This window comes from Esox lucius, chromosome 14 (assembly GCF_011004845.1).
Source record: "Esox lucius isolate fEsoLuc1 chromosome 14, fEsoLuc1.pri, whole genome shotgun sequence".
NCBI lineage: Eukaryota > Metazoa > Chordata > Actinopteri > Esociformes > Esocidae > Esox > Esox lucius.
The window spans coordinates 24733304-24839283 of record NC_047582.1 but is presented as its reverse complement, the minus strand read 5'-3'; the positions used below and the strand labels follow the sequence as shown (position 1 = coordinate 24839283).

General features: G+C 40.9%; 5 protein-coding genes across 19 annotated transcripts in view; 3 read left to right on the top strand and 2 right to left on the bottom strand.

Annotated features, from left to right (window-relative positions):
- scarb1 (scavenger receptor class B, member 1) overlaps nt 1–7069 on the top strand; it is a 22070-nt gene extending 15001 nt beyond the window's left edge. For 3 of the 7 annotated variants that reach the window (XM_010878225.5, XM_010878226.5, XM_034296989.1), the window contains 4 exons: nt 1041–1114; nt 1253–1304; nt 1390–1536; nt 2374–2888. In XM_010878225.5, coding sequence (XP_010876527.4) covers nt 1041–1114; nt 1253–1304; nt 1390–1536; nt 2374–2508 — 408 coding nt within the window. In that variant the 3' untranslated portion in view covers nt 2509–2888. Of the gene's footprint in view, nt 1–1040; nt 1115–1252; nt 1305–1389; nt 1537–2373; nt 2889–3369; nt 3416–5847 lie in introns of those variants that run through there. The other 4 variants (XM_010878227.4, XM_010878229.4, XM_020053721.3 and 1 more) reach the window with 4 other exon arrangements.
- Nucleotides 7070–11171: 4102 nt separating this feature from the next.
- Nucleotides 11172–24944, top strand: LOC105015232 (scavenger receptor class B member 1-like). Of its 5 annotated transcripts, none has more exons than XM_010878221.5 (12): nt 11172–11434; nt 12945–13105; nt 17150–17291; nt 17370–17573; nt 17833–17928; nt 18365–18480; nt 18742–18908; nt 19191–19309; nt 20104–20177; nt 20316–20367; nt 20453–20599; nt 23655–24944. In XM_010878221.5, exons 1-12 carry the CDS (start codon nt 11321–11323, stop codon nt 23754–23756), a joined length of 1494 nt encoding a protein of 497 aa, XP_010876523.4. In that variant the 5' UTR covers nt 11172–11320; the 3' UTR covers nt 23757–24944. The 5 variants fall into 5 exon arrangements, with proteins under 5 accessions (XP_010876523.4, XP_010876524.4, XP_028980925.2 ...); XM_010878222.5 differs by having other exon boundaries at nt 22207–23742; XM_010878223.5 differs by lacking the exon at nt 11172–11434 and adding an exon at nt 11675–11701.
- A 6292-nt stretch (nt 24945–31236) lies between these two features.
- tacr1b (tachykinin receptor 1b) lies at nt 31237–39882 on the bottom strand. Of its 2 annotated transcripts, XM_010878220.4 has the most exons (7): nt 39265–39882; nt 38928–39103; nt 36393–36596; nt 34384–34534; nt 34003–34208; nt 33818–33920; nt 31237–33493 (listed from the first exon to the last, which is right to left on the bottom strand). In XM_010878220.4, the coding sequence occupies exons 1-7, from the start codon at nt 39481–39483 to the stop codon at nt 33221–33223; spliced, it is 1332 nt and encodes a 443-aa protein (XP_010876522.2). In that variant the 5' UTR covers nt 39484–39882; the 3' UTR covers nt 31237–33220. The 2 variants fall into 2 exon arrangements, with proteins under 2 accessions (XP_010876522.2, XP_019908724.2); XM_020053165.3 differs by lacking the exon at nt 36393–36596.
- Nucleotides 39883–51491: 11609 nt separating this feature from the next.
- Nucleotides 51492–92730, top strand: slc4a5b (solute carrier family 4 member 5b). Of its 3 annotated transcripts, XM_034297028.1 has the most exons (28): nt 51492–51665; nt 56089–56153; nt 56866–57102; nt 64134–64263; nt 64453–64613; nt 67986–68141; nt 68332–68457; nt 69363–69418; nt 74468–74625; nt 74904–74991; nt 75112–75266; nt 75463–75588; nt 77934–78108; nt 78937–79070; nt 79163–79343; nt 81020–81110; nt 81859–81917; nt 83207–83398; nt 83637–83750; nt 84004–84117; nt 87158–87319; nt 87553–87731; nt 87858–87930; nt 88006–88074; nt 88177–88350; nt 88849–89019; nt 90455–90507; nt 91781–92730. In XM_034297028.1, the coding sequence occupies exons 2-28, from the start codon at nt 56090–56092 to the stop codon at nt 92052–92054; spliced, it is 3672 nt and encodes a 1223-aa protein (XP_034152919.1). In that variant the 5' UTR covers nt 51492–51665; nt 56089; the 3' UTR covers nt 92055–92730. The 3 variants fall into 3 exon arrangements, with proteins under 3 accessions (XP_034152919.1, XP_034152920.1, XP_034152921.1); XM_034297029.1 differs by lacking the exon at nt 83637–83750 and having other exon boundaries at nt 67986–68147; XM_034297030.1 differs by lacking the exon at nt 84004–84117 and having other exon boundaries at nt 67986–68147.
- Nucleotides 92731–99130: 6400 nt separating this feature from the next.
- Nucleotides 99131–105689, bottom strand: vps37bb (VPS37B subunit of ESCRT-I b). Of its 2 annotated transcripts, none has more exons than XM_034296786.1 (4): nt 105316–105689; nt 101293–101464; nt 99828–99979; nt 99131–99732 (listed from the first exon to the last, which is right to left on the bottom strand). In XM_034296786.1, the coding sequence occupies exons 1-4, from the start codon at nt 105418–105420 to the stop codon at nt 99301–99303; spliced, it is 861 nt and encodes a 286-aa protein (XP_034152677.1). In that variant the 5' UTR covers nt 105421–105689; the 3' UTR covers nt 99131–99300. The 2 variants fall into 2 exon arrangements, with proteins under 2 accessions (XP_034152677.1, XP_010876513.1); XM_010878211.4 differs by having other exon boundaries at nt 99897–99979; nt 105316–105519.
- Between the last annotated feature and the right edge of the window lie 291 nt (nt 105690–105980).

Here is a 105980-nt window from a genome sequence, read left to right as displayed (position 1 = left end):
AAGAATACGGGAGATTGTTGTCACATGTAGCACACAGCCAGTACTTGCCAGAAATTCCTGCAGTTCCTTTAATGTTGCTGTAGGCGTCTTGGAAGCCTTCCTGACCAGTTCTTGTCTTTTCATCAATTTTGGAGGGACGTCCAGTTCTTGTTAATGTCTCTGTTGTGCCATATTTTCTCCATTTGATGATGACTGTCTTCACTGTGTTCCATGGTATATCTAATGCTTTGGAAATTCTTTTGTACCCTTCTCCTGACTGATATCTTTGAACAATGAGATCCCTCTGATGCTTTAGAAGCTCCCTGTGGACAATGGCTTTTACTCTGAGATGCAACTAAGAAAATGTCTGGAAAATCCTATTAGAATAGCTGAACTTTATTTGTGATTAATCTGAGTCACTTTAAATGATGGCAGGTGTGTAATTACTTCTATTTAACATGAGTTTGAATGTGATTGGTTAATTCTGAGCACAGACACATCCCCAGTTATAAGAGGCTGTGCACACTTATGCAACCAGGTTATTGTAAGGATTTTATTTTTCATTTTCCCCCCTCAAAGATTTGTTTTTCAATTGAATTGTTTACATTTTAGGTCACATTAAAAGTGGAAGAAGTTCTGACATAATTTGTCTGTCTCATTCTTTTACATCACAAAGACCTGTTATTTTCAAAGGGGTCACTATAGACCTTTTTATATCCACTATGTTATGGGTGAAGTGAATGCCTTGTCTCTAATTAGGGGTTATCTATATACGCTCTCCATGTTCTGTACTTTACCCTTTGGCCTCTGGTGTCATGTTCTAGCTGTGTTCTTCATAGAGGGACTATTTCCCCACGATCTACATATCTTGATAAGGTGTGTTTGACTGTCTGGGTAGCCTGAATATGTAAATACTAAATACCGGATACTAAATGCATAGTAAACAAGCAGTTCGGCAGATTACTATTTCATATGGACACTAGCCTGGGGATGGGGAGAGAGACCCCCCTGTGGTGGTCAACTCAAAAGGCTGTAAAAATGTCCCATCCTCTCTTCTGCAGATGACCGGAGTACCTCTGAATGTGTCTATCCGTCTGCAACTCAACCTGTACATGAAGAGTGTTTCTGGAGTTGGGTAAGGAAACACCCAACCCTTAACCACAGTTCAATATATTACTGTTATTGTAATGGATAATGTCTGATGTGACAGTTGTTTCATTTTAGGATGAATGTTTGTGTACATCTTTGTTGCTTGACCGTCTGTTTGTTTCAGGGAAACCGGGAAGATCTCTGAGGTGGTGATGCCCATGATCTGGTTTGAGGAGGTGAGTGATGACCCCCACGACACTCCCTCCCATTAAAGATTACTGTAACTCATTGGTGTGCTTCATGTCCTCCACCCTGTTGTAGAGTGGGTATATTGACGGTGAAATCCTGACAACGTTCCACACTAACCTGGTGGTATTGCCGATGGTGATGGAGTACGTGCAATACTGTTTCATAGGACTGGGCTTGGCCTCCATACTGGCTGCTCTACTGGTGTACCACAGTGGGAAGGTAAGGCTGCTGTCCCCACATGGGCATCTGTGTGTGTAGATTGGATGGCAGTGTGGGGACTGGGTGGGGTGGTGTATGTTGGATGGACTGGGTCACAAACTGTATGTGGTACGCTCGATTTTGAACTTGTCTGCACCGCATGTCAGTAAAATAACATTGGGGTTGTTCTTTTGTTTGCATGGCAACACCTTTGTTTTCTAATAACTACAACTTTTGGGCCTCCAAACTGGGAACATTCCAAAGGACATTAGCTAACGATCCCATACACTTTACAACCTCAACACACAAGCCAAAATGGCCTATTACAATCACAGTGATAGCCTGTGCATAAACACATTTGCTGTAGGCTTACACTGGTCATTTATCCTATCTGGCTTCTTTAATTAATCTACTGTTTTCTTTCATAAAAATGCTCGTAGTGAGGGCTCTCCAACCCACACTTAATGAGCTGAGGTATTTATGGAGTCAACTAGGAAAGCAGTGATTATGTACAGCTCTGAAGGCTTTTAAACTATTTTGTCCTATCATATCCAATAAACATTGTAGTATAGGCTTTTATCAATTCTCTGTAAAACCAATAAGCATTTGGAATTTGGTTCATTCAAAAAACGTGACACTAGTATGTATCCTAGTCAAGAATGTCATGGTCAAACTCTCAAAGAATTGAAACTTAACCGTAACCAGTATAAAATAGAAAGTTCTCCTTTTTGCTTGTATGGCCCTACAGTTCCCTGTGGGCAATAGACTGTACTCAGGCAATGGTGTTTTCCTGAGTGCGCGCGCACGCACACAGAGTAAATACTGTTAAAACAGTTGTCCTGTTTTTCATTCCATCAGACGTTCAAAAGAGATCTGCCCTGCAGGACACAGACTGATGAGGTTGGTGTACACGTTAAGCTGTTCCCAATCACCCCTGAAAAGACGCCACAATCATACCAATCACAGGAGTTTGATAGTGACATGAATACATAACAATAAAATGATTCATCAGCACAGATTCTGATCTACTTTGATTTTGATAAAGGGAACCAATCGTACCGCTACACTGACTAACTCTGGTGTGCTGGCTCTTTGAGCTAGCCTAGCTGTCACACCCCTAATTACCAACACTGGCTGTGGTCTTAATACAGATTCAATACAATCTAGTTAGTCATAACAATCATTCTGTTGGTCCCATGTATCTCATTTGGTAAGTGCATGGTGCCTGCAATGTCAAGGTTGTGGGTTTTATTTACCACAGAGGGGCAGTGTGGGAATGTACGCACTCACTACCCTAAGTCATTTTGAATAAGTGTTTGTTATATGACTTGAATGTAAATTGTGTGGAACCCGGGCTGGAGCAAAAGCCTGCTTACTCTGCCCCCCCCCCCCCCCCGGATTAGATATAATGTAGGTGTTAAGACAACAGCTTGACTGTGTTGGTGTGTAAAGCTGATCAATTAGGTTGATCCAGAGGGAGATGGAACTTTACACCCACCCATTAGCTGGGTCAGGTGTCAGACAATCTAGAGTATTCATGTCAAAGCTCAAGATATTCTGTATGAGGCATGTCATTAACCAATCACATTAACCCTGGATGTCCTGCATGCCTTGCCCTCAATTCAAAATCACTCTGTTTTGCAAATGCGTGAGTGTGTGCACACTGCAATGATGAAAACGCAATGCATGAAACCACACACACACTTGCTCAGCACATGCTTGGCCATTCTGTAGTATAAACAACTAAACTAAGCTTCCTGTCTGTCACAGTTAAATCAACCAACTGACAGCTAATCAGGCTAATGATTAATTGTAGCTACTTTGGCTGATAAGTAAAGATTTGGTGTCTTTTAGGCACCGGCTGCCTACAAGCAGACGGACACATTAAATGGTGAAACAGGTGCGTTACAGGCCATCATTCCCTCTTCCAATGTCTTGGGTCTACACATCTCTTCTTACACACACACACACACCTACAAATGCGCACACAAAGGACCAACATTCCTATAATTTATCTACCATTTTCTTATTCACTACTTAGCCATTGTATTTGTGCCATGATTCATTGGCCCTGAGATCCCTGCCATGTTCTGGGTGTGTTTGTCTCCAGTCCAAAGATCTGAGCCAGAACCACACACATTCTGCAGCAGACCCACCGGTTAACCACCTCTGTTGTAGTACAGTGGGGCAAAAAAGTATTTATTCAGCCACCAATTGTGCAAGTTCTCCCACTTAAAAAGATGAGAGGCCTGTAATTTTCATCATAGGTACATTTCAACTATGAGAGACAAAATGAGATCATATTGTAGGATTTTTTAAACTAATTTATTGGTAAATTATGGTGGAAAATAATTATTTGGTCGATAACAAAAGTTAACCTCAACACTTTGTTATATACCCTTTTTTGGCAATGACAGAGGTCCAAGTCTTCACAAGGTTTTCACACACTTGCTGGTATTTTGGCCCATTCCTCCATGCAGATCTCCTCTAGAGCGGTGATGTTTTTGTACTTTCAACTCCCTCCAAAGATTTTCTATGGGGTTGAGATCTGGTGACCGGCTAGGGCCTTGAAATGCTTCTTACGTAGCCACTCCTTCGTTGCCCAGGCTGTGTGTTTGGGATCATTGTCATGCTGAAAGACCCAGCCACGTTTCATCTTCAATGCCCTTGCTGATGGAAGGAGGTTTTCTCACAATACATGGCCCCATTCTTTCCTTTACACGGATCAGTCGTCCATGTCTCTTTGCAGAAAAAAAGACCCAAAGCATGATGTTTCCACCCCCATGCGTCACAGTAGGTATAGTGTTCTTAGGATGCAACTCTGCATTCTTTCTCCTCTAAACATGAGTTGTGTTTTTATTTTGGTTTCATCTGACCATATGACATTCTCCCAATCCTCTTCTGGATCATCCAAATGCCCTCTAGCAAACCTCAGACAGGCCTGGACATGTACTGGCTTAAGCAGGATTTGAGTCCCTTGTGACATTGTGTATTACTGATGGTAGCCTTTGTTTCTTTGGTCCCAGCTCTCTGCAGGTCATACACTAGGTCCCCCCCGTGTGGTTCTGGGATTTTTGCTCACCGTACATGATCATTTTGACCCCACGGGGTGAGATCTTGCGTGGAGCCCCGGATTGAGGGACCTTATCAGTGGTCTTGTATGTCTTCCATTTTCTTATAATTGCTCCCACGGTTGATTTCCTCACACCAAGCTGCTTAGCTATTGCAGATTCAGTCTTCCCAGCCAGGTGCAGGACTACAATTTTGTTTCTGGTATCCTTTGACAGCTCTTTGGTCTTGGCCATAGTGAAGTTTGGAGTGTGACTGTTTGAGGTTGTGGACTGGTGTCTTTTATACTGATAAGTTCAAACAGGTGCTATTAATACAGGTAACGGGTGGAGGACAGAGGAGCCTCTTAAAGAAGTTACAGGTGAGAGCCAGAAATCTTGCTTGTTTGTAGGTGACCAAATGCTTATTTTAGTGAGGAATTTACCAATAAATTCATTAAAAATCCTACAATGTGATTTTCTGTATTTTTGTTTCTCATTTTGTCTCTCATAGTTGAAGTGTACCTATGATGAAAATTACAGGCCTCTCATCTTTTTAAGTGGGTGAACTTGCACAATTGGTGCCTAACTAAATACTTTTTTGCCCCACTGTATGAACATGTTGACCAGCGTTTTAGGTGTTTGAATAATATTGACAACGTTTTGTGGTTCAAAGTAAACCCTCCAATCTCAGGTAAAATGGACTGCATCTGAGAGGTATGAAAAGGCATACCTTCTAATTCCTCAATGTATGAAAAGGCATGATGTTTGCTGTTTAGGGGAAATAGTTTGGTTTTGATTGATAGATGTTTGTTTACTTTATGAACACCAACTTAATAAAAGTATTGTCAGCTACCTTGTTTAAATACTGACTTGTTACTATGACTCTAACTCTCTAATTATACTCTTACCTTAACTCTAAATCTCTAACTGATTCTTTCATTCCTTGGATTTCAACGCAGTGTTTTTATTTGCAAAACATAGTTTGTGGCTATTGCTAATATTGTAAAATGCAAGATCTTTTTAAAAATTTGAAATAATTAATAGTTCTTGAACCAACTGTATAAGACTTAGTTTTATTGTGTAATCATCAGTCAATTTGAATAAACAAAAATGAAATAAAATGGGTGCTTTGAACTATAGGGATAATTTCAAGCTTCATTTTAAATGGTGCCAAAATGCATTTTTAACTTTGGTTCAGAGTTCCTCACACCCTCTTCTATTTGGGAGGTGTTGGGTCAGGTCCCTCTGTTTTAACTGACTCTGTCTCTCCTTTTCCTGACAGCTAAGATATGAGAAGACTGCTATACCAAATACCAATGGGAGCACCTCACCGAGTGAACAAACCCCTCTACTCCCGGACCATGTACACTAACACAGACAAATTTGGAGTCGGGGTGGGGGATTTCTAGCCCTGTGATGTTGGATGCTGTGTTTGATACTGAAGTGCAATGGAAACCCCAAAACCAATGACACTTCTCTATATGTATACACTTTGTATCAACCATGAACCACCAACAAACCTGGGCTGATGCTAACATGACTTCATATGGAATGGGCCACACCTGATCCTGTGTCTTTGCCAGGGGACTTTTTGGACCTAGGCTCGGTTTCAGACTGACTGGTGGAATGGTTGGTTCTCCACTCTGGTGCTGTCCTATCTAACTCTGATAACAAAGGCATACAGTCTCTGTTGTAATGGGATTGTGGTCTAAGTTCTCCTCACATTTCTGACATTTAAAAATACTGGTCCTGAAGTGTTACAGGAACCCACTCAACCAAATGTGTATCGTTCTGTGTCCCTCTGCCACTCTGTTTTGGGTACATGTTGCGTTTAAATATAAAGATGTAGAATCAGCTGGCATCAGCAATCTGTAACCTTAACTATAACTGGGAGAACTTTTAGAACTGACCCAAAGCATTTAAAGGCAAAGTTATCCTACACTACAGCAGCTCACCATACCCAAGAAGCAGAAAGTCAATTATTTCTAATATGTGTATTACTTGGAATAGTGCCTCATCCCGAGAAGGGTAAAATCAAGGAGTGTCTCTATGAATGCCATAATCACCAATAATGACTAGGTGACATTTTACTTCCCCTACTGGTCGTCCTGCAATACTAATGTGCAATTTGATTAAGATACCACTTCATCACTAGTTCCCAATCCCTCCTCCGTAGGCTCTCATTGTATTGCCTCACAGTAATTTGAGTGACACCTGGTGGGCGTCAGAGGCTAGCTGCTGGGAGTTCATTTAGAACTGGCCTGTGTTTGTGTCCTCCTGTTCCCATTTACCATTTATCTGTGTACAGTAATCATTCTGTTATTGAATGTAAGGAGCATAGCACAAACCCTTGTGTCAAATCTATCACTTGGTTAAATGGCTTATTACCAAGTATATAGTTCAGTACCTATGAATGGACTATGTTTACATTTTAGTCATTTAGCTGATTTAGGGGATTTGGTCCTTCACACTCTTACAATAAACTGAATATCATATTCCTGCAACTGGTTTAGTCTCCTATGATATTTTACGTCAGATGGCAACCTCTTATGCATCAATGGCTAAGAATAATAAACATTGTATGAAAAGGGGAAGCAGAATAGTAAAGGGTGTGCATTGTTCCCCACCCTCCCCCGGTCACAAATATACAGTTTATAATCATGCCACACCTAATGTACTTGTCTGCCTGGAAAGGTATAAGGCAGCCAAAAAATTATCAGTGTCTCCACTGGTTGTAGTTGACCTCTTGAGCGCTGTGCTGATGTGCCTGTTATATACAGACACAAAGGATTTAACCAAGACAACAGGTCTGTAGACGATGTCATCAACTTCACTGGAGTTCACAGGCAACATCTGCTGGATGTGGATTAAAATAAAGGGGGAAAAATTTATGTTTTTTGATGGATGAGGGTCAGCGGAGTGAAGCGCCTCTATGGGGCCGACCTCCATTTAGCTTTATTACACTCGTTTCTTCCATAGGGGATTTTCCAATCAAATGAGATCTCTTTCGTGTAGGTTTACACCACCTCGCCATTTTGATAGCCTATCTGTAAATATCCATAGGACAAGATGAGTTTTATCAATACTGTCAAAATATAAGCAAATATATTTTTTGTAGATTCATTGAACAATTATGTTGAAAACTTTAACTTGTCCTGTCGGGATTCACAAGGTTATCATTTGGGTTTGCCCAGTAGCCTCAAGCATTCTTTATAGCTTTTAATGTTGTACTGTCATAAATAAATACAGTTAGGTCCGGAAATAATTGAACACTGACAGAAGTTTTTTTATTTTGGCAAAATATATTCAAGTTACAGTTAAATAATGAATTATGGGTTCAAAGTGCAGTCTCCCAGCTTTAATTTGAGGGTATTCACATCATATTGGAGAAAGGGTTTAAGAATTACAGCTCTTTAATATGTAATATTAATGTAATATGTAATTGACTCAAAATCTGTTTCATGGACAGGGGTGGGCTATTCCTTTGTTATATCTTCATCAATTAGGCGAGTAAAAGGTCTGGACCAGGTATGGCATTTGCATTTGGAAGCTGTTGCTGTGAACCCACAACATGCGGTCAAAGGAGCTCTCAATGCAAGTGAAACATGGTATATCCTCACGCTGCAAAAAAACATATAATCCTTCAGAGAGATAGCAGGAACATTGAGTGACCAAATCCACAGTTTGATACATTCTGAGAAAAATTAACACACTGGTGAGTTCTGCAACGCAAAAAAGCCTGGGCGTCCATGGAAGACAACAGTCCATGGAAGACAACAGTGGTGGATGATCATAGGATCCTTTCCATGGTAAAGATAAACCCCTTCACAACATCCAGCCAAATGAAGAACACTCTGAGGAGGTAGGCATATCATCATCCAGGTCTACCATATAAAGAAAACTTCACGACAGCAAATGCAGAGGGTTCACCATAAGGTGCAAACCATTCATAAGCCTCAGGAATAGAAAGGCCAAAAACATCTAGAAAAGCCAGCCCAGTTCTGGAACAGCATTCTTTGGACAGATGAAACTAAGTTCAACCTGTACCAGAATGATGGGAAGAAAAAAGTATGGAGAAGGCTTGGAACGGCCCATGATCCGAAGCATACCACATCATTTTGTAAACGCACTTTGTGACAACTGCTGATGTAAAAGGGCTTTATAAATACATTTGATTGATTGACTTATCTGTTAAACACAGTGGAGGCAGTGTGATGACATGTACAGGCATGGCTTCCAATGGCACTGGGTCACTAGTGTTTATTGATGATGTGACAGAAGACAGAAGCAGCCGGATGAATTCTGGAGTGTATAGGGATATATTGTCTGCTCAGATTGAGCCAAATTCAGCAAAGTTGATTGTACAGCGTATTACTTTACAGATGGACAATGACCCAAAACACACTGTGAAAACAACCCAGGAGTTTTTTAAGGCAAACAAATTGAATATTCTGCAATGGCCGAGTCAATCACCTGATCTTAACATAGTGATGGCCAAACGATGCTTCATTAGTGTTATTTTAGCAGCAGGATATTATGCAGGATATTAACACATTTTCTTTATCAAAATAAAAGCTATAATTGAAATTTCTAAGGTCATATAGTTAACAATCTAGTCAGTAAAAAAAAAAAAACAGACAAAAACAACATTGGAACAGACATTAAACATAAAATGACAGACTAGATTGACAAACTAGATTGTTAAATATATTGCCTGATATTTCAATAATGGCTTTTATTTTGAAAAGGAAAATCGGAATTAGCGCTGCTAGCATAAAATCCTGCTGCTAGAAAAACGTTAATGAAGCCTCGAATGGCCATCACTATCTCAACCTGATCGAGCATGCATTTCACTTGCTGAAGACAACTTAAGGCAGAAAGACACACGAACAAACAACAATGAACACAGCAGCCTAGCAAAGCATCACAAAGGAGGAAACCCAGTGTTTGGTGATGTCCATGAGTTCCAGACTTCAAGAAGTCATTGCATGCAAAGGATTCTTGACAAAGTATTAAAAATGAACATTTTATTTATGATTATGTTAATTTGTCCAATTACATTTGATGCCCCTGAAATAAGTGGACTGTGTATGAAAATGGTTGCAATTCCTAAACATTTCATACAATATTTCTGTTCAACCCCTTGAATTAAAGCTAAGTCTGCACATTAGTTGCATCTTGGTTGTTTCATTTCAAATCCATTGTGGTGGCGTACAGAGACAAAATGAAGAAAATTGTGTCAGTGTCCAAACATTTCCGGAACTAACAGTCTCTTTAACTATTATGGGGCCCTACATTGATAGTTTCCTAGTTCCAGGTCTTGTGACGGCTTTAGAAAAGGAAACCAAGGCTATGAGGAGGAAGTGAAAGCATGGAAACGTATTAGAAGAGAACCATTATGGATATGAAATTGTGAGCGGTTAGGCAAATTGGAGAGACGTGGGCTCTTTGGCTGGTTTTTCTCAGCATGGTTAGATATGTCAGCTAGTATTGCTGGTCTTTGTGTGCTGGCCATTTTTAGTCCAATCCACAATTGCTGATGCGTCAGATACTGAACTAGTCTAAAGGTGAGTATTAGAGTTTTTTTAATCAGCACAAAAGTTTTCAGCTTGCTAACATAATCGCAAAAGGGGTTACTAGTGATCACATAATCTATTCAAATTATAAACTTGGATTAGCAAACACTTTGTGACATTGGAACACAGGAGTGATGGTTGCTGATAATGGGCCTATGTACACCTGCGTAGATATTCCATTAAACATCAGCCATTTCCAGCTACAACAGTCATTAATAATGTCTACACTGTATTTCTGATCATTTTGATGTTTTTCTATTGGACAAAAATGTGACATTCTTTCAAAAACAAGGACATCTAAGTGACCCCATTACTGGCATTTGTGGTGTAATGCAGTCAGCACTACTAGTCTTGTAGGATCTTCGACAGGTGTCCCAAACCCTGTGTAATAGTGTTGGCTATCCCCAGCCAGCTGCAATATTAATACATTTTTTATTTCATCCTGGTTCAAAGTGAGATAGAGTACTGCAATTGGGAAATCAAAACTGCCCACCCCTTTCAAGCAGCTTGCCTGCTCATAACCAGGTGAAGTTCTCCTCCGGAAAATCTGATCCTGAGGCTGTTTTCCCTCGGGAGAATCCCCTCTATGCCGGCACACTGTATATCAGGATACGTAAGGTGCATATTTTGCCCAGTTAGGTTACAGTTCACTGGACTTCGCGAGCAATTTGGACGTTTTGGAAACTTCGCAATTCGATATTTTTTCATCCAGACAATTTGTCTGGGGAGACAAACATTTTACTGGCTTTAAATTGTTTTATTAGCCAAAGACCTATAGCCAGATAACGGAAACCCTGGTAGCCTATGTATGTATTGTGGTTATTTCTAGTCTCAAATTATTTCAATTGATTAACCTCCTAATTTTCATAGCTTTTCTATACTATCAATGATGTTTATACAAATTCGCTTCATATATTTTCCATCAGGACTTCCCGTTTTGCAGGCTTGCCAAAACCACTTGCATGCGCTCCAACTGCTGAATTTTGATTGGGCGATATTTACGCATGGGCAAAATGGTGACCTCTCAAGGATACGGATAGCATTGACACAGCCTGATTGGTTTCCGAACAAAAGCCAGAAAACCTTACATGGCTGGTAGCATAATAGGCAGTTTTATATTACCCACGTTTCAGTATGTATTGATTATAAGTGTCACAGTTAAAGTATCCAGCTATAGCTATGAATAAATCCAAGAAAGCTATCGGACTTTTTGTAGTTGGAACACTGATGGTAGTTTTTGGAATTGTTCTTCGATTCGTTGGACCAATCATTATTCACGACCAGATAGTAAAGGTAAATCAAACAGATCAAATCTAAATTATATTGCTTTTGCCTGTAGGTTTTCACTTATGTCCTAGGACTATACGTATAATGGAAATGCATTGTTTTCTACTAGTCCAGGAATCAGAAACCCTATTCTTGGAGTACAGCAGAAGCCAGGACCCCCCCCCCCCCCCCCCCATTGGCATTACACCTGACCAAATGAACAAATTCAGTAATTGTCTTCCAGGTCGGTAAATCAAAAACACGAATCCTCTACAACACTACATGTACCTGCAGGTGCGTTCGGTTTGTTTCGAAAACAATGTTTAATTTGTTCTAAAAGACACGTTTCTAAAAGTTCTTGCTCGGACTTCAGAGGTAGGTACACCGCAACATTTTGATAGAAAACAAAACACAGCTCTGTGTTGCAATGAACCTGACCTACTTATTACAGACTTTTTTTAGTTCACCCTCCTACAAAGGTTAGAATTAGTTTCACGTTCAGCATTCAACAGAGTAGAAAGCGGGCTAAGTGTGATCAGCGTGAGTGTTATATGGTGACGGGTGCATTCCGTGTACATGTTATGGATATGTACTTACTGTTGGTCTTCATAAATGTTTTTATCATATGAACTATAAAAGCTATTTATTTAATAAAGCATAATAAAGTATAATTTAATGTATGTAAATTGTAACAAGGTTCAATCAGTTAATTCTGTGTCAAAAAATAGGCCCCAAAGTTTTATTGTTAGCTTACATTGTATTTAAATTTTTATGTATTTATATACATACTTATAATTGAAATATTATTATTTTGATTAATAAGTGTGTTTCAAATAAACGTATATTGTGTGACAAAGATAATGATATGATGTGATATGCACTCTGCCTACGTTAAGTAAAACTAATCCAACAAAAAATATTTTTTTCCTGAAAAGACTTAAATAAATAAATAAATAAAAAAAAAGTACGAATAAATGGCCAATGAATACTTTGTTCACACTCACAACTGTTTCTATGTATTAATGTGGTGCATGTAGCCTACTGTGTAGGTCGAATTAGCAGCCAGCTCACATACGCGCATACACCCAGACTATTTTTCCTTGCCTATACCGATGCAAAACTGTCAGATGTAATTGCACATCAGAGAAACTATTATTAAATATACTTCGCCGTTTGAGCAATATATTCAGTTAATTCAAATATTAAACCCAATATTACTAGAATAATTTGCATCGGGCTAGTTTGTCGTTGTATGCTAATCTGTAGAATATTGCTGTTTTGTTTATATTAATGATAATACACAACGCTAGACCTGGAATATAATAAGTGCAGGAAATGACGAATCGCAAATTAGAATATGTTCGTGAAAATGTACTCAATCGTTTGGTCATTTTAGTTTCCATTGACCGTTGTTATGTCATTTTGTTCTCAACGAATTACACATTGTAGCCTACAGTAACGATGTTTGATTTAAGTGTTCCCTTAATTTTTTGGAGCAGTGTATATTATAATCCTGTCATTATTGCTCTCTCTTCAGAACATAGTGATAGATCCTAAGAATGAAATGTCCTACACCCTGTGGAAGGATGTCCCTGTCCCCTTATTCATGTCGGTCAACTTCTTCAACATCCTCAACCCCATCGAAGTCCTGGCAGGGGGGAAACCCATGGTAGAGCAGAGAGGACCCTATGTGTACAGGTCGGCCTTCATGACCCCAAATGTGACTGAATAGGGTTGAGCTTACTTAAATCCACTTCCTGGCCCACTCCACTTATGCAGTTGCCCATGACCTCTCTTTCTACATTATCTTTCTCTGTTAGCCTTTCCATTACCCCTGTTTGTCTGACTTTTCTAGTGACTTTTATTTGGATACATCATTGGTTTGGCAAGGTCTGGATTGTAATCAAATATGCTATGAGGACTGTATTTCAATTTATGTTAATTTGTCCAACTTAGTTCCTCTAAAATGGGGGATCGACTTAATGTCCAAGTAAAAATACCATGTCGTGCATATATACGGCCGCCAGGTGTCATCCAAGTTGCCTGGAACTGAATGTTATGTCCTTAAATTCCTCCAACTAAAAAACACACTCACAACCCTGTAATGCAAGTGGGCACTATTGGAGTCCAAATCATTAGTAGTCAGTGTCCCTTATCTTGGTATCCGCTGTTTTTCTGCAGCCTGTAGGCCTTGGACCAACTCACCACAGTCTCTAAATGGACACGTTTTGCTTCCCATCTACATGGAAATGTCTGTAAAATTCTGTATTCTTCTCCAGTCTCTAGGTCTGAGTGTTTTAACTCTAAATGCACTCACCACTCACCCTAGTGGCTGGTCAGCATCAGCTGTCAAACATGAATGTATTACTTACATATTCACCTGAGCCATTTGGATTTGTGTGGGAAATGTAAGATGTACAATAACATGGTTTGACCCATTAAATAACACTATTTAACACGTAAAATTGGAAACAAATTATAGAACTATCTTGAAAACAATGATCATTAACTGCAGTCATTTTCTATATTTTAAGCAATGATTTTGTTCCTTTTGACTTTTCACTTTTTTATAGAAAGAAAACCAATTATAGCGAACTACGCAAGCTACCTACATTATCACTTACAGTGGATATAAAAAGTCTACACACCCCTGTTAAAATGCCAGGTTTTTGTGATGTAAAAGAATGAGACAAAGATAAATCATGTCAGAACTTTCTTCACTTTTAATGTGACCTATTATGTGAACACTTCAATTGAAAAACCAACTGAAATCTTCTAGGGGGAAAATGAAAAATAAAAACCTTACAATAACCTGGTTCCATAAGTGTGCACACCCTCTTATAACTGGGGATGTGGCTGTGCTCAGAATTAACCAATCACATTCAAACTCATGTTAAATAGAAGTCATTACACACCTGTCATCATTTAAAGTGACTCTGATTAATCGCAAATAAAGTTCTGCTGTTCTAGTAGGATTTTCCTCACATTTTCTTAGTTGAATCTCAGAACAAAAGCCATGGTCTGCAGAGAGCTTCCAAAGCATCAGAGGGATCTCATTGTTCAAAGATATCTGTTAGGAGAAGGGTACAAAATAATTTCCAAAGCAATAAATATACCATGGAACACAGTGAAGACAGTCATCATCAAGCGGAGAAAATATGGCACAACAGAGACATTACCAAGAACTGGACGTCCCTCCAAAATGTTTGAAAAGACGAGGAGAACTGGTCATGGAGGCTTCCAAGAGGCTTACAGCAACATTAAAGGAACTGCAGGAATTTCTGGCAAGTACTGGCTGGGTGCTACATGTGACAACAATCTCCCGTATTCTTCATATGAATGGGCTATGGGGTAGGGTGGCAAAGATTTCAGTTTGTTTTTCAATTGAATTGATCATGTTATAGGTCACATTAAAGGTGGAAAATGTTCTGACATGATTTATCTTTGTCACATGAACCTGGCATTTTAACAGGGGTGTGTAGACTTTTTATATCCACTGTATGTTAGCAGTACGAGTTGAGTGGGTGAGATGTATGGCCAATATTCCACAACTAAGAGGTGCTTTTAGGCACAACACATCAAAGGGACACAGCGGTTTGCCATGGTACTCCGCTCATAAAAATTAAGGTAACACTTAAATCACACATCAGGACGCGATGAAGGAAATATATTAAAGATCAAAATCTTTACTGTACATCCACTGAGAACATGACGTAACAATGGTCAATGGAAACCAAAATCACCAACTGATTGAGGGCTGGATTCAAACTCACACGAAGATATAAGTAAACAATCAAAATCACAGGCTGTTGCAACTTGTGTGAATTTCATCACGGCAGCTCATAATGTGACTCAGTAGTGTGTTTGGCCCCCATGTGCTTGTATGCACTCCCGACTAGATCTGGGCATGCTCTCCTCCCAGACCTGGATCAGGGCATCAGTGAGCTCCTGGACACTCTGTAGTGTTACATGGCAGCGTCGGATGCACCGATACATAACGTCCCAGAGGTTCTCAACTGGATTCAGGTCTGGGGAACGTGAGGACCAGTCAATGGCATTAATGCCTTTGTTATCGAGGAACTGCCTACACACTCTGACCACATGAGGCCATTGTCCTGCACCAGGAGGAACTCAGGGCCCACTGCACCGGCAAAGGTTCTGACGATGGGTCGGAGGATTTCATCCTGGTACTTAACAGCAGTCAGTGAACTGTTGGTTAGCATGTGGACGTCTGTGTGACCCTCCAAGTATATGCCTCCCCAGACCATCACTGACACACTGCTAAACCGGTCATGATGTTGCAGGCAGAATAATGTTTACCACAGTGTCTCCAGACTCTTGCATATCTGTCATGTGTGCTCTGTGTGAATCTGAGCGCCAATGGTGGACCTGCCACTTCCGGTGTTCTCTGGTGAATGCTGATTGAGCTTCACGGTGGTGTGCTGTGAGCACAGGTCCCACTAGAGCTGGACTGTCTGTGCATCCTGAATGGGCTGCATGTACCGCCAGATGCTACCAGTAGTGACAAGGACACTAGCAAAATGCAAAACCAGAGAAGAATCAGTCAGGAAGGATAAGGAGAGAGCAATTGTCTGTGGCCACCACCTGCAAAACCATTCCCGTTTTGGGGGTTGTCTGGCTGTTGCCTCTCCAGTGCACCTGTTGTCACTTTCATTTGCACCAAAACAGGTGACATTGATTCACAATCACTATGCTCCTATCTGCAAAGATTGATGTCCCTGAAGTGTAAGTGACTTGGTGTTGTACTGTGATGATCTCGTATTCCCATAATTTTTGTTTTATCAGTATATATTGGCCATATATCACACCCCCTCATGCCTTATTCCTCTTATTAACCGGTTACCAACGCAATTAATGCAGGAAATACTGATGTCATAACCATGGTTGACTGTCTCTTATAAACCGGGTCGATTGAATCCTAAATTCTGATAGGCTGATAACTGCGGTATATAAGAATGTTTACCAGGGGTATGACATCGCATACATTTTTACTGCTCTAATTGTGTCAGTGTAGACAGACTTGAATGGAGGCAGTTATATTGGAGAACACCAGTAACTTTTATTAACCACAGAATAAGGGTGGAACATCTCTTGACCATATACCACGCCACCTTGTGCCTTATTGCTTACATATACCTTTATTAACAACCCTGTTTTAATAATTTCATAAAACTCAAAGCTTATCCACCAAAGCTTATCCACAGATTCTACTTTGAAATGGAACTCAGTATATTTAATGGCCCATAGATTCAATGGATGATTGTTCGTTAGGGAGGGTTGTTATTCGTAAGTCCAAGACTTAAGGCTAAAAGCACCACTTTTAAGCACTCTGTGAGTTAGCTAGCTAGTTTTTGTCACAAATTGTTGTCACTAACAAGCACTTCGCCTTTGCTAGCTGATCTTAAGATGTTTCAGATTACTGCTAAAGGTTTTGAATTTGAAGCCAGAGCAATTGTCTGTCACATTTTTTGTTTTGATAAGGGTGTATAGTTTGTTTTATTGGTACTTTTACGTCACATACTACTTCAGTGAGTGATTAGCTGACTTTAATCAGGACGGATAACAGGGACCAGTCTTTATACCCAATTAAAGCTAATCTGAAACACAATGTCTCAAAACCCATTTTATGAGTCTTTAATCTTAGAGTGTAATGTTGTGAAGTGATTAACATCTACAGTCAGTTGGATAATTACTTGGGTTTTGTGGTTGTCTGTGTTTCAGGAAGCGGATTCAGAAGCAGAACATTACATTTCACCCCAACGACACAGTGTCATATCTGGAATACAGGAGGTACTTCTTTGAGCCCAGCATGTCAGTGGGCAACGAGTCGGATGTGGTCACCATCCCCAACATGTTGGTGCTGGTAAGACACACTCAAACTGTTGCACAAACACACTAATAAGAACAGGACTCTTATCTGGCTCCCTCTCACCTTTCACAGGGAGCAGCAGTGATGATGGAGAACATGCCTTATGCCGTGCGTCTGATGGTCAGTGCCACTTTTAAGACCTTTAAGGAGGGACCCTTCCTCACCAAGTCTGTTGGAGAGTTGATGTGGGGCTATGACAGCAAGCTGGTGGACTTCCTCAATAAATGGTTCCCTGGTATGCTGCCCTTTACCGGCAACTTTGGCATCTTCTCTGAGGTAAAGTAGGGGTAAAGTTTGGGGTTTTCTCTGAGGTGAGATCTTGCAGTGTCAGAGTGGACCGACATCTCTTGATTTTGCCCCTAGTTAAATGTTTAGAATTCTGGGACATTATTAATGTAAGCAACATATTCTCTCTGCCAACCAAGGTATTGTGTTGCATGAGTTGAGGCGGGAAGTAGTTTCGTAATAAATTTGAATATCTATCCAGCCCCTGAAGAACAGTATGTTCGGGTTGACAGTCTGTTTCTCCTGTCAGTTCAACAACTCCAACACTGGCCTGTTCACTGTCCACACTGGGAAAGATGACATCAGGCTGATTTACAAAGTGGACTCATGGAATGGCCTGTCCAAGGTGAGAAGTCAGGGGACTTGGGATATTTACACCAGTTGGGGGTAAAAAAATATTGTTTTAAATATTTGGTCAGTCGTTGCTATGTTCAGCTTTTAGATCCGAAATAACACCTGTTGAATTAACCAAAAATAAGATCAGTTTGGAATAAACAATGAATGTTTATTAGATTTTATGCTTTATAATTTTTTATGGTAATGGCTGCTAGGTAGCATGTACTACACTCTGTACTCCACTCTGATCTTTTGTCAGTTCTTTGAGACATGTCACTTTACCTATTACTTCTTGTAGCCCACCATTACGCATGTTTTCTTAGACAGGGAACACAGTTTTAAGTAAAATCTTGAAGCAACTCCAAAATTATTTCCTGTCCTAGAAAGAGAGCTAAATGTTTGACAGATTGTAAGTTACCCCTGTGTTTCGGTCTCTGGGTCCCTAGTTGACTAATTGGAGGACTCCTCAGTGTAACATGATCAATGGTACAGCGGGACAAATGTGGCCTCCTTTCATGACCAAACAGTCAACACTGCCCTTCTACAGTCCTGACGCCTGCAGGTACACACACACACACACACACACATTCAAGTTTGTATTTCTATCCTTTCGTGGATCAGAAAAGAACAATGTGCCAAAATGTAAGCTGGTCTAATCTGTAATGCCTAAACCTAACCCCAAATTCTAACACAAATCCCAATCATAAAGTCTACCAGACTTTACTTTTTACAAGGTCAAATGTCGGTCTGCAAAACCTGACCCCACACACACACCTTTATAGAGACCCTCCCATCATCACTCTGCCTTTCTGTGTGTCTTCAGGTCATTAGAACTGATATACCAACGTGAGGGAATAATGGCGGGAATTCCTCTCTATCGTTACGTGGCTCCTAAGACTATGTTTGCCAACGGCTCAGACTACGCGCCAAACGAGGGCTTCTGTCCTTGTAGACAGTCTGGCCTTCTCAACATCAGCAGCTGCAAATTCAGTCAGTGCACAAGACATACACACAGACACACACACACATACGTAAGTTCATAAAAAATGAAGTTCATGCATCCTTTTGGATCCAGATACCTTCTCCGATAAACATTCTAGTGAAGGAGGAGATATACATGGTAGATACACACCAAGTTAGGATTCTACGCCTTGTCTCACAAATTCTACTGATGATGATAGTTGTAGTGGCGGAATTATTGATGATTACAGTGGTGGTGGATGAAGATGTTTGTTGTATTATTGTAGTAATAGTGGTATTATTGTATCATAGACGCCCCCTTGTTCATCTCCCACCCTCACTTCTACAACGCTGACCCTGTGCTGCTGGACTATGTACTGGGACTCCACCCTACCGAAGATCAACATGGACTCTTCATGGACATCCACCCTGTGAGTAACACCAACAAGAATAGCTGTATTGACAGGAAAGTCTGTCTGTTGTCATAGAACTGCCCTTTGTCATAATAACTTTTTCTGTTATATTATCAGAAATGAGATTAGATCAGATTAGTGGATATACTGGACACACAGAAAGACTGACACACACACACATTTACTACCTTTGTGTGGATCGATAGTTTAGTATCACAAACAGACGATTGTCCCTAACACTAAGATGAACACTAGGCCCAAAAAACAAATTCTAAACCTAATACTATTCTTAACCCCAAGCCTCATACATGTACCAAGGGAAATCTTCTCACAAATATAAAAAGCACAATAAACCTTACTTTTAGTGTTTTGGTTATGGGCTGATTGGCTGATTGTCCAGGGTATATGAGACCGCATACCATGGGTATGAGATTACAAAATGATAGAGACTGATTAGTGGCTACAGGAGGCAGTTATTCCAGGTTTTTGCTGCTGATGGGGGTGCCACAGGATACTAAATGAAGGGATTCACATATCTTTGAGTTTTTTGTTAAATGATATATGATATCACATGTTTTTGTTTGTCCTTTATTTCAAATGTGTTTATTACGCATTGGGGTTTAGATAGGATTTAATGAGTTTATATTTTATATGTAGGGTTCATATACTTTCATCCAGCGCTATACATTTTGGGATCTTAGACCCTTGTGTGTGAGGCCCCAGCAATGTTTAACTGATTACCATGGCTTGCAGTGGTCGTTTCCTGATTGACTTACAGAAGCTGTGAATTTGTCTCTTTCTCTCTTCTGCAGATGACAGGAGTACCTCTGAATGTGTCTATCCGTCTGCAACTCAACCTGTACATGAAGAGTGTTTCTGGAGTTGGGTAAGGAAACACCTAACCCTTAACCACAGTTCAATATATTACTGTTATTGTAATGGATAATGTCTGATGTGACAGTTGTTTCATTTTAGGATGAATGTTTGTGTACATCTTTGTTGCTTGACCGTCTGTTTGTTTCAGGGAAACCGGGAAGATCTCTGAGGTGGTGATGCCCATGATCTGGTTTGAGGAGGTGAGTGATGACCCCCACGACACTCCCTCCCATTAAAGATTACTGTAACTCATTGGTGTGCTTCATGTCCTCCACCCTGTTGTAGAGTGGGTATATTGACGGTGAAATCCTGACAACGTTCCACACTAACCTGGTGGTATTGCCGATGGTGATGGAGTACGTGCAATACTGTTTCATAGGACTGGGCTTGGCCTCCATACTGGCTGCTCTACTGGTGTACCACAGTGGGAAGGTAAGGCTGCTGTTCCCACATGGCCATAACTCACTACACACCACTGTGTATAGACTTTGGATGAGAGAATGTATGTGAGTGTATATCTTAACCCTAACCCTAACTATATCTTAACCCTATCTATATCTTAACCCTATCTATATCTTAACCCTAACTATATCTTAACCCTATTTATATCTTAACCCTATTTATATCTTAACCCTAATCCTATCTATATCTTAACCCTAACTATATCGTAACCCTAATCCTATCTATATCTTAACCCTAACTCTATCTATATCTTAACCCTAACTATATCGTAACCCTAATCCTATCTATATCTTAACCCTAACTCTATCTATATCTAAACCCTAACTATATCTTAATCCTAACTCTACCTTAACCCTAACCCTACCTATATCTTAAACCTATCTATATCTTAACCCTAACCCTATTTATATCTTAACACTAAACCTATCTACAGTATCTCACAAAAGTGAGTACACCCCTCACATTTTTGTAAATATTTGATTATATCTTTTTATGTGACAACACTGAAGACATGACACTTTGCTACAATGTAAAGTAGTGAGTTTACAGCTTGTGGAAAACTAAAGAAATACGCTTGAATGAGTAGATTTGTCTACATTTTTGACTGGTACTGTATATCAATGGGAAAATTCCTCTATTGAATTTGATTCGTAAGAATTCCTAGAGGTCTACTAATAGTGTCTTCTAGAATCATTGGCACCCTTGGTAAATATGAAAAAAGGCTGTGAAACAATATAATTGTTGATTCATTCACCTTGTATTGAGTGATTGTCCATGTCCTTGTCCACCTGGTTATGCAGCAGCCCTGGATTGTGTTTAAGCAAACTGGTCAAAGCCTACTTGCATTTATTGACATGCTTGTCTTCTGATCATGCAAAAGCATTGATGTATCCCAAAAGGTCATATACTCCCCTGGCACAGCCAGAAGAGGACTGGCGACCACTCAAGAGACTGGTTCCTCTCTAGGTTTCTTCCTAAATTTGGACCCTACTAGGGATGTTTTCCTAGCCACTATGCATTAGCTCTTGTTGCTTGCTTTTTGGGGTTTTAGACAGTGTACCTGTAAAAGCACTTTGTGACAATACATTTGATTGACTGAATTTGAATTTATTGAATAAGGATAGCCTGTTGAGATGCAGTATCTTATTTTCAAGATTGATTGAAAATTGTTCAATAATTTCTTTTATTCAAAAACAGGCATACCACTATCATTGACATCCCTACAAAATTGAATTGATGTATATTCTGATTAGGATTTAAAATGTTATAGTTAATTGAAGTATTTGTGGTCATCCATGACATCCTGTTTCCCTGTGGTATAAATATGAGGTTGACACACGGGCTGATTTAATTTAGTCAACCATCAACATGGTAAAGGCCAGAGAACACAAAATTACATTTAACAAAAGTTTGTTGACCTTGACAAATCAGCCAATCGTGATAAATAGATGCATGCCTGAAAATACCCTTCCCCGCTATTGGGGCAATGGTTAAGAAATGTCTGTTCTGCATTCATTTGTTCAACTACACTTTGTCTCTTCAGACTAACCTGTACGTCTCTCCCTCTCTCTCTGTAGATAAGATGCGAGAGCAGTGCTATACTGACCGATACAGACAGAAGCATTTCACCTGGCGAACAAACCCCTCTTTTACAGGACCATACGCAATAAAACACACAGAAATGGAGAGACTGGGAGAGTTTTCTAGACCACTGGAAACCCCCAAAACACTGACTGACAATTCTCTCTATATATGTCCAGACATATTTCGACAGTGAATTAAGTTTTGTTGTTTTGGCACTTTTTCAGACACTTTGGCTTTGAAATTATTCATGATTGGGTTACAGACAATTTATACGGTATTTCAATCCAAATTGGATAAAGCATTTGAAAAGAGCAGCCTCTTCTTAATATAGTCCCCCTATTTAAGGGAACCAAAAGTATTAAGAATTTAGAATATGCTACAATCCCCACTGAAGGCAGGTGCCAGATTAGAAAAGGCAACAAAGGCTATGACTTGCAGAGTTATTTATATTCTGGCCCACAGAATATTAGCTCAGAAAACATTGCTGATCCCTGTCCTACTACTTAGGCCAAAGAGGAGCAAATAGGCTAGTTTAAATTAACTGTCCAGTGTCACCAGTTTGCTAGAGGACAAATATATGGAACATTTCTGGGATTAACACTTTACTTGTCAAATGTCAAAATAAAACGTTGCATTTATATTTTTTTATGTAGTAGACTAGCCTATGATCTATGGGCCTAGTAGAGTAATCATAACCAAAGGTGCCGGTGCTCAGCTGTGCCTACCACTGGTTTGGAACATAAGTTCTGGTGCCCAGGCCTATTTAAACCTCTATATATAACCCATTGTGCAATATGGTTGTGAGGTTTGGCATCACTTAAAAACCTGGAACCCAACATAGGAAAAACACCAGATTGAGACTTTGCAAGCAGAATTAGTATCTTCAAGGTACATTGCAAATCCAAGAATAATGACTACAGAAATAAATTAGGATTCTATCAACAAATGATCAAAATCCAGAAAATAATTGTTCATTTCACAACCACCAAAAGTGTAGTTGGCATGCTTGCTTAAGTGGTTACATACACACACTGGAATGTGAAAGGTCTGAACCACTCAGTTAGGAGAGGTAAAGTCCACTTTCCAGTACCAGTACTTTATAAAATGTTGGTAAAGATTAGCATTGAAGGGCAATTTTATTTTAAAATAATATTTTCAGATTTGTAATACCTTCTAAAAATGCAAATTGCGTTTATAAATGATCCACGGTATGAATATAATAACACAAACGATTAACGATTAGAGAGTAAGGGAAAATACTAATAAAAACCTTGGGCATAACAAACATTGCAAACTTAACTAATATTTCTGTGTATAATTGTATTGCCATTTGTTGTTCCTCGCATCATATCCAATTCGAAATGTCTTCATCATTTAAAAATGTTTTGTAGTGTAATGTTTACACTGAGGTTAAGTATGCTGCCTTTTTTGTCTGTTTTAGTCTGGTCCACTAGATGGCAGTAGAGTGAAGCAGATGCCTGCTGTTGAGGAACTGAACCACACCTCATTCCCCACTTCTTCCTCAGTCCTCTTCAGTGGATGACAGACAGATGGCCTTTCACAAACTGATCTCTGATCTGGCATCTCCCACAAAGAGAGAGGATGAGTGAAGGATTAAAGAGAAAGAAAGAAAGGTAGATTGAGGTATTAAGAGAAATCTGAGAAGAAAGAACAGAGGAAGAGAAAACAAAGCGGGACACATGGAGCTAGATTAAAATAGGGAAATGAAACAAGGCAGCAACCAGGTAAACAAATTAGGGAGCAATCTGTTTTAGCTGAGAGATCAGAAGAGAAAGAGAGGTATGGGGAGAAACAAAGTAGAACAAAGGGATGAATTAAATGTCTGGTGGCCTTCAGAGTGGCAATATTTTGGCAGTTAACAGAGTGATTGATGTCTTAACTTGACACTGCTGTTGCCACAGTGATTAATGTCGTAGCTTGACACTTGAGTCTGCCTGACTGTCTCTCTGTCTGCATGCTGGTACATGTTGTGTACTTTTTGGAGTGCCTTCCTATGCAGGTTTGTTTGATTTTAACTCTCTGATCCTTCTCCATCCCTCGCTCAATTTTTCTCCCGTGAGGTTTGAATTTAGCCATGGATGACCGTCCTATCACAGACATCAAACAGACCCTATAACCCCTCTAGGCTTTAGATGTGTGAACACGAATTCACCTCAGAACAACCACTCGATGATAAAAGATACTATTGTGAGCAGGTGTTTGTTTGCTCCACACTGAATGTGAGGACAGTTTTAAATCAGGTTGGCACAATCCCAGCCCTGATATACAATGAAAGTGTTTTGTTATTCACTAGCAATCTACATAGCAACATGATGCACTGGACACAGCCACATCAGAAAAAACAATTTTACCGTCCATTTTCTCCAATTATAAAGTGCCCCTACTAAATAGCATGATGTCAGTTAATGACATACGTAATTAGGTTTAACATACTTAGTTATGTGTGTGCTTGTGTGTGTTGCGGTAATATTCCTGTTTTGGTTCTCTTCTGACTCTGGATGCCATTAGGGCCTATAGGAAATGACTGCAATTTACTCATCATTACATCATTAGATTTGTGTATTTCATATTATAGTTGGCCTTAATTGCTAAATCCAATACCATTGGAATTTCAAATGTATTTATAAAACATAACACAGATAGTCAAGGTTGTGAAAGTCATCTATATTTCAGAGGTATAACAACTATTAAATAAAAATGTATCTACGTCTCTAGACCCTTATTTAATCATGTTCCCATTTGTATGGTTTCACCCTTTTGTTGAAAAACAAATACATATGCCTACCTTCAAACAGCTCCTTTGAAGCTTGTGTCCATCAAAAAAACCTGCATGTTCGGACCAACAGATGGTCTAATGATGGAAACCTGAGAAGTTTAGTCACAGGGAAACTAACAAACTAAACCTGAGAAGGACAGTCACAGGGAAACTAAAAAACTAAACCCGAGAAGGATGGTCACAGGGAAACTAAAACTAAACATAAGAAGGATAGTCACATAGAAACTAACACACTAAACATAAGAAGGATAGTCACATAGAAACTAACACACTAAACATTAGAAGGATAGTCACATAGAAACTAACACACTAAACATAAGAAGGATAGTCACATAGAAACTAACACACTAAACATAATGATAGTCACATAGAAACTAACACACTAAACATAATGATAGTCACATAGAAACTAACACACTAAACATAAGAAGGATAGTCACATAGAAACTAACACACTAAACATAAGAAGGATAGTCACATAGAAACTAACACACTAAACATAAGAAGGATAGTCGGCGGCCGGAGCTGTGGCAATCCCCGAACCCGGTGGTGGACACCGGAAGTAAGGGATGCCGTCAAGCTGAAGAAGGAGTCCTATCAGGCCTGGTTGGCTTGTGGGACTCCTGAGGCAGCTGACGGGTACCGACAGGCCAAGCGGGCTGCAGCCCGGGTGGTTGTGGAGGCAAAAACTCGGGCCTGGGAGGAGTTCGGTGAGGCCATGGAGAAGGACTATCGGCTGGCCTCGAAGAGATTCTGGCAAACCATCCGGCGCCTCAGGAGAGGGAAACAGTGCCCTACCAACGCTGTTTACAGTAGAGGTGGACAGCTGTTGACCTCAACTGAGGATGTCGTCGGGCGGTGGAAGGAGTTCTTCGAGGATCTCCTCAATCCCGCTGACACGTCTTCCATTGAGGAAGCAGAGGATGAGGGCTCAGAGGTGGACTCGTCCATCACCCGGGCTGAAGTCACTGAGGTGGTCAAGAAACTCCTCGGTGGCAAGGCACCGGGGGTGGATGAGATCCGCCCTGAGTACCTCAAGTCTCTGGATGTTGTGGGGCTGTCTTGGTTGACACGCCTGTGCAACATCGCGTGGCGGTCGGGGACAGTGCCTCTTGGATGGCAGACCGGGGTGGTGGTCCCTATTTTTAAGAAGGGGGACCGGAGGGTGTGTTCCAACTATAGGGGGATCACACTTCTCAGCCTCCCCGGGAAAGTCTATGCCAGGGTTCTGGAGAGGAGAATACGGCCGATAGTAGAACCTCGGATTCAGGAGGAACAGTGTGGTTTTCGTCCGGGCCGTGGAACACTGGACCAGCTCTATACCCTCTACGGGGTGTTGGAGGGTTCATGGGAGTTTGCCCAACCAATCCACATGTGTTTTGTGGATTTGGAGAAAGCATTCGACTGTGTCCCTCGCGGCATCTTGTGGAGGGTGCTTGGGGAATATGGGGTCCTGGGTCCTTTGCTAAGGGCTGTCAGGTCCCTGTACAACCGAAGCAGGAGCTTGGTCCGCATTGCCGGCAGTAAGTCAGACTTGTTCCCAGTGCATGTTGGACTCCGGCAGGGCTGCCCTTTGTCACCGGTTCTGTTCGTAATTTTTATGGACAGAATTTCTAGGCGCAGCCAGGGGCCGGAGGGTGTCAGGTTTGGGGACCACACAATTTCGTCTCTGCTCTTTGCAGATGATGTTGTCGTGTTGGCCCCTTCTAACCAGGACCTTCAGCATGCACTGGGACGGTTTGCAGCCGAGTGTGAAGCGGTGGGGATGAAAATCAGTACCTCCAAATCTGAGGCCATGATCCTCAGTCGGAAAAGGGTGGCTTGCCCACTTCAGGTTGGTGGAGAGTGCCTGCCTCAAGTGGAGGAGTTTAAGTATCTAGGGGTCTTGTTCACGAGTGAGGGAAGGATGGAACGGGAGATTGACAGACGGATCGGTGCAGCTTCTGCAGTAATGCGGTCGATGTATCGGTCTGTCGTGGTGAAGAAAGAGCTGAGCCGCAAGGCGAAGCTCTCGATTTACCAGTCAATCTACGTTCCTACTCTCACCTATGGTCATGAGCTTTGGGTCATGACCGAAAGGACAAGATCCCGGATACAGGCGGCCGAAATGAGCTTTCTCCGCAGGGTGGCCGGGCGATCCCTTAGAGATAGGGTGAGAAGCTCGGTCACCCGGGAGGAGCTCAGAGTAGAGCCGCTGCTCCTCCACATCGAGAGGGGTCAGCTGAGGTGGCTTGGGCATCTTTTTCGGATGCCTCCGGAACGCCTTCCTGGGAAGGTGTTCCGGTCCCGTCCCACCGGGAAGAGACCCCGGGGAAGACCTAGGACACGCTGGAGGGACTATGTCTCCCGGCTGGCCTGGGAACGCCTCGGTGTCCCCCCGGAAGAGCTAGAGGAAGTGTCTGGGGAGAGGGAAGTCTGGGCATCCCTGCTTAGACTGCTGCCCCCGCGACCCGGCCCCGGATAAGCGGGAGAAGATGGATGGATGGATGGATGGAAAGTGATAATGCTACGATGATTACTACAGGGGATTAAGAGAGGTATAAAGAACAAATATGGGGAAAGAAAGATTGCAATAAGCACCAAAAAGGGATGCTAAATTCAATCCAAGCCTTATGGCATTTCACCCAGTAGCTTCAATGGTCAAATAAATATTTATCCACTGTCCTTAACACCATCTTTGTCATTAAACTCATCTCTGTCATTAACACCATCTCTGTCATTAACACCATCACTGTCATTAAACTCATCTCTGTCATTGTCTGTCAGGGTTGTGCACAGAACCTTCCTGGGGCATGGGGCGAAATCCCAAAAAGGGCTCCCCAAATATATGCCGGCAGTTGAACGGAACCTGGGAGTCATGCACTCTTCATCTTCCACAATGTGCATCATGCAGATGGACAACACCAATGGGCAAAAATGGCAATTGTTGAGTGTGGGGGGAAAGGGGCAGGGGATCAAGCCCCAGCTGGGGTCTCTCTGTGTACGAGCTTGCACACACACGTTGTCACAGCTGGCTTACAATACTCGCCAGCATTATATTTCCAATCATTTTAATTGACTATGTGTTCTCTTAGGCTGTTCAATCTACCAGAGGTGTCAACTGCAATAAAATAGCAGCGTGGTTTAATTAGCTACTGATTGAACTTCAGCAGACCTGTGATGTGATCGGAGTTGTTGTCCCTGGGGAGTTCCTCCGGACACATGGTGACGCCAGTTGACAGTGTCCAACAGACAGAGAGACAGAACAAAGACACAGACAAACAGTCGACTCAATGGATTCACTTATCAGACTGTGATAGACAGCATCTCCAGGTAAACCTGCTGGTTGTTCTGTAGAAGGGAATGTCCAGAGGTCTGTCAAGTCATCCGCATGGAGTAAAGGAACCTTACATTTTCAAATGTTCTATGTGTATTTTCCTGACATAAGCTGACATACAGTGGGGAGAACAAGTATTTGATAAACTGCCGATTTTGCAGGTTTTCCCACTTACAAAGCATGTAGAAGTCTGTAATTTCTATCATAGGTACTCTAAAACAAAAATCCAGAAAATCACATTGTATGATTTGTAAGTAATTAATTTGCATTTTATTGCACGACATAAGTATTTGATACATCAGAAAAGCAGAACTTAATATTTGGTACAGAAACCTTTGTTTGCAATTACAGAGATCATACGTTTCCTGTAGTTCTTAACCAGGTTTGCACACACTGCAGCAGGGATTTTGGCCCACTCCTCCATACAGACCTTCTCCAGATCCTTCAGTTTTCGGGGCTGTCGCTGGGCAATACGGACTTTCAGCTATGACCCATCTTCAATGCTCTTACTAAGGGAAGGAGGTTGTTGTCCAAGATCTTGTGATACATGGCCCCATCCATCCTCCCCTCAATACGGAGCAGTCGTCCTGTCCCCTTTGCAGAAAAGCATCTCCAAAGAATTATATTTCCACCTCCATGCTTCACGTTTGGGATGGTGTTCTTCAGATTGTACTCATCTTTCTTTTTCCTACAAACACGGTGAGTGGAGTTTATTTTTTTCTCATCAGACCACATGACCTTCTCCCATTCCTCCTCTGGATCATCCAGATGATCATTGGCAAACTTCAGACGGGCCTGGACATGTGCTGGCTTGAGCAGGGGCACCTTGCGTGCGCTGCAGGATTTTAATCTATGACAGTGTAGTGTGTTACTAATGGTTTTCTTTGAGACTGTGGTCCCAGCTCTCTTCAGGTCATTGATCAGGTCCTGTAGTTCTGGGCTGATCCATCACCTTCCTCATGATCATTGATGCCCCACGAGGTGAGATCTTGCATGGAGCCCCAGACCGGAGAATGACCGTCATCTTGAACTTCTTCCATTTTCTAATATTTGGGGCAACAGTTGTTGCCTTCTCACCAAGCTGCTTGCCTATTGTCTTGTAGCCCATCCCAGCCTTGTGCAGGTCTACAATTTTGTCCCTGATGTCCTTACACAGCTCTCTGGACTTGGCCATTCTGGAGAGGTTGGAGTCTGTTTGATTGAGTGTGTGGACAGGTGTCTTTTATACAGGTAACGAGTTCAAACAGGTGCAGTTAATACAGGTAATGAGTGGAGAACAGGAGGGCCTCTTAAAGAAAAACTAACAGGTCTGTGAGAGCCGGAATTCTTACTGGTTGGTAGGTGATCAAATACTTATGTCATGCAATAAAATGCAAATTAATCATTTAAAAATTTTTGTTTTAGATTCCGTCTCTCACAGTTGAAGTGTACCTATGATAAAAATTACAGACCTCTACATGTAAGTAGGAAAACCTGCAAAATCGGCAGTGTATCAAATACTTGTTCTCTCCACTGAAAGCTGGCAATGTACCACAATTACTTTGTTTGTATCAAAAATGCCTTTATTTCTGGTGTATCACTAGCATTTTCAACATACAGTAGTTCACAACTTTAACAACTTCGACAGCAGGAAGTCTGACTACTGTTAGATACAATAAATAATGTTTTCATACTTCAGTTATGGAGCTAAATATAATGGTCACAATTGTAGTTAATACACCACAAATATAAACACCATACAGCTCTTGGCAACATATTCTGATGCATGATAAAAACCAAACTTAGACCACTGCAATCATACAATAGTATAACATAGCATGGTTTGCAACTAAGGAATTGTCTCCTTGATAGTTATCGTATATTCATTTGTCTACAACCTTAATTGCCTATCGTTACACAGGTTGAAATTAAACATAAATCCCCTGAAAAGCATCCAGGCTTGGTAAAGAAAAGTTTGCACCAGGGTGTCGACCAGTGAATACTTAATAATGAGACAATTCCTTAATTGAATATTATGTGATGTACAGTAGATATAAAAAGTCTACACACCCCTGTTAAAATGCCAAGTTCTTGTGATGTAAAAGAATGAGACAAAGATAAATCATGCCAGAACTTTTTCCACCTTTAATTTGACCTATAACGTGAACAATTCACAATAACTCACAATAACCTGGTTGCATAAGTGTGCACACCCTTAAACTAATACTTTGTTTTGCCACCCTACCCCATAGCCCATTCATATGAAGAATACGGGAGATTGTTGTCACATGTAGCACACAGCCAGTACTTGCCAGAAATTCCTGCAGTTCCTTTAATGTTGCTGTAGGCCTCTTGGAAGCCAGTTTTCTTCTCGTCTTTTCATCAATTTTGGAGGGATGTCCAGTTCTTGGTAATGTCTCTGTTGTGCCATATTTTCTCCACTTGATGATGTCTGTCTTTAATGTGTTCCATGATATATCTAATGCTTAGGAAATTATTTTGTACCCTTCTCCTGACTGATATCTTTCAACAATGAGATCCCTCTGATGATTTGGATCTCTCTGCGGACCATGACTTTTGCTCTGAGATGCAACTAAGAAAATGTCAGGAAAATCCTATTAGAACAGCTGAACTTTATTTGTGATTAATCAGAGTCACTTTAAATGATGGCAGGTGTGTAATGACTTCTATTTAACATGAGTTTGAATGTGATTGGTTAATTCTGAACACAGCCACATCCCCAGTTATAACAGGGTGTGCATACTTATGCAACCAGGTTATTGTAAGGTTTTTATTTTTCATTTTTCCACCTCGAAGTTTCCAGTTGTTTTTCAATTGAATTGTTCACATTATAGGTCACATTAAATGTGGAAAAAGTTCTGACATGATTTATCTTTGTCTCATTCTTTTACATCACAAAAACCTGGCATTTTAACAGGGGTGTGTAGACTTTTTATATTCACTGTATACCACAACTCCTATAATACAAACTCCATTAGATTAAATTACTGTAACTATACTTTATACAATGATATACCATACAATTCAAATAGTTGGTTTACCTTTTAAGTTAAACAGTCATATTTACAGTTTAGTGGCAATCATGAATCTATCACATCTATGGTCCTCATCATGTATTCAATACAGACAGCTGAACCCAGACACGACAATGATGTCAGAGTTAAGCGAGAGTGAAGCTAATTTAGTGTCCTTGAAAATCACTATATAAGTATCATGTGTTATTATTAATAGAGTGTATGAGAGAGATTGTTTGTGCATGGGTGTATACTGTGGGGATGGAGCAAGTCTAGCTGGTGGATGTTCAGTGAGGTGTTCAAAGCTAATCAGACACACACACACACACGTACCTGGGAACATTCATGCATGATACACCGCCAACAGATAGAGCAGGAGAACAGTCTTAGCATCAACCAGGCCTGTTATACATACTTACATGTCTACACACAGAGGCAGAGACACAAACGTTCAAATCAACATACAACAATGCTTGCTACTGTTTGTCCTAGGAGGGGTTCCTGCCCCATAATCAACACTGTAAGAAAATAACTACTACTCAGAATACACCATTTTCTCCACATTTCGTTTTTTGACGAATCTCAGTATATTTTCAGTGAACTGTTCAAAATAAAAATAAATAAAAAAACTAAGGCAAAACTGTGTGTATGAGAGTTATTAGCATTTTCTCTCCAGGGGAGTCAAACATATCTGTTTGAATGCTGTCTACAGTATTTATGTTCCTGGCTTTAACCCCTCTGTACATAAAAACACAAATACTGCACTAGGCGCACACACACACACACACACACACACACACACACACACACACAGTGCCCACGGCCCTGCTCCCAGCAGTACGTGGATAGATGAGATCCAGAGCGAGGGCTTAGGGAGGCGGAAGAGGTACACTGTTCTTCACTACCTCTCCTTTATCCTCCCCCTGACCCATGACCCCTCTGTGACTTCTCCTCCCCTCCTAATGTGTGAACTCAATGCTCTTCCTGTGATGTCTCCCTTCCTCCCCTCCACCCCTTGCCATTATTTCTCTACTCTATTTGTATCCTCCTCTGTCCTGTCTATATATATCAGCCCTGTGCACTGACCAGACAAACAGAACACTGCTCCTCAAATTGTCCTCTCTGAGCAGTAATCCCCAACAACAGGTGCAGGCCCAACACTTATCCGGGAATACTCCTGGAAAAATACACACACACACACCCACACACACAGGCTCATTTCTCACACAAACATCAGTGTTTTCTTATGGAGAGGGCTGTGCCTGCTGTTGTTGCTAGGGTACGCTATTTGTGTTTGAGAATGAAGAAGGGTGAATGTTGTGAAGACTCTTTGTGAGCTGCCCACTTGCCTTTAATTAGAGAAGGAGAAAATGATCTTAGGCTGTGTTATAGGGCTTGAGTCCAATTTGAAGCATATTGATTACATCATAATTGTTAGTCCACTCTTCATTGGCCTAGCTGGTGTCATGTCTGCATTCAAATGTGTGACAACAGAGCACTAGCCCAGGCTATAATGCACTAACCCATGCCTGATCTGGACAGACTACCTAAACAGAACTGGTACTACAAGACGGGAAGGTCTGCTATGGAATGTGTGAGACAAGAAGCAGCATTGGTTCCAGGTTTTGTGTGGGGGCCACTGCTCATCAAAGTAAACGTGGGGCCTAAACTCTTTTGATATGTTGATACGAAGGTTAATTAACATAGGTGATAATATCAGAGGTTTTCTTTTACAAAGGTGGAGACTTAGCAAACCGTAAATCTCAAAACCTAACATGCTTTGCTCCTAGAATCAAATTGACCAGCAGACCAAATTAGGCAATCATTTAGATGTCTACAGAGAGAAGTGTTAATGTCCAATGTGGTGTTTGTTGGGCAAACTAGTCCATGTTGTGTCTACTGTAGTAAGCAGGGCTGTTGAGTGGGTTTAGTGTTGATGGTAATGCTGAGCCGTTGGAGTTTGAGGTAAGTTCTAGTGTTGTCTGGCTGATAGGGGATCTGGCCGGCTGATAGGGGGTGTGTCTAGCTGATAGGGGGGTTGGCTGGCTGATTGGGGGTGTGGCTGGCTGCTCGGTCCTACAGCCCTGCTCCTCATTGTGGTGCGGAACCGTGGACACACTGGTTTCCATACGGCTGGCCCTGTAGACACTCACCTGTTAACAAAGATTAGGGAGACAGAACTTAACGGATCCATTTCCATAAAGTTGAAAAATAACGTTTTGAGTGAGGAACAGAAGCGTTCAATTTGCAGTGGTCTCTTAATTTCAAACCTTCTGTTCCTCATTCAAAACCTTCCTTTTCGACTTTTTTGGAAAGGAAAGAAAAAGGTGCAGTGGTTTCTTCATTTTTTCCGGAGCTGTTTTTTTCTCATCGACAGGTTAGCTAGACAACAATTTATGTAGGCTTGCTGCCTAGTAAACTACCTTGCTGCCTAGTAAACTACCTTACAGAGAAAAAGAGGTAATCTACACACTCACCTGAGTCTGCAGGTAGCGGGTAGACTTGAGCTCTAGTTCGTCGTAGGAGCCGGCTGGAACGCAAGGACACCAACAGAACACCCGCTGAAAGCCAGCTCTGAACCTAGAGAGAGAGTTTGGGGTCGGGGGGGGTCAAATTGACATGTTCCTGTGCGCGTGCACGTGCGTGTGTGCGTGTTGCCTACCTTTCATTGAGACAGCAGTAGATGATGGGGTTGTACATTGTGGAGCTCATGGCCAGCCACATGATAGCCAGATACACCTGCTGGACGTAGCGCCATTCAAACAGCTGTCTGGGGTCTGGGTGGAACTGCTGCAGCAGGAAGTAGATGTGGTATGGCAGCCAACACACTGCAAATGTACACACCACCACAATCATCATCTTCACTACCTGGAGAGACAGGAGGGGTGAACATGGACATAAACACAATTTAGGGACACTTCCTGTACTTAAGACACTTCCTGTACTGAAGACACTTCCTGTACTGAAGACACTTCCTGTGTGTGTGTAAATACTTCAAATGCGTTACATGTGCGATTGTGTGTGTGTGTGCACACGTGTTTACTTTGCGTTTGGCGATAAGCTGCTCTCTGTAGCGATGGGTGGAGTCTCCAGGGATAGTCCCCGCCCACAGAGAAAAGCCCACCGCCAGGTAGGCACATCCCATGATGCACAGCGGGAAAAAGTAGTAGAGCAACACCACAGACACATAATACCTACACAGAGACAGACGGAGTTACATACATGTATGCATACACTAATGAGACTGTTGTCACTCAAGTCTACTCTAGCAGAACGCTGAAATTTGATTTGATTTCTCACATCGACATCCACACACACATAAACACACACGTAATATCTACTGAATCACTATTAGTCTCACAACAGGGAGTATCAACGCAGAAGATCAGCTATTACTGAGAGATGCATGAAATCAATTAACTGAGAGAGAGGGAGGTAGGGGGGAGTAGGAGAGGAAGGAGGAGGGAGAGAGAGGAAGGAGGAACACCAGGTGAGGAGAGGCAGGAAGAGGAAGAATGACAGTGCGGCCCGAACTGCAGGGACTCAGCTGTTTATTCAAATTACTTCATTACCTTCAACACCTGAAAACTAATATAGATACTAAATAAAGCATGCGCGCACACACACACATCGATAAAGCCAGGGTCATGTGTGTACACGTGCACACGTGTGTCTGCTAAGGAACTGTGATATTTGCTTTCTAAACGGTCTAGTCTGTGGTTCTTAATTGCGGCTTCGTTAACTAATAGCATCAAACTGTTATCATTTACATAGAGAATAATTTATATCCCACAGTTTGGATTGTCTTGGAAGTCCGGACTGTTAGAAATGGTTATTCATGTCATCAATGTAATATTTTATTACATTTTCTAATTTGATTGTGACATGACAACGGCCAAACAGCATCAATAAACAACCAAACCAAAAACAACAACATTATTAGTCCTATGACTTCTGTTAGTTACTCTAATGTGATTGTTTATGCTAACACCATGGTTATTCACACCAATGTGATTATGCATAATAATGGGGTTATTATGCATCGTTATATGGTTATACATGCTAATACAGTAACTATTCATCCTAATATTGTTAATGTTAATTGAAACATTTCTGTTATTCAAACTCATATGGTCATTATTAATACTAAAATGGTTAGTCATAGTAACATAATGATACATGATAACATGGTTATTACTCATTTTAAAATGGTTATTCATGCTAATATAATAATTGTTCATACTAATTTTGTTATTATTCATGCTAATATGGTAATTATCCTAATATGGTTATTCAGTGTGAGGGGGTTATAGTTAATATGGTTATAGTACTGGTTATAGTACTGTGAGTGTCTAAAGCCAGTTTCAGGAGACTACAAGTCAAAGCAAACTGATAGATGGACAAGACAAGGCCGGGGGGGATTCCCTAGAGATGTTATGGGATACCCCCGCCCCAACCGGTCTGAAGGAGCACAGGTGGAGGCAATCAGAGGGAAGAACAGAAATGCCAGAAAAAGGGTATGAGACCGGCATATTAACTTGAAAAGTAAAATATATTTTTAATTAAACAATAGACTTGGATTATGCTTAAATTTAGCATTTTGTTGTCATTTCATTTTCTTTCTTTATAAATCCTGTTTTCACCACACCCACCACCTGAACATCAGTTGGATGGATCACATTACCTTCAAACATTCCCTGCAGATGTCTTCTGGTCATTATGCTTGTGGCACAGTAAAAATGTTCCCAATGTTCCTTTAAATAACACATAACCGATACCCAAAGCCAGTAGGTCTACTATCTGTTTAGTTCTGAATCAATATGCTGCCTGATAGAGGTTGGACAGACTCCTGAAACAACTGTGGCATTACCAGAAGACACAGCAGAATGTTGCAAGGCTTATTCATACCGACGTTTGATGCCGTTTCTCAGTTTATAATACAGAAAAAGGGAGTTGAACAGTCATTTTTCGAATGTCTAGTAAACTCCCTGAAGAGGAGGGTTCCATCAAACACACCGTGCTGTGAGTAGGGATGTTTGTGTCAGCACTTACATCTTCTTGAAATCCACGGTTGTGTCATTGGTGTCTTCCGGCCATCTGATGTAGCAGACAGTCCTGCCCGGCAGCTGCTCAGTGGCTGAGTAGTAGTACTGAGGGAAGGCCAGCAGTAGAGCTAAGACCCAGATGACCCCGATCACCACGCACGTCTCTTTTGAAGACAACCTCTGCTTCAGGGGGTGAATGATGGCCATATACCTTGATCACACACAAACACAGACATGTGAGACACTTCATTCGAATACACAGACCACAGATCAGATCTTAAAAAGATCACTGATGTCAGTGGGGATACAGGAACGTTGTCGTTCCATCCCATAACCACGGACTGGGCGGTGCTACTTGCTTCGCCTTGGTTTTAGACAGGCCTGCCCTCTGAAGGCCACGCGCTGGCAGCCGGTGGGCATAAACAGAGACTCCAAAACACCGGAACTACAACCCTGCACCAAGGTCTGCAGTCCACTTTCACAACTGGCACCTCCCCCTGGCCTACAACAACACTAGCATTCTGATACATGCGACGGGAAACAGCGGTCGGCACAGTCCAGGGCGGAGACGTTTCTCTGCAGCCTGTGGACAGTCCAGTGGTGATGTGGCTGCATCATCCAGATATCAGGATCCCTCAGAATATGACTTGGTGTTACGGTGCTGCTAAGGCCAGACAATACATAGCAGCTGATTACTCCTTCGGCTGAAGGTCCAATTCACTGCAGTTGATGTCATTCAGGCGCAGAGCCAAGCCAGATGGTGACGGAGGAGGTTAGGATGGACCCAACGGCTAATGTGTAGAGCCACGTCAGGGTGGACAGGTATTTATTTCAGCTGCTGTAAGCGGTAAGACTGCTGGTGTTTCTTCTTGGTGCCCTCTGTGAGGTTGTCCTCCCATCTGAGAGTGTTTCTTCTTGGTGTTCTCTGTGAGGTTGTCCTCCCATCTGAGAGTGTTTCTTCTTGGTGTTCTCTGTGAGGTTGTCCTCCCATCTGAGAGTGTTTCTTCTTGGTGTTCTCTGTGAGGTTGTCCTCCCATCTGAGAGTGTTTCTTCTTGGTGCTCTCTGTGAGGTTGTCCTCCCATCTGAGAGTGTTTCTTCTTGGTGTTCTCTGTGAGGTTGTCCTCCCATCTGAGATTGTCCTCCCATCTTCTGGTGCTCCCTAGGAATTTCAATCATTAACCCGAACAGCTGAGCCTTCAATCTCAAGGGGAAGTGATGGGGGGGGGGGTTCTGAAGCGTGTGCACGCACGCAAAAACACAAACACACAAATGGGGGACAAACAGGGACACCAACATGATATATTTCTCCACTGGTTAAATCAAATTGTCAATTACTGATAGCTAATATGCTTTAGCTCCATAGCTACATGCTGGCGACAGACGGGAGAGAAACAGACACACACTAGATGTTTGTGTGTGTGAACTCCTCCAAGCTCTAATGGGAGGTAATCATGCAGAGTTGATGTAAGTATAAGTCAGATTTGTATCCTCGTCTCCTCTTGTTCTGTTGCTTCACTGATGTCAAAGCATCATTTTTTTATAATTCGTACTTATTTCTTGTCATTACTTAGACGTTGAAGACGTTTTAGACGTTCTACCTCAATGTGGGACTAGTAACTGAGGCACGGTGCGTCACCTGCCCTAACATTGACTAATCTGTGTACGCAACCAACAACGGTTGAGCTGATTCGGATGTATTTTTCTAATCAAGATGGGTTAATGGCAAAAAGAGCATCTCCATTCTCCCCCTCCTCCCTTCTCCGTATTTAGCCCTTCCACCACTTCTCCCACACTCCTCTCACCTTCTCCTCCACCCCCATTCTCCCCCTCTCCCCCTTCTCTACTCCAGTCCTCTCATCCCCTCTAACCATTTGATTGTCACCCATTCTTCCGTGTGTTGAGGTAAAAAAATTGTGCTCAGACGTTGCGCTTTACAAACACACCTTTGGGAAGTGTGGATCATCTGGGGGAAAGGGCTGCCCTGTCTCCCTCTCTTTGCCTCTCCCTCCGTCTGAAAAGCTGGAAGTTTAATAATGCTAGAATGTTCCAATTTATCTGACGCCATGGTGACACACCGAATAGAGGCGGACGTGGGTTCATATAGGTAGCGAAGAAGAAGGTATATGAAGCGAAGGAAGAGTGAAGGGGTGAAGGAAGAGGGGGATGGAGAGTAGGTGGGGAGGAGAAATAGAAGAGGAAGAATGAAAATGGAGGGATGGAGGAGGAAGAAAGGAGCGGAGAACTGTAATCAAGTGGGGGAAGAGGCTCCTTTTGGCAATTAGATTAAAAGACTGCTCACACAATGGTGACAAACTGATGACAGAATATGAGAGAGAAGCGGATACACACATACACACAGTGCCTATTTGGGACATGACTACACAAGTCAAAAGCAAATTCAGTGGTTGACTGAAGCGAGAGTTTCTGATTATAGAGCAGAGGGATTTAAGTCTCAGAAGGATATTACGCTAGTTTTACTGTAACTCTGGCTGTGGTGTGGTCAAACATACATACACACACTACACGCACACTACAGCTCACCTGTCCACGGCTATGGCAGTCATGGAGTATATGCTGGCGAAGACAGCTGCAATGGGGAAGAAGTTGTGGAAGCGACAGTAATCCAGACCAAAGTACCACTCGTTATGGACACTGTAGGCAAAGTTTATTACTGTATTGAATGCAGACATAGATGCCTCTGCAAAGGCTAGGTTCACCTGTGAGGAGAGAAAGTGATGGATCAGACACAGACACAAGCACACAGACATATCCCCAAGTGGTAAGAAATAAATCAAAAGTAAATTAAAATGTATTCTGTAATAATTTATAACAACCTTTGTCTAACCCTTTTCGTTCATTAGATCAGAAGGTGTATTACCAGGAAGTAGTTGGTCACGGTCCTCATGCGTTTGTGCGCAACAATGATCCAGATGACCACCAGGTTCCCGACCACTGAGACGCACACCATGCCGCAGTAGGCGACAGCCCAAAGAGCGATCTGCCACACCGGCTGCACGAACTGGTTATAGTCCTCTGAATCAGAACCGTTAGTCGCGTTAGCTGGGTAGTAATCCGTGGTGTTCAACAGCGATTCCATTTTCGGATTTCAGCGGTTTTATCTTTAAAAAGTATGTTAAAATAATAACATACTACTAGGATAAAGTATAGAGAAAATGTAATTATTGGACTGTATTTGTAGAAAAAGTTGAGATATTCCTAGCGCTAGTGATGATGTTTTCGAGGATTGTGAAACTCAAAATACTATGACAGTGACAGAAAAAAAAAGATTATGTTGACCTCGTACAATTGCAGCACTATAAAAACAGTCGTAGAGACTTTCACCTGTCAAGTCGGTCTCAGACCAGTCAAATTTACCAACCTGGATTTATGCACTTCTCGTTAGAAAGAAGTCTGAGAAACTGGTGAAATGCTTCGAAAATGAAAATGTTCTTCTCGTTATTCGTCAGCGCCGACTGGAAAGGACGCACACTGTACGCTCTCGTGAGTCCATCACAATGCCAAGCATTTGAAGGCGCATGCCATGCCCATGGTTCACACAGACACTTGAGCCACGTACGCACGCGCGTAACAGCCAAAGCCGCACTAACTGCGGATCGTGATTTGGTTTCTTAACTCTGCCGCCACACACACACGCACGCACACATACGCACACACAAAAAATAAAGTTTAGGGTGCATAATGTTTTATTCTTGAGTGATTTCAGGTTTTGCTGCACAGCCAAGTCAAGTGTTTAATGATCTCCTGAAGTGGTTTTATAAAATACGTTAGGCTATTCTGAGTGGGTTACATGGTTGTATAATCAATTGGGGAGACCTAATCATCAATAGAATTTCACTATTAGGAGAAAGACTTAGGTATTGTGTCGTAAGTGTCATTTTTGTCCCCGTATCATATGCCAAAATGGACTTCAAGTTAGCCATTAAACACACTCTGACCATTTATGACAATCAACCCTCAAATATATGGAGTTGGTTGTCACAGTGTTTACCATTTGTTTTTCCGTTTTAATTACATGAAAGCCGTAACTGCTACTTCTAGAGTATTTGCTTTAAAAATTTAGCTCTTACCACACATTTCATGTTTTTCTTTTGGACGTATGTAGGACTTGGAAATAATTATAATTAAAAAAAAATGTATTGTATGAATTCTATATTATTGTAGCGTCTGGCGGGGCAGTGGTCGCTACATTATGTTGGGCAGCATGATATATCAATTAAATAATTTTAATAAAACACAAATGACCGAGATAATACGCTACAATGGCTATCGATCCCTGAAAAGGCGCACCTGTTTTCGACACAGCCACAACGTTTCTCCACTAAATGAATTCCAACATCCAAACTGTGTACTGTGAACTCACATCCTGTATACATAGACATCTTAAAAAATAGTCCAATGTCATCTGATAGTCTAATGACTCTCATTAAGCCGACTATATTTATAGCCAGAATTGATCTACGCATTTCTGTCTTGGCTACAAAATTACCTTACCTTGCAACATTTCAGTGTTCCGTTCAAATAATAACACACTTTGTAAAGTACAATATAATAGCCGTTTTCAAAATAATTTTTATAGAATTTTTATTTAGCTGATAGGCAGCAATGTTTAATTGTGTACATACCCTGCGTTTTCTTGACATTATTACCATAGATATATTAATGGGATATTTTCTCTCCTGTTAATCCACATCTCAACAATCTGTTTGATCTTGCAAGTGTCTTCTGTATTACTACAACCACGTTGCAAAAGTCCCAAGGATCTCAGAAGGGGTGGGAGAGCGTACAGGTTAGAAAATATAACCGGTAACCTAATTAATATAATTCCTGAAAAGTATGTCTGTCCTCCAGCAAGACAATAATGCTTACTGGGCGCCTAATGTGGCATGCCACTGCATCTCTCCAATTTGGGAGGTTTGAGGTAGAATAATCGTTAATAGTCTATGCCCGGTTTGCTAAGGGTTTTATGGGATCTCATGCGTGTTTTCACACAACTAGACTTTCATTAAGAAGACTTTTGGGGTCATTTGCTTCAGCAGTCGGTAGACATGCTAATATCTCCGTGTATGGCTATGTCATGTCACCTTACTAGACGATGTGCAACACTTCCGCATGACGATAGCACTCCACCGATCAACGCATTGTGAATCTACTGTATTGCCGATGTGTACTGTAGTCTGGTGTAGGCTACAGTCACAAGTAAGGTTTAGGACAAGTTAAGTCAAAAGAACACCAGTACCATGTATAAACAGCCACCACATTCACTCTTGAAGCTGAAGATATTACTGACATGCCTTAGCAAGCTAATTCTACCTTTTCTGAAACTGCTTGCTTAGCTTGTATGTTCTTGTTCCAAATGTGAATAAGTAAGTGTATCTTCATGGTATTTATATGTGAATATCGTCCTGATCACTCTCATTAATGTAAATAAGTCATTGCACATGCTGTCCTTAATTTCTCTCACTCTCATTCACTCCAGCAGGACCTGAGCCTTAAGACTCCCACTGTTGCTGCCCACATCCCACCTGTCCAAAGCTCAGCTGGTCTTGTGGTTGATCTAGATTCTTTGCTGTGACTCCGTTTAGCACTGTCCACACGCCACCTGTTTTTTTTTTTGTCTTGACCTCCCAATACAAAAAAAGCCAAATGACATTTACATTTTCAGCAGAGGATCTGACCTTTTGCACCCTCGATAACCACTATGATTCATTTGAACGCTTGGTTGTGAAAGCCAAATGACATTTAGATTTATGAGGAGTATGTTTTTTTTTTTTTTTTTTACCTGTTTGTCTTCTAATCATATGAATATCTTCTTAAACAATTTGGCCTTAAAATATAATGTACTCTTCTGTTACAGTATACAAGAGCCGACTCTCTAAGTGTCTTCCTAGTTTCTTGCCTTTCTACTGATTTTTTTCCCCCTGACCTTTAAACTTATTTTTGATTATTATGTGGGGTTTTAGGTAGACTGACAGTATAAGCACTCGACAAATGTAAAAATGTCTCAATAAAAAAATCTAAAACATATGGTAGCAGTGCCATTGATTTAACGCTCTGAACATTTGTGCTGGGTGACATCACCTGCAGGTGTGATTACGGATTTCTAATTGAGAAGCTATTTTTGCGTATATTCATACTCCACAATCTTTGCCATTATGGTAGGCTCTGAAAGCAAACCAGGAAGTAAATATTGCAGAGTGATATGTAATGAATAGAGCAGGCATGATTCCTAATTCTAAGTCAGTGGGGAATGTTGGTTCTACATAGCATTTTTTCTATCTAATATGTTTCCAGAGCCTAAACAGTTACAGAATTCTGCTAATTTACACATTTATTGATTATGCGTATGAGATTAATTTGTTTGCCCACAACTAGTGATGGCCATTTGAGGCTTCATTACCGTTCTTCTAGCAGCAAGATATTATGCTAGCAGTGCTAACTCAGATTTTATTTTTCAAAATAAAAGCCATCAATGAAATATATAGGGTAATATAGTTAATAATCTAGTCTGTACTTTTTGTGTTTAATGTCCGTTCCAATGTTATTCTTGTCTGTTCTTTTTCACAGATTAGATTGTTAACTGTATTGCCTTATACATTTTAATTATGGCTTTTATTTTGATAAAGAAAATCAGAGTGCTGCCAGTATAATATCCTGCTGCTAAAATAACAAATGAAGCCTCGAATGGCCATCACTACCCACAACCTTCACTTTCCCTTATTTACAGCAAGTCTAAATGGCTGTACAGTTGGTAAGCTGAAGTTGACAACAATGCACCAGGGTCAATGCTTTGGCTATAGCTACATTTCCCTGAGAATGAAATACAGAGGGAACTCGTTTTCATTCCTTAGAAGTGGTTAACTTGGATTCTGTTAGATGTTCAATTGAATGAGAAACAATGTCTGTTACATCCTGGTATGTAAATTAACTGAGCATGTCGGAGACTTGCTCGTTTGAAGCTGGAATTGAGCTTCTTTCTCTTCCTCTCGCTTCAGAGACTTACAAGGACACAGCCTCTCTACTTACACTGTGCTCACTTGATATTGTGTGTGTGGAACTATTATAGCACTGCAGAACTAATTGAAATTTGACTTAAAGGGTGTGTGCATTGGTGAACGTTGAGTTTTGATTCGATGATTGTTCTTTTGAACTGAATTTATTTTTAATTGCTTGGAACCGCTGTGTATCGGCTTAGAGACTTTGGAACATTTTGAGTTTTTTTTTTTAGAATGGACAAACACATTGTTGGGATTGTTCCAAACATGATTTAACGTAAACTGCCTCCTGCGGGAATCAAACCCAAAACCTCTGTCTGTAACGGTTTGTGTGGGGTAGGAAGTAGGCGCAGGCAGGGAGGCCGTTCAAACGGCTAGTTTATTCAAACCAATAGAGAAAACACAGCACATAAATGACCAGCGTCTCAGGACAAACAATAGCCAACAACACAAGGGATGGACACAGCAACTTAAATAGGATCCCCAATCAATCAGAGGCAATGCAGGTCAGCTGCCTCTAATTGGGGACACCTTAAACAACACACAGAGATGCCTAGAGGCATCTATGATCTACCAGGCCCCGACTATGGCCCCCAGACCAGTGCAGAGATGGCTAGGGGCATCCTCATAGCCAGGACCTGACACTGGCATTAGAAGCATCATGCCCAACCAACTAAACCGTTGAAAGTGTTGGTTTGAGAAATATTCTGAATACGTTTTGATTCAATGAATAAATGTGCAATGTTTCTGTTGGCCACCAGCGAAATATGTGACCCACTGTCAATAAAGGGATTGTACCAAACAAAAAGGTTATTATCTCTCTCTCATTCAATAAACAAGGTTTAACACGTTTTCGTGCAGCCAATGCCAAAATCCATGCCTCCTGTCAATAAGGGGATTTTTCTACATTTTTTAAAGTAGAGAGGGACACAAAAGTTATTATGTCTGTCACCAACACATTTCATAGGTTCCTTTCATTCTGGAGTAAATTTTAATTCAATAAAAAATGAGACACCATTTCTATAAGTCATTGCTGATATCTCTGCTCCCCTATCAATTGAGAGGGAGTTTTCCAAAAATTTCTATAAGGAGACACCATTTCTATAAGTCATTGCTGATATCTCTGCTCCCCTATCAATTGAGAGGGCGTTTTCCAAAAATGTATCATTTGAACTCACCCCGGTGGGAATCAAACCCAAAACATCTGGCAGTAAAGCACTATGCTCTACCAACTAAGCTACAGTCAAAAGTGACTACACAGGCAACATACTGCACAGAGCAGATTTTCAATGAATTAACAAGGGGATGCCATTTTTTCACCCAATGCTGAGTCGAGAGGGATTGAACCAAAAATGTCTAAACATAAAATGTCTAAACACATTCAATAAGTTTATTTAATTCTAGAACAGATTATCATTCAATAAACATGGGGACACGTTTCTGTCAGCCACCGCCGAAATCCGTGCCCCTGTCAATGAACATGGAATTCGGCAAATATTTCATGAGTACTGTCGCTCCTTGGGCTCATACCCACAACCTTGTTGGTGCAAACGCTGAGCTCTAACAACTGGGCTTTACAGACAAAAGTTGTCGCAACTAAATATTTGGTATGAATTTTGACAGCTGTTGAAACAAAATATACGAGATGGATTGCGCATTCTGTAAACAATGGGACACCGTTTCTGTCAGCTTCTGGTGAAATCCGTACTCCCCTCTTATCGAGAGGGATTCGTGGATGCAGGAGAAATGGGAAGGAGTAAAGACCTGCGCGACTTTGACAATTAAGGACTAAATTTTTATGGCCAGATGACTGGGTCAGAGCATCCCTGAAACGGAAAGGCTTGTGGGGTGCTCTCGGTCAGTAGCGGTGAGTACCTACCAACTGTGGTCTGAGGGGGGACAAACCACAAACCGGCAACAGGGTGTTGGGCATCCAAGGTTCATCGATGTGCAAGGGCAATGAAGGCTATCCCGTCTGGTCCGAACCAACAGAAGGTCTACTGTGGCACATTTTAAGGATGGGTAAATTTTTTATTATCAGTTTGACAGGTGCCGCCTACCAAAACATGATGACCAGGTACAGCCCTTCATGGCAGTGATATTCCCTGATGGCAGTGGCCTTATTCAGCAGGATAATGCGCCCTGCCACACTGCACACATTGTTTGGGAATGGTTTGAGGAACTTGATGAAGAGTTCAAGGTGTTGCCCTCGCCTCCAAATTCCCCAGATCTCAATCCCATAAAGGAACAGAGACCAATATATAGAGAGTTTATTGTAATTGGGAGCGACACAGGGACCAGACACAGTGCAGGTGGTAAGGGCCCAGGAGGGCATTTTATTAACAGAAAACTAGAGGAACTGGGGAGAACTCATAACTGAAATGCAAACCACCTGGGTGAGGGATCATTGTCTCAGGCAACCTCACACTGGCAGTTACAATGGTGTGGGTGCAGGCAGTCAAAACCTTGACAGGGGCCCCCTTTTATCCTGTGACTGGAAGAAGATGGTTATCTACAGTATAAGCTATTATAATGTCTCCTTAGGGGAATTATTAATTTAGCCTTTCGAGTCCTTCATGCTCCATATCTCAATAATGTGATGATGATGGTAATGATTGTGGAAATGCAGTTTGCATGTGTTCACTCAGATGGCCTGTGTGTTCAGACAAAGGGAAGTCAGTGCATGCACTGTATTCCACTTCAAGTTCAACACGCTGTTAAAAGACAAGCTAAAAACACATTCATACACGTGCACAAATGTGCACGCACATGCCCAATGAAGGAGTTGAGAATATACACACATACTATTTCAACTACTGAATGCTTGTTATTTATTAACCAACTTGGCGGGTTAAAGAACGATAATCACAGGCAAATGAATTTGGTTGTTTAGTCCGGAACATGCTTGAGCACCTCTCCCTTATCCTACTCACCACAAGGCTTTACTGAACACCTGTTTTCATGGCCCTGTCCTTCCCTATCTCCTCCCCCTCTCTTCCCTGCAATGTCTTTGCCTCCCCCTTCCTCTCCCCTCTGTTGGTGACGTCATTAAGACTGATCTGTCAGAAATGAAAAGAGCACCTCTACACACATCCCTCTGACTGCTGAAGTGGTAATGCTTAACTACTCTTGACTCTGACTCCTGAAGTGATAATGCTTAATGACCCTTGACTCTGACTGCTGAAGTGGTAATGTTTAACTACCCTTGACTCTGACTCCTGAAGTGATAATGTTTAACTACCCTTGACTCTGACTGCTGAGGTGGTTATGCTTAACTACCCTTGACTCTGACTGCTGATGTGGTAATGCTTAACTACCCTTTACTCTGATTGCTAAAGTGGTAATGTTTAACTACCCTTCACTACCCTAATCAATAACCACCACAAATGGTGGGGTAGGTTACTTTTTAACTGTAATCCTTTACTGTTGCAAGTTACCTGTCCAGATTTGTAATCAGTAATGACACTTTTGGATTACTCAAACTAACGTAATCTGATTACTTTCATATTAAGAGGCATTAGTAGACAAATAGGAATATAACCAATTGAACACCGTCTGCGATATCAATCAATGTTAGAATATACCTTATTGGCCCAAACCGGAATTTGCATTTTAACTTATGGGTTAAGTACAGTGCTTTGGAATGGTTTTCTAAACCATTGTTTTCCACTTCATTATGAATGGGCTACATCTCTACATTACACACTAAAGGTCTGTCAGTTATTTGGTCATTCCAATCAATCCAGTATAACTTGATCTTCCAGAATCTAGCTGTTTATCTGAACATAACCCTAAATCTAAGGATATGTTAGCCTATTCTGTGGTGTTCATTATTTTTAATTGCTTCAAAACATTCTTCAAAAGGGTATTGACATTATTGTGTATATAAAAATCAAAACAGCCGTAGCTTTTCGTGTGTACATTACAGGCCTAGTTTGATGTTTTCCTCCACACCCACAAACATTGCCAAAATGTTGCAGAAACCCCAAGCAATCGTGAACACCCGCACACAAATATTTCACCCGCGCGAAAGTAACCTGCAATTATTATGGCCACTAGTGATGGATTTTCAAAACACAAATTACAGAAATATACTGTGATTATACATCTACACAAGTTAATGTCGTCAGCAGGCAATAATAACCAATGATCCCACTTTCCTGAGATCCAAAGCAAGCAGAATCACATCACCTACAGTATGGGGTTGAGGTTGCTACAACAAATGCAAAACATTATTTTGACAAAGTGCTTCCCGAAACACCTTTCATCCTCAAATTTCGCGATGAATTCCATATAACGTTTTATCTTGAAGGTAGCGCCATGTTACAGCTATCTGACAAATAGCTGACGTAATCTGTTTTTACCAGCCAAAACCAGAGAAAATCAATATGGAATATGGAATTAATTATCATATTACAAAGACACACACACACACACACACATAGATTTAGGCCCTATATCATTTATTATCTATACGTTTATCAAATCTCATATGGAAAGCAGCACACAAGTATTCTATACAGTCACATTTTCATCGATCTCTTTGACATAAACACACATACTCTTAGATGAAGAAATGAAGAAAAAGATGATAGGAAACTTTTTAATTCAATAGGATGAGAGGTGAGGAGTGAGTGCCAAAACCAGGGAGTTCAAAGCATGTTCTGGTGTACTTTCTTTTAGCTATATATCTTGATATTGATTTAATACTGGGCTCAACTGTAAAATACACCTTGGTCTTGCTAGATTTCCCTACATAAAGGTAAAATAAATAAAATTAAAATAAAAGTCTAAGGAAGTAGGTGTTGGCATGATTGAAATGCATCGGTCAGGTATTGTTATCTATCTACACAATATATACCTCATGTTGTCACGTTTCTGAGGATACATTGATTTCTAGAATGTTGAAAATCCCAAAGAAAACATTCCATCTTGATGAAATGACCAAAACATGGAACTACCAAGACTCTTACTAGAGTTGGCCATCGAACTAAACTGAGCAAGAAGGGTCTTTGTCTGGGATTTTATCAAATACCCAATGACCACTCTAACAGAACTACAGAGGTCCTTGGTTGAGATTTGAGAACAGGCCAGAAGGATAACTATCTTTGCAGCACTTAACCATTCTGAGTTTAACTGGAGATTGGCCAGACAGGACCAACTCCTGAGACAAAAACACCTGCCATCGAGGCATGTGAAAGACTAGGGCAAAAGGCAAAACAGTACAAAAGAGTGGTCTGATGAGGCTCATTAGCATGAATACAAAGCTAACTAAATGGTGATCATTATTTTACAACGTTGACTGAGAACACATTCTCATTTACAGCAACAACCTGCGAGCAATTAGGGTTGACTGCCTTGCTCAGGGACAGAAAAAAAGATGTTTCACCTTGCCCATCTGCTGGGCAATGTGCCATCCTAATGATCACAGTATCATGCTTTGGGGATAGGTCTCAGCTGCAGGGGAAGGAAGAGATGGAGGGAACAATGAATTGAACCAAATAACTGTAGACTAGGGCAAAGACTTATAATTTCAACAGGACTGTGACCCATAGCATAAGGCCAACACTGGACTAGCTTCAGAACAAGAATCTGGAAATCCTTTAGTCAATAGGCTGTAACACAACAAAATGTGAAAAGGGTCAATTAATTTCAATACGTTCCGTATTATAATTTGTAGAGTTTATACATTTCCATCAGCTGTTCAGGGCTAATGATTTCTGTACAGCTCCACGGAGGAAAATGTAGATACACATGCTGCTGAGAGCCTGAGCTCCCAGGGATTGGGGGTCACAGTCGTTAATGGCTCCAAACATTTACTACCTAAAGCCAAATTAGGAGAAAGAAAACTATTTCAAGATGCGCCAGAAGCCCTGGAAAAGCTTTTACCCGCTCCGTTTGTCCTTGGCGCTGATCAGATTATTCTCGTAACCACGGTTCTATAAAGTAAGCAGCATATTCAGCCGACTGAGTAAAACACAACACGTTCTTTCACATTATTGCCACGAGCCTCCAATTAAGTAGCAGCGAGCTACATACTTCTTGCCAGCCACTTAATGAAAATGCCAGGCCTAATAGGCTATTGATTTCTAAATTCTCTGTAATTTAGAGTAATTCTACAAGCCTTCAACATAGACTACCAGTTTAAATCATGTGTGCGTGCAAGACTTTTGGTAAATTGATTCCATTAACTAAACTTGTATATAAACCGAGGAGGACAAATGGTTTGCTGAGAAATATACAATCTATAGCAGGGGCATATGGTGAGTGTAAAGTTCCAGGGTGACATTTCTCCTGATTACCTCCATTTTGACAACTAGAATGCCAAAGTTCTGAAAGGCTGTAATTGCTGCAAATGGAGGATTCTTATTCACGATTCTTATTCAATTAAAAATCCTTATTTCTATCCTTGTCAATGACTATATTTCCTATTCAAACAAATGTAATGTATGTTTTTAATTGCTAACAAGGAAGTGACCCCAAACTTCTGAATGGTAGTGTAATTCTAGGGTCCTAATTTATAAGGGAAAGCTACAACAAAGAAGGTTGATGTTAATTAAGATGCTCATTGGGCCACAATGGACATGGGTATATGAAAATGACCCTTGAACTTTGACATGCTCTGTTGTACTTCCTGAACAATTATAATTCACTCCATATGATCAGTCAATATATGATCAGTAGATATAGGGAACATTAACTGGGTGTCTCATCTGTTTATTATGGTGTGGTTCATTCCCCATGACTAGACACACAGGTCAATAAACTATTACGACAAGTGAAGCAGAACATCTTGAAAGCAGAAGTTCTGGTATAGATCTTGTTTTCATCATGCTGTACACCTAATTGTTACAGATATTCAGACTATTATTTTATGTAATTCAATGTAATATGTAGTATGTAATTCAATGTCTATCACAACATCACTGCCCAGAGACTGCTACTCTCGAAGTCACACCGTATTCAGTCTCCCTCACACATTGACAGAAAGTGCAACGGGTTCAGCTCTCTCCTCACATCACACACTGCAGATGAATTCCCATCTCTGGACTTGTGGGATGGTGTGCATGTACGAGATGATGCATACTGTGCTTCATGGTTCGATGTATCACTATTGCCTATCAGCGTACTACATTATCGTAACAACTGTGTGGCGTAAGACTGCGTGTGTACTTAGAATAAACAATGTTATATAAGTCACTGAAGCTTTCATTGTGCTGTCAGTTTTGTCTTGTGTATTTGGACATTTATTACGTTCATTTCTTCTTGTTCTGTCTGTACAGTACACATGTGGTAACAAAAAGCAATTGAAGGTGGTAGAAAGGTTTTCATATGGAGAAGATCACATTGTGTATTCATTATGTACTCTTCATTTGCTAGGTGATAGTGGAACTGAACCCTTCTCCTAACCTCACGTTAATTATCCTAATCTGAAACATGAATTACCCTGAAGTAAATAAACAGCTCAGCTGAAATGCTACCTTAGCTTTTTGGTTTTGAACACACCTGCTGGTGTTGATCTGCTTACTGGTTGGTTCACAATGTCCACTTTCAGACACACTCCATGGATGCAGTTAGCCACACCCAAAGGGCATGTGGGGTGGGTTCTTGAATTGTAACATTTAGTAAAAATCCTTTATCCAATAAAGTCATTTCCAGAGTGTCATTTTAATGGTTTTGACAAATCCATCCAGATCTTCAAGGGAGGCATGACAACTAAGTGATTTTTCAAGGTGTAGGTACACATGACACGCCTAGTGCTAAACTAGCATGCTGCTCCTTTTACGTGATGACAGAACTGTTATAATAACTGTACTGTGTTAAGTGCAGCCTGTACTTTCTGCATCATTTCTTATTTTGTTTGTGTTCAATAGATCCACAACATGAATAGAAAGCTCTGGCTGCCTGTGGGGTTGACAAGTTGCAGAATATTAAGGCAAGCTTGTTCTCTCTAGTAGGTTTTTTGTAGGATATACTGACAGTTGAGTCGATGGTTTTTGTGTGTGTGTGTGTACATGTGCCCCAGGCAATTTCACTTGGCCCAGTACACAGAGGTGTTGGGGAACATGACTGAAATCAGTGCACACAGCTGGCCACTGTCAGGATCACACGCATAGGAAGGGAGACCTACAGCTGTTCCTGACGCAAGACAGCTACATTCAGTGGAGTCCAGAGTGACGATAAGACCAGTGTGTCCATTACTTCATCTACTATTTGTTAATCTGAAACTTAATTTCAAACAGCGCAGCTCCAACCCTGTGCTCAGGTAAGATGTTGATTCCTACTACTGAAAGTGTGTGGTTTTTATGTGGTGTCTAAAGTTGTTTTCTGGAGTTAAATGTATATTAAATGTACATTAGTTTATTAGTTACTAGTTACCTGTAAATGAGAAGTATATTAGTTTCACAATTTGATGAGAATGTTAGGCCTGCCTCTTTTTTTTACAACAGTATTGATCCTCTTTTTTTTAGTTTTACTTAAATAATTTTCTTCTGGAGAAGAAAAAGTTTAGATTTTGGATTTTCATTGGAATTCAGTGGAATTCAGGTCAATAAAAGACAGCAAAAGACATACTGTAAATGACATGAGCTTGGACTGTTGGAGTTTTGTTGAAAGATTTGTGTGTTTAACTTTAAGAGAGGCTGTAGAAATTTTTCTTGAAAAGTGGTCTCTGATATTTTTTTCATGTATTGCATTATTTCAAGCTGTTGGACAAAGTATTGAAAGAATATTTAATTAAGAGAGCCAACAGCATAGTACCTTGTATCTCACTGCTGGTTTGCTTCTGAAGCTAGGCATGGTTTCTGCCTGGGGGACCAGATGCTGTTGGAGGGCCAGTAGGGTCACTCTTTCCTGTGGTCTAATGATCAAATTCCATTGCAGTAAATAGGGACATTGCCCTGCATGTGGTGCTGTGTTTCAGATGCGGCATTGAACAGGTTACCTGATTCTCCTTGGTCACTAAAGATACCATGGTATTTATTGTAAGACTAGGTGTGTTTATCACAGTGTCCTGGCTATGTTTCATTCATAGTTTTTAACATGCTCTCTACTTACCCACACCTTTTCCCTGTCACATGTTCAGAGTCACGGATAGAGTATATATTTTATATCAGGTTCTCAGAGTCAGGGATAGAGTATATGTTTTATATCAGGTGTTCAGAATCAGGGATAGAGTACATGTTTTATATCAGGTGTTCAGAGTCAGGGATAGAGTACACGTTTTATATCAGGTGTTCAGAATCAGGGATAGAGTACATGTTTTATATCAGGTGTTCAGAATCAGGGATAGAGTACATGTTTTATATCAGGTGTTCAGAGTCAGGGATAGAGTATATGTACTATACCTGGCATTCAGAGTCAGGGATAGAGTATATGTATTATATCAGGTGTTCAGAGTCAGGGATAGAGTATATGTATTATATCAGGTGTTCAGAGTCAGGGATTGAGTATATGTTTTATATCAGGTGCTCAGAGTCAGGGATAGAGTATATGTTTTATATCAGGTGCTCAGAGTCAGGGATAGAGTATATGTTTTATATCAGGTGTTCAGAATCAGGGATAGAGTATATGTATTATATCAGGTGTTCAGAGTCAGGGATAGAGTATATGTTTTATCCATTAAATCATTTATCTCTGATTTGCTCTATGCTTGATAGAAGTGGTAATGATGTGAGTGAACTATTGACATGGACTGATTGTGTAATATCCTGTGCCTCATTACAGGGGGGAGGTGTGGGTTCATTTCAGTCAATTCCAGAAGTAAACCAAATAGGACTGACCCCAACCCGATTCATTACCAATGTGATAACTGGGATTCAGTGAAGTGTGTTGACTGGCGGTGCACAACTTTTTCTGCCCGTTTTCATTAATCTGGACTAAATGAATAGGAGAATAGGGGAGCCATGTCCCTTAACGACCAGAGCAGAGCGCTTCGGCTATAAGCCTACCACAGGGACTGTCAGTAGCCCCACTTTGTCAAAGTATGTAATGTTCTCAGGACAATGATCGGCACTCGTGTGTGTGTGTGTGTGTGTGTGTGTGTGTGTGTGGAAGTGGGAAATGTCCTTCACGCCCAGTAATCAGTCTCAGGGATCAGCTGGTGATCAGTTTTGACAGAAAGTATTGATCAGCCTAGAAAGCCCCCCCCCACACACACACACACACACGCACACACATACACATATTCACACATTGACACATACAAACAAACATGGAGTACAGATGTAATCATTACCATACTGTTATCTCAGTGTCATCCTTAAATGCTAATGTAGGCCTAAAGCTTAATTCAATTATTCAAATGCGCTGTATTTTGATCTGAAGTGTCACTGCATACACTATTGGAATTAACCCCACACACCCCATCCCTCTACAATTTATTTTTTTTATAATTCAAAGAATCAGATTAAGTTAAATCTACTAAGTATCGACTCACCTAAGTGGATGGCAAAAGCCGAGCCTTTGGACACATTATGTATTTATTTCACCTTCATTTTCCCAGGTAAGCTTAGTGAAAACCAACTGTCATTTGCAATGACTACCTGGAAAAAGGCATGGCAGCGCAAGACCACACACAGCACTAAAAATCTTACCCGAAAGTACTTTTGTTTTTTTTTACTTCTCAAAGATATGGAAGGATCGTAAAATCACCAGATTCCTACAAATTAAACAGGAGACCTTAGGGAAAGGGAGAGGGTTCAATGTCCAAAATGTTGCTTCCACTTTTAACCCAACCATATTGTGATCCTGATTTATTAGTCTGGTGAAATTAGTATTACAAAATAAACTTTTAAGCTTACATGTGAAATAAATTGTTTTGAGGCAGATGTTTGACCATGCATAATGTAATGTTATTAACTGGTTTAGGAACCCTCCTTGAGCATTCCCACATACTCTGCTCTCACTCTCTGATCCTGGTGTATGGTTAACCTCCGGGCAGCTATGGCTTTCCATTGAGTTTTCCTCTTGTCAGTCACCCATCGACCTCCCCCCGGTGAGGTGTACTTGGTGGTGATGTGTGCTTTGGCCTGGCGGTCACGTGTCTGGCAGGGTTATTCCACATGGAAATCCAGGGGAATCCGTAGGGTTGTACAGGGATTGCAACACTCTCCATCCCATTACGGTGTTAGCGGGTGCGCCCGGAGAGCCATTGGGCATCTCCATTCTGAAAAAACAAACTGCTGTGTCCGGGCAACATGTACCTTTTATATTCAGCCCAGTGCTCTTTCAGCAGAAATTAACTCATCTCTTCATTTTCCTCATCTCTCAATCCAATCAATAAAAATTCCCCAAAATATATCTAAATGAAAGCTAAAGGGAACCGGGCCTTTACTATTCAGGCCCCTAGACTCTGGAACAGCCTACCACAGAATGTCAGATGCTACGTCACTGCATTCTTTTAAATCTTAAATTATTTTTATAACATGGCTTTTACTAATATTTTATCATTGTGATTTCATATATATTTTCTTTTATTATTTTTACTTATTATACTTTTTTAATTATGTATCTCTTTTATTGTGTGTAATTGCTATACAAAAAAAGTTATTATTATTTTTATTAAATGCATCATGCTGTGTTTGGTAATTTGAAGTACTGGCTCAGTCTTGGATGCTTTTGCATGAGGAATATTGGATGATGTGTGCATGCACAGATTTGGGTCTCACAAGAGTTCGGACAGGTTTCTAATGTAACATGTTGGCGTGAAACGGACTTTCAGTTTAATACACCACAACCCTCATTACAGAAAGAAACAATAATGCATTTCAAGGGACATCAATAATAAGAATAGCTTTTACTTGAGCTTCTCTTGCTTTTTCTATTTCAGATCTTGGAGGCTAAGTGGCTTCATTATCACAATTTTGTTAAACTAACTTCCTACTCTTAAATGTAGTGACTTTGAATGTTATTGACTTCAGCACAGCCAGGTGGCAGCTGTTCAGGGTGATTATATAATTATCCTCATCAGGAGAGGCCGCTGAGTATGAGTTCACCTGAGTGAGTTTCAAGTGAGGACATTTGAAATGTTGAGTCGAAGAAGTAGTTTTCCTGTTTGGTTTCAGAGTTTGGATCAGAATCAGCATTGGCTTGCTAAGTATATTTACACATGCCCATAACTGTATTTGTTTAATGTGATTCTATATTGCAAGCTACACATAGGGAAATAATACACAGAATCTGGCATACAGTTACAGTATATACTACACAGTAAGTACTGAGCATAAGGGATGTGAGCAGTAAGAGCTCACTACATTCACGTCTTCCACAGGGCTGTAGAAGGGGTTTAGAATCAAACCTTCAGTATGAGGCATCAATTATAATTGACAGCAGTTCAAACTGTTCCACTGAAATCTATTGATATACCGCCCTTTAATTGAATTCATTAAAAGTGAACCCACAGCCATATATACAAAAATACACAACTAAATACAAACATACATATACATATACAACTAAATGTAAACATATATACAGGTCAAGATGAAGGAGTTTGTATGTCGCATTGGGCCTTAAAGGTGTGAAAGGAAGGGCCACAGGTTTCACAGAGATGTCTTCTATAATAGAACAAGGGCAAAGTGTAAGGCAGGGAAAATCATGAGGAGGAAACATAGACTTTCAGACTTTCATCCTCTCTCTTTCTCTCTCCCACTTACTCTCTCCTCCCCCTCACTCTGCCCCGACCCCAGCATGGCACACCATTGGCAGGACGGGCGAAGTAGGAGTCACCATCGATATGAGGAAGACGATGAGGGTAGGTACGGCCGCGCACACACGCACACATACAGTTGTGTATTGTAGTCTGTGCGTTGTGCGGACCCCAGTCCCGTTGGAATAATGACACTTTAGTGGGTTCAGGAGGCAACAAGGACCTGTGACATGTGACAACCGGTCCCACGCACGCCTCAAAAGGTTGTCGCAGTCCTTCACGCTAATTAGGCGCACTTATTGTTTTGTTGTCTACGTCAGGGGTTCCAAACCTTTTTTTTAACACCATTAAGTGAATTACTCGTGCTTTATGTCCTGCTTTGGAAGGTCATATCTTAACATTGACAATCCTGAGTACACTGAGAGTTCCTGCCTGAGGCAAGGCCTTAATCACAAACTGAATATCACGAAATTGGGGAGAAAAAAAAGGTAGAAGTAAAGTAAAACACAGGGTTGGAAGAATACTTTTGTGTTAATATTAACTCTCTCTCCGTCTCCTACTATAATTTTGCTCTCTTCCCCTCTGTCTTATGCTGTCTTCCCCTCTCTCTTCTGCTCTGTCTTCCCCTCTGTCTTCCCCTCTGTCTTATGCTGTCTTCCCCTCTGTCTTCCCCTCTGTCTTCCCCTCTGTCTTCTGCTCTGTCTTCTGCTCTGTCTTCCTCTCTGTCTTCCGCTCTGTCTTCCGCTCTGTCTTCCTACCTTTCTCTCCATCTCCCTCCAACTCCCACTCTCCACCTCCTACTATCTTTTTCTCTCAGAACCTCCACCGGTGTATATTGGCGTTCCAGTAACGCACGGTTACAGCAAAAGAAGACGCCGCAGACACCGCTCCCAGCGTGAACACGAAAAACACCGCACGCACCGTGACCAATACACACATCATGAACACACACACCATGACCATCATCATGACAACCAGAAACACTATGAGGAGGAAGAGGAGGAGGATGAAGAAGAGATGGATCAACATGACATATTTAACCCTGACTCTACAGGTCAGTGCGCACACAAACTCACACACAAACTCACACAAACCCACACAAACGCATTCTGAAGGATAACTTTCTATATATATATTAAAAAAAAACATTCAGGTGAAACATTGTAGTTGGTGGTCAAGAATCATATTTAAATATAAACGGACAACTGCTTCAAGCGATACAGAGATATTCCCCATTTTTATGTACAAAACCAATTCCAAAAAAGTTGGGACACTGTACAAATTGTGAGTAAAAAAGGAATGGAATAATTTACAAATCTCATAAATCTCATTTTATTCACAATAGAATATAGATAATATATCGAATGTTGAAAGTGAGACATTTTGTAATGTAATGCCAAATATTGGCTCATTTTGGATTTCATGAGAGCTATACATTCCAAAAAAGTTGGGAAAGGTAGCAATAAGAGGCCGGAAAAGTTAAATGTACAGATAAGGAACAGCTGGAGGACCAATTTGCTACTTATTATGTCAATTGGCAACATGATTGGGTATAAAAAGAGCCTCTCAGAGTGGCAGTGTCTCTCAGAAGTCAAGATGGGCAGAGGATCACCAATTCCCCCAATGCTGCGGTGAAAAATAGTGGAGCAATATCAGAAAGGAGTTTCTCAGAGAAAAACTGCAAAGAGTTTGAAGTTATCATCATCTACAGTGCATAATATCATCCAAAGATTCAGAGAATCTAATACAATCTCTGTGCGTAAGGGTCAAGGCCGGAAAACCAAACTGGATGCCCGTGATCTTCGGGCCCTCAGACGGTACTGCATCACATACAGGAATGATACTGTAATGGAAATCACAACATGGGCTCAGGAATACTTACAGAAAACATTGTCGGTGAACACAATCCACCGTGGATTGGTCTTCACCGACAAACTCTATAGGTCAAAAAAGAAGCTGTATCTAAACAGGATCCAGAAGCGCAGGCGTTTTCTCTGGGCCAAGGATAATTTAAAATGGACTGTGGCAAAGTGGAAAAGTGTTCTGTGGTCAGACTAATCAAGATTTGAAGTTCATTTTGGAAAACTGGGACGCCATGTCATCCGGACTAAAGAGGACAAGACAACCCAAGTTGTTATCAGAAGCCTGCATCTCTGATGGTATGGGGTTGCAGTACTAGCACTAATGGCCCCAAAAATACAACGTTCAAAAACATTTGTTGTTGGGCTTTGCCTAAGCCCTCGAGCCTCCACACAGTTGCAGAGTGTAGGTTGCAGGAAACATCACCACCTTGTGAATTGGCTTCTTTAGTTCTCAAGCTCAACTACATTTCCTTTGAACATCATTTTCCTTCTAGTAGGGTTGCAATGGATCAACCTTTGGCTGCAATTTATATTAATTTAGACATTATGTGGTCTTCAGCAAAGGTTCCTTAACAATGAGACTATAAACCCTTATTTCTCCAAGATTGTTAGATGGTTCTTTGTTCAGCAATGAAAGGAACTTAATGACTATTTTGGAACAGTATCAACCTCGTTCTAAATTTCTCTATTGGCTATAACACTAAGCAGGTCCATTTCCTTATCACCACTGTATCAGAAAGAGTTTCCAGAATTTACTAATAAAAAGTTCAAACGTTTCTTTGAAACCTATATCACTACATTCATGCCCTAAGTCTTTATGATTAAAAACACTCTGATCAAACATGGGCATATGCTCTCTGACCCGAAACTCAAACAGGAATTCACAGCACCCCCCCCACCCCATTCATCTACAATCAGGGTCCTGTCAGTGCAGTAAATTACTCTAAGCTTGCCTCCTGAGTCCTAAATTAAACAAACCCTCCTGAATCCCCTGGAAAGACGGAAACCATCCCTGTGGAGTCTGTGATCAGCAACAGCACTCACAACACTCAGAGGTCCGACACCCAACCTCTCCAGTATCCCATGCAACACAAAACTATGGATTTACATCCCACACTGTTTGGAATGTAATGGTATGGTCGGCTGATAGATAGTAGGCTCAGTCCAGAGAGATTATACATATGCCTCTGTTGACAAGGAATCACAGGAACCCAGATTCCTTTGAGTAGGTTTATGTCGCCTAGGCCACACCGATGGTTGGTTGTCCCGAAATATTCCATCATGGATGACAAAAGCCCCTATGATCGCAAAGGTGTCTGCCAGTACCAGATCACAGGCAATCATTGTCTCAGCCTGTGTCAGTCTGTATTTGTCAGAGCCCCACTCAGATGGGATTCCGAAGGTCAAACTTCGAAACCCAGGACATGGGTATGCAGTTGTCAACTGGATTTCTTCCTCAAGCCCAGAAAGTGGCCCTATGTGTCTGTGGCCTCCCTGCTCTGGCTTATGTTTATACTGTCCCATTATCCCTGTAGAATGTCCATCAGCTGAGTCCAACTGCTGTAAGCAGACACACGCACACTTAAAGATGTAAATGACCTGCCACTGTGGCTGCTATGTCGTGGAACAATTATATGTAGTTACTAGGCATGGTTAGAGCCATCAGCTGAGATTGTGTGTGTGTGTGTGTGTGTGTGTGTATGTGTATGAGAGAGATATTTGGTCTATGTGTATGTATGGACCTGACATCCCCAGTAAGATAGTGAACTTGAAAAATATCCACATTTTTGTGAAAGTCCCCACTAGGTAAAATTGATTTTCCAGCTTTGTGGTAAGGTTTAGGGTAGAACTTGCAATTGGGCATATTATTAGAACATGTGTTACTTCTTGGCCTAGACATTACTGGTTACATTTAGGGCTAGGACTTAGGGCTAGGTCTTTGGGCTAGGTGAAGTAAAGCATGAATGTAATGTTACTGATGTTTGTCAGGAGAAAGTCACCAGGTTTAAGTTTTGGAGAGGGGGGATATGGAACATGGTTTTCTGGGTTAGGGTTAGGTTTCAGTTCCCAGCCATGACACGTGTACAGTCACATGTGTGTGTGTGTGTGTGTGTGTGTGAGAGAAAAAGAGAGTGAGGGATATGAATGTTACCATGCATGTTTCCTGTTCCCATGGGGGCTATGGGATAAGCTGATTAATACTAAAGAACTACAACTCTGTTTACTGTGAAAATAGAGATGGTGGGATGAAATAGCACTGGAGAACTATACAAAACATTGCATGGAGACACTGCCAAAAGCATGTAGTTGAGTATGTGTGAGGGCTGTGTGTGTGTCTGAGGGTTTAAGGTACTTGAGGCTGTTGTGACTGTGTGCACAGGTGCAGTTGTGTGTGTGTGTGTGTGCGTGTGTGTTGGGGGTGGAGAGTACTTCAGGGTGCTTTAGGGTGTGTTGCCCTCTTAAGCTTCTGGCCCTGTGTTGCTCGGGAGATTTCAGTGGATTTTTGCATCAGCTTAGACTAGCGCCACAAGAACAGAGCTCAGCAGTTTAAAACCAGGATGGAAAACACAGAACAGAGTACAGCCTTGGCTTCGTTCTGACGACGCACTATCCCGTTGGCCACGCCAGGCTCACTAAACAAAGGATGCCTATTGGATAAGTAAAGCTGCTGGCACCCAAAAAAAGAAAGTAAGCCATAACAAAAAAAAAAGGTGGACAACATCAGAGTAACAAGTTGAGAGAGAACAAAGGAGCAGGAAGGAAAGAAAGAAAAAAAGAAAGGAAGGGGGAATACGGTGTTGGGTTTGGTGCTGTACCGCCAGACCAGTGGAGTGCTACCTCCTCAGGCCGGACATACATTAACAGCCGCCAACTAGATAGTGTTGGAGATCTCACTCCTTTAGAGTATTAATCCATCAACAGGTTGGAAGTCTCTCTGCTTCAGAGTGTAATCTTTCAACGTATTGGAGATCTGTTTATCTGATCATTTGGAGTCACAGGGAAGGTCTCTGTTGGTGGATCTAAACCTTGTTTTTCCTGTGGTCAGTCATGCAGGACTCGGGTTCCTCCATTACCTCCAGCATGGCGTCTCGCTGGACGCTGCTTGGCTCACACACAGGTAACTAGGACAGGCATAAGGGAGGATGTGAGGTGTGTAAAAAGGAAGCGAATAAAGTGCTGTTCAACTTTCATGTTCATTTACTTTCTTTTCACAACTATGTTGTTGGTGTCATTGCTATGAAGTACGTCTCAGTAGAACATTGGTTAATGTTTGGGTGTATTTCCAGGCTTTCTAGAACCACAGCGAAGCACAAGTTTGTCTTTGACAGGAGTCTTGAGGTCAAGAACAGTCAGTCAGTTGGTCTCAGTGCTCTGTGAAGAACCCATCTCCATGTCTGTCTTCTCTCACTGTTTCAGATTCATTCTTTTGTTGCATTTTGTCACGGTCAGTCTGTCTGTAAATGTTTGATTTATGTTAGTCAACAGTTCAGCAGATGATCTTATCTAGAGAATATTGGTTTTTCATGTGTATCAACCTTTGGAACCATGGCCATGACTTGGTCAGTGCTCTGGCATTCTGAAAAACAGGGTTCTGTGTCTAGGAGGAACCCTTCTTAGTTCCAGATACATCATTGTGGGGTTCCATGTAAACTCTGTTGAATTGATTATTCATTTAACAAAACAAGAAAGGAGGAAGCAAAAAGGTTTTACATGGAACCCGAAGAGTTCTACCCACAACCAAAAATGGGTTATACAAAAAGATTCCCCCAAAACAACCATTTTGGAATAATTTTTCTGTGTAGACAGTGTGCTGCTTAAATCATACAATCAATGCCATGGGATCTCAGCTTGTTTTATACAAAGCAGACAAAGATATTATCATAATCATATATCTTTTGAGGGTTTTGTTAAATCCTAAACCAAAGCTATTAACGTTAGTAACCAAGACTTTCTGGCCTGCATCAGGAAAATTGCATACATTACATACCAGTCCTTACCCCTCCCTCCGGTCTGACTGTGAACTGTACCTCAGACCGCTGGGATCAATCATTTAACTGGGAGAAGCAGAAAACACAAGAGGAGCTGCAGCTTTGACAGGATCTAAGGATCTAAATAAAAACAGAAACACACGCAAAACCAGTGAAGAAAATATGAATGATTTGTCTTAAATAAATAAACATATTGTATTTAATGTCCACATCACTGTCTGAAGTGTGCGTGACTGATGTCTGGGGTGACCACACATTTCAGAAAATCTATCTATGGAACAGTTGTGGGGGTTGTTCATTGACTGTGTGAAGGGGTGAGTGTTTTAGATGGGTCAGGGTGTAGGTCAAGGGTTATTATTCATTGACTGTGTGAAGGGGTGAGGGTTTTAGATGGTTCAGGGTGTAGGTCAGGGGTTATTATTAATTGACTGTGAGAGACAGAGGATGAGTGGTTTAGAGATTAGGGGTGTTGTTTTCGCAGGGGTCGAAGAGAACTCACACAGGATCAACATAAGCTAGAACCACCAGGAGAGGATCGACACACACCCACAAACACCCATGCAGATATTGTGACGACAGTGTTATTAGAGCCCTGGGGCTAGGAGCATGTTAATGGACTTTGATCCATCAACAGGAGATTTAGAATATCACAGGCAACCCTCAGTTTCCTTTCGTAATCAACTACAGATGCTGGCAATTTCTTTTTATTAAGGTAAATTGTCCTTATTTTAACACCTACTTATTTAAAACATCTGATTTCTTTATCCCCCAGCTTTTGCTCTCATCGCAAAAACATTTTCAAAGTTAATTGTCAGTCACTCACACATCCTACTGCAATATCAGTCCCCATACATCAAAATGGAATATCAGTCATCATATACACTAGTGGAATATCAGTCCCCATACATCAAAATGGAATATCAGTCATTATACATCCTTGTAGTATATCAGCCACTATACACCCTAGTGGCATATCAGCCATCACACACCCTAGTAGAATATCAGTCACTATACATCCTAGTGGAATATCAGTGATCATACATCCACAATACACCCTACTGGAATATCATTCACTATACACCCTAGTGGAACATCAGCCATCATACACCTTAGTGGAATATCAGTCACTATACATCCTAGTGGAATATCAATCATCAGACATCCACTATACACCCTACTGGAATATCAGTCATTATACACCCTAGTTGGAAATCAGTCACCATACATCTTAGTGGAATATCAGTGAACATACACCCTAATAGAATATCAGTCACTGTACACCTTAGTGAAATATCAGTCACTATACATCCTAGTGGAATATCAGTCATCATACATCCACTATACACCCTACTGGAATATCAGTCATTATACACCCTAGTTGGAAATCAGTCAACATACACCCTAGTGGAATATCAGTCACTGTACACCCTAGTGGAATATCAGTCAACATACACCCTAGTGGAATATCAGTCAACATACACCCTAGTGGAATATCAGCATAGTATGAAATGCACTATGCAGTACTAACACTACACACTGTGAGTAAAAAGGGATTTTACTAAAAAAGGGATTACAAACTTTTCTGTATATAGAAATGTAGGTATTATAAATGAATGGAGGTGCTTCTGGAAATAAACACTGATTGAGTAGGGGAAGTTACAGATATTGTGCTCCTGTTACAGAGATGCGGAGGGAACAAGTTCCATGGTTTTGGGTTTGTTATTTTTGTTATCACTTGGCTGTAATTAGTCAATTCCATATTCCAATTCCAATTCAAAATATCCATGCAGGTCTGCCATATCATCAATACAAGGATCAAGCAAATGAAATAAATGCTAACAAACCAAATAGCTCATCAGTATTTAATTGCAGTGACAGTGAAATAACTCAAATCAACATACAATCTGGAAACAACAAATTATTATTCCATACAACTAATAATGCAATCAAACATGGTAGAAGCAGTTACTTAGAAAATGTTGATAAAGGTCGTTTTTAGCTATTGAGAACTGTGGTTAAGAAAAAACTGAGAACCATGTGGATTTTGTATTATTCACGCAGTGATAGGTGTGAGAAAATAGACACCCACACCAGAGACGTGTTCGCAGCAACAGCTGTGTTTACAGCAGATAAACTAAATAACGAGTTAAGTACTCAACACAGTGTGAAACCATTTAAAGGGACAGGTTTCTTACAATATTTGAATTCTTTGGTTTCATATTTCTGTTTCCCAGTGTCCCCCGCAGCGGAAAGGCTGCGCTACATCCTGGGGGATGATGACGACGTGCCAACGCCCACTCTGTTCACAGAGATGGACACACTGCAACATGATGGAGATGAGATGGAGTGGAAAGAGTCTGCTAGGTAAACACACACACGCACTCACACACACGCACATACACCCACAAACACACACACACACACCCCGCTGGCTCTTCCTTGTGTTCCTACCCTGGACTTTCTGTCTATCTATCTCTTAATTTCATCTTCTCTCTTTTCTGACACTCCCTTTACATCTCTTCTCCATATATCTCTCCCTCTCTCTGTCCCCAGGTGGGTGAAGTTTGAGGAGAAGGTGGAGGAGGGAGGAGAGAGGTGGAGTAAGCCCCATGTGTCCACCCTAACCCTGCACAGTCTGTTTGAGCTGCGGACCTGCATACAGACAGGCAGTGTACTGCTGGACCTGGAAGGATACTCCCTGCCCCAGATAGTGGGTGAGTGTGACCCAGACCACGGCCCCTTCCCAAATCAACCCCATTCTTGCACAGGGACTATGGTTGAAAATTAGCTAGCTGGCTAAAACCGACACTTTATTGTATTAATATTGTAACAATGTTCTACTGTAATATGTAGAGAGGTTTCTTCTTACAAATGTGACTGTAGTTTGAAGGGTTTATGCTACAAACTACTGTGACTAAAAGATAAGACTTTCTGAAATACATTTCTACTTCTGACTTCAAATCCCAGAAGCTGTGCAGGACATGTTAGTACAGTTGGCAAATTCAGGCAATTAAATCAGACTGGGAGAAAGCAAGCTAGATTTTGGTAAAACTGGCAACAGCTTTTCACACATTTATTCTCAGATTTGCATAAATATACTGCAGTGAAAACTTATTTGTCCTCTTTATTGTTGTCTTGCTGCAAGACACAGGTGTGCAACATATCAGCTCACAGGAGGATTGTATAACATTTCTTTCAGAATTCTCTGATAGAGAATTCCAGAGTATAATTTAGGATTCTTTTGACAAGGGGTCAAAATAATTGCTGCAGTGTTTGGTTTTCCATCAGACATAACGAGATCCATGTTGTTTAAAAAACTTTAGTTTGTCAAAATGCACGTAGAAGCACCTGTCAAGGCTCCTCAAAACCTCCATCAGAAAGAATGTTCTCTAGACTGATGATGCTGAAGTGGTGCTTTAAGGACAAATGAGGACTGTATTCCACACAGTTTGTATTCAACTGAAGACAAGATGAATTTAATCTTTATTTTCTTTACTCAAATGTCAAGCATGGTCGCAATAGTGTAACATTTTGGAAAGGCTTTCTTGCATAAGGACCTGAAAGGCTTGGCATTATTGAAGGACTTTGAATTCTGCTCCATGTCAGAGAATTCTAAAGTCAGGCAATCGACATATAAGCTGTAACTAATGCAAATCTGGTTAATACAGGTGCTGGTCATATAATTAGAATATCATCAAAAAGTTGATTTATTTCAGTAATTCCATTCAAAAAGTGAAACTTGTATAATGTATACATTCATTCCACACAGACTGATATATTTCAAGTGTTTATTTATTTTAATTGTGATGATTATAATTGACAACTAATGAAAACCCCAAATTCAGTATGTCAGAAAATAAGAATATTGTGAAAAGGATCAATATTGAAGACACCTGGTGCCACACTCTAATCAGCTAATTAACCCAAAACACCTGTAAAGGCCTTTAAATGGTCTCTCAGTCTAGTTCTGTAGGCAACACAATCATGGGGAAGACTGCTGACTTGACAGCTGTCCAAAAGACGACCATAGACACCTTGCACAAGGAGGGCAAGACACAAAAGGTCATAGCTAAAGAGGTTGGCTGTTCACAGAGCTCTGTGTCCAAGCACATTAATAGAGAGGCAAAGGGAAGGAAAAGATGTGGTAGAAAAAAGTGTACAAGCAATAGGGATAACCGCACCCTGGAGAGGATTGTGAAACAAAACCCATTCAAAAATGTTGGGGAGATTCACAAAGAGTGGACTGCAGCTGGAGTCAGTGCTTCAAGAACCAAGAAACAAGCCACTCTTGAACAAGACACAGAAGTGTCTCGCCTGGGCTAAAGACAAAAAGGACTGGACTGCTGCTGAGTGGTCCAAAGTTATGTTCTCTGATGAAAGTAAATATAGCTTTTCCTTTGGAAATCAAGGTCCCAGAGTCTGGAGGAAGAGAGGAGAGGCACAGAATCCACGTTGCTTGAAGTCCATTGTAAAGTTTCCACAGTCAGTGATGGATTGGGGTGCCATGTCATCTGCTGGTGTTGGTCCACTGTGTTTTCTGAGGTCCAAGGTCAACGCAGCCATTAGTTTTAGAGTACTTCATGCAGATTTCATTTTCCAACAGGACTTGGCACCTGCACACAGTACCAAAGCTACCAGTACCTGGTTTAAGGACCATGGTATCCCTGTTCCTAATTGGCCAGCAAATTCGCCTAACCTTAACCCTATAGAAAATCTTTGGGGTATTGTGAAGAGGAAGATGCAATACGCCAGACCCAACAATACAGAAGAGCTGAAGGCCACTATCAGAGCAACCTGGGCTCTCATAACACCTGAGCAGTGCCACAGACTGATCAACTCCATGCCACGCCTCAGTGCTGCAGCTATTCAGGCAAAAGGAGCCCCAACTAAGGGGACTTTTCAGTTGGCCAACATTTCTAAAAATCTTTTTTTTGTATTGGTCTTAAGTAATATTCAAATTTTCTGAGATACTGAATTTGGGATTTTCATTATAATCATCACAATTAAAAGAAATAAACATTTGAAATATATAACTCTGTGTCTAATGAATTAATGTAATATACAAGTTTCACTTTTTTAATGGAATTACTGGAATAAATCAACTTTTTGATGATATTCTAATTATATGACCAGCACCTGTATAAAAGACAAATAATTTGAAATTATTTGTCTACATCACAATAGTTGAATAGCTACATGTACCGTTTTGGAATGGCCTAGGTATTTTTATAATTTCAATTGTTCGTTTTTCATTTTGTTTCTAAATAAAGGGATGGTTTAAATAATCTTACCAAAGGTAGTAACAGCAGGAAAATGCATACAAATTAATTTGCATATAATTGGATTTAGCTTTTTAATTAGTTTGGAATGTTTCAAAATGATTTACTTATCTACTATTTTCTTTTGCTATTCTAAGAATTCTAAGGATTCTAAGAATTCTGCTATTCACTGTGATTTTGTTTTTACGTTTTCAACATTTTTTATAGTATTTTGTTTTGAATTACATGTAATGCATTAGGTGTAAAATTAACTCCACACAATGGCCAAAACTAAACCTAACTGGTGTCTGGACTTGGGAGAAGAAGTTCACCTTCTATAGACACTTCCCGTTCCCACCACACAGTCATGTTTTTCATTTATTTGACTATACACATTGAAAAACTCTGGAGGCAAAAGTGGTAATAGTCCATATTGTTTTGCAATGCAGAAGATAAAAATTGGATGAGGATCTTCTGAAAAACTACTTTATGAAGCTTTGTAATATACTTTCATGGCTCCAAATATAAAGCTACAATACTGGAAGACAAAATAGGGGAAATAAGTTTTTGAACCTTTGCTCTAGTTCTTTTTTGCTATTCCCTTATCAGGGATGAGATTAGACCTGGGGCACCAGGTGTGCAATTATCTTGAAGAAATTCATCACTCTCCTCACTTAATAATTAATAACAGATTTTAGGAATAGAAAATCCTGTCACATTACCTTCCATCCTGGCTCGGCAAGGAGGTCTATAAGAATTGGATACCTGTCTGTTCTCTCTCTCATTCTGCTTTTTCCTTGAACTCTCACACCTGACTTTTGATCTCAGATGAGATTGTGGATCGCCAGGTGGCTGACGGTCTGATTGCTCCAGACCTGAGGGAAAAGGTCAGCTTTGTGTTATTACGGAAACATCGCCACCAGCACAAGAAACCAATGCACCGCTCGCTGGCCGACATGGGCAAATCAAACAATTCCCCGACCAGTGAGTGTGTGTGGTCTTGTTGATTTCATCTTTATCATGCAAAGTTTATTACCACAATAACATCTTCTTTCTTATTTAATAACCTCTATCCCACATTCTTTCCCTCTGTTCTTTTCCTGTCATGTTTTTCTGTCATCTCTGTCTTCTCTCTCCACTCCTTGCCCCCATTCTTTCCTCCTTCCCTCTCTAGGTCGTAGTCCCCAATCTGTTCATAATGTCACCCGTGCTAACGTCAGTCGTAGTCCTAGTTCAGCCTCTGGCCTCCATCGCTCTACAGAAGACCTACGTGCCAAATCAGGCAGCCTTGGTCGCCTGCGTGAGTCTACATTCACTCACTCACATACACACAATCAAGTGGATTATCACACAGGCATTGGCTCTCTTACAATAAACAGACATACTCAAAGCATGGACACATGTTTACCCATTGGGTTTCAACCTTTTTTCCATTTCATGATCTCATAATGATGCTGGATGTGTTTAAACTTGAAAGATGGGACTGATTTCTGGATGTTATCAAACCTGACGGGTATGATCAATTTCTAGATGTGATTGAACCTGATAGATGGGAATGATTTCTGGATGTAATTGCGTGCAAGCTTCAATCACACTTAGGTCAATGGGTGGGACTGTGAAGGAGATTAATTTGTGGCTGCTAGGGTATAATCTGTCGGCCCTCTGTTTGCATGTGTCAGCTATTAAACACATGCTGAAGGAAATCTTTTACACAAAATCACAAAACCTCATTCACACAATAGTTGTATCAGAATCGCCTTTGTTCTCTAAGCACATTCATACACACTTCGAATTATACATGCTCTAATGGTATCACTAGGGGTAGATCGCATATTGGGGCAGAACACACAAATTCTACTTAAAGTAAATTCATACAATAGCACATAGCAAATATTTGTCCCATTAAGTGAACATGTAAATACCCAGGCAGCGTTCGAAACACCATAGCCGCCTCATCGGGCACCAACAACCATTTTGGATATGAAACAGGCAGAGGGAGTTTGGAGATGCAAAAGTAAGCTTTACAAACTCACACTACTCAAAGTTCACACAATCAGAACTGATTCCTTGCTTCAGATCAAGACACAAAACTCAGGATCACCCGACCATAATCATCAATTGATTTTAATGAGTGTTTGGTCATGGGACTTTATTTGTGGACTAACAATTCTTGGTTATTGATTGGAGTTTTTGATCATGTTCTAGATCATGCTCAGAGCCGAAGTATGAATGATATTTCTGACACGCCAAGCACAGACCAGGTAATGCCAAACATGATATTTTGTATGTGTGTGTGTCAAGGCCGTAGTCATGGAGTCAACTTTGGGGGGGACCAAATTAGCTGGGGGTCTGGGTGTCCCCCCTATTAAAACATAAAAATGTTTTACCCCAGTCCAGTGACAGAATATTCCCCTGCTCCCCACCCTTTGACCTAACCCTAACACCAGAAACACCTGTGCCTAAACCTAACCTTAGTAGTGCCTGTGCCTAAACCTAACCTCTGTTGTGCCAACATTAAGTAGTGATGCATTTTCTCACTGCTCTCAGTTTACTTTTCTGAGGCTGCCCAAAAAACTGATGAATGTCACTGCCATCCTTCCTTGTGGTCATGATGACACTTAATGTGAATGAATGCTGACTAATAAAACTGCATGCACTTTAATCAAACATTAACAACGCTATTTATCATACAGCAAGCAAATACAATTATACAGTATACTATACAAATATAAAATCAATGAAAACAACTATGTCTACATAAATAATACATGCAGCCCAACATAAATGATTGGGCATTCTGACAAATCCAACAAAATCCTTCACGTAAGACATGAATGTTACTACAGACCTTTGTATTTCAATGTCTGTGGCTGATATAATGTGATCTACATTTTTTACTGTACTTGAATTTCACAACCTCACCTCCTAACGACTCAACATCCTTCAGGTTCTGCTAATAAATATGAACATTCAAGATAGGGGCTACACATTATAACATAAATCATTTTGTTTAAGTTATCCACTTTTAAAGACTATTGCTATGTAGCAACATTTCACCTCAGCTCCAAGGTTGACCTATTCTTACTGACTGTCTGATCCTGCTGACAGGAACCCCTGTCACTAGTGTTGGCCCTACGAGGCTTCATGACTGTTCTTCCAGCCGCAGGATATTATGCTAGCAGCGCTAACTAACAATTTATTTTTCAAAATAAAAGCCATCATTGAAATATACAGCTCCGGAAAAAATTAAGAGACCACCGCACCTTTTTCTTTCCTTTTCAAAAAAGTCGAAAAGGTAGGTTTTGAGTAAGGAACAGAAGGTTTAAAATTAAGAGACCACTGCATATTGTACTTTCCTTTTTAACTTTTTCGGAAAGGTCTCTTATTTTGTTCCGGAGATGTATAGGGCAATATAGTTAGCAATATAGTCTGTACATTTTATGTTTATAACACTATACATAACACTGTACACTAGCAACAGTTTAAAGAATACTGAAAACTATTCTTAAAACTAGCAGGAATCTGAGTAGTATTATTTAATATTATAGATACATATAAGAGTAATAAGCTTATGAATGGTGGCATAGCACACTACAACTACGTAGTGAGAATGAAGAAAAAATATATTCACAGCAAAAATGTAGCAAGAAGATAAAGCACTAATATACATAACATTGTACACTAGCAGCAGTTTAAAAAGAGTACTGTAAACTAGCATCAATATTGGTGGTGGTATTGAAATTATAGATATGGCATGTCTGGCAATAATATACATAACACAGTATATAAATTATTTATTCTAATGTATCATAACTAGCTAGCTGTTGCACTCACTTTGTCTTTGCATAAAAAACGCCCGTATGTCTAACTTTAGTATTGTCTTTGCTGGCGTCATCTTGGTGCTAGCTGTGAGTGAGGTGAAAATAGTGTAACTATGTAAACAGTTTGCTAGCTTGCAACAAAAAAAAACTGGCAAGCAGGCTGATATATATTTTGCAACTATTGTTCATATATAACGTTAGCATAACTACAGCATACTGCGGTTGCCGGTTTCAGAAAAACACTCTGATAGATAAGCTAAATATTTCCCTCATTCATATGTTACGGGAGGTAATCAGCTAGGTTGCTAGTAGCAACCGTAGCCTCTACTCTACTACGGTAACTAGACCGTTCCAGCAACTTCCTCAAAGCAAAGGGCCTGCGTGTGGTCCTAAAGCCAGTCTGATTCGAATTATGCATTTGCTTACCGTACTGCCACTGCACCGTCCTAAAGAGTTTGCGCGTTTCTTATAATAGAGTTGTGTTGATAAAAAATGGGGGGGACAAAATGCCATTTTCAAAAATATATATTACGGGCTTGGTTTGTGTCATCTTTGTTATACTTTGCATGTGGGGACCAGATACCTCCACAAAGATAGTCAAATCTGACAATTTGGTTGACACAATGTTTTTTAGCCCTGCAAAGACAAGGCTATTTCCGTTAGGTTTACGTTAGCCAGGAAATCTTCCTTACCAATTGGACAAATGTGTTTAAAAGGGATTGAACACCAGTTAAACTCAGTGACACCTCACAGTCTTCTGTTTAAATACAAATTAAGCCTACATGACGTTGAAAGAATTGGTGAACACATCACTTGCTACATCTTCCTCTGGCATCTGGCAGGGTTCTCTTGAAATGTACCATCCAATAGAAATATTTGAGATGGGAGTCATCTCTCCATTTAAACTGTTTTATCAATAAAAACGTTTCCAGACCACCAAGTTTTCCCAGTTTGACTTGGGATTACGTTTAGGGTAAAAGCTACAGTTGGGTTAGTTAGAATTGGGGTTAGTTTTCGGATCAGGGTTAGGCATTAGGTTATATTTAGACATAGAGGTTAGGTTATTGAGGTTAAGGTTAAAGTTAGGTTAAGGTAAGGATTAGGGTTCAGGTAAGAATATTATTTCATTTTACCCACAAATGAAGGAAAAACATGTGTGTGTGTGTGTGTGTGTGTGTGTGTTTGTGTGTGACAATGATAGGAAAGTCATTGTACACCCCTAAGCTCCTGTTGTTTGCTTTAGCTTAACTATTTTGGTTTGTCCAGCCATCAGAAATAACAGACAGAGAAAGAGCAGGATAAAGAATATTTCTAAGTACCTGTAGGTGTTGGGTCACGGCCCACCCTGACAGAGTTTGGAGACTACAAAGCCACCCAGGGAGAATATTACTGTTCTCACGTGAGTCACTTGCCTTTCCATTTTAGGTGTGCCAAAGAACAGATTTGGTTATTATTGTTTAGCTGTGGTTGGTGACGGTGAGTGTGATGGAGGTTTATTGTGGCGTCTTGGGGGTGTCTTACCTACCCTAATAGGGTTTGTCAGACTTCAAAGCCACACACACACTATCACACATACAGGTTGTCTGAGTCTATTTTAATTAGTTACTCCCTCCTACAGAGGTTTGATTACCAACAGCTTTCTTTGATCTGCCCGCCACTCAAACACACACACACTGTTCAAAATTTAGGAACCTTCATCTGACTTTTACCTGAGTCACTGACAGACAGAGAGACAGAGCAAAATACAAAGGAGGAAAGAAAGAAAGAGAAAAAGAAAGCTATATGCAGAGAGAGAGAATCACACAACAACAAAATTAAAAGATTAAGATTTTGAATCTGTAATTACCAACCATTCCACTCCCGCGTGCTTCTGTAGAGCAGGAGTTTACTGTACTGAGAGCTGAGCTCTGAATTGTATGAAAAGGGGGGTGGGGTATCAATGAGTGGTGTACTGACTGTTTCCAAGCTTTTCCAAGCTTTATTATTTTACTTACTAATTTAAAAGATTTGCACAATATAGACAGGAATTATGCTGTCCTAGCTTCAAAGGGAAGCTGGTCCAACTATTCAGGTGGAAAGACAAAAAAATAGTTTTAATTGGGCAAAGTCAAGAGCCTAGAGGTAGCAGAACAAATAACTTGGATAAAGGTGTAGGGTTTCAGCATTGCCTGAAAGTTGGGATTCCCCCTGTGCTTGTAGTAGATGCTAGTAGATGCTTCATCTGGAAGTGAATGGAGCGAAATTAGTTCTTGGGGCACGCTTCCCATCTGAAGGATAAGCTTCCATTGGTCAGACACACAGACATGCCTGTCACCACATCATGGGTACCAGGTGGGAAAAAAGAGAAGAATAGTTGTCATCTAGCCTCGTACAGCTGCCTGTTCCTACAAGTTTACATGTACACGCTACACGGATATCAGTCTGGGGCTGTGATTCAAAGTTCTTTCAAATGCAATGGGATCAACCTTAAACTGATCATGCCAACAACACATTTGATTTAGTGTCAAAGCATCACAATTCACAACAACATGCCATACTGTACATCCAGCAACAGCAATCAAACAAGCAAGTAAATGAGTGTAGCTGATAAACATTTCTGTAAACGATTATTGCTGTCTTTTTCACAAACATTTGTTCACCAAAGGCACCTTAGTGAGTACCAAGAAGACATGGAAAAAACCCAGCAAATGCTGTATATATGTATATATACAGCATTTGTATATATACAGCATAGTATATAAGGGTACACAGCTAGTGGTCAAGGCTGAGCGGATTTACTGAAGATGTCATCAAACATCTTTTCAAAGTGGTTAACAGTGTTTTTCACAGAGAGGGAAGATTGAGTTTAGGGTTTAAAGAGCAATGTTTCTTGGAGTTTAAGGAAAGAAGCATAAAATGTGTAATGATGATGTGATGTGTAGAAAAACCTTAAGCAGTGTATGGAGAGAAAAAACTGGTGATCAGCAGGGAGTGAAAGTGTGAGTCACCCAGAAGTCGATTTTTCCTCTATTTGGACTCAACTGCCTGCAGCCCTGTTCTGTGAACTCGTAGTGAGTTACTTAGCTACGGACTAGGAGTTCCAAACACTGTCCCAAATTTCAGTTCCTAACACTCTTTCCGAATTTTATCTGACAGTTCCAAACACCAGGAGATTTTGGCAAACTCCGGTCCTGTTTATGATCCAGAGTTCAAAACTTTGTCCACTCAACAGTTGCAAACACGGTTCCAAATTCCACATGGGTTGTGCGGTCAGGGCACACAAAGTGGAAGTGCTGCTGCCACAGGGTGGGAAGTGTCTGTAAGAAGTACAATGAGAGGAGAAAACAGGGCTCAAAAGGACACATAACAGACAAAGCTAAAATAAAATGAAATCATGTTTTATTTATCAAATAAAAATTAGACACGGTAATTCTGTCTCCATATTCAGCCTTCCTTTTTGTCTCTCTTTATCCTCTGTCTTGTGACTGTCACAATTCCTCTCCGCTGTAGCTGAAGAACAAGTTCATGAAGAAGATTCCTCGTGATGCAGAGGCGTCCAATGTTCTGATTGGAGAGGTGGACTTCCTGGAAAAACCTTTTGTAGCATTCGTGCGTCTGGCCCAGGCTACCACACTAGGTGGTCTGACCGAAGTCCCTGTACCTACCAGGTATTAGTGTGTTTACCTACCTTTTCAGGACCACAGTTTGCCTAAATGTCCTGAAGACATGAAACAAGGGTGCATGTGTAGCATTTATGGGTTATGTTAAGAGTTTGGAATTAGGCGGAAACGTTTGGTTATTGAGGCTAAGGTTGGGTTAGTTTTAGGATTGAGGTTTGGAAAAATATTTTATTAAAAAAATATATAGAACCGAAAAGCCATGAAAACATGGTGTGGGTGCGTGCCCTGCTGCTCAACAGGTGTTTTATCCCATTGTCTCCTGGCAGGTTTCTGTTTGTACTTCTGGGTCCTCATGGCAAGGGCAAGTCCTACAATGAGATTGGTCGAGCCATCGCAACACTTATGGTGGATGACGTAAGAATAGTGATGCAAACATAGTTTTTTTTTATGTTTTTTTTTTTTTAATACACAGTTAATGGCTTTCTGATAAAGTAGAAGTATACAAGGTGTAACCAGGCTTTGCTGTCCCATCAGTTGTTCAGTGATGTTGCGTATAAAGCCCGGGACCGTGACGACCTAGTAGCTGGTATAGATGAGTTTCTGGATGAGGTCATCGTTCTGCCCCCTGGGGAGTGGGACCCGAAAATACGCATTGAGCCACCCAAGAAGGTCCCCTCTGCTGACATGAGGTATCGATCCTTTAAGATCCATTCAAATAATCAGTTAAGAAAATGCGTGACTTAGTTACTTAGTAGTTAGTCAGTCAACTAGTCAGGTAGGCAGATAGTTGATTATGTAATTTCGGAAGAATGGATTGAGTCAAGGAAATGCTTTTTCTTTATCATAATTGACACTTGCTGACCCTCCATCTCAACCCCTCAATAGAAAGTCTGTGTTAAACCTAAACGAGCTGGGCCAGGTGAACGGGACGGCTGGGGGACCAGCAGGAGGGGAGGATGAGGAGATGCCCGCCCCCCACGAGCTGGGAGAGGAACTGCAATTCACTGGCAGGTGAGGAAGCACTGGGATCGATGGTCAGCGACATGACAATAATATTATTTTATTTCTCATTAATATTACGAGGATGACTAGTGGGTGAATTTCCATTACAACGGAGAACATTGAAGCAAAAGGCTTAACATTTTTCGAGTTTTAGTCCCATGTTCACCATAGAAGAGAACCTGTTCATACAGTATGTGCATATATTGTGTGGGACTGTACTGTGGAAGACTTATTTTTTTAACATCCACATCTTGAGAAATCATGACTTCCAACATTAGGTTCACGTTTGACATGAAACAGATACTTCATTAAGATACTTTATAAGGGGTGAGACCAAAATAATCTTCCTCTGCAATTCTAATTATAAGAAATTACTATTAATCCTGTTTAAGGAAACCAAGGTTTTCTGTGCACTTTATACAAACAACTGAAGTTTTGACAACTTTTCCAGGAAATCAAGTTTCAGATTTGAATTGGTTACATAGACATCATAGTGGATGTTGTGGCATGGTTACTGAAATTCTGATATAAAACAATAAAAAATACTTAAATGTATTATTACCAATTTACAAATGCAATAAAAAAAACATATATCAAGGTCACAGTATATAAACTAGGGTAACAAATGCTGAACATTTTCATGATACAGAAGAGTGAAGGGAATGTGTATACGCATGTGGGTGAGTGTGTGCATGAAGAGAGACTTTGTGTGTCCATGTGTGTGATTGAGCATGTTTATGGTGAGTGTGTGAGTGAAGAGAGACTGTGAGGGTCCATGTGTGTGACTGAGCGGGTTTATGCTGAGTGTGTGAGTGAGTGAAGAGAGACTGTGTGTGTCCATGTGTGTGATTGAGCACGTTTATGGCGAGTGTGATTGAGCATGTTTATGGTGAGTGTGCATAAATTAGCTGGAGTGTAAATTAACTTGTGAGGCTGTGAATTTATATCTGTGGGACTTGGCAAAGCAGAGGGGATGTGGCTATAACATAAATAGGAGTAGGTTTAAATAGAACAATTATATGATATATTTTCTGTTTGGTTTACATACTGTTACCTCCAAAATTATAAATATGAATAAAATACTGCTACATAAAATATATATTGTAATTGTCCAACATGATGAATGTATTGTAATTAATTATTCCAGGGAGTCAACAGAAATGAAACATCTGAAATTATTAATTTATTTTCAGTACTGTGTGCCTCTTGCTAAGATAATAACAGCCTTTTCCTGTAAACTTTTCTGCAATCCCCAGGCTTTTAATGGGATTCAAGAACAGAGATTGAGGTTGCCATTGTAAAAAGTAGATTTTAGGGTCAGTTAACTTCATTGGTTGAGGCTTTGTCTTACAGGAAGATCCACTACAGGAAAAAGCTATGTTTCAACCTACTGAGGCATCCAGGTTTTTGGCTAAAATGGCTTGGCACTCTTAACACCCATAATCTTGAGGTTTTGAGGCACATAATCTGTGCCTCAAAACCATGCTAAAGTAGTAAAGTCAACATACAAGTTTAACAGGGTAATAATGGCAGGGTTGCTAGTTAGGTAGCTACTACAATGTCCTGCAGTGGGTACTGGCTGCCTACCACTAGCTAATGTACACTAGCTGGCGAGATACTTTTTTAATACATGTACCATTGTCACTAGTAGCAACTATAGCTAATGTGTACTTCCTCGTTGTCCTACAGGATAAATTGGTCTGGTGGTGGCAGTAAAACAAGCGATTCAAACTTTACAATTATGAAATTTGGTATATAGGTCCGTCTTCAAGAAACAAATTAGCCTTAGGGACACTTAACACAGAACAAGTAGCCAGATGGTCCACAGTATGTATAAATCTGAAGCATCTGGTTGTTATTTCCATTACCCACAGGGAGAGGAAGCACTGTGACTGGCAGTGGGAATGGATGGAGCAAGAAGAAACAGGGTAGACATTCTGAGGATTTAGAAGGTTCGGGTTAGGTAGAATATTATACATAGGGGACTAAGTTTTGTATAATTTACCATTGACAAATATAAAACATTTCTGTTTTTTAGATAGTGTCCATGGTACATTTAGTCAAGGCATACACACTATACAGAGTAGCCATTTCCTAACAGAAAAATGTGAAAATTGTTACAATAATGTTACCACCCACCAATATGATCTTGTTTGTGTGTGCTTGTGCTATTTGCCAGCATCAAATTGATCTGGGTCACTTAAAATGCTTAACATCTGGAAAAGCTCTCATACACTCTCAAAAGACAAGGTTGCTGGAGAATCTTTTAGGGCTTCAAACATAAATTGTTGGGGAATCCCTGTATGTTATTCCAGAGTCAATGAACATGGATGTCACCTCTGTGTGTTCCCCAGGTTCTGTGGGGGTCTGTGGCTGGACATTAAGAGGAAGGCTCCATGGTTGCTAAGTGATTTCACCCAGGGCATTCACATCCAGTCCATCTCGGCTGTGCTGTTCATCTACCTAGGCTGCATCACCAACGCCATCACCTTTGGAGGCCTGTTGGGGGATGCCACAGACAACTACCAGGTACAACCCACACAGACAGTCATCTGCATAACCTCTCTCTCTGACAGATGTGATGGAGAGTTTCCTAGGTACCGTGTCAGATCACATTCACCTGTCTCTCTCTCTGACAGATGTGAAGGAGAGTTTCCTAGGTACCGTGTCAGATCACATTTACCTGTCTCTCTCTCTGACAGATGTGAAGGAGAGTTTCCTAGGTACCGTGTCAGATCACATTCACCTGTCTCTCTCTCTGACAGATGTGAAGGAGAGTTTCCTAGGTACCGTGTCAGATCACATTCACCTGTCTCTCTCTCTCTGACAGATGTGATGGAGAGTTTCCTAGGTAACATGTCAGATCACATTCACCTGTCTCTCTCTCTGACAGATGTAATGGAGAGTTTCCTAAGTTCCCTGTCAGATCACATTCATCTGTCTCTCTCTCTGACAGATGTGATGGAGAGTTTCCTAAGTACCCTGTCAGATCACATTCACCTGTCTCTCTCTCTAACAGATGTGATAGAGATTTCCCTAGGTACAATGTCAGATAATGTTAATTCAATCAATCAATCAATCAAATCTTTTTTATAAAGCCCTTTTTACAAAAGTGCTTTCACAAAACAGTGCTTTTACAAAACACCCAGCCTGAAACCCCAAGAAGCAAACAACAACAGCGTTGAATTCACCTGTCTTTCTCTCCCTGACAGATGTGATGGAGAGATTCCTGGGTAGATCACAGACATTCACCACAGACCTGTCTCCCTCTCTCTGTGCAGAGAGTGATGGAGGCGTTCCTAGGTACATGGTTAGATCACTGACAGTCATCTGTCTCTCTCTCTCTCTCTGTGACAGGGAGTGATGGAAAGTTTCCTAGGCACAGCGTTAGCAGGATCAGTTTTCTGTCTGTTAGGAGGTCAGCCACTCATCATCCTCAGCTCCACTGGACCGATCCTCATCTTTGAGAAACTTCTCTTTGAGTTCTGCAGGTGAGCTAGACACACACACACACACACACACACACATATACACAAACTCACTTTATTTATTTGTTTCTTCCAATTCTGTGTGTCTGTCTCAGCTCTAACACTATAGACTACATGGAGCTACGTCTGTGGATTGGTCTCCACGCCTGTCTACAATGTTTGATCCTGGTCGCCACGGATGCCAGTTACATCATTAAATACATGACACGTTTCACAGAGGAGGGCTTCTCCAGCCTCATCTCCTTCATCTTCATCTCTGATGCAATTAAGAAAATGGTGGGTCATATTTTTTACATACACACTAGCAGGGCTTGACATTGGCACTGCCAACCCGCCAAATGCGTGTGGAATTCAGTGGTGGCATGTAACGCAGTCACTCTTACTAGCCACTTTGGCAGGTGTCATTTTGTATCTATACACAGGGTTTTTCCATCGTTCAAAACTCAAAGGCGACAGCTTTACCAAAATCTCGCACCACCTCTGTGTGTTGTCATGGTAAAACATGATTTTGTGTGGGAGAATAGCCGTACTGTCAATGAAATTTGGCAGCCTTGCATACTGGACCACACGGGTAACGTCAGAAATACAACTGGATCCTAGTTTTCTTTTACACCCAAGCATGTCAAAATATTTTAATAAAACGTAATAACCTCAAACATCCAATCCACATATATTTTCTAAACTTTTCAGGTGACTTCTAGTAGCCTAGAATTACAGATTTATTTAAAGAGTGTTCGCGAGACAAAGGAATGTTCACCGGTGAAAAGATCATCAGATTACAAAAACATTGGGCTATATACGCAATGTACATGGAAAATGTACATATTTAAGTCACTAAAAATATAAATATATGAACGTGAAGACTTTGGATCAGTGACAGCAGTAGAGCCCATACAGCTGGTCGAGAGGAGGAGGTCGAGAGGGAGATTAACGATGTGGCGTCAAGGCAAGGTTGGAGGAAAAAATAATGTGACAAGGCTGTAATATATACAGCTCTTTTTTCTTTTTTGCAAGTCTATATTAACAAGAATTTGGCATAACATCGAAAGTAGACAACAATAATATTCACTGCTATTAATTATATAGCTGATGAGTTATTTCATATTTCCTTTTAAATAACATGCTAATAGGTCTATGTTAAGAAGAAATATATTGCTTATATATTTTGGTTGATATTAGGGAGTATATTGTAGCGTGCATTAGCTGCTCAATTGGACATGGACAACAGGGCAGATATAACACAAGGCAGATTTAATTGTTGTATTTTTCAAATGTAGCCACATATTATATAAAGTATTTCACTGAGGGGCGTCTGGTTGAGTGCAAGGGTTGGGGTACCACCTTTGCCTAATTTTGAGCCAGGAAAACCCCTGTATGTGTGTGTGTACGAATGTATGTATATATACAGTCTATATATATATATAACGAGGCGGTCCTCAAGGCAGAAGCACAGGGGGCAGGCAGGCTCGGGGTCAGGGACAGAAGGGGTTCGGTAACTGGGAAGGCTGAGCAGAGAACGGGTAACAGGAAACTTAATTTCCCAACAACAAAATGGTGGCTAGTGAAAATGTTGAGTGGCTAGTAACCTTGGAAAACCACTAGCCACAGTGGCTGGTGAGCCAAAAGGTTAATGTAAAGCACTGCACACTTTTGTAACTATTCAAAATCCTACTTTCCTCAAACCTAACCTTATCTCCTAATGTAAAAATGGCCTGCTGTGGTTTCTGGACAAGCACACACACACACTTCACTTTTCTTGCACCACAGAAGTGGAATAATCTGCAAAATGAGCTCAGACTTTAATGCCTTGGCTGTCCTTGAAAGAATTTAGAGCACCACTGGAGATTTTGTGTGAAGAAAATGTTAGCCTGCAATTAAAAAAAGTTTTCTAACATATATTGTACACACCGACTTAACTGTGAAGGGTCTTAACTGTCATTGTGTTATTTCAGGTGGGATCCTTCAAATACTATCCTATCAACCGTGGCTTCAAGCCTGACTACATTACCACATACAAATGTGAATGTATTGCACCAGACCAGGGTGAGCCTTGTTCCACTCCATCCTCTTCTTCTGTTTCTCCTCATATCATTCTTCTTTCTGTCATCTGTCATTTACCCTCCCTCTTCCTCCATTGAGAGCTTTACTAGCACTGACACCTGTGAGGTGCATTATTGCCCTCTACTGGACAGTCTAAGAAGTGCACATCCTGGACATGTTATTCCAAACAGTTAGGTAGTATCGCCTGCTGTGTGTGTTCTTTCCTAACTATTGTAATTGATGTGTTTCTGCCTCTATCTATCCCTCTTATGCTCTATCCTTTATCTCGCTCTTCTTCCTTTCTCTCTCTGGCTGCTATCTGAGTGAGTACACCTCTACTGCTACTACATGCTACAAACCTGTCATGTTACCATACATGTATACCGTCTGTAGCTGGCATGATGTCATGTTACTATACATATATACAGTCTGCCTGGCATGATGTAATTTTACTATATATGTATACAGTCTGCAGCTGGCATGATGTCATGTGACTATACATGTGTACGTTCTGTAGCTGGCATGATGTCATTTTACTACACATATATACAGTCTGTCTGGCATGATGTCATTTTACTATATATGTATACAGTCTGTAGCTGGCATGATGTCATGTTACTATACATGTATACAGTCTGTCTGGCATGATGTCATGTTACTATACATGTATACAGTCTGTCTGGCATGATGTCATATATCTGGGAGATCTGACCTGTCTCTCTCTCTATTCCTCTCTTTCCTTCTCTGACAGCCACTGCGATGGGTTTCAATGCTTCAGTCCCACTAGCGGACGATAACATGACCGATTTGGTAAGTGGCCCTGGACTTAACAGACTCTCACAGGGTTGACACATGACATGTCTCTACACTAGCACTATTTCCTTAACATGGTCACATGACGTCTCTACACTAGCACTATTTCCTTAACATGGTCACATGACATGTCTCTACACTAGCACTATTTCCTTAACATGGTCACATGACATGTCTCTACACTAGCACTATTTCCTTAACATGGTCACATGACATGTCTCTACACTAGCACTATTTCCTTAACATGGTCACATGACATGTCTCTACACTGGTACTATTTCCTTAACATGATCACATGACATGTCTCTACACTGGTACTATTTCCTTAACATGGTCACATGACAAGACTCTACACTAGCACTATTTCCTTAACATGGTCACATGACATGTCTCTACACTAGCACTATTTCCTTAACATGATCACATGACATGTCTCTACACTGGTACTTTTCCCTTAACATGGTCACATGACATGTCTCTACACTAGCACTATTTCCCTAACAAGGTCACATGACATGTGTCTACACTAGCACTATTTCTTTAACATGGTCACATGACATCTCTACACTGGTACTATTTCCTTAACATGGTCACATGACATGTCTCTACACAAGCACTATTTCCTTAACATGGTCACATGAGGTCTCTACACTAGCACTATTTCCTTAACATGATCACATGACATGTCCCTACACTGGTACTATTTCCTTAACATGGTCACATGACATGTCTCAACACTAACACTATTTCCTTAAAATGTTCACATGAGGTCTCTACACTGGTATTGTTTCCTTAACATGGTCACATGACATGTTTCTACACTGGTACTGTTTCCTTAACATGGTCACATGACATGTTTCTACACTGGTACTACTTCCTTTACATGGTCACATGACATGTTTCTACACTGGTACTATTTCCTTAAAATGGTCACATGAGGTCTCTACACTGGTTCTAATTCCTTAACATGGTCACATGACGTCTCTACACTCGTACAATTTCCTTAACATGGTCACATGAGGTCTCTACACTGGTATTGTTTCCTTAACATGGTCACATGACATGTTTCTACACTGGTACTGTTTCCTTAACATGGTCACATGACATGTTTCTACACTGTTTCTAATTCCTTAACATGGTCACATGACGTCTCTACACTGTACAATTTCCTTAACATGGTCACATGACATGACTCTACATTGGCATTAGTTCAATTTCTGTACTGCCCTGTATTCTCTCTGTCTCGCGCGCGCTCTCTCTCTCTCTCTCTCTATCTCTCTCTGCAGTATAACATTACAGGTCTGGACTGGAGTCAGCTCAGTAAGAAGGAGTGTGTTAAGTATGGTGGCACCTTGTTGGGGAACGCCTGCAAGTACGTCCCTGACCTGGCGCTCGTATCCTTTATCTTGTTCTTCGGGACCTACTCCATGACCGTCTCCCTCAAGAAGTTCAAGACCAGCCGCTACTTCCCCACCAAGGTAATAGATGCTGAGGATACAGACCATGTGACCTGGGTCACATGGGTCACTAGGGAACACAGGACACAGTCTTGGATGTTCTTTTGGGGTGATAGTTAGGTTGTGTAAACTCACCCTTATCCTATGCCTCAGCTGACCTCTCCACCCTCTCATCTCCCCCCCTCCCTCCCCACCCCCTGCCTCCCCCCATCCCTGACCCTCGTTGTCATCGGTCAACCTCCTGGTGTCTGTGCTCCAGTGTCGGTCCCTGATTGCTGATTTCTCCATCATCATCTCCATCCTGGTATTCTGTGCAGTAGACTTCCTGTTAGGTCTGGAGACTCCCAAACTGCACGTGCCTAGAGAAATTAAGGTCCTCCCCTTTTATCCCTTCCTGCCTCTACTTTCACTCTCCTCCTTTAGTTTTATATCTTGCTTCTTCCTGAAATTATCAGAATAACACTTTACTTGATTTGGAGCCAACAACAGTCTCTAGTCTTATTTATTTAACCTCTCGGTTTTTGTTTTTGTATCTTTCTGCCGTTTTACGTCTATCTCTACCACCTCTGTGTGTGTGTGTGTGTGTGTGTGTGTGTGTGTCTGTCTGTGCATGTCGGTGGGCCTAGCTGAGGAAGCTGATCAGTGATTTCTCCATCTTCATGTCAATCATGACATTTGTGGGTCTGGATATGCTTATAGGGCTGGACACACCCAAACTAATTGTACCTACAGAGTTTAAGGTATTTCTTATTCTTAACCCAATGTACGTAGATGCATGCTTTGTGTGATTTAACCTGTATTTGATAGTAGGTATATACTATAGGTTTGTTGATTTAGCATTTCGTGATGCATGTCATCTTGAACAGTCTGTGTAAACTACATGTTTCTTGTGTTTATGTCTGTGTGTTTGTATGCCTGTGTGTATACTGTATCTGCATGTGTGTGTGTATATATACAGTATCTATAAGTGAATACACCCCTCACATTTTTGTAAATATTTGAGTATATCTTTTTATGTGACAACACTGAAGAAATGACATGTGGGGTAGGCAGGCACAGCCATTGTCAAAACACAGCCATTAATGTCTAAACCGCTGGTAACAAAAAGTGAGCACACACCTAAGTGAAAATGTCCAAATTGGGCCCAAAGTGTCAATAATGATGGTGGCAAAGTGCCACCATCTTTTTCCAGCACTGCCTTAACCCTCTTGGGCATGAAGTTCACCAGAGCTTCACAGGTTGCCACTGGAGTCCTCTTCCACTCCTCCATGACGACATCACAGAGCTGGTGGATGTATGAGACCTTGTGCTCCTCCACCTTCCGTTTGAGGATGCCCCACAGATGCTCAATAGGGTTTAGGTCTGGAGGCATGCTTGCCCAGTCCATCACATTTCTCTCAGCTTCTTTAGCAAGGCAGTGGTTGTCTTGGAGGTGTGTTTGGGATCGTTATCATGTTTGAATACTGCCCTGCGGCCCAGTCTCTGAAGTGAGGGGATCATGCTCTGCTTCAGTATGTCACAGTACATGTTGGCGTTCATGGTTCCCTCAATGAACTGTAGCTCCCCAGGGCCGGTAGCACTCATGCAGCCCCAGACCATGACACTCCCACCACCATGCTTGACTGTAGTAGGCAAGACACACTTGTCTTTGTACTCCTCACCTGGTTGCCGCCACACACGCTTAACACCATCTGAACCAAATAAGTTTATCTTGGTCTCATCAGATGTCAGCCATGCAGACCAATTTGATGCAGTGTGCGGCATATGACAGGCTGACCCCCCACCCCTTCAACCTCTGCAGCAATGCTGGCAGCACTCATACATCTGTTTCCCAAAGACAACCTCTGAATATGACACCGAGCACATGCACTCAACTTCTTTGGTCGACCATGGTGAGGCCTGTTCTGAGTGGAACTTGTCCTGTTAAACCACTGTATGGTCTTGTCGACCGTGCTGCAGCTCAGTTTCAGGGTCTTGGCAATCTTCTTACAGCCTAGGCCATTTTATCTTTATAAGTTCTGTGCCATGCTGATCTTCCAGTGACCAGTATGAGTGACTGTGAGAGCGATGACACTAAATTTAACACACCTGCTCCCCATTCACACCTGAGACCTTGTAACATTAACGAGTCACATGAAACTGGGGAGGGAAAATGGCTAATTGGGCCCAATTTGGACATTTTCACTTGGGGGTGTACTCACTTTTATTGCCAGCGGTTTAGACATTAATGGCTGTGTGTTGAGTTATTTTGAGGGGACAGCAAATTTACACTGTTATAAAAGCTGTACACTCACTACTTTACATTGTAGCAAAGTGTAATTTATTCAGTGTTGTCGCATAAAAAGATATACTCAAATATTTACAAAAATGTGAGGGGTGAACTCACTTTTGTGAGATACTGTGTATATATATGTACACACACACACAAACCTTTTTGAAACAAGCCTTTTTTGTTTTCATCTTGATGATTACGGCTTACAGATCATGGAAATCAAAAATCCAGTATCTCAAAATATTAGAATAGAAATTTACAATACAGAAATGTCCACCTGAGAAGAGCTCTAATCAGCTAATTAACTCCCTGAGCCTTCAATCTCTCAGGGTGTTTCAGTACACACAACCACAATCATGGGGAAGACTGCTGACTTGACAGTTGTCCAGACGACACTCAATGACACCCTCCATGAGGAGGGTAAGCCACAGAAGGTCATTGCTGAAAGGGCTGGCTTTTCGCAGAGTGCTGTATCAAAGCATATTCATGGAAAGTTGACTGGAAGGGAAAAGTGTGGTAGGAAAAGGTTGTCAAGAGAGGATTGTCAAGCAAAGCCGATTCATGAACTTGAGGGAGCTTCACAAGGACTGGACTGAGGCTGGAGTCAGTGCATCAAGAGCCGCCACGCACAGGTGTGACCAGGAAATGGGCTACAAGTGTTGCATTCCTAGAGACAAGCCACTCTTGAACCAGCCCACAGTGCCAAAACAACTGGGAACTGGTTTGCTGCCCATGGTATTACTGTGCTTGATTGGCCAGCCAACTCGCCTGACCTGAACACCATAGAGACTTTATGGGTTATTGTCAAGAGGAAAGTGAGCTGAAGGCCGTTATCAAAGCAACCTGGGCCTCCATAACACCTCAGCAGTGCTACAGGCTGATTGCTTCCATGCCACGCCACATTGATGCAGTAATTCATGCAAAAGGAGCCCTGACCAAGTATTGAGTGCATGAAATTAACATACTTAGGAAACCTTTGCAGGTGTTTTGAGTTAATTAGCTAATTAGACCTCTTCTCAGGTCAACATTTCTATAGTATACATTATTTATTCTAATATTTTGAGGTACTGGACTTCCATTCCATTTCCATGAAACTTCCTAGCCACTGAAATTCAACACTACTGTTGTTTGCTCCTTGGGGTTTAAGGCCGGGTGTCTCTGTAAAGCACTTTGTGACAACTGCTGTTGTAAAAAGGGCATTATAAATACATTTGATTTGATTTGATTTAATGGGCTTTAAGCCATCATCATCAAGATTGAAACAAAAAGGTTTTGAAGTGTTTCATTTCATGAGGAATTAATCAATATTTGAATTACAGAATAAAATGTACTTTTCCACGATTCACATTTTTCGAGATGCACCTGTGTATGTGTGCATGTGTGTACGTGTGTATGTGTGTATGTGTGTATGTGTGTGTTGCGTTGGGAGGTATTCAGCACCATACTCCCCGTGTTAATAAAGGTTACATCAGTAAATGTATGTGTGTATGTGTGCTGCATGTGTGTAGCCAACACGTCCAGAACGTGGCTGGTTGGTGATGCCGTTTGGTAAGAATCCATGGTGGGTGTATTTGGCCAGCTCCATCCCTGCCCTCCTCGTCACCATTCTCATCTTCATGGACCAACAGATCAGTGCTGTCATTGTCAACCGCAAAGAAAACAAACTCAAGGTACTGTGTGCCATGGGATCACAACCATCTAGTGCCTGATTCACTCAGGCCCCTTCCTCTGCAGCAAGATTAGGCCATCAACATCTCATGTCCATTGCATTCTGGTCAGGTCTTCAGAAAAACAGGCAAATCATTTGACAGTGACAATGGAAAAAACAGCAAGAAACACAAAGGAAAGATTAAAAGGCAGTATTGCTGTCTGCCCCCTCCCTTCCGCTATACCCCTCCAACAGAAAGGTTGTGGCTACCATCTGGACCTGTTCTGGGTGGGTATTCTAATGGCAGTGTGCTCCTTCCTGGGTCTGCCCTGGTACGTGGCTGCCACTGTCATCTCCATCGCCCACATCGACTCTCTGAAGATGGAGAGCGAGTCCAGCGCCCCTGGGGAGCAGCCCCAGTTCCTAGGCGTCAGGTATGGAGAGTGTGGAAGAGTGGAATGTGCATTCATGTGTGCATGCGTGTAGATATATTACTTGTGTGTTATAATGAGAACATAGATTAACAATATGTTTGTGTGTGTGTGTGTGTGTGTGTACAGAGAGCAGAGGTTGACAGGGATTATGGTGTTTGTTCTAACTGGAGTCTCCATCTTCCTGGCTCCTATCCTTCAGGTAAGTCAGTGGGAGACTGGGCCTGTCTGTCCCCTGCAGAGGGTGTGTTGTTAACTGGTGTATGTCTTCCTCCAGTACATCCCCATGCCTGTTCTCTATGGGGTCTTCCTCTACATGGGAGTGGCTTCACTCGCCGGAATACAGGTATGTATGTGCGTGTTTACAAATGTACATGTGTGTGTGTGTTTGTGTTTACACGTCCACGCGCGTGTGTTTATACCTGCTGTCTTCCTATTTCCCTCCTAGTTCTGGGAGCGTGTTAAGCTGTATCTGATGCCAGCCAAACATCAGCCAGACTTCTCCTTCCTGCGCCACGTTCCGCTTAGGAGGGTTCACCTCTTCACCCTGGTCCAGATCATCTGTCTGGCTGTCCTCTGGATCCTGAAGTCAACTGTTGCTGCCATCATCTTCCCTGTTATGGTGAGAGCTGTGTGTGTGTGTGTGCGCGCGCATGCGTGAGTGTGTTTGCGCACGCATGTGTGGTTCACTAAATTAATAGGGATATTCAGAATATTTCAATGTCACGCTTGTGGAAAAATAAATGTGTTGGTCTTAAGTGTTGGGGTTACATGTCCGATTACTGATCTCTCCTGTCCATTAGGGACAGACTGGCTGACTAGTTACTGATCTCTCCTGTTCATTAGGGACAGACTGGCTGACTAGTTACTGATCTCTCCTGTCCATTAGGGGCAGCCTGGCTGACTAGTTACTGATCTCTCCTGTCCATTAGGGGCAGCCTGGCTGACTAGTTACTGATCTCTCCTGTCCATTAGGGGCTGTGTGGAGAATGTGCTTCAGTACTCTTTAGTGTCTTGATTTCAAGAACATTTGCAATGTTTCAAGCCTTTCATTTATTTTGTGTTATTTCTAAATGTAAATAAAGTAATGTGTGTGTATGTGTGTAACCTTTTTGTGTAGATCCTGGGCCTGATGGTGGTGCGTAAGATGATGGATATGATGTTCTCTCAACACGACCTTGCCTGGCTGGACGACATCCTGCCGGAGAAGGACAAGAAGGAGAAAGGGGGCAAGAAAAAGAAAGAAAACAAGAAGTCCAGAGCAACAGCAGAGACAGAGAGTGATGAGGAGGTGAGATAAGGACTAGCACACACACACACACACTAATTAGCATACAAACAAACACACAATAACTTGCAGATAAAGACCCATACCCACACACTAACTAGCGCTAACAACAACAAAACACTAACTAGCACACAACATAACACACAAAAAATACACATTTTCTAGCAGACACACACTAACTGGCAGACAAACACATGCACCCAAACCCTAGTGGCAGGCTGTTGGAGGAGGATGTATTTTGCCTGTGGTGTGGTGTGTAGGAGTGGCTCCATCTGTTGTGTTTAGTGTAGATATCAGTTTGTTGTTCCTCAGCCTGTTTTCTCTGACTAATACCTCTCTCCTTTTTCCTTTCTCTGGCCCACAGTGTTGCTGAAAAGGCACTGTATAAGACTTACTACTGTCTATTTTGTTTATCAATCTCCGTCTGTCTGTCTCCATCTCGGTCTATCTTTCTGTCTGTCATGAACTCTGTCTCTTTGACCTGCATCAGGCAATCCTCTCTATGTAGTAGTTCACCCTTTATCCTGTGTATATGATGAATGAGATTTGATTTGACTTGATTTTATGATTTGGTCATTTTTGCTTGAATTTTAAGCATGCAGTGTGTGAGTGTGATCTTGCATGTTTATTTTGGGGCATCATTCCTCAGTTCCCTGTTTTTCCTGCTGATTGATTCCCCCCGGTTCACCCCTGTGTCTCTCAGCCCAAGAGTCCCCTTCCTCCTCCAGTGAAGATACCCATGGACACTATAGACCCGACCACAGACCCCGCCCCCTCTGTAACCCCGCCCACCCAGCTCCCCTCCTCTGACTGTGAGTAAACCAGTGTGACTGTTGTGCGAATGTAGACTGTTGTGCGAATGACCAGTGTTGGGGAACGTTAGTTTTAAAAGGAACTAATTACAGTTAGTAGTTACAGATCCTATAACTAGTTACTCGCAGTAAAACATTAGGTGTTAAGTCCTTTGATTCTGCATCCACATGTTGGTCAGTTATGGCCAGAAGACACATTTAATGGGTTGTATTGTAATCACATAGTCAGGTATTGTATAGTTTGTGTAGGTCACCAGTATATAACAATATCAATCATTATTGATCATTTATCAATCTATTATCTCAAGTACACCATGATGAAAAACAATATTTGCGTTTAGTTCTTAAATCAAGAATTATGTTACAGTACTCTTTACCGTTACAAAGACTTTGTACTTTGTAACGCGTTACCCCCAACACTGTGAATCACTGTCTGAGGTTGTTGTGTGACAGATGGAGCATACACTGTTATGGCGGAATTTCTCTGTCAAGAGCAACTAATATCCAATATTTTGTTATATAACACTGACGGTTTTATTCTTTTTTTTTGGTCCTCCCTTTTCGCCTGCCTCACCTGATTCTCTGCGGTGCCGTTCAACCCATACTATCTGTGTGTTTGTGTACAGGAGAAGAATGTTTACTCTAGTGTGAATCCTGATGACAGTGAGCTGGACCGCAGGTACTGTGTGCTCAAACTACACGTCCCATACAGTGATCTGATACACCCCCCGGGCCCCAAAACATGCACTGACCAGGTTGTTCGCTGCCAGCGTGACCACTCTTACTGACCACCACTCTTCACTATTTAGCAGATGTACATTTACTTTTAGCATTTAGTAGCCATGTTTTCACCTAAAAAGTAAATGCAACATTTTATTTTCCTATTAATGTATGAAATGTATTCTATAAATTGTATATACAGTATATTTAAGATAAAACACTGTTTCTGTAGATTGTTTGATGGTTGTTAGTTATGCTGCCTGTCATTGCCATTATATTATGCAACATTTCTACCCCTAAACATTGAACAAATCATCTGATAGACTTTACAGCCACAGGGAACACACTAGTCCGGACCATAAGTCTACTGTCCCTGGCTGCTGGAGCACAGTCTGAACTTTTTTTTTCTCAACATATTCTCTGATCTTCAGCACCTGCCTGAATCCACTGGATGTTGTGATGTTTTTTTGTGCTGTCCTTTGACTCTAGCGCAGATGTTTTTGAGAGCGGACTGAAGGGTGTTCAAATACCAGAGCTCATGCTCCTGAAAGCAATGCAGAAGTTGTTTTTTGTTTGTTTGTTTGATGATGCCTTCTATGTGTTGTTTAATCACTGTGTGTTGTGTTGCGTGGTCTGTTATACTAAGGTACAGTGGTTGTCTGAGCTTTGTTGGAGATGTCTATGCTATTCAACTGTATTATTTTGAAAATTATAAAACATCTCTGAAAATGGAGCAGCAGTCCTCTCCCTTTGCAGTCCCAGCTAATGCCGTCCCTGCTCTCGCAAGGAAAATAATTGCTGGACCCATATTTGTGTCTGGGACAACTCCTTAGAAATATGGAAATAGTCTAGTTGAATTACGATTGGACTTTTGGTTGTTTCTTTTCAAATACCGAACAAACTTCCTATTCCCATAGAACATGCCACCTCCCCGCCAAATTATTTTACTGTCTGTTGTTGTTCAAACTCACCTCCTCCATATATTTCTAACCACCCCATAGCCAATTACATTTGCTATTGTCTGTCTGTGTGTCTTAGTGCATATGCTTGTGCATGCATGTGTGATCCCGCATTCAGCGCATTCTAGTCTGCATTGCTATTCAGGGGGTATGGTTGAGAAGTGTGAAACACTGTTTGCGTGTGCTCATGAGTGCGATTGTCTGTGCTCCCCAGAGTGAGAGCGCACGTGTGTGTGTAACCTGGGCTGTTCCACCTGATTGTTCCTCCCTCAGAATCACTCTGCACTTGAAGATCTGCCCCCCCTCACCTGCCCACTCCCAGGCGTGCCCCGGATCATCGTTACGCCCCCCTGTTCCCCAGCTGGCCATCCAGTTGGAGTCTGAGCACGAGGAGACTGAACTCTACCCGCGGGGTTACAACATTTACCCCCACAACGTCTGCCCTCTGAATGGCTGCCACCCGCCCTCTAAGACTCAAAAACCCCCGTACCACTATAAGCCCTCACACTCTTCCCCCCGTGACATAGACAGCGAAACCTTGCTGTAAGCTGACAGCGCATAGACACACAGACACACAACCCAAAACTATGCATGATTACTATTTGCCTCTGTTCTTTACACTTGTCTCAACTGTTATCTAAATTGACTTACAGCAGCGGGCGCAATCATTTTCATACTTATTCATTTGTTCTCACTCCTCATTGGAATCTAATGGCCAACTTGAGCATTGTAAGCACCAATGCCCTGCCAACTGGGCTAGACGGGACTCTGAGATTTGTCTTGTAACCCTAAGGTATCTGTTAGTTATCATAAGAAGACAAAGTATAGATTGTATGTACTCAGTAGCCCTCCACTCTTCATCAATTTAAATGAAAAAAAGAAACAACCAAAAATAGATTGATTACCTGATTGCAAAATGATCTGTACATTCATGAAATATACATAGAGATATAAAAACGTATGCATCGTAAAAAATAATGGTTTAAAAATGTTATTGTTCATCTGCATTTATTATGTATTTCTTTGTTCTTTGCATTCCAAGGTTGGGGTGAATTTAGAATTTCAGAAATGTTTTCAGTTCAATTAAATTCATGAATTGAAATTTGAATTTGACACACCACATAGGAAATGTACTTTAATTAAAAAAATAAATGTTTATTATATATAGCAGATATAAAAAGTAAACACACCCCTGTTAAAATGCCAGGTTTTTGTGATGTAAAAGAATGAGACAAAGATAAATCATGTCAGAACTTTTTCCACTTTTAATGTGAACAATTCAATTGAAAAACTAACTGAAATCTAAATCTTACAATAACCTGGTTGCATAAGTGTGCACACCCTCTTATAACTGGGGATGTGTGGGGCTGTGTTCAGAATTAACCAATCACATTCAAACTCATGTTAAATAGAAGTCATTACACACCTGCCATCATTTAAAGTGACTCTGATTAATCACAAATAAAGTTCAGCTGTCCTGACATTTTCTTAGTTGCATCTCAGAGCAAAAGCCATGGTCCGCAGAGAGTTTCCAAAGCATCAGAGGGATCTCATTGTTGAAAGATATCAGTCATGAGAAGGGTACAAAATAATTTCCAAAGCATTAGATATACCATGGAACACAGTGAAGATAGTCATCATCAAGTGGAGAAAATATTGCACAACAGAGACATTACCAAGAACTGGACTTCCCTCCAAAATTGATGAAAAGACAAACTGGTTAGGGAGGCTTCCAAGAGGCCTACAGCAACATTAAAGGAACTGCAGGAATTTCTAGTAAGTACTGGCTGTGTACTACATGTGACAACCATCTCTTGTATTCTTCATATGAATGGGCTATGGGGTAGGGTGACAAGAAGGAAGCCTTTTCTTACAAAGAAAAACATCCAAGCCTGGCTGATGTTTGCAAAAACAAACATCAAGTCTCCCAAAAGCATGTGGGAAAATGTGTTATGGTCTGATGAAACCAAGGTTGAACTTTATGGCCATAATTCCAAAAGGTATGTTTGGTGCAAAAACAACACTGCACATCACCCAAAGAACATCATACCCACAGTGAAGCATGGTGGTGGCAACATCATGCTTTAGGGCTGTTTTTCTTCAGCTGAAACCGGGGCCTTAGTCAGGGTGGTGGGAATTATGAACAGTTCCAAATACCAGGCAATTTTTGCACAAAACTTTCAGGCATCTGTTAGAAAGCTGAAGATGAAGAGGAAGTTCACCTTTCAGCGTGACAATGATCCAAAGCACAAATCCAAATCCACAAAAGCATGGCTTCACCAGAAGAAGATTAACATTTTGGAATGGCCCATCCAGAGCCCAGACCTGAATCCAATTGAACATCTGTGGGGTTATCTGAAGAGGGCTGTGCACAGGAGATGTCCTCGCAATCTGACAGATTTGGAGTGCTTTTGCAAAGAAGAGTGGGCAAATATTGCCACATCAAGATGTGCCATGCTAATAGACTTCTACCCAAAAAGACTGAGTGCTGTATTAAAACCAAAAGGTGCTTCAACAAAGTACTAGTTTAAGGGTGTGCACACTTATGCAACCAGGTTATTGTGAGTTTTTTATTTTTTCCTCTCACAGATTTCAGTTTGTTTTTAAATTGAATTGTTCACATTATAGGTCACATTAAAGGTGGAAAAAGTTCTGACATGATTTAGCTTTGTTTCATTCTTTTACATCACAAGAACCTGGCATTTTAACACGGGTGTGTAGACATTTTATATCCACTGTAACATCTACAATTCTAAATACCACTTAAAATATAACCTTGATTATTGGTGATTATTAGTGAGGAAATAGGAAAGTAGTTACAGATAAAACCAACATGATTGGGTCATCCCCAGAACTAAGAGCCAAAAGTCAAAAAGGGCTTTATCAAAAAGAGTTTAGTTTAAGATTACGTTTAGGCATCAATCAATCAATCAGTCAAATTACTTTATAAAGCCCTTTTCACATCAGCAGATGTCACAAAGTGCTTTTACACCTGGCCTTAAACCCCAAGGAGCAAACAACAGTAGTATTGAATTTCAGGCATAAGTTTAGCAGTTTGGTTTAGATTGGGGTTAGGATATTTTTTTTAAATAAATAAATCAAATTGTAGAACTGAGCATGGTTAGGATTGTGGTTAAACAATGACATGGCTTTTTGAACTATAATAGAATTGTAGCTTTTTCCAACTGGTAACTATGAACTTCCGATACACTGATAGTATATACATGCAGCTTACCTCAAAAATGCTAATTAACAAATATCTTATGTATATAATTATTAATTTCAAAAGCTTATGGAGTGTTTGATCTAATGCATTTTAGCATATGTATTTTTTTATAACATCTATTGAACTATACATTTTTATACAACTATAATTTTTAAAGATTTAATGTTTCAACTTGTGCAAAATTCTTTTCACATTAAGTTATCCATTTAAATTACCAAAGTCTAAATTCCAGAATTCACAACTCAATTCCGAATTGACCCCAACCTTTATGATTGTAAATGTATAAATGACTGTTGGAGCGTATGATTGACAGTTTGGATTGTAAAGATTTACATATGTGTGTCAATAAAATAGCACTCAATTACCTTGTCTGAAGTTTGTGATGGCTTTCAATCTGGAACGTCCTTTAATTGCAATCTAATTTTACAATGCTCTTAAATCAGTTATTCAGAGGAAACATTTGATAGCCTTTAACTCGGATACAAGCAAGGACAAAGAACATCAATATACACCGATCAGCCATAACATTATGACCACGGACAGGTGAAGTGAATAACACTGAAAATCTTGTTATTATGGCACCTGTCAGTGGGTAGGATATATTAGGCATCAAGTGAACATTCTGTCCTCAAAGTTGGTGTTAGAAGCAGGAAAAATGATCTGAGTGACTTTGTAAGGGTATGAATTACTTTGACAAGGGCCAAATTGTGATGGCTAGATGATTGGATCAGTGGATCCCCAAAACTACAGCCCTTGTGGGGTGCTCCCGGTCTGTAAAAATATATACTTTTATCTAATGGAATATACAGATTCTGAAATACAACAAGGTGTTGTGTACCTTTCTTTTCTTGCAATTTGGTTAAACTAAACAATCTGCACAGGTATCTTACAATAATCAAGCAGAACAGTGGTAAAACATTTATTGAATGTTAGTCTAGCAATTCACATTAGTTCCTAAGGGTTTGAAAATGGATTTACAGTTCCAGGAAAAAGAGCAATTGAAAATGTAGTTCATACTTCTTTTAACCTTACTTTGTTACATTTTCCTTGGTGCGGTAGGAGAGTGAATGAAAAGAACCCACTGTAGATGTACAGCCAGCTGTACATCTCTTCCTCACTAGGTGATGTAGTGTTAACACCTTGATCACACCTACAGCACTGCACACATAAATAATCTGGGTTTGTACGCAACAACATTTCCCCACTCCACTTTCATACAATTTCTTTCAAGCTGTCAGCACATTGAATTTGATGCAAACGATGAATGAATTGTACTCAACACAGCAGGCGCCTCCACCACCAAATGTTACAATGTGAGGACAGTGTTCCATGAATGTACTTGTGGGGTACCAAAATGCAATGGCGCTTTGTGATTGAGGCATTACAACCACAGTTTTAGCAATGTCACCAGTACAAATTCTACCATTACACTAGCCTCCTATAGCCAGTCATATCAGTAAAATTACAAAAATTCAGAAAACCACTCTGTAACACAACGAGCAAAGGCATAAATGACAACTTCACTGACTTAAAGAAAACCAGTTTGCATCATATTAACTTAATAGCACAAGCATTTCATAGGATTTTGCATTTTATGTACCCAGTACATTAGTGGGAGATGTACTGCTTTCTACATAGGCCTATACAGTGCTGCTTAGAAGTATGTTTTTTTAGTGTTCACTCTGAAATCTTTATTTAATCTAAACAGTGTTTATTTTTTATCTGACAACAGGTTTATGGTTACCAAGTAAGAGGAAATCATAAGTAGATTTCCTTTTTTTTATGGATTAGTGCATGAGTAAGAAAGTGAACCCTCAGTTGTATTGGTATCAAGTAAGTAAGTAGAATCAATTAGGTCAATAATTGGGTACCAAATGAACCAATCAAAGGAGGGATCTTTAGAACTCAGTTTGGACAGGACTGATAAAGAGACATGAAATCTGGTCAGTCAATGTAAAACGCAGAATGTCGAAAGGAAAGGACATCTCAAAGGACATCAGATGAAAGTAGTGAGAGCACATAGATGGTTATATAGCTTCCCCAGACCTAAAAAAGATCTGAGCTCATGTGTCCACTGTGAAGCAAATCATTTACAAATGGAAAGCATTTGATATGACAGCAACTGGGCATTGAAGTGGACGCCCATCCAAAATATGCCCAAGAATAATGAATCGGGAAAATGCCAACTCAAACTTAACATCTGGAGAAATGCAGACTTCCCTTGCTGCATTTTAGGTTACTGTGCTTCAACAATAAGAACACTGAATCAAAATGGGATTCAAGAGAGGGTTGCTAGGAAGAAGCCTCTGTTATCAGGAAAATATCTAACTGCTTGTCTTAACTTTGCCAGAGACTACAAAGACAAACCCAAAGGTTTTTGGGACTCCATTCTCAGGAAAGTCTAAAAGGTGCCTTTTTGGTAAAAAATCCAAAATCCAAGTCAAGCATAGTGGCAAGAATGTTTTCAAATCTGGACCTGGTTGACTGCACGTCATCAAGGTAACCATGAACTCTGAGGTACACCAAGAGATTCTTAAAAAGAATGTCAGGAATTCAGTCAAGGGGCTAAAGCTGGGCCGGAAATGGGTCTTCCAACAAGAAAAGGGCGAAAGCATTCAAGGAAATCCACCAAAGAATGTCTCAAAAGAAAGGCTTGTGTTTTGGATTGGTCAAGTCATTCCTGACAAGAAACCACTCAGGATGTGGCTGGACCTGTCCGTACATTCCAGACACCCCTCCAACCTCCCTCAGTGGGCCAAAATCTTTAGATAAGGATTTAGTTTATTGTAATATTTTATAGAAAAATTATGACCATCCCTGTAGGGTTCACAATTTCAAGCAGCACTGTAAAACAAGCACTAAAAAAATAACCTTGTGGGTAGTAAAAAAGATGCAATCATCATCGGCAGCAGTTCATTCAAATTCAGCAACCTGCTGGAAGGATAAACAACCCACCAACAATAAATAGGAAAACAAGCCACGCACGCCTTCATTTACTTCATGTACCGTAATACTACGCCACACAATTTCTCCATCAGCTGAGTTGGTGCATCTATGATTAGAAATAATTGATTCTGATTTAGCAGCAATTAAATTGCATGGAAATTATCACAAAAATAAGGGTACTATGATTTGACTGATTCTGCTCAAATAGTGGAAGGCCTTGCATAATAAGTCTAATAGATTAGGGAGGAAAAATGCATTACCAAAATCTTGGACGGACTACACCGTTCAAATATAATTCCAGTACAAATATGGCTGAAGAGACAATAACCAAAACACTAAAGCACTAAAGCATTATCCCTGTAAAATGTTAAACAAAATACCCCACAAATAACTGTTTTATTTGGTACGGAGTTGTAAAGGATATAAAAAATTGGGAATTACTAATTTTTTCATAGTTTAACAGAAACGTGATACACCAAACAAAGAAGAATGTTCAATGTTGGTCCTTCTGCACCATTTTCCAGTCCCACTTAAGGTAAAATAATTGTTGTTTGTTGTGTTCGATCGTTCCCTCTCCCACTTCAAATTCTGTTTACAGATTTGGTTTTTAAATTCTAAATGACTTTAGGAAATTAATTGAAAAAATACTTAGCATTACTTGTTTTTTGTTAGTTTTTTTACTTCAAATGTATTTTTGTACTTGAAATGTATTTTATCTAAACCCTTTAATGTTCCACTTTGAAGTATTGTTATTAGGCGATATGTGGAGAATGAACCAGAGTGCGGGAAATAATTAGATTAAGCATTGTATATTCCCATCTACTATTTGTTGAATAGTTATACTAGCTATTTAGTCCCAGCTATATTAATGATTAATGATACAAGCCTCCGTCCTTTAAAAGAAATATACAAATGGTAGGGTTGTTAAATATATGTTATGACACCAACAAATACCACCCACCCTGACCTCTGGGTTACCCATCTGCATACCCATACTCAGAGAATGAAACACCTCCAGTCACAGAGGGACATTAAAAAACCTTTAGCGTACAAAACCAACTATATACACACACACACACACACACACACACACACACACACACACACACACACACACACACACACACACACACACACACACACACACACACACACACACACACACACACACACACACACACACACACACACACACACACACACACACACACACACACACACACACACACACACACACACACATATATATATATATAGCTAGGTTTCCTTATGTTTTGGAAGATGAATCAGAAAGTTAGTCTAGGAATAAAAACCTACAGAGGTATCCACTCCTCACACACCACTGAGGCAGAAGCTGTTGTACAGTCTGTCTGAGGGCAGACAGCACGGATCATCTCACAGACGCCCGTCAGTCCGAAGGTGTCCTTGTGTGTGTGTGTGTGTGTGTGTGTGTGTGTGTGTGTGTGTGTGTGTGTGTGTGTGAGAGAGTGAATGAGGGTCTGCCATTGGTTAAGTAACCAGCCCTCCTTGATGGGTCGACGTCCCTCCTTCATTGTCAGGTCAAGGGTCAAAGGCATATAGGCCCCTTATCCTCGGCGTTGCTATGGAGATAGACCCCTTCTCATTGCATGATAAAGCCAGTCCGGGGGCTCAGACATGGTGAGGGAGAGTGTTGCTGAGGGGTTTGGGGGTATGCCTGGGACATGTTGGGCCCACTGGGACAGCCTGTAGGACCCAGGTTGGAGAAAGGCATGGGGGGGTAGGGAGTGACTGGGTAAGGCAGGCCACTGTGCTGGGGCTGAGGAGAAGGTGCTGCTCTGGTGGATTGTGGGGACTGAGCTCCATTAGTGTAGGGCGAGGGGGTCGAGGGGAGATCCTGGGGGCGACTGGGCTGGGAGGGGGTCTGCCGGGGCCGAGTGAGACCCTTCAGAACCAGCTCTCGGAGTTTGTCGATTTTGACGCGGCGCAGGTGAGCGAGACAGCGCCTCCGCTGATAGTCATCGATAAAGCAGTCCAGAGGCAGTTCCCCATCCAGGAAGGAATCTGCCATGTTCTACAGGGACAGCACAGTAAGGTGAGGTTCACACTAGCATGCAGTCTCAGAACAACATTTGAATAAACAAATACCCCGGAGTGAGTACGGTGTACCTGTAGGAGTAAATACAATGTGTATTGGTGTGTTTTTGTGAGAGTCTTGTGAGTGCAGTGGCGGGTCACCTCCGTCTCCTCCTCTATCTTGGCTCCCTCGGCTTGCAGCAGGGCCAGCAAAATATCCAGAGAACAGTTTCCTGAACCATGGTCTGAGAGAGAGGGGGGTGAACTGTTACACGAAAACCTGAATGAACACAGTGAATCCCTGTCCTGAATCTACGTAACAAATCTGATCTCTGGGAAAGGCCTGTAATGTAAGGGGACCTCTTAACTACCGTAGCTGTCTAGGCCATTCAGAGCATGTCAAAGCAGCATGGAGTACCAGGCAGCCAGGGGTATCAGCTCACAGCTGGCTGACAGAGTAGTCACCAACTGGCCATGCTAGAAAGGACAACAGAAATGGCATTGCTTTCAGAGCTACACAGGACCCTACGTTAAAAAAAATAAATAAAAAAAATAAAAAACTGCATTCCACATCGCAAAATCAGGAAGTAGATGGTATATAGTTAAAATTAAATATATATTTGGTTAAGATTTCCTTCAAGTACACTGCGATGTCACACTTTCCTCCTCCAACAATGAACCATGACGCAAAGCAGTCTGCTTTCAGAGAGAGACACTTTTGGGGACATCAGAATCCAAATTGGAATCAGCTAATGCTCATTGATTTTGTTACCTATGTGTTAATTAGCGGAGCGTTTCATTAGGGGTAAACTGGCTCATCAACCGGGAAATGTAGCATGACCACCAGAACGAATTTGGTCTACTGTCTCAGTACCTTCCTCCATTGACTGACCATCTATTTGAAAGACTTGCGCATGAACAAGATAAACAAATTATTTCAATTAGAAACACAACGTTTACCTAACTGAACATGGTATGTTTTAAACTCCTAAGCTAATTTTACAACCATATACCCATTTGACATGCTGATATAGGCTGTCACTGTCAAAGCCCTTAAATGCAATGTTGCCAATAATTCATGTCTTTGAATGAAATTATTATTGATGATTTTTTTTTTTCTTTGAACAATTTGCTCTCAGTTATATTCAAAATATTTTTGAGTGCATAATCATATTTACCTAGGGTGCTAATAACCATGGAGGGCACTGAATGATTTTAATTAGGGGTTGCATTTAAGGTTTGTGGTGGAAACCGTGGTTAGAAAGCCAATGTCCTTCCCTTCTTCCCATTGTGGTCACTGATAAAGTATTGGTATCTAGTAGTGATGTACATGTACTGCATTGGTACCTAGCAACAACCACTGACTGAACCAGCCAGACATGTAGATGGCACAGCACAGCTACCAATACCAGAAGGATGACAGGCATTTGATTGTCATTCAAATAGCAAAATTCACTGAGTGAAATGTAGACAAACTGGTATACAGGTGCAGCTAGTGCTTTTAAGAGGTTGGACTTGTTAAAGCTTTCACAGTGCGCCAGCGATCTAGGTGTCTTACAAAGCGTGGACTTGCGTAGCTGGTAGTCGTCATAGAGCTCCTGTAGGTGGCGGTAGCGAGAGGTGAGCCGGTTCTTCTGAAGGTCTAGACTGGGCTGCAGTTTAAGATTCTGTTCTGCCAGACTGATGTTACTGACCAGGGTCAATTCCTTCATCTGTTGCACCTCACGCATCTAACACAGAAAGACCAAGACCAAAAAAATAAAAACATACAAACACAGACACGGACATACAAAAGAGAGGGAGGGTGGAGTCACTACTTCAGACAATGCATGTAGACTGAAAAATTATAACTATTCCCAGCAATCCCTGCTCCTAGGCTTTTATCTAGGTGCTGATCTGTCAGGGATAAGAGTTTTTTGCAGCACTGACACAGCAAAATGTGACAATGGAGATGTAGTCTTTCCATCGGCACTGTGCATATAAGTATATTCATAAGGAGGCCAATGATTTCACACTTCTATAACCCCATTTTCCTTATTTTCTATGGACATACCACCCATGGGACACTAAAGCTTTCTCTGCCTTTGGGATCTATACCCTAAAGGTTTGGATTTCAAAATCAAAACAACTAATATGAGATTAAAGTTTGTTATTAACTTTTCCATGCCTTCTAACAGTCAGACCTATTTTATAGCTGACATATTTGTAATGGTAAATGATAATAAACCAAATGTGACCTCTTCAGTTGTATTTCTTATTATCATTTAGGTACTTCAAAGTAAAAGTATTTTCCCACGTGTTATTTTGTCCTACCCCTGTATAAAACAAAAAAATACTAAACTTAGGTTTTGGTGGGCTTAATGGGTACACCTATCCTAATTTAGTAAAACCTCTGAAGGGGCCATATGTAAGATTAACTGTACTACTGGCATAAATACAAGCATTAATGACCAGAAGACATCCGCAGTTAATGTTATAAGATGTTGTTTCAAATTTACCTGAGAAATTGCCGATTAAAAAACTCCCAACTGTTCATTGATCAGTTTGCACTGACATGTAGTCTCTTCATACTTGCTTTTGCCACTCAAAGTACTATTCCCCCCCATCCTAAACCTGGACTAGATAATACTACCCTGGATTCAATCAGTGAAGAAGAAAAGAGGACCAGTCTTATTATTGTTTAAATTCCATCTTGTAAATGTTAGACTGTACAAAGTGCCCCTTTAAATTCTTACATTTCAATTTTTCCCTCATTCATGTTCATTGTAGCACCTACTGTATATTTGACAAGGGAATACCATTCAATATTTCATAGTGATGAAGAATTTTGGCAAACTCATTACTGTTTAATGAAATCTTTCGGGAAATTTGAAAACTATTTTAGAATGGCATCACCGTGAGATGGTGGTGTGATCAGGGGGTGCTGATAATGGTTGAGCACGTGGTGGTAATTAACAAATACTGAACAGAAAGGCAACACGTTTGAACAGAAACTACATTTTGTTACAACATGCAACACATTTAAAACATATTGCTATCTACACTTCTGTTCTATGTGCTGTGGGCTCAATGTATCATCATGTTGACTAAAGAGGTGTGTGGGAGGTGTTAAACGTAACCACTGGAGTCTGGTTACGTTTAACACATCCCACTTTCCACAGAGCTTAAAAGTCATTGTCTTGGATCCTGGAAGTAGAAAGGAAACCTAAAACCCAACCACAACTACCATAGTTTGGAAACCCTGTGCTACCACATAGCAAATAAGAGGTTTTTTAAATTATATCAGGGCTCAATGTATGAGGCCAGTGGGTTTCAAACCTACTGGCCCCAAAAACATGTTTACTGTCCCTCCTTCCAAAAGTTGTAATTTATCAGTGTTACAACATATAACCAAATACTTCTGTTACTTAACAGGTTTAATTCTTTATGAAGTGCATTCTGGATATAGAAAACAAAAAAGTTCTATATTTCTTTCATCACATTTCTAACTATACAAATTAATAAAAAGATAAGTCAACAAAACATTTCACTAATCCCCGGGGAACAAGGCGAACGGCCAGTCCATCTTCGTTACTAGGTATGCGGTTGTTATAAGTCGTGCAATCGCCTAATGGGCATCTGCATGTACATTTCATTCTGACCAGTATGATCAAGGGCCCTGGAGACTGACTGACAGCCCACCCGCTTGGCTGTCATGCAGACTAGTGATGGGAAGTACTACTCACTGTACTGAGCCGGGATCCTTTCAAATCGATCAGTAAAAAGAACAAATCTTTCAACTCATTTCGTTTAATTCGTTTGGAGTCTTCTTTGGCTTCTCTGCGGTTTTCATAGACTATTCTGTAGTAGATCGGGGAGGAATTGGCAGTTTGTAGTCCTGGTCTCTTGGTGTCATTACCGTTTCTTACAGTAAACAAACTTTGCTCCCTATGGCATACTTATGCTATATATATCATCCAGGTAAAATGCGCATTCACAAAACAAGGCCCGCCTCGCCTAAGGAGATTGGCTGGAAGGCCCGTCACACAGAAGGCAATTAGCTGGAACGGGATTGCTGGAACAGAATTGGCTGGAAAGCAGGGCCACGCTATAAAATTGGCGCTGAATTGTATGTGTTGCTAAACAACTCTTAAGAGGGTCTCATTAGCTTACACCACATGTTTATGAGGGACAAAAAAAATTTTTTTACTGAAAAAACCCTACGAAGTGCAGATGTAAGGCTATCCTAAATTGAAATTCCTTTAAATGTGTATAAACTAAAGGCTGTTTTAATTGGCATAATGTGCATAGTGTTAATTAACCATAAAACGTATCACCTAAAGCCTTCATATATTCCCTAACACATTATCTCCTGAACTTTGTTTCATGGTTAGGCTATCTTCACATTCAAGCTACCCCAAGTATACAATTATTTAATGGTTATGCATAATTAGCCTTAACACTAAATGCATCTGTTCAACAGTTCCAGGTAGACAGACCAAATCAATTTTCACGTTGAGGTCATCAACTCATCCTTCTTAAATTTGTATCAATTATCATCATCATCATCTTCCGCTTATCAGGGGCCAGCAGTCTAAGCAGAGATGCCCAGACTTCCCTCTCCCTAGACACTTCCTCCAGCTCTTCCTAGGGGACGCCGAGGCGTTCCCAGGACAGCCGTGAGACACATCTCCTCCCGGTGGGACGGGCCCGGAACACCTTCCCAGGAAGGCGTTCCGGAGGCATCCGAAACAGGTGGCTCAAGCCACCTCAGCTGACCCCTCTCGATGTGGAGGAACAGCGGCTCTACTCTGAGCTACTCCCGGGTGACCGAGCTTCTCACCCTAAGGGATCGCCCAGCCACCCTGCGGAGAAAGCTCATTTCGGCCGCCTGTATCCCGGATCTTGTCCTTTCGGTCATGATCCAAAGCTCATGACCATAGGTGTCAGTAGGAACGTAGATTGACCGGTAAATCGAGAGCTTCGCCTTGCGGCTCAGCTCTTTCTTCTGTATCAATTATGACAATATTAAATCGACGTCCTTTGCATAATTATTCATTAACACTAAAACAGTAAGTCTTGAACAGTTCAAGCAAGTGACCAAAGAAAGTTTACTTCTGTAAATGTACTTTCTAGTTATGTTTCTGTAGCTTAATACCCGTCAGGCAAGCTTCCCAATTCCAGGTTGAAGCAACGACATGGCTGTTGACAAGGCGACAATGGTTGTCCATTGCCATTTTAGTATCTAGGAGTTCAGAATAAAGCAATAAGTACTCAGCTGGCTATTATAGATGCTTCGAAAAATAATATATATTGATACATAATGGCAGTAGAAAGCCATGGGATTATTGATCCTGTTAAAATAAAACGTTTAAGTTGCGAAATCTTTTGTCAAGAGTTTCTAATCCATCGTAGGTCTTTCCCGTTTGCCTGTTTCACAAAAACAAGGAGCAGTCACAATATATGTATAGGAACTATATTTTACGATTTATTTACTAATCTATACCTTTTCTTGGAATAATGGAATAAAAATCCTCCAGCGAACGTCGTTAGCTGCCTAGCTAGCTGCCTAGCCACTAATCATAACACAATAGGAACTTACCTCATCCATTTCTTTAACAATAGAATTCAGCTTTTCGTCGTCTTCAAGCATCTCGTTTAGCTGTGTCATGGTGAAAGAGCTGAATTTCTCAGTGAATTCTGCCATTTCTCCCACAGTTGTCGATCAGTCTACAGTTGTTTCGGGAACGTATTAGTAATGTTTGGATCAAAAACCGGAAATAAGAATGATTTCTGTCAAATCAGGAGTGAGGGTAATGTAACAAGAAAATGACGTCATCTGCCATCTGTTTCTTTTTGACCAGGGGAGATGGCTACTTTTGAAATAAATGTTATAATCTGCCAACACAATTAGAAAATAAAGTTATGTGAAGTTACCCCCGTGCAACCCACAGCTGGGATAATTACCATACTGTGTTCACGAAAGGCCGGCCCAACATAAACAAGAGTAGTAAAATAATCGCAGTTCATTGGTTAAGTAAAAGTCCCTAAATGTAGTGATGGGAAATCGAGGCTTTCTGAAGCATTCCAGGCTTTCGTCCAATTGGTCTGAAAAACTGATCATTGTCTCAAAGGTTTTGAACATACTGTACAGTGGTGTCACCTGCTGGTTAGAAAAAAAGATCATATGTTTAATGTTTATAAAGACTTGTTTTCCATAATATCCTACAAGATTTCAAATGGCAGTGGTTAGACGTGCGCTTTGCG

Coding starts and splice junctions, on each gene's coding strand:
- LOC105015232 (XM_010878221.5), top strand. CDS start 11,321: ATGAATAAATCCAAGAAAGCTATCGGACTTTTTGTAGTTGGAACACTG. Junction 11,435..12,944: donor TTCACGACCAGATAGTAAAG/GTAAATCAAACA, acceptor CTCTCTCTTCAG/AACATAGTGATAGATCCTAA. Junction 13,106..17,149: donor AGAGGACCCTATGTGTACAG/GTCGGCCTTCAT, acceptor TCTGTGTTTCAG/GAAGCGGATTCAGAAGCAGA.
- tacr1b (XM_010878220.4), bottom strand. CDS start 39,483: ATGGAATCGCTGTTGAACACCACGGATTACTACCCAGCTAACGCGACT. Junction 39,104..39,264: donor CCGTGACCAACTACTTCCTG/GTAATACACCTT, acceptor CTCTCCTCACAG/GTGAACCTAGCCTTTGCAGA. Junction 34,535..36,392: donor ACCGTGGATTTCAAGAAGAT/GTAAGTGCTGAC, acceptor GTCTCTGTGTAG/GTATTATGTGTCTGTGGTGT.
- slc4a5b (XM_034297028.1), top strand. CDS start 56,090: ATGGCACACCATTGGCAGGACGGGCGAAGTAGGAGTCACCATCGATAT. Junction 69,419..74,467: donor ACACGCCAAGCACAGACCAG/GTAATGCCAAAC, acceptor TCTCCGCTGTAG/CTGAAGAACAAGTTCATGAA. Junction 74,626..74,903: donor GAAGTCCCTGTACCTACCAG/GTATTAGTGTGT, acceptor GTCTCCTGGCAG/GTTTCTGTTTGTACTTCTGG.
- vps37bb (XM_034296786.1), bottom strand. CDS start 105,420: ATGGCAGAATTCACTGAGAAATTCAGCTCTTTCACCATGACACAGCTA. Junction 101,465..105,315: donor TTGTTAAAGAAATGGATGAG/GTAAGTTCCTAT, acceptor TTTCTGTGTTAG/ATGCGTGAGGTGCAACAGAT. Junction 99,980..101,292: donor GCTACGCAAGTCCACGCTTT/GTAAGACACCTA, acceptor CCTCTCTCTCAG/ACCATGGTTCAGGAAACTGT.